The 129,835-nt window shown below is 40.7% G+C and overlaps 7 protein-coding genes across 9 annotated transcripts; 5 read left to right on the top strand and 2 right to left on the bottom strand.

The window, feature by feature from the left end:
• The first annotated feature begins 2,119 nt into the window (after positions 1-2,119).
• uts1 (urotensin 1) lies at positions 2,120-5,119 on the top strand. The gene is made up of 2 exons (XM_026142427.1): positions 2,120-2,960; positions 3,377-5,119. Exon 2 carries the CDS (start codon positions 3,380-3,382, stop codon positions 3,824-3,826), a length of 447 nt encoding a protein of 148 aa, XP_025998212.1. The 5' UTR covers positions 2,120-2,960; positions 3,377-3,379; the 3' UTR covers positions 3,827-5,119.
• A 7,065-nt stretch (positions 5,120-12,184) lies between these two features.
• Positions 12,185-29,987, bottom strand: trim54 (tripartite motif containing 54). Its single transcript, XM_026143022.1, has 8 exons — positions 29,581-29,987; positions 28,202-28,380; positions 25,205-25,379; positions 22,377-22,472; positions 21,365-21,598; positions 16,100-16,122; positions 13,876-14,000; positions 12,185-13,687 (listed from the first exon to the last, which is right to left on the bottom strand). The coding sequence occupies exons 1-8, from the start codon at positions 29,770-29,772 to the stop codon at positions 13,620-13,622; spliced, it is 1,092 nt and encodes a 363-aa protein (XP_025998807.1). The 5' UTR covers positions 29,773-29,987; the 3' UTR covers positions 12,185-13,619.
• Positions 29,988-33,290: 3,303 nt separating this feature from the next.
• dnajc5ga (DnaJ (Hsp40) homolog, subfamily C, member 5 gamma a) lies at positions 33,291-61,190 on the bottom strand. 3 transcript variants are annotated; one of them, XM_026142372.1, is made up of 7 exons: positions 60,909-61,189; positions 46,002-46,129; positions 42,363-42,576; positions 40,970-41,126; positions 39,067-39,245; positions 38,162-38,205; positions 33,291-37,348 (listed from the first exon to the last, which is right to left on the bottom strand). In XM_026142372.1, exons 2-5 carry the CDS (start codon positions 46,118-46,120, stop codon positions 39,070-39,072), a joined length of 666 nt encoding a protein of 221 aa, XP_025998157.1. In that variant the 5' UTR covers positions 46,121-46,129; positions 60,909-61,189; the 3' UTR covers positions 33,291-37,348; positions 38,162-38,205; positions 39,067-39,069. The 3 variants fall into 3 exon arrangements, with proteins under 3 accessions (XP_025998157.1, XP_025998158.1, XP_025998159.1); XM_026142373.1 differs by lacking the exon at positions 60,909-61,189 and adding an exon at positions 46,237-47,322; XM_026142374.1 differs by lacking the exon at positions 39,067-39,245 and having other exon boundaries at positions 60,909-61,190.
• Positions 61,191-64,488: 3,298 nt separating this feature from the next.
• Positions 64,489-71,068, top strand: LOC113006834 (uncharacterized). The gene is made up of 10 exons (XM_026143033.1): positions 64,489-64,591; positions 64,786-65,124; positions 65,234-65,280; positions 65,371-65,512; positions 65,681-65,776; positions 67,940-68,026; positions 68,113-68,141; positions 68,295-68,351; positions 70,411-70,473; positions 70,657-71,068. Exons 1-10 carry the CDS (start codon positions 64,531-64,533, stop codon positions 70,771-70,773), a joined length of 1,038 nt encoding a protein of 345 aa, XP_025998818.1. The 5' UTR covers positions 64,489-64,530; the 3' UTR covers positions 70,774-71,068.
• An 8,339-nt stretch (positions 71,069-79,407) lies between these two features.
• On the top strand, positions 79,408-81,932 carry LOC113006837 (uncharacterized). Its single transcript, XM_026143036.1, has 5 exons — positions 79,408-79,515; positions 79,803-80,144; positions 80,281-80,565; positions 81,029-81,114; positions 81,903-81,932. The coding sequence occupies exons 1-5, from the start codon at positions 79,461-79,463 to the stop codon at positions 81,918-81,920; spliced, it is 786 nt and encodes a 261-aa protein (XP_025998821.1). The 5' UTR covers positions 79,408-79,460; the 3' UTR covers positions 81,921-81,932.
• A 13,825-nt stretch (positions 81,933-95,757) lies between these two features.
• On the top strand, positions 95,758-109,184 carry LOC113037563 (uncharacterized). The gene is made up of 5 exons (XM_026194800.1): positions 95,758-96,043; positions 107,845-108,186; positions 108,303-108,590; positions 108,949-109,044; positions 109,123-109,184. The coding sequence occupies exons 1-5, from the start codon at positions 95,989-95,991 to the stop codon at positions 109,182-109,184; spliced, it is 843 nt and encodes a 280-aa protein (XP_026050585.1). The 5' UTR covers positions 95,758-95,988.
• Positions 109,185-119,022: 9,838 nt separating this feature from the next.
• LOC113006835 (uncharacterized) lies at positions 119,023-122,186 on the top strand. The gene is made up of 8 exons (XM_026143034.1): positions 119,023-119,239; positions 119,382-119,732; positions 119,842-120,111; positions 120,259-120,327; positions 121,173-121,259; positions 121,334-121,362; positions 121,835-121,897; positions 122,074-122,186. The coding sequence occupies exons 1-8, from the start codon at positions 119,179-119,181 to the stop codon at positions 122,167-122,169; spliced, it is 1,026 nt and encodes a 341-aa protein (XP_025998819.1). The 5' UTR covers positions 119,023-119,178; the 3' UTR covers positions 122,170-122,186.
• The last annotated feature ends 7,649 nt before the right edge of the window (positions 122,187-129,835 follow it).

Here is a 129,835-nt window from a genome sequence, read left to right as displayed (position 1 = left end):
AAAGATAACATTTAGGGAGTACATTTCATCTCTGTCTGTGTATGTTATAGGTAATCTAAGGAGATTAGAAAGAAAAGAAACTAGACTTCTTTAAGTTTCTTCTTTAATTTCATCTACTATCATGATTTAACACCATAGAAGTCGGTTTGTTTAGCTCACAGTGAATTGAGTCAAACAACTGAGTTGTTTAATGAATCAGAGGAAATGCAAATACAGGAAATACAATTGCTGCTCCTTTAAAAATAATCTCCCTCTTTAAAAAAGAAGGGAACAGCAAGTGCACACAGAGCTAACAACCCCAAGTATTTGAAGTGTTTTAAAAGAAGAAAACTTTGTTGTGATTATGCCAGACCACCTTTATGTAATGTGCAGTGTATTAAGAATAGCTAAGTGTGAGTCTGGGAAATGTTTCAGGTCTGTAAAAGGAAAAGTTGAACTTGAGGATGTAAACTTGTGTTTGGCCTTATTTACTTTTGTCCCCTATTTACGTGATTCATAATATTTAACTATGCAGCTCTGTGACTCACTCAGAGTAAATAACATGTACTATGGATTTCTTTATATTCTGGTTTGACTGGTATAAAAAGTGAGCTTTTACTAATAATCCCGTGAAGGTTCAGCACCATAGACAGCTCCCTCACCCATTCAGTCCAACTTTAGAATCAGAATCAGAATCAGAATGGGTTTTATTGCCAAATGTTGAGCAGGTTTACAACATTAGGAAATTGCTGCGGTGCTTCAGTGCAAACATAGTGTCATAAATAGCACTTAAATAGACATGGAAAAAAATAAAAGTAGGGATAAGAATTATGAGTGCTACGTTGAAAGATATATACATGAGTGCAGGTGGTGATCAGTGCCAAACATGAAATGATGCAGTGAACACAGCGTAGGGTCATGTGTTAGTGGTGGGAACAGTCATATGGTTATTGTTCATGTGTCCAACAGCAGAGGGGAAGAAACTGTTCTTATGGCGAGAGGTTCTGGTGCGAATGGACCGGAGCCTCCTGCCTGAGGGGAGCAGGTCAAACAGACTGTATCCAGGGTGAGAAGGGTCAGCTGAGATCCGGGCTGCACGCCGCAATGTCCTGGAGGTGTACAGGTCCTGCAGAGATGGGAGTCTGCAGCCAATCACCTTCTCAGCAGAGCGCACAACACGCTGCAGTCTCTGTTTGTCCCTGATAGTGGCTCCAGCGTACCACACGGTGATGGAGGAGGTGAGGATGGACTCGATGATTGCAGTGTAGAATTGCATCATCATCCGTGTTGGCAGGTTGAATTTCTTCAGCTGCCTCAGGAAGTACATCCTCTGCTGGGCTTTCTTGATGACGGAGGTGATTGTGGGCTCCCACTTCAGGTCCTGGGTGATGGTGGTACCCAGGAAGCAGAATGAGTCCACAGAGGTGATGGGGGTGTCAGTCAGGATGATGGGGGGGAGTGGGGCTGTGTGCTTCCTGAAGTCCACAATAATCTCCACTGTCTTCTGGGCATTCAGCACCAGGTTGTTGTGGCTGCACCAGGACACCAGACGTTCAACCTCCCTCCTGTAGGCAGACTCGTCCCCGTCCGAGATGAGCCCAATGACGGTGGTGTCATCTGCAAACTTGATTAGCTTGACAGACTGGTGGGTGGAGGTGCAGCAGTTGGTGTACAGGGAGAAGAGCAGAGGAGAAAGAACACAGCCCTGAGGGGAGCCGGTGCTGATGGTCCGGGAGTCCGAGACATTCTTTCCCAGCCTCACGTGCTGCTTCCTGTCCGTCAGGAAGTCAGTGATCCACCGGCAGATGGGATCAGGCACATTCATCTGGGAAAGCTTGTCTCGGAGATGGTCTGGAAGGATGGTGTTGAAGGCAGAGCTGAAGTCCACAAACAGGATCCTGGCGTAGGTTCCTGGGGAGTCCAGATGCTGCAGGATGAAGTGTAGGGCCATGTTGATGGCGTCGTCTACAGACCTGTTGGCTCTATATGCAAACTGCAGGGGGTCCAGGAGGGGGGCCGTGAGGGTCCTGAGATGGGAGAGAACTAGGCGCTCAAAAGACTTCATGACCACAGATGTCAGAGCCACGGGTCTGTAGTCATTTAGTCCAGTGATCCTAGGTTTCTTGGGGACAGGGATTATGGTAGAGGACTTGAAGCAGGCAGGCACATGACATGCCTGCAGTTTAAAGACGTTTTTCATGTTCACAGCTTCTATTTAATCTTTAAAAGTCATTTCTTTGTCTCATTTGGCCAAAGCAATACTTTGCTTTAGAGCACAGCCTGGTGAAAAATAAAGTTTTAACTTCAGGCAGGTGAATGTGAGCTGAATTAATGCTGATTTATTGTCTTTTACATCTTCTTGCATCACTTCAGCGCTTAGTTTCTGCCTCTAATTCACCTCTAATTCTTTCATTTGAACTTCTGAAAGTGAAATAGCCCTTTAGCAATGCAGTGCAGGGAGACAGGCTCTTCACAGATTTTGATTCATATTATTATTATTCAGATTATTCATATTTAAGAGAGAATTTTAAGGCAGTGCGGGTTGCAAAGAAAAAACATAATCACGCACAACAAAATAATTCTGATAATATAAGAATAAAAAGTTGGGCAGGTTCCTGAATCGCCCCAGAAATCCCACACCTATTGGCACCTTCCTCCTGTACCCCTGTGAGTTTACCTCATCAAACTTGATGACCCACCAAGGATGAAAAAGAAATGAAGCTGTAAAAAAAAAAAATCACGTCCTTTATTCGCCGTCCATCACAGCTTCCCCAGCTGTCCCTCGGGACTTCTGTGCTTTGCGTCTCGATAGTTGTCCGGTTTCCAATGCGCTATCTGTGCTCACATTGACGTCAAAGGAGCGGGCAGGACGTATAAAACCCTCCGGTCCCCTCTAGTCTCCGCTCACAGGGACTTTTCAGACTCTGCTGAATCTCACCGGCCGACCGCAAAGTCCAGCTGCAGCATCTGGAGACAGTAAAGTAAGAACAGTAGTTCTTTCATTCAGTCTAAAGTTTTGTTCATCATTTAAACTTTTTAATAACCGCGCAGTGAGGTGCTCGTCATCTTATGCGCTTTAGCTTGAACAATCTTTTGCTACAAAAGAAAATGTTGCCATTAAATATTCTTTTGTAATTTTAATTCCAGTTCAAGTAAATGTTCTAGAAGATTTAGGTTTTCCATCAGATTGACAGATAACATTTATTTTGCCTTTGGAGCGAACATGAGACTTTACATCTGCCGAATCACGACCCAAACCAAACTTTAAAGTTTTAAAAGTGTATGAATGTCACGCTTAGCTCAGAGAGAATGTAAATAAAACACAACATTTCCAAGATACACTATGAAACGTACTTTTAAACCTGAATGTCATCTTAAATGTTTCATTTTCTTGCAGGACATGAAGCCAGTCTCCCTTCTCCTGCTGCTCTCCTCGGTCCTCCTGTCATCACACCTCCGTCCAGCCGCCGGCAGACCGCGCACCTTCCCTGGCTGGATGAATGGCAGCGGTCGCCTTCAAACGCAGCAACTGGACGAGGTGCTCCTCAGAGCGGCTGCCGCCGGGGACAACGCCGCCTCCGATCTACTGGGCGAAAACATCATGAGGATTCTCCAGAGGAGGAACCCGGATCGTCTCCACCTGCTCCCGCCAGAAGAAGACAGCGAGGAGGCGGAGGAAGCGGCTATGAGGACCGCGGCGCAGCTGCTGAAACGCAGCGAAGAGCCGCCGCTCTCCATCGACCTGACCTTCCACCTGCTGAGGAATATGATCCAAATGGCCAAGATGGAGAGCCAGAGAGAGCAGGCTCAGCTCAACCGCAAAGTGCTCGACGAGGTGGGGAAGTAAATCTCTGCTTCTTTTTGAAAATGCCTCCTTAACAGAGCCCAGAAGCTGTATCAATATTCCAGACCTCTGACATTAGTTTCTGTTCGTGCGCCTGCCTTCCTCTCCACATCATTTTACGCACATTTGGTGCCATTTTACGCATCACAGCAGCTGTCATTAAAATGTAAAATGTTTTAAATGTTATTTAAAGACATTGTTGGAAGATATGGAAAAGGACCTCTCAGAACCCCGCTCATTTCAAACACACACAATCCTCTTAATCTCTGGACTTGTGGTGGACTCGTGGCAAAAAGGGAAAACCCTTGGATATCAAGTCGTTTTCACTCTTTGAAGTAATGGATGTGGTTTGACTTGGAAATCAACACTTCTTTATGAATTTATGTCTAAAATAAGTTGTTTAAGCAGTTTGTGTGTATGTGTTGTAAGCTTAATGTTTTCAGAAAGACTAAGCTGACCTGGAAATCTATGAACCCACTGAGAAGTGCTTTAGTTTGACCTTTGAATGCTGTAGATGTGACAGATTAAAAGAAAGAGTTTATGTTTGCCAGCAGCCACAAATGTTAAAAATATGTATTTATTAATATTTAGTTAAGTATAAAGTAATACAAATGCACATTCAGATTCATTTAGATTAGTTTAAGCAAACTACATGTTTGTACAGAGTTGTAGAAATTGTATCTGCTTGCCCAAAGTTAAATTTCTGTCACTGTTGAGAACCAGAGGACAAATTTTCAAACTTTTTTCTGTCGGCCCAACTCGCTTGTATATCATCACTTTGTCTCTTGATCAAGCTCAATAGACAGATGGCTATTACCTTTTACATTAATTTCCCCCCTTTCTGTCATTTTTCTTTGAGCGGGAGCACTATCACCTGTACTGTATCTACTGTAGCATGGTAACCTACAAAAAAGAAAAAGAAAAAGGAAAAAAAAAAAGCTTAATTTTACTGTAACATTCATGTCTGACACCAGTCTCTTTGTTTTAGCAAATGAAAAAAAACAAAGCTTTTTGCCATTTATATTTTGTAATAAAAAAGTTTGAAGTAAAAGTGGATGCCTTTGATGTTGTTATTGTTGCCATCTATGTGTGTGTATTGATCATAAAATACAACCTCATACTCTGATGAAGTGTCATCAAGTGTTTATTACAGCAATTTTTGGAATTTTCCTCAGCATATTCACTGTCTACATTACAGTAGTTTAGGGTTATTTCCTGTCTTCATTGGCCGAAGGGCAGAAATGGGCAGGTTTATTGGTCCATAGAATGATTATGAAACAAGTGGCAGTCAATTCTCCTCCCTATCTTGATATTTCATCTCCTTGTGATTACTGTACAGGACTTTATGATTATTTTTGATGGATTTGCATCTCTTCATAGTCTTTCTTTTCTTTTTTTTTTTTTTAATGGAACATTTCGCCAAAGATTGCATAGGCCCACCCTAAACTTTTCAGTCATGAAGGTGCCTTAGTTTGAATTCAAATGACCTCCATTGATTTTTCTCTGATGCCACTCCAATCTAAAAGCCTTACATTTGCATTCAGCTTTTACTTTCTGGTTTAGGTCCAATACAAGGAGGCTCTGTTTGGGAAGCTTGTTTTCATTAGGTCTTAACCTGGGACTGTGTTCAAGGCAGAAATTCTAATAAGCAAATTAAGTGAAGTTTCAAGTACTGAATTAGAACAGCTGTTGAAGGACACCAGTAAAATATATCAAGAAAATTCGCGAAGAATGTGTCATCATTTTTAAGTAGTTTGTTATCTCATCATAGGAGCAGCAGCTGATTAGGCTCAGGCTTGATAGAAGTGACAGTTAGTGGAGTTGTGTCCAAGTTGTTGAACATGATAAGACAGAGAAGAAACAAACGCAGAAGTGAAAATGGCCTCTGGGTCCTGTGTTTCTATGACTCAGTCCATATTGTGGGTGTGTGGCTGATTCTTCACCAGCTGTCTGCGTGAGTGTGTACATTGTGCCTCACAAATGCCATCGCACTTCACTTTGTGCATCAAAGGAAAGACAAACGTATCGTATTTCTTTAAACTCTGTTAATGTGTTCAAGTAGTAAATAAGGCCAACAAGCATTTTTACTTATTTTTTACTTATACTTATTTTAATTATGAGGTAATGCTAAGTCATGTATTATTTTATTTATGATATAGTAGATATTTTTGGATTGGGCCTGGTGAAAAATTCCTGTCTTTTTTAATTATACATGCATAAAGTTTTTAAATTCTCATGTGTCTGGGGTCATATAAACTGAAATCAGAGTAGTCAGGATGTAGATTATGTGTGTATAAAAAAGCAGCTGTATAACAGTACTTAACATCACTGAAGCCTTGGACAATAGTTAAAAATGTGGCTAATTTTTCAAAGACCTTTCTAAAAAAAATACATTTGCATACATGAGATAATAGATAATACTGGAAAAACTAGATGAACAATCCATTAAATGGTTACTGATTGATTATCTGGAATCAGACAAACAGGTGTTCAACAAGGATCCATTCTTGGACCTCTTTTGAACTCCACACACAAAAAGCCATTACCTCAGCCAAGAAAAATTGTAATGTACATGTTTATGCAGATGGCACTGTTCTACATGGCCAGTGTTTCTCACATATAGACATTACTTTGGTGGTGTACCCACGTACGTTAAAACCACCCCTTATGCATATTTGGCAACTCATCTCTCTCCAAGAATGACATCATCTGAATTCACTAATGAATAATTTGATGATTCAGTATCATTGTATTATTTGTCTCTCACATTGTTCTGGAGGAATTTTCTCGTTTACACTTCAGTTCATTGAGGTTTGTGAGGATTCACTTACACATCACAGCATTTCTACTGGGATGAGGTCTGGGCTTTGACTGGGCCGTCGTAACAATTTTTTTCTTTCTTTTTTTCAGCCGTTCTATTAGATTGGGATCATTGGGATGGTTGTGTAACATATTTTCAACCATGCTCACATTTCACCCTAAAACGCTTTGGATCTTTGGAGTCCATCTTTAGTTAAATGACTGCAAGGTACCGAAGCCTTATGGCTGCAAAACAAGCCCAAACCATCACCCCTCCTGACAGCCTGACAGCTGTATTTGTGCTGTTGTGCATATTTCTACTTTGCTCGGGCCTGTCTAAAGGACATTCCAGACGTTTTGTGTTTTGTTTAGATGCTACTTTGCAAACCTAAGATGTTTTATTTATTAATATATGTTTGTTAATTTTTACTCTTCTGTAAAGCATCCTTGAGGTTAATATTATTAATATTATTATACGTAGAAGCTTCTTGTGACAGTGCTTTGTCCCCTGGTTCAGCAAATATCTATTTATTCTAAATGAATCCATATAACACAGACCTGTTAAAATGTACAGTAAATTATATTGACAATTATTAATAATAATGTGATTCGAACAAAGTGATGATCTACAGTGTGTGTTGTGGTATTTAGATACAGAAATAGAAAAAGGTCCGTGTCTACCTTAAGTTGGACTGTCTGATTGTCCTGACCACAAAAACCATCAGGTTTGACCCAGAAATGCCAATCACAGACCAGCCAATGAGAGGAAAACAGATCAATAATGTATTTTTGACCAAAGCCTTAAAAATTGAAAATATTGTTACAAAAAAAATCAATGCATTGGTTGGTGTAGGAGAAGCATGATCATTAATCTCTCAGAGCTGACTCACTGTGACCTGGCTTGAACCAGTGAAGGAGGGCTGACGGATGCTGACGTCAAAACCTGCAGTCAAGGTAAGAAAATGTAAAATCATGGAATAACTTTTGCCACCAGCTTTGAAAGTTCTCCTTCCGGTCACCACCATCCTTTTGCATCTCATGGTTCAGTCAATTCACTCTACAACAAAAGCACCAACAAAAAAACAAAAAACTGTGGCTTTGTTCAAAATTTCTAGCATTCATCACACAACATGAAAACAAATCCACATCTACAAGTCTTTCTCCAAACATGAAAGTGTTCCCATGATAATCAGCCATGCTATTATAATCCCAAGTTGTGTTTAAGTCAGTGTGTGGCTAATTGTTATTATTTTTAATTGTGTTTGTGTGTTTTTGTAACTTGATTATACCTTTGTTTAATCATTTGACTGTCATCACTTTGACGTTTGTTGTCATTGCACAATTATGCTTTGTACAATGGCACACTGACATTCTGGTCCTGTCCCACATTGGTGCTAAAAGAAAGACAAGCAAATCACAACACTACTATATACAATATAAAATGTAAAATATGTCCAATAGACATAGTATGCATAGTCGAGAGACACATTTGTGTCTTTGGTTTTCTTTTTTTTTTTTTGTTTAGAAAGGTTTGAGTCTGCCAGGCACTCCCACAGGCATCCCAGCTGTCAAAGGGTGAGAGGCTGGGTACACCTTGAACAGGTTGACGGTCTATCACAGGGCTAATTAACTTCTACTTCTTCTTTTGGCTGTTTCCTTTAGAGATCGCCACAGTGGATCATCTGCCTCCATCTCAGCCTTTCCTTACCACCCCCCTCTGTCACACCAGCCCTCTGCATGTCCTCCTTCATTACATCCTTTAGTCTTCACTGTGCTCTTCCTCTTTTCCTCTTGCTTGGCAGCTCCATATTTGACATCCTTTGTCAAATAAAGTATATTCACACTACCCTCCTCTGTAATATATCTACTTAACCTTGCCCCTCAAAATTTGACTTCAAACTGCTAAACCTGAGCTGTCCACTCAGTTTTAATCCTGTCCATCCCGGTCACTCCCAGTGAAACTCTTATCCTTTTCAGCTTTGCCCCCTGCAGCTCAGTCGCCTGTCAGTGACACTGTCTCCAAAAAAATTACTTCAGCAGGTCTCACTACCATCTTGAAAACCTTCTCTTACGCTCTTGCTGGTATCCTTCTGTCATAAATCACCGCTGACACTCATCATCCCAAATATTCTCGGCAGATGGCCGCCCCTCCCTGAGCCTGGTTCTGCCGGATTCTTCCTGTTAAAAGGGAGTTTTTCCTTCCCACTGTCACCAAAGTGCTTGCTCATAGGGGTCATATGATTGTTGTGTTATTCTCTGTATGTATTATTGTAGGGTCTACCTCACCATTTACTCTAGTTTAATTAGTTTAAATACAATATAAAGTGCCTTGAGGCCATTGTTGTTGTGATTTGGTGCTGTATAAATAAAATCGAATCTCCACCCACTCCATCCTGCACTTCATCTTTTTCTTTGGATGTGTGACTCCATGTGTTTGCATCTGCGACAGATTTATTCTGTCTCATTTCTACTGATATTCATTCCTCCACTCTTCAGAGCACACCTCCACCTCTCCAGGCTTTCTTCAACCTGCTTTTTACTCTACACATCATAAAATCATCTGCAAACATCATCGTCCACTCCAGCCTGCCCTCAACTATCAAACTGTCCATCACCATCGTAAACAGGAAGGGGCTCTGAGTCAATCCGTAATGTAATCCTCACCTTCACCTTGAAGCCTGTCATCTGTCATTCCTACAGCACACCTCACCACTGTCCTCAGACATATCCTGCACCACCCTCAAATCCTTCTCTGTAACTTCAAAAATGCTAAAAAAAAAAAAAAAAAGTGATAATAAAACAATAACTCTACTTGGAACTATAAACATCTTTGCATGGTCCAACAGCAATCCATTTGATAAATGTTGAGATATTTTGATCTAAACCAAAGTGGTGAATCAACCAACATTCCCACCCATGGAGCGAATGTCTTTAATCATCCTGGCTCTGAGGCTTTTTATGTTAAATTTGTGCGATTGTTGGACCAGTTTCAGCCACGGATTAATACACATTTGGTGTTCTAGTGGGTATTTCCGGCAGCATTGCTCATTGATGCCTTTTTAATAGCTTTTGGAATGCCACAGAAGAATTAGATCTCTCAGAATTGGGATGCACAAAGAGTATTTGTCTTTAGGAAAATCAATTCTTTGTTGGTTTTGTTTCATATTTACCAGTGACGATATAAATGATCATTCATTCTTTAACTAAAAGCAGCAGATAAAGCATCCCTGCTTATACCCTGCCATTTACATATTTAAAAACAGTTCGTTCCAGATATTAACAAAATCATCTATTGCTGTATTTCCAGGTTTAGGACATACAGACACACATTTGATCCCACTGACTTTAATCTCTACGTTATTTTCTCTTAAAATTTACCTAACATGTTAAAAGCTATACTGCAGCTTTTGGAAAGATTTAATCCTGAAGAAAACACATGGAAAAGACTTTTTTCCCTTTCCCACCCACAGCACAGAACACAGTGCTAAATCCACTGGATGCATTTCCTGTGAGTTACACACACACAGATATATTTACACACAATGCATTGGCTTCTTCTGCTAAACAAAATGATGTGGGAGGCAAGATATGTGGCCAAGTCAGTCCTCCCTGCATCTGCTGCAGGAGGAAACACAGAGGTACATAAATGTGTGATTTCATGTGGTCTTTTATGTCCGAGGATTATGGAAAACATCTATTTGCATCTCTGTGGGTTTTTTCCCTCCCTCAGGACTGCAGGGACCTCAAGTACAGAACAAAAGACAAATATCATGAGATCAGTGTCACCATCCCACGTCTGAACAATCACCAGTGACTCTCCAACTGCTCGGCCTCATGTTCCTGTACTCCACGCATACGCAGCACGGATGGAGGAGGAGGAGGACGCTGTTGTTGATTGCAGCCTTTTGACTGAATCAGCATAAACACACTGATGAGGGGAATCCTTCACGCTGCTTTACGTAAGTGGTCTTGTTAGAGATGTTTTCACACATCCTCTCTGTACAGCAACAAGAACCTCCACAAACAGCCTCTGACACATTTGCACTAATTCAGTCAGAAGCGATCAGACATGTTTTTCTTTTCTTTCCTTTTGCATTTGTAGAAATTTTCAGAGTTTCTGCACTTTTAACCTCAAACCACCAAGATTTCATACAGGAATTCTTTCTCACTGACTCTGTTTGTGCTAACTGCAACTTTACTGTTTCCTTCATCTACGGCAGGTATGAAACAATGTTTTTCTGTTCAGTAGTTATAGTTTTAATGCAAAAACTAGTTAATCTAATTTGTCACATTGGGCATTAAGTGTCTGCCACATTTAATTCTTCTAGTCTTGCTCCGTTTTTCATAGTTGTCTCCTTAATCTGGCCATTGCAAATTTACAGTCTGCCGCTGAAACCAACAATAAGCTTCTTTTAAACTCTGATAAAATTAAGGTCACCGCGTCACGTAAATTATTCAGCCTACAGTTCATATTCAAACGTTTTGATGTTATAAAACTGAAACTATTAACTGTTAGAAATATGTTTAGGATTCTGGTTGGATAGCAGACTCACAAAAAAAGGAACCAATCAGGTTTCCTTTCTGCTATGACGAAGATCGTTGTGAGATGAAGAGTGGACTTGATTTAAAACAAAGACACATAATGATTTTTAGCAGAGGTTTCTATATTAGACAATAACCTATAACAATTATACACTACCAGTCACAATTCTGGACACACCTCATTTAATGGTTTTTCTTTATTTTAATGACTATTTACATTGTACATTCTCACAGAAGACACCAAAACTATAAATGAGCACATATGGAATTGTGTAGTAAACAAAAATGTGGGAAATAACTCAAAATATGTTTTATATTTTTGATTCTGTAATTACTGCTTTGCACACTTTTGGCATTCTTTCAATAAGCTTCATGAGGTAATCACCTGAAATGGTTTTCCAACAGTCTTGGAGGAGTTCCCAGAGCTGCTGAGCACGTGTTGGCCCTTTTGCCTCTGTGGTCCATCTCATCCCAAACCATCTCGACTGGGTTTAGGTCAGGTGACCGTGGAGCCTAGGACATCTGACACAGCACTCCATCACTCCCCTTCTTGGTCAAACAGCCCTTACACAGCCTGGAGGTGTGTTTGGGGTCATTGTCCTGTTGAAAAATAAATGAGGGTCCACTAAACACAAACCAGATGGAATGGCATGTCACTGCAGGATGCTGTGGTAGCACACCACCTCCTCCATGCTTCACGGTGGGAACCTGTAGAGCAAGGCCAAGGGTTTGCAGCGCTGTCAAAGCCAAGAGTGACTACTTTGAGAAATCTAAAATGTAAGAGTTGGGGGAGGTAATCAATTTTTTCTTAATTAATTCATAATTCTTCATAATTCCAAATATCTTGCTTCATGTAATTGATATATCTACAATCTAGAAAGTAGTAAAAACAAAGAAAAACCATCAAAAGAGAAGGCGTGTCCAAACTTTTGACTGGTAGTGAATATTATAATAGTAATAATATCTTCAACAGTCAGTGCCTCTTGTCAGTTTCTGTAAAAGGTCAATACTTTTGGTCAGAATTGTGGATTCTGAATGTTATCAAAAAGCATCATGACCTGGGAATATTACCAGAACAACCCGAGTGTTGGTGTTGAGATGAGCTTTGAGATGATGTCATTTGTTTAATATGTGAACTTTGCCACCAAACATATTCACTGACAATGAAGCAACATGAGGAAAAAATGCAGTTACATTACTAATGTCCTTCTACAAGCAGGACCACCACTCGGCAGTGATCTTAACACGTCTGGAAAATTGAAGCATTTTCTAAAATAGTTTACATTTTATTGTTGAATACGATTTAAAAACTACATGTATGGGTTCAGCAGTCAAATCCAGTCAAATCAAAGATAAGAAACATGAAAACAGTTTAATGACTTTGCCACAAAATACAGATTTAAAACACTCCCTCTGATTTTAATTCAGGATTCTCTGCATAATGTCGGTCTCTTGAAATATCCATACTTCACCAATGCGCAAGTAATTTGCAAAAATCCGACAGCAAAACAAATGTGTTTCAGCACCTGAGACTAAAGCAGGGATGGGAACAATATTGAGATCCTCATCCCAATTTCAAAGCAAATTAGTCTGTGAGTGAAAAGCATGCTGGGTTAATCCTGCTTGTCCCACGACGCTGCTGCAAAAAGGAGATGCTTAATCTCAAGAGTTTCACTTCCTGATTAAAAAAGTTAAACCAAAAAGCATCAAAAATGAGCTTCCTCTGTTTTCACAGCCACCAGTAAACACGAGCATTAGTACAACTATGGTTTAAAATTCTCGTCATGGCATGTGTGAATATGGGTTTTCTTCTTTGTTTCTTTTTTATTTTATGCATATTTCTGTAAATATGGTGCAAAATGTCCAATTTTTGGCATTTTGCATCATAGGCTCACCTCTGGTAACATTTTCATGCCGTTTGTTGACTTTTTTGAGTAACTCCTGGTAACAAACAGACAAACCAATCACGTAGCCTCCTCAGCAGAAGTACAAACACCCCCTTTCTTTATCATACAATTATTACAATATATAAACATTGTTATAGCTTCTCTAGGGAACTTTTTTTTGTTTGTTTGTTTCAAACACATTCCCTATTTATTGTGGAAAGGTGTATAATGAACATTTGTCACATTTCCCAAATTTAGTATTAAATAAACTATTAAAATTGGTCCTTGGAGCTAAAACTCATAAATACATTCTGTCCTCTAATTGTGAAAATGTGATTATATTTCTGCAAACTTTGTTCTTCTACGACTGATGGGCAAGAACTAGAAGTGGAATAACTACTGTGAGGAATCTGACACTTTCGATACCAAAGTCGCACACACTCTCCAGCCTTGGCCAAACAAAACTCCAGTTTATCGATTGCAGAGGCTGTTTGGTCAGTATCTCTGACAACGTTTAAAAATCTCCACTGAAGTCAGTCAAAACTGATCAGCTTCTTTGCTCTTCGGTCTTAAAATCTGGAGCCAAAGTCCAAATCTTCCTCAACTTCTTCAAAATCTTCTTCATCAGCCGCCACACCTGAAACACACACAAACATGTTGAAGTCACCTCATATACCAGTAAGAGTGACGTCAGACTCAACTTATTTGTGCTGAAACTTCAGTGTGGTTTTTAATGTGCTCAGGTCAATGATTTTAGTCCGTGTGAGGATTTTGTTTTGTTTTCCAACTATTTAAAATGTGTATATAACCACGTTAACTACATACCGCAGCAGAAGCTGATGTTTCTCAGTGTGTCGGCGAGGTCATCGATATCGATGATGAAATGGCTCATGCTCTCATAACCGAGCTCTGGAAGCTCCAACTTCGAGGCTCTCGCCATCGCCGCCATTCTGTAAACAAACGCAGAGACTTCATGTTAAAAGCTGTACTGCTTTTAACTTCATTAAAGCTGTACTGTACCGAACATTTCAGCTGCAAAAGTTTGTTCCCCTTTAAAAAGAAATACAAAAACCTGAACTCTCATGTAAAGAGATGCATTGCATAAGACTAAACTGCTACGTCTGCAATAAAAGTGAAGCATTGTACTTTGTGTTAATTTATTTTCAAAAGCCAAACCCAATAAAACATTTAAAATGTCACCTTACTGTAAGCCTGAGTTTTAACATGGAAAATTGCAGAAAGCAAGAAAGTGAATTTATGAGTTTATTGCAGATAAAAAGTAGCTGCACATTTTTAAGAAATTGATCATAACGGTCATAAATTAAATGAATTATTCTTACTTGAAGTGTAAATTCCACACGAGTAAAACGACAACAAAACAGTAAAGAACATAAAAGGCTTCTGCATTTAGCACAAAATAAAATTTCATTTTGAAGCATTTTAAACTCAAATCAAACTCGAGCAATACATACTTCTTCATGAAAATCAGAATCAGAACACTTAACAATCCCTCAGACTTGCTGCTTGTAATAACAGAGTCTATCAGCGCTGGCAAACTATAGATATTCTCACCTTTTATATCCAGGTCAATATTAAAAATAAGACATGCTCAGTCGTGTTAAACTCATTTTTCTTTAGTTGCTTCTAATCTGCAGCCAGTGTTGGATCAATAAAACCAGCGCTAAGTATTTAATCAGGCAGACTTCCATCTCAGAGACTGATGGAGATTTCAAGTAAAAGGCCAAATGTGACTCGATCTATCAGCAAAGCAAACGCACGCTGACCTCCAAGTATCCCCGCGTGGCTGCTCGCTGACTGCAGCATTGTTTGGTGTTTTGATCTCGTGGCCCCAGCAGGGTCTTCTGTTCCACAAGTAATTAGTATGAAAGGGCCAAACATCTGACAGAGAGGGAACGACTGTTGGGGAAGGTTAAGACAGTACAAAATCTACATTGTATATATAAATCAATTAATTTTGTATCAATCACTATAAATAGATTTTTGAAGTGAGCTGTCTCTGTGTTCTGCTCATTTTTGCTCTTTTTATTGGTCGTTCTTGTTGTGCTTTGCAAAAGCAAACGCTTTTTCCAGGGGAGATGTCTTTGAGAAGCACGTGTACGCAAACATTTCAGCTACAAAAGTTTGTTTTCCTTTTTAAAAAAAAAGGAGCATGTTCACTTCAAGCATGTGTGACAGACATGAAGCAGTGTGGAGAACTTTATGCCGCCTATAACATCGTTCAGCCTGGTGGTGGTTCAGTGATGTTTTGGGGAAGAATATCCATGGAGGGATGCACAGACCTCTACAGGCTAAGCAACGGCACTTGGGTATCGGGATGAAATCCTTGGACCCATTGTCAGACCCTACACTAGTGCAGTGGCAGAAGCATACAGTTGGTTCCTGGAGGATGATGGAAGTGACACTGTGCCCCATGTTGACCTAAACCCAATAGAACACATCCGGGATATGCATCAGTCCATCCAGTGGTGCCAGGATGCACCACAGACTGTCCAGGACCTCAACGATGCCCTGGTGCAGATCTAGGAGGAGATCCTCCAGGACACCATCCGTGGTCTCAATAGGTGCATGCCTTGACGCTGCTATGGAGGTATACAGGCATATGGGGGCTTACAAACTACCACCTTGAGTTTCTGCAATGGAATTTCGGCAACACTGACTTTTTTCACTTTGATTTTCAAGATGTCTTTGGATTCAGCCCTCTGTAGATTGATGAATTTTTACTCCTATCAAACAACGCGGCATCCTTTCATTCCTAACACATTACTCGGTCCATATCAGCGTGGATTGTTGAGCGATTTAATGTTGGAGGTCATATCAGTGAAATGATTGAACACCTTAAGGTTGGAAAGCTTTCCCAAACCTATGGAAATGTATTTGTGAGACACTTTTTACAGGACTCCATCTAGACTGAAGATGGCTGGGTTAAAAATTAAGGTTAGATCAACTTCTCAGAGTAAAAAGTAAAATATTTGACATGCAGGATGGAAAGGTCACATTCACAATCAGAGCTTCATCCACGAGCACTTACTTTTCCAGTATGGCTTCAGCGCTCTGGTATTGGAGAAAAGTAGAAAAGAGGAAAGAGAAAGTTAATTACATTGTGCTTCAGTCATCTCTGCCAACAACATCTGTCACAAGTATTTGTCATAGACGTCACCGTGCTAAATGAAAACATGGATTTTTTAACACTGACAGCTGCCAGAATGGCCTGATGGTGTTTACTACCTGCTTCCACTTGCTCTATCTTCTTTAACACCTGTTCTGGCATAAAACAGCGACACCTGAGGCTCAGACTTTCTCTCTCCTACAAACGCACCGGCAGACAAACACATTTTCCTCCGTGGAGACGCAGTGACGCAGACATCAGCAGTAAAGATGCCGAATTTAGTAACAACCTAAAATCGGGTCAGGGACACGTGGGTCATCCAACTGTCGGCTCTCAGGTTTTATGAACTTATTTCAGGTTTTCATCAGTCCTCAAAGTGTGCCATAAAACCTTTTCTCTATAGAAGAGCCTGAATATCTGTAGTGATAATAATACTTGGAGCTTATGAAAACACATTTATGTCAGTCCATCTACATTTTACAACATCGTATTTAATCATGTGTGCTCTGTCCAAAGTGAAAGGCGTGAATATGATCTTTATTACTGACTTTTTTCAGGTGGTAAAAACTGATTCAGGCAGCCGACTGAGAAAGTTGTAGCTGGATTAATTCTGACACAATCTGCATAAATCTAGATCAGTGGAACTGATGTGTTGTAATGGTAAAATATTCACAAACAGGCAAAGTAGCCTGTTCTTTTAGTCCAGCTGAAAACACCATCGTTGAAATTTTAGGGCTTCTGTTTGGTTTGAAATACTCATTTGACCACTGCCCCTTGGCTGGGTTCTTGAAAAATGCCAACCTGTTGTGCTTTTACCCGTTCTGCCAGAATTATTCATCATGGATGGGATGTTTCTGTCGTCTATCTGGATCTAGATAAGGGACAGACCTCCCTCTCTCTGGCTATGTCCATCAGCTCTTCTGGGAGGGAAACCATAGTATTCCCAAGCAAGCTGAGACAATCTCTCCAGTGTGTTATGGGTCTGCCCCAGGGTCTTCCTCCAGGACTTGCTCAAAACACCTTATTTAGGAGGCATCAACGAGGCGTACTATCAGATTTTTAAACCACATCATCAGGTTATTTCTGATGTAACGAGTAGCATCTCCAGCCTGAGCTACTTACGCTATATTTAAGAGGTACGAACCTCCCACTGAGTTCTCACCTCTTAAAGATGAGGTCAACTGACTACATGAATACACTGAATGAACCAGGATTTCCATGATTGGATTATCTCTTCCCTGATGGCATGGCTGTATTTCAAGATGATTCCAGAATTCATTTGGCTCAGATTTTAAAAGGATGATTCGGGGTGCATGAGGCATCATTCTCACATATGGACCATTAAGAATCTTTGGCACATGTTGGAGAAGACTTTACGCATCATCAGTACAAGATGTTGGTTAAAAATTAACACCACTGTGGACGGAAAATGAAAAACGCTGTAACCATGCCTTAATATATTGAAACAATACCTTGGTGACTGCGAGCTGTCATCAAAGCTAAAGTTGATCCAAAAAATGCTAAAGTGTGACTTTTTGGTTGGCCGGGCAGGGACACAGTGCATCAGGAAGCACATCCAATGTTAACATCTGCAAAACCCAAATATGGAGCTAGCTTAAAGTGTATATTATTTATTGTGTACGTATACTGTTATAATAATGAATGATCATATTGAACATACTAAAGTTTCAAATAACGAGGTAACTGTATGTAAGCGTTGGCTTCAGACTACTCTAAAAACCCACTTTCAGACAGTTTTATTTGTACTCCTGGCTCTGTATGATGTCACTGAGAGAGGATACTCGTAATGTGGTCACACAGTTACCCCACTCACCCGCTGTTCAAACCGTCAGTTTACGAGGGACAGCCAATCTGAAGAAAGTTGGCTTGAACCGAGAGAAGTGGCTGCTCTACATATAGTTAAGGGTATGTTACCCTTACAGTACCTGTTAGACGTCTAGACATATTTCTGATTATTTCATAAGCAAAGATGTGTTTAATCCTTGAGTTACTAACATAAAATCCACTAAAAGAATAGTTTGTGGTGGACCACTAGAGGGCTCCACTCACACCCAGTGTATAGGAAGTGTGTTCCTGTGTTTTTGCTTCTTTTTTTTTTGGTTATAAGAAAAACTGATTGAAAAGAATGTTCCATCACCAGTATTTTCATTTCATTTCTATTGTTGAAAACCCAAAATTGAAAAAGTTGACAAATTTCAGTTGTACCTGTTTATTCTGACCATGAAAAGAAGACTGCATTGAACACTGTGGGTAAAATGGCTCCTTCCATACAGAAGGTAATACTTATTTAACAGGTAAGACCCAGTCTGCAAAAAGTGCATCAATTGAAATATCCTCAGATCATGTTTTAGAACGAGGACGAACTGAGTGTTTGCATGCAATGCCAGTATAAATAAAAAAGTCACACTTTTTTATCTAAAGTGTGACTCATGTATAGCTCTAGGTCATTGTTGATGTTCTTCAGCTGTTGTTGTTAAATTTGGTCCACTTACACAAGGGCACGTCACGAAGGATGACAAGTTCAAAGATGCTTCGTGAGTAATTTTGAGATTCCTCAACATGAGTTAAACTCGTCTCCTGCGGTGACTCCATGGTGTTTATTTTCATTATCACCATCACACCGTGCTGCTGCTCCGTCAGCCCGGTTCTTATTAATTTGAGCTACAGCTGAAGTAGTAATTTTTAAGAACACCTACAGATACACAGTGATTAAAACAGCAGGAAAACAAATCAGTTAATTTAATTTATTCTTGCTGAGCATCCCCGTGCTCAGGCCGAGCTAGTTATTGTGTGTTTTCTACATAATTAAGTGTGTTTTAAAAGTCCATACATTGAATATGGAATACATCAAAATGTATGAGCGTGTGATTGATTGGTGGATCAATGCGGTGTACTTGAGGGGCTGACCTGCTTCTCATTATCTCTACACGAGTGTGAATTAATCACGGGAGCGTCAGACGTGATGTTTGCCTTTAAGCTATTCAGGACCGGAGGAGACTCATGTGTCCTTGGGGGTGTTGTTGAAGCAGAGCGCCCGATGGAGAGGCGTCCCGCTGGGCTCGCTCCTCCACTTTCCCTCCTCGCCCTGCGGCTGTATACATAAAGCTCTTGATCATCAGTGAGCATGGATTATCCTGTCTAATGAGAGCTGAGCCTGGGAAAATATCGATGAGTAGAGGGAAAGCGGAGGAGCACGTGAAGAGTGCGGTGAGACTGTTAAATAAATAACAAAATAAACTGTTGATTTAAACATCCGTCTGTGGTGCTGTTGTGTCATCGGTTGCTTTAACATAATTAAAAGAGGGCCAGGTGTCATCGAGCAGCGAGTTATTTAAGGAAGCCTGGAGGCTGATGTGGAAAAATGAATTAAGCTGTCAGCTAAAAACAGGAATTAGAATTTAAATATAAAAATAAAACGTTTATATTCAGTCTTTCTTGATGGTAAATAACACGCTGACCATCTTTCAGGCATACTTTAGCACATTATGCAGTGAGTTTTTGAGTTTTTTTTCCCATTTCCGGTAATTATGTGTTCTTGTATTTACTGTAATTATGTGAACAAATCCGAGAAACGTATTTAAAGAAAAGGCATTAAAAGGGCAGCCGAGTGGTTGGAAAACAAATGACCAGTAATTACCTGTTGGCTAAATTTAAAGGCTTTAATGATGGGCTAAAAGTAATAAAGGGTTTGCTGGTGCTAATCAATAAAATAGATGTTTGAAATAGATCTCTGAAGTAGCAGATAACATGTTGACTTAGCTATAAATATTGGATGAATCGTCAATATAAATAGATTAGGATGGAAAAGCTCAAAGTAATTAACGAACACTTCAGGTAGTTAGACACAGACATCTGAAAGTGATAAACAGCAAAGAGTAATGATAGTGGGGTTGCTGGTAATGGAACAGCTAAAAAATAATGGTTTAAAAAGAAGCTAAATGTAGTACAGGTTTGACTCTAAATGGGACAAAAAAAATTGCAGTAATGATTTTAGTACATTAAAATTGGAGTGTATAAATTTATAGTAAAAATTTAGTAAATTGTAAAAATTTTCATCATGAACTAGATACCAGCATAGCGTGCAAACTGGACCAGCAGCCAACCTTCATGGAGAGGCATTCGACTCAATCCACTTTGCTATTCTCAAAAAAGTAATTAAATAAATGCAATACATATTTACAAGCATATATGTATAGCGCGCTAGTATAATCATAGAGAAATGTATCCAAAACCAAAGGCAATGGAGGCAAGTGAACTCACCACACACTAGAACAACACATTTCTAATTGTTTTGCAAATTTTCAAGGAGCATAAAGCTTTAAAACTAGTCTGACAAGCCGATAAATGACCTTTTATTTAATTTCAAAGAGACACTTTGCACACAAATCTGACCAGCACAAGCCCGTCCACTCAGTGTCCTCCTCCCTCATGTTGGTTACCACGATCGCTACAGAAGCACTCAACTTTTGCAAACCCAATATTGGTGTTTTAAGTTTTCCATTACCAAACTGTTTTAATGCACGTTATAATTGAAGTGAAGAAGTACAGCGACTTATAGAGTGGGCCTGGACCCCGGAGGTCTGTCCACTGCTGGTCCCTTTTCCAGCAGAAATCTTTGGCCCACCTAATAATATTCAATAAAAGAAAATACAATAACGAATCAATGAATCAATCTCTTGCTGGAAGACTTAGAAGTGTAAAAATTGGAGGCAGAAATTTCTGGACTCTCGTTTGTATTTTGCACCAGGAAGTGTGACGTTACAAGGCCCTTAGAATGGATTGCATAATGAGGCTTATTGTGTGAGCTGTTCATTTCATCTGAGCCAGAGGTTTGAATCATGGTTAGGTTTACAGTCCTCCTACTGAAAAGAGGAACAATAACCACGTCCTGTGGAAAGATACAGAAGCAATGGGAAAGACGAGGAGCCGTGCTGATGCCTTACTTTGATTTACAACAGAAATATTTCTTTGTAAAGATGCAGAAATTAGATTTTAGGATGTTCACCTTATGTTTCAAAGATGTACATATCTTTAAATGTGAATGTTTAGACACACACCTCACATTTGCAAAATTAGGAGGTGTACTGTGAGAAACACTGTAGAGTCATATTTGATCAAGTCTGGAAACACAAGGAATCTTTTTGTGAAACTGCAGTTTTTTCCCACCTGTATAAACAGAGGCATGTGTGGCTCCTCCATGGACTGTATGCCCGACTCCACCAGCGTGACGCCCACCTCCAGGTGATCGCTGTGCTGACGGATGAGCGACTGAACATGTTTGAGCTTTTCATCCTGTTCTTTGGTGATGAGACCCACCAGCTCCTGCTTCCGCTCCTCCAAGATGGCCACCAAACGTTCAAAGTGGCCGCTCAGGTGTTCTCTCTGCCGCTGGCCGTTTTCCTAAAGAATGATGGCGTGACAGTGTTAGTCATTTTCTAACTAACATGTCAGATATCTAATATTATTCATCAGTCCCACTTAAACTTCACCATCATTGTTTCCAGTACTAATTATTAAACATGGATGAAGCCACCACGACATCACCCAAACCAGTGTGTCTTTCCTTTAAGATGCAAAAACTAAATCACAGAAACCACAACACAGCTAGTCTGTGTGCTCTTACACCTAGCCTCAGTCACAGCAACTTTTTTGTAACTGAGAAATCAATTTCAGTTTATTGCTGAAATTAATGTTATCACACCACATTTTGCATTAGCTAAGTTTGATCCAGGATAGACTGATTTCATCTACTGATTACTGTTTGTCTCTTTAAGGAAATAATTATCCTTAACAAAATTAAATTATGTTTTTTAAGGCAGTACAGACTAACAATGAGGGTGATGTGGTGATGATCTCTCTTCAGTAACTGATTCAAGTTGTTTTATGTTAATTTCATTCATATAACTTTCATTGTCTTGTAACTTGTATTTTTTGTGTATTTCTAATAAATTAGTTTTTCCTCATAAATGTATAATTTCTTTCTTACATTTAACAGTTTTTCTTCTCACAAATTTATGAGTTTAATCCCAAAACATTCAAGTTTTTATTCTCAGTATTTGACACTAACTCAGCCCTTTCATTGTGTTTTCTTCAGCGACCCTTATATACTCGTACAGCTAAAGCGGCTGGATTTAGACATGAAATTGCATCCTTTGCGCCTCATGTGTTCATGTCTAACCTCTATGGTGTGGCAGATTGCTTCCATCTGAGAGATGACTGCCTGGACGTTGTCATTACTGGCCACCAAGATCGCAATGCCGTCACTCAGCTCCGTCTGCAAACATTCAGAGCATCACTGACATCAGTTAATACGGAAACTTAAAGTTAACATGGAAAAAAAATTACAAAAACCAACCTAATGTGTTTGAAATCGTCAGCTTTGATAACGTCATATCCGTCAACAACGAAATAAGCTGTCAGGAAAATGTCTGCTATTTCTTACCAGTGAATAAACAAATAAATGTCATCCAGCCCAAGTCCAAGAAGAGCTATTCAAGACATATTCAAATTTCAAGACACTAGAACAATTATAAATTATTTTATTTCCTTTCAGTTAGACTATTGCAATCATCTTTCAACACCTACCAACTAAAAATGAATCAACAAGTGTTAAATTCATCATAATGCAGAAAAAGTGAGCCCATTACCCAGATTTTAATGACCCAACATGCGTTTCAGGAGGGATTTTTAAGCTTTATCTAATGTTTGCTCTTGAGGCTCCTCAGATATGGAGCGATCTACCAGAGCAGATCTTTAAAATGAATTTTTAAATGTTTCCCTACATATTTTCTAAATATTTGACATTATATTTTAGTACATCCTACCAAAGCTGCAATGATCTTACACAGTGGTGAGGCGTTTATTGCTACTAAACTTACAAACATTGGCAATCACCTCAAAGGTCTTCACCCAAACTCTGCTTAATGTCAAGGTCACATTTTTTCCATTCTCAGTGAATTTTAATTCTCACGATACAGCGAGTGACGAGAAAACATCATGTTCTTTCTGTACTTCACACTTTACAGTAACCTGTGAATTATGACGAGCCATGAGCCAGATGAGCTACTGCGTCACTGTTATTCTGGTATTCTTAACTGAGAGACACTCTGTTGTATTCATGGTGACATTATAAGCTGATAAAATACTGTCGGAGCCCCAGTTATATTTTATAAAATAAAAATTTCAGCATTTTTTCCTGCCTCTATGATTATATGTTAAAGTAAAACACTTCAGTACCGCTATTTTTCTTAAATACAATGTTGTTGTTGTTTTTTTAAATGTTATTCATATTTAACGGTCTGTGTGTGATTTGTGTTTTGGAAAAATGCACTTTTGTTCAGATATGGTTGGTTTCAATCCTTTAATTCTGATCAGAGGTCCGTGATTACTTTGAGCTTTTCACTATTTTCCTTGTTTGTTTTTTATATTTAAACTACTTCTCTTTGGACTGCAAAGACTGTTTCAACTTTTGCTTTCGGACAGACACAAACTAGAAATAAATTCCACCTTCAAGAAAATCTGACAGTCGACTGCTAAGTGTCTTATCATTCTCGCAGATGCTGACTTTAACTCAAACCTCTCTCATAGTAATCGCAGGATTGCTCCGCAGGACGAGTACTTTCTCATTAGTAACCGCCGCCACCAGCAAGCACAACAACAACATGAGTCATCAACATGCATCTGTTTAGAATATCTTATGACATCATGCATATTTTTATAGCCACTTTACAGTTAGAGTGCGATTTGATGAGCTGCTCGTGTAACAAACACTCTCGCTTCTGTGCCGGCCAAATGAGATCACCAAACTTTTTTGTTTTTCAGATTGCACAAAGATGGGGAATCAACAACTTTCAGGAGCCTCATCTAAATTTCAGATGAGTGAATCAGATGCAGAGTGAGAGATGGAGAGGCCGGCACTGAAATGTCAACAAAGCCAACTGCTCGATAACATGCCGGACGCTGCTGCTGCCATCTGCATGACAAAACTGCTGCACTTTGTCTTTGTGTGACTTTGTGTGTTGAAAAACAGAAGTTGCACTTTTAATCTGTGCACAGAGCAATGCCACTGATGTTTAGATGGACAGATGATCATGTACATGTACTGAAGCCTTGATTTTAGTGGTTATATGTATCCTGTTCGTGTGCTCTGGGTATTCGATCAGTCAGCTCTTGGTCTCGTTTTAGCTGCATCATAAACACAAAGTCATGTATAATGTAAGGTCTTAAGTTTGATCAGAATAATCAAAATTGAGGTTAAAAAATGTCTTAAATTTTCACATCCTAACAGTTGCTGTGTTTCTCTTTTTAGTCATGAATTGGTTTCCACAGTGGGAGCTGGTGTGCATTTTGCCGAGGAGGAAGAGGAAAAATGTAAAAATAGAAATAAGATAAAAAATGCTGGAAGATAAAGGTCATCGTAAGAACACACCTACCTGTATTTTTCATGGTAGAAACTATTTTACCAACTCTGTGGTGATTTGACCTTTAAACAAGCTCAAGCTCTCGGAGCAGGGCTCTCTGCAAATAAGCTGAAAATAAACTTAAATGAAGGTAAAAGAAGTTGATGTGAGGGTGGAAATGTGAATTGACTGAGCTCATTTAAAGTATGAGATGGAAATAAGGGGTGAGAATCACAAATGAACCCTGGGAAAACAAAGATGGGGCATTTATATCAGCAAGCAGTGTTTTATTTTGAAAGCTGACTGGATTATCTGTGATCTTCACATGTTTAACTTCATATTTAGATGTGCTATGAGCGAGTTTAAAGTGGATCTATTCAAACTGTTTGAACAGTATTTTTCCTACTCTTTGCGCTATAATGTAATTTTTCATGATATTTATAATATACGAGCATCATCCACCTGTTGTTTAAACCTTCTGATTGCAAGGGTCGGCTAGTTAGAATAAAGACTGGTTAAAAGGAGAGGTAGGAGAGCGAAAACAACTTGGTTTAGTCAAGCGTGAAGTGGCGCGAAGTAGAAACTGTATGCTGTAACCGTCCTTCACCTTCTGTCTCATGTAGACGGTGCCGAGCGGAGCCACGTCACAGTCTCTGTGCTGTCCGAACACTTTGCACATGGAGCAGGTCGGCGTCTGGCAGGACAAACAGTAGATGTTGATCTTCTCGTCTTCATGTTCTTCACACATGAGCTGCTGCTGCTCTGGCTTCATGCTAACAAGTCTGCAAGATACAAAAAAAATATCACGTTTAATGTAAAGATTGCTCCAGGGAAATTTGGATGTGGACATAAAAGCCTGGTAGGTTTATATAACAGGTTTCTGTCAATATCACACCCATTTGTAGTAAGTTTTAATATTTACCTTAACATATTAGCAGTGAAAAAAGTATATTTTAAGTCAATCTTTAACTTAAAGCAGCCTGTAATTAAAATGTCTTAAACTCCATTACAGTAAATCTAAATAAGGTTGTAAGAAATTAAATTTAACATCCCACCCCTGCAGATAGCCTGCAGCAGCCTACAGCTACAAAGGCAGTTGCACAGTAAATCACATAGAAAGTTCAGATGAAAACCAGTGTTTCACTTACAAAATAATCCAAAAGTAGCTCTTTTTTATAAGCTGTTAGCCATCATTTTAATACCCTTAAAATGTGACTAAAAGGAAACTTGGCTCATTTTTAATCTCATTCCCATGCATAGCATGCACAAGACTTGGCATCATTGTCTGTATTGTTGAAGCAGCTTAGTTTACTTCTGTTATCACTGACGTACTTTGACGTCAGTGGATGATGGAAGAACTGCATAAAGATTTTGCCAGAGGTGGCAGCTGTCCCTTTGCCACCTGCAAATCAGGAATGTCACTGCTCACTTACAGCTCAGCTGGTTTCCTTTATTATAGCTTTAATATATACAAGAATAGTGTATGCATTTAAAGGTCATTATCATTGCTGTCTCCTTTATTTTTGCGCGTGTGATTTGACATCATTCTCCTCCCAGATTGATCACTGCCAGACATTTCACTTAAAAAAAAGAAGCTGACTCGGACATGGATAACTCTGGTGCCACGTAGCTTCCGAGAAACAACAGCTAAATTTAATGAAACAAACTGTCCTTTGTACTCTGACGCAGGCATCTCTGACAGAAACGATGATTAAGTTATGATAATATTTTTCGCATGTGAAAAATGATGAGAAAACCACAAGTTACAAAAGATTTGTTTACATCCGTGTGAACAATCACATCTATTATAACCCACACGGATAAAGAGGGGACTCCTGTCCTACTGTCGCTCTTCTTTTTTATCACTGACTCACTCAGCTTCTATTCTGAGAGGCATATTTACACTGAGGACGATCTGTTGTGGTAAGTGTGGAGAGCAGATGTACTAAAGAGCCTTCTGCTTGAAACGCTTTACTTTTTATACGAAGTGGATGCATGTGGAAACAACTGTCATACTGTCATTTCTACAGTGCTCGGGCATTGGTTATACTCAGGTGGAACAGTTACTGTGTCAGGTTCCACATGAGTCAAGCTGGGGAAATATTTGATAACTGATTCTGGTTGATACACTTATTAAAAACGACTCTACTTTTAGACCTTGTTCAGAATTTGTGTTTCTTCAGCCAAAATCTAAATATTAAACATCTTTCTGTTTACCTATTATTAAAAATCAAACGTGTTACCTGCAACAATCTGTAATAATCTGTAACTACAGCGAAAGCATCAGGCGTTTCTCGTTACTCTTCATATCTCCAACATCTTTCCTTGTGCACACAACACATCATTCTCCTGTGATCATCAACCTGTGCATCAAAATGTATTAATATAGCAATAAAGAAAATACAATAAAATATAAAACCAACACGTGTCTCAAGACACGTGTTGGCTAACATATTTTAGTCTGTACTTCAAAACTGAGTGACTTGTGCTTGATTTTGTCTTTAAATATGTCTCTGGAAATAAAGGAGACAAATAACCCAAAAATGAACGCTACAATGTTGTTGTTTATTTGATTATGATTATGTTGATTATGTAAGCACGCACGGCTTTGTTGTTACTGCTAAATATACTTTATATCAGCCACAATGAACAAGAACACAACATACAGTATATGCATACATCACTTCTGCTCTGCTGACAAACATGCAAACCCAGAAACCTGCTGTAATAAAATACGATGCTGCACTCTGCAGGCAGTCACTCATTACTACAGCTAAGTGCACACTCAATACACATGTTAGTGTTTTTAAATGATGAATGAAGAATTTCAAGATTTACAATCAGCATAATGTTTAATTTAATGATTCTTCTGATTACTTAGATTTGTATTAATCTCATTACATAATTATAATGTAATATAAAATAAATTAGTTGGATGAACTTGCCCTGATTAACTTTTGTGAGTTACCCGGATTGGATGTGGCAGTTAGTAGTGAATCAGGATTGGTTTGATGAGATAAATGTTTCTGAGGAAGGTGAGTCCCATAGTAACAACAAGAAATAAAAACAGGTTGTCTTGGGTGTCCAATGGTACAATTACTTGATTTTGGTTTAATACAACTAACAAATATTATTGGGAAAGTGCATTCAAAGACTGAACAAGCTGTTTCAGATTCTCTCCCTTCAAAACAACCCTCTCCTGATTGGCCAGCTTTTGCAAATAGAAGGTTGACTAGTAGGTGGGTGGGGCTTCTGTAATTCCAGCCACTGAGTCTGGGCCTGAGATGAGCGCATTATTAGTACCCTCTCATTGACGTCATACAGAAGCAAGAGTAGAAAAAACTGTCTCAAACTGAGTATTTTATCTCCACCACACCATTGTATCTGGTATTTGCAAAACAAAAGAACAATTCTGCTTAGACTTTATTAAGAGGCACAGCTTCACCAGAGCAATCCTGTGGCTGTATTGAGGCATCACTACAATGCTAGTGTGCCCCTGAAGACCCTCAAATATGTACATGTGATGACTTAAAAAGTTCACTAAAAGAAACATTTGCCTGGGTTACTACCCCTTCTTTCAACCCTCCCTCGGTGGGTCATTCACCTGGAGGACTCCTGCTGTCTATAGATGTCGATAATGTTCTCCACCAGCAGGTTCCTCTGGAGGCCATAGACTCCATGGCGGTCCAGCACCACCTCATGGCGGCACGATGGACAGCGAAAGCGACCGCCACTGGCCGTCGCACTGGAGGAACCGCGGGAATGCCACAGAGGATTAGCTGACTGGATTTAAGAGGGGAAAAGAAACAAACTGCTTCAGACTGCTTTCTGGTGCATTTCTGTTTGGTTGCACATATGAACCCAGTATCAGTGTAGAGAGAGGAAGACTCTGCTTTGGCTTATATTAAACTTATATTAAACATTTATAGCCAGATGGCAATAAATGTGACCCACATCTGCAGTTTTCCACAGGCCACATTTGGCCTTGACAGTGCTGACTCACCCTGAGTCAGCACTGTCAGTCAAGGCCTCAGCTCAGCCACAGATCCACTTTCCATGAGCCAGATGTTAGGTGTGTTGTGACATCTGGCCATTTAACTGCAATGTTTGTGCCCCTAAATTACATTAAAATATGATCAAATCAAATCAAATCAAAATTTATCTATATAGCACATATTAAAACAACAGTGTTGACCATAGTGCTTCACAGTCAGTAAAAACATGAGACAATTAAAACAAACAATAATACAGGACAACAAACAATAGGTAACAACACAATAAGCTAGAACAGCCAACTAGTTAGAATCAAAGGCTAAAGTAAAAAGATAAGTTTTAAGACGTGATTTAAAAGACTGGAGAGACACAGCAGTACGAATATGAACAGGGAGGTTATTCCAGAGTCTGGGTGCCACGGTTGCAAAGGCCCGGTCACCTCTCGACTTCAGTCGAGACCTAGGTTGTGCTAGGAGCCTGTGATTGGACGATCTAAGTGCTCTGATGGGATTGTATAAGTGGAGTAGTTCAGAGAGATAGCTGGGCGTTAAATTATTCAGAATTTTAAAAGTGAATAAAAAAAAGAATTTTAAAATCTATACGATATTTAACAGGGAGCCAATGTAGTTTGGCTAAAATTGGGGTTATGTGTTCATAGATTCTCGTACCTGATGTAAAGAAACAGCTAGAAGAAAGAAATATTTTTACATTAGAAAAAGCCTCTGAGTTTAGGTTGCTGTTGGTGTTGATTAATGACTAAATCTGATTTCTAAATTTCAAAAGCGTATTTAATATACAGATACTATCTGCTAACATGGAAGTGGACTAGAACAAAATAAATAGTGTCTGTTTGGGTTTTCACTCCATCACATTGTAGCGTGAATCTAAGCTCACTGCAGACTCTGAGGATGAGTGTAGATAAAGGGGAACGCCATCTAAAACCTTTAAAACTAACCCAGAAGGTCGTCTCCTGTTTTCTTTTAGTCTCACCTGGAAGATGTCATTGGCACACTTGCGGCAGAGGTTGTGCTGACAGGGCAGGATGACCACAGGTTTGGAGAACATCTCCAGGCAGACGGGGCAGATCAGCTGCTTTTCCAGATTCTCCATGGTTGCTCCGCTTCCAGCACCGGGCCCAGAGCTGCCTGCTGTCGGGTGCTTAAAGCTGAGAGCAAAGCTCATCACCTCCAGTGGTGAGGAAGATGTCAAAGACGTCAGGAAGTTCCGCCCTTCTACTCTCAAATGGCTGTAAAGTTAGTTGCTTTTAGTATTTTCCACTTAGCTGTTGCGCCATTTCTAACCCCAGTTGTCCAACACTTTATGCCACAGCCAGCTTGCCTGAAGCCCATGTAAAGACCCTCCCACACACCTCAGGCCCACAGCAGCCAGCCTGTCCCTCTGTTGGTATTTTTAGCTCCTCAGTTTGTTCTGGCTTGGGTTACTGTCTAAACTGCGTTCCTGAAAGTCTGGGAGTGGCAGGGGATCACAGCAGGGTTCGGTATCTGGGTTCAAATTATTCTATTTTTATGAAGTCTGATACTTCAGAGGGGATCCTGGTGACATAATGCAACCTGTGACAGCAAAGTTTCAGGTGATTAGCATGCTGGCATAAACAGCTTGAAGCATTACTCAACTTAGATGTCTGTTTGTTCCTGCAGAACACGCTGAGTATGCAACATCTCTGTTCATCCAACTTTCTGAGTAATCTCACCAGGAGATTAGTCAGAAAGTCGGAGTATTTGTTGTGCTGTATTTTTCCAACAAGCCTCCTTCTTATTTGGAGCAAAGCAAAGTGTGAAAATATCATTTAATCAAAGATATTTAATATCGAAACCACTAAAAACAAACAAGCAAAGCTTTGCTAAATAATGAGCTGGGTACAAGTCAACACAATAAAGCATTTTTTCCCCCCACGGCTGATTTATGTTTCTTGACGACATTCAATTCAGTAAGAACTTTTTTTTTTTTTTTTTTTTTTTTTTAAATGTACCAAAATGGTTCAAATTTTAAAAGAAATTCTAATAAAGTTAAAATTTTAGTTTGGTTCTTAACTTAATGTTCATTTTCCACTCTACTAAATATATAAATGTGAGGTGTGCAACTGAGTCTTCAAGCAGGAAGGCAGAAGAAGAAAAAAACAAAGTCCGTCAGTAACCAGATCCTAATAATAAGCTGAACAGAATCACTGGCCAAGCGTCTCTCCAAACAAACAACGGCTCACAGGACATTTAAACTCTATAAATACAGAAATATTAGTCAGCGACTAGATAACCAACTCAAGAACGCCATCTACTGTTTACCCTCAGCACCCTCAGCCTCAGGAGAAAGCATTTATTGAATATCTGTGTCAAATGTGCAAGAAAACCTCAGATTATATCACATTTATACAGGAGCTTGGACATCAAAGCAGGGACGTGACTACAACTGAGGAATTTCTTTTTGGGGCTTAAACTTAACAGACTATGACTGATTACTACTACAACTACATCATGTTATGGACCACTCAAGTCATTTTAACTAATGTGAGGGCAAAATGTGATCAGAAAAATCAAGTAATGTGTTGTGAATATTAATATTAAACACTAAAGACGTGAAGTTTATTAATGCAGTCATGTTAAAGAGCAGAGGTAAGATGACTACTGGCCTAAAATTAAGAATAGTAAAGTCTATAAATGTATGAAGCAGTCTGAATCTGTATTTATTTCACTGTATACTATCTGCACATTGAGGCGGGACATTGTGTATGTTCTTTTTGTCACTGTCTGACACTGTAACTATGAATTAACTGTTTTACAATCACTTTTATGCTTTCATGCTCTGACCTGGTAAACTATCATTGATTACTCATGCAGAATCTAAGCCTGATCTCGTTCACAATGTGACCCAGAGACCCCTTTGTGGCCTTCAACCTGTCAGCATACAGCAGTGAGGTCTGTTCCCAGGGACAGACAAAAAATAACAAACAAAAAAAAACAAAAACCCTGAAGTACTTGCTAATCAACAGAATGGAGTCGGCAGAACTAAGCTGCTAATGGGCTAACGGGACTATTAATAGTCTGGAGTGGAGGGCTGCTGCAGTGAGCCAAACATACAAACACAGGGATTAAAGCTGAAGACCTCCGTGTGACTGTTCTGTGATTACCTTCCTGTCAACAAACTTTTTATTTATTAAAAATAAATAAATAAAAATAAAACCCACCCTGCACCCTTACAAACACCAAATGCAGCTGGGCTCTCATTCATTTACCATATAACCTTTGCTTTAGTGTTTATTAACGTGATAATGGTTGTCAACACCAGCACCACCACACATGCTATTCTCTTGGTACTGTTTGCAGCCGTTTCATTCACTATTGATGGCTCTGATGACAATGAATTGCTCTTTATTATTCACTAATGGTTCAATTACTTCTTTTTTCTGTATTTTCAATTATCTCCATTTTTTTGTATTATTATTTTTGTAGTATTATTTTAAATTTACTGCATCGGGAAGAGCCTGAAAAAAACAAAAACAAAAAAAAAAACACCACAACAACAACAAAAGCCTAAATAAAGAGTGAAATAGACTAAAAAATAAATAAATAATAATAATTCATTTAGTTAATATTGTTATAATTTTTTTTTTTTTTTTTTTTGTTGTTTTTTTCCTCTTTTTTCTTTTTTTTTCTCTTTTTTTTCTTTTCATGCTTATAAGTTCACAAATGTTAAAGACAGTAATTGTTCTCGGTTGATTTGTATAAGCATGTTATGTTTAATTTAAATGCAGAAATAAAATTTAAGAAAAAAAAAAAAACAACAACAAAAGCCAACATAACTGAATAAACACAAATCGTGAAGCGACCTGCTGTGGCGACCCCTTGTGGCCAGGGAGCAAGCTGAAAGTAGCTTTATGCATCTTATTTTCTTAAGTGGTGCTAAAAAACTAAAAGTGTAACCCTTGACATAATTTACTAAGCAAGCACAAACATAAGACAAAGTTACACACTAGAAGTTATAAAATCCTGTTGTTTTATTTGGTTTCTATAATAAATTTTACATGTGGTCCACAGGGAACCACAACAGTCAGCTCTCCTATTTATCAATCCCCAGTTTCATCCAAAAATGTCTTTATCCAAATTCTTCTAAATTTGTTCACTTTCTTTTAAATTTCTTCTTCTTAAAAAAGATGAGTGCAACGTTTTTTTTCCAACCACTCAGCTTATCCACAAAAAGAAATTAGCTCCATGCTAATTGTTTTTAGCATACGCCAGTGGTTGTAGTAACCCTTGTAGTCAAAAATGGTCCCTAGGTGAATAGCAAACAAGTACATGGGAATCCCGAGGACACCACACAAACAGTGCATGCTGACATGTTAGCGTCAAACATCAGCAATTCTGTTAAATCCTTTCATAAAACATGTCGCCTAATAGTAAGATTTTAAAAAAAAAAAAAAATCATTTTGCTGTTTTATGGTGTTTAAAAAACTAAACAGTATGACTTTGAGTGCTCACCATCATGCTTAAACTCTAATCATGTAGCAATAAATGAAAATGAAGTGCTCCGTTTCACTTTTGGATGTTATTATGGATTAAAAACAACTATGACATGCAGACGTCTGCAGACGGTTTCACTCAGAAACAAGCGGATATGTGAATAAAGAGAGCAGATATGAAGTGACTGATAAAAACTTATCAAAGGTGGTTTGTTTTTTCACAATATGATCGTACACGTAGCTCTGCATTCATTTATTATAACACACCGGGTAATACAGAAGAGTTTTAGAAGCCGAATTTAGATGCAACTATAGTTTTGGCCAGCACAGATACAAAAAAAGACCAACTAGCATTAGTACTCTAAACAGGACTGTAACGCTCCACATGACAACAACTGAACAGCTTCCACATGATGTCAGTAAACAATGCTTGAGGTTTGAAAACGTTAAAACAATCTAAAAATAACATGGGAGTAAAATATCGTTTTTTATTTAAATTAGAGACTAAGCAGTAAAAAAAGCCAAGTATCAGTAACATCAGAAAATAAGAGGCCAAAAAAAAAGACCTTAAAAGAGCTTAGTGGGGTTTTATTTGCTCATCTTCTTTTTCCTTTCTTTTGTAGAGAGGGGCAAATAAATAAGAACAAAATAAACTTGCAGAGTAATAATATTGGTATATGATTTTAAATTCTGTTTCGAATCACAATTTCAAAATCGTTACATCCCCATTTTAAAATGCATGCACTACTAAAGGAAGAGTTGAACATTTTGGGAAATGTGCATTTCGTGTTTCATCAATACCATTTTAAATCACTAACAAAATTAAGCCGGTGAAGGGCCTTAACACATCATTCATTTAGTGGCCAACAGAGGGCAGCAACTCCAGTTTCACAACTGTATAAGAATAAGAACTATATTTATCCCGAGGGAAACTCTTTTGTCATGTACATGCTCAAAGTAATTTTCAACTGTAGAGAGCATGCTAGACAGGCTGCCATCTGAGACGGCGCCGTATAGATGTCTAAAGGAAATGGCTCTACGCTCTTTTAATCTGTGAGTTTACAGATTAAACACGTGGCCTCGATCGCTAGTTCCACATATTAACTTTGGGTCCAGTTTGTAAGTGGTGACCTCATTAACAAACCAGAGGCTGCTTTACTTTGTAATTGACAAGTTGCTAACCTATGATTGTGCAATATCATTGGTTTTTTAGTCAGACCCACCCCTCATTCATCATGCACAGTTTCAAATCATAAAAATGGCAAAAACAGAAAAACCCCTCGGCTCAAGCCTTCATTAACACAAAGGTTGACGCTGAGGTGGTGATGTCCATCTTTTAGTTACAGTCTGATGGCAAGAAAGCATTGAAGCAAATACATTTTTAAAACAGATTCCCCAAAATGTTGAACTACTTCTTTACGAAAAAAGGTTTGTCATTTCAGAAGACGCCCAAAGCCATCTATTCATCCATCCATGGAGATGTAGCAGAATAATGCTTAACACAATGTGTTCTGTGTTTTGAGCTTTTGTTGAAGTAAATTGCTTATTTATTGGGCTTCATCTGTCTTCCATTACAGCTTTTGAGTCAAGGAAGAAAATCAGTTTCAGACAAGTCAATAAATCAGTGCAAAGTGGATGATTCATGGAAAATGCTGGCAGCTCAAACTCTCACCAAAATCACATTACATCATTAGTAATCCTCACGTCTCAACCTTAGATGGCATTAAATCTATCAAATCACCCGTAGGGAAAGCAATTAAATCATTTGCCATCTAGAAGCAATTAGCTTTGTCATGAGCAGATCCACTGACATTTTGAGCTGGACAACACAGACATTAGCATGTCAACGATACCAGTGACTCAATAAGTTTCTGGTGTCCCAGATTAAGAGCTGAAACAATTTGCCAACTGCGCTTTTCTTTGTCTTTGCCTCCAGATTTTGGATGAAATAATCTATAATGGAAACTAGTGTTGGATATTTCTTACCATTTTCTCACATTAAACGCAAGCAAAAAGCAATAAATAAATGTTAGCTGCAGCTTTAAAGGTGCAGACACACTGAATGACCAACTGTAATTAAAGAATGTGACTGAAATCTAAAAGAGGAAAAAAACAAAACATGAAACCAAAAACAATACAGAGGAAAAGTGCGTTTGACTCAAAGAAGGTGTATAAAACTGATGAAGCCAAAAATCTCTGTAGTGTCTGTATTTATTGTGCAATTCAAGGTGTGTCAACACAAACACTGATCCAGATTCACTAAAGCATGAAGGAAGAGCGATGCCAAGTGTGCACAATGAGCGAAGATGAAGAGGAGAGCCGAATGCTTCAGGTTAGATTTAATCAATCGTGCTCATGCATTGAATTACTTTAGACAAAGTATTCCTGGGTGATTCTGCAAAATAACAGACAACAGTGAGTGCATTTGGGGCTTGTATTTTTAGTCACTGCTGCAATTATTCTTGAAGGTACAGCGCTGCCAGGGTCAGGTTAGTACATAAAGGAGGACTTTCCTGCCCAGAAACTAAGAACAGATCAGTAAGGATGCAGGAATGAATGGATCAGTCCTGCAGTTAAAGGGCGAGTGCCTGAAATTTGCAGTAAAGATGGTTGATTGCTTGCTCATTACTCTTTTTAAAGGCTGCAAATAAATGTCCAAAGCATCCCCAAATAGAAAGCAATAGTGGTGCAATTAAATCAAGAGATTGCCCTGCAATCTAGTCTTAGTGAATCTGGAGCTGAGTTCATAGATCAAGTAACTTTCAGGGTTTCTGCAGTTCTGAATGTAAGAGGTACAATAAAAGAAGAAAAATGGCAACAGACCCGTCTGACACGGTGCATAGACTGAAATGCATAATATACACACAGCTTTGACAATCTGAACCGTGGCTTACAGAGCAAATGGCATTTCTAGAAACTATCGGCCTGGGCTACATGAAGCTGTCGGCTTTGGTCTACCGAATAATCTGACTGCAACACAAAAAAGAAAACAAAACAAAAAAACCCCCGCAATATATATATAAAAAAAATAAGTAAATCTAACAGAAAGTTATTTCTAGTTAAAAGACTATGGCATCTGTAATTGTCCATTTCAGTCGGCAGATTATTATTGGGGGGGTACTTTTTATTTTTTCCCCGCTGAGGGTGGCACATGATGTCATAAGGGCTCGTGTTCATTTACAGTTTGCATGTCTGCAAGCTCAGCAATTGTCCCATGTTTGTCGTTTGAGGTGAGTTCCAGTGCTGTACAAGAAGAGGCATGCAGCCGTACAAGTTGCATGCGCGCCGGGGTGGAAGCGTCAAGTCCACTCCTGATCGAAGCTCAAAGATTAGGCTCAGACATTTATTGTTAAAGCAATGAAATGTAACAGTGTCCTGATTGAAAACTTTTTACATGGTGAAGCATCTGTTAGACTTCCTGCCGCCTCTGAAGGTTATTTTAATTTTTTATTTATTTATTTATTTTTTACACAACCATCGATGGGACTAGTTTGAGACATTAGAGGACGACAATGCAACATTTAACTAAATGCAATTGTTCACGAAGAAGAAGAAATGTGTAGTTCTTGTCTTGCCACTGATATGAACACACAAAGAGTGGCAATGAATTTACCACCAACGTGTATGGGTTTCTTCAGAGGGCAACTCCTAGGCAGGTTAACGAGGGAAAACAGAAAATAGGTGCTCCTACTGGTGACCAATGGAGTCCAACATGATGGGAGGCGGTTAAGATTGTGACAGGAAAAAAAAAGGTAGTAAGTTCCAGTCCCGGTTTGGATAGCAGGTAAACAATCAAAGCCACCTCTACGTGACTTTTTTTTTTTTTCTCGGCCCTCATGTCCCCATTTTTGCAATTTTGCTGGCCAGTGTCAGACCTTTACTGGTTAGAATGGAATGGCCAGAAGAGATGGACTTTAAGCCTAGCCCTGGATAACTGGACTGCTATCAAGGTAACATCCAGCCCAGGCTGGACATGTGTGAAGGTGGAAGAAGAGAGGAGACTTGTTAGAGGATGGCTTGTGGTCTTAATAGCTGGCCTGAAATTATCCTCCATGACGCTCGTAGCATCTAGTAGGTTAATCTGCGTGAATACTTCTCCGTATTTTAAGTTCCATGAAGGGAGCCGGGAGCATTTCAGTGCCCACCTGGCAGGGTTTGTTTGGTGGCTCGGGTAGGTCTGGGTGGATCAGGCCTGAACTGTGGGTTGGCTGGTGACAGCGGGCTGGTTTCTCTCTGGGTCGCTGGCAGCAGTCAGATGTGGCTGGGTCATAAGAGGGGAGCAGAAGGCTGAAGGGGGAAAAAGAGGAAGTCAAAATCAGATTAAAAATAGTTATATCAGGTTAATTACAACTTTAATCATACTTCAAGAAGCTTCTGTCTTTTATTCCAGTCTTGGCAACTGTATATCCAACCTTAGCACATACTGATGCAGAGACAAGTAAGTGAAATTCCAACTATGAGGTTGCTTAGAATGAGCTTTTCATATTTTATTTTATTTTTTCCACTGTGTATGTAGGACACATACAAACACCTTATCTAACAACGTAAACCTAACCACACTCTGGCTATGCAAATAATGCACTGCTATTATTTGCATAGCCAATAACAGCAGTGCATAGCTTCCACCTAATCCAAAAGTGTTATCCTAACTCTAGACATTCAATTTAAATTAATTTATAGTATTGGTATCCTTGTTGTTACAGACATTTGATTCAATACTTGTGTTGGTGTGTCTGCACTGCTCTGCCAACACATGTGAAACTGAGATGTTTATGTTGGAATTGGAGCCAATAAATATTTTACTGAGGGGAAAAAAAAAAAAAAAAGACTTCAAAAGCAAGAGAAAACTAGTATCCATCTACATTAGCAGGTCTACAGCCCACACAGTAGATTTAACACTGTACTGTAGATCAAGGAATTAAAAGTTAATATTTAATGACTGAGAATAGCCACATCAAAATGACCGTGAGAAATGAACAAAATAAGCTGTTTGTCTGCCCAACCACTAATTAAGTTACACAGACCACTTTCTCAGTATGTTCAAACCAACTGTTTATATTCCAAGTTTCACTTTTAAAATCATCATCCGTTGTATCTTACCTTCCTGCTTTTGCTAGTTGAGGCTTATCCACACCATCACTTTCCTGTAGAAGACAAAGGCACACTTTCAAAATTAAGCCAAACATTGACATACGGAGCATGAAATAAATAAGGTATAACTCTTCTGCCCTATTGTAAGGCCTCGTCTTATTCTAAGATAAAGCAAACCTCTTATTTTACCTGTAGGTTTTAGGGGAACTTACCTTTAAAAACTTTCTTATCGTACAACAGACCTGGAAATTACGTCAAGAATATCCAAATTATCTATATAACTAGTTTTATGTTTTAAACAGCAAGCTATAAATTAGCCAAAGGGAACAAAGCTACTACAAGAGGGCAAAAGGGTCATCAGTTTGTTTTCCCCCATCTTACAAATGTAATGCTGTGCAAAGTTAACGTCCACATTTCAGTGAATGTGATATAACACTCCACATCCCATCTGAATAACTTAATTTGGACCTCTCTTTTCACAGGACAAATGCTAAAAATATCCCATAATCGTATCATCTGACAACAAGCAGAAATAATGAGCACACAACAATGTTGTACAAAGTGCCACCAACACGACATCACCATGCTCACGTTATGACAGCACCTAATGTGACACGGGTAAGGAATAAGAGACATGCAGGTACAAGACGACTAGAACAACACAGTGACTGATGCAGTGAATGTGCATGACGATGGTAAGTGGACAGCAGGAGCAGTTTTTTCTTTTAAACGGATGAGTGAGTAAGCAGAAGCTGCGTGCTGCCAGCGGACATGCAACATGGAGCGTGAAGATGGGTGAGGATGGGCCAAGACGGCTTTGTTTACGTGACAACATGGATGGATGACAACGTGACACATAAAAAAAAAATAAAACAAAATAAAAAATTTTAAAAAGCAGTAGACGTGGCTCTTACAAGTCATTTTAAATCTGGTACGCTCTCCCCAGGTCTATCTTCCACTACTGGGTTGACTGAAGTTGGCGACTGGGGCTCAGGTGGCGGCATTGGCATAGGCAGGGGGATGGGCATGCTCTTTCCTTCTGGGGTTTCTGGACCCAGATTAGATGTAGGCTGGCCTATGATTACTGTGTTACCTGTTGGATTGGAGCATGAAAACACGAATCCTGAAGCATAAGAGCATGTTTAATCCACTGATGATGCAACAGAGACCTTAGAGCTGACTTTGATTTTTGTATTTATTTATTAAAGTTAGTGTTTAAACTCTAGAAAGCAAGAAGTAAAATATTTTTTTTAAAGAAAAGCTCAATTTAAAAGCAATAAATAAAGAAATAAACACCTCAGCATGTTACAGTTTATGCATTCGTTATGCTTTGAAGCTTTATCACACGTTCAGATTTTAACACAGTCGACCAAAGACACAGGTCATTCTGTAAAATGTGTACACAGAAAAGTCCCCGCTTCAGCAGGCCTGCTGAAAGAAAAGGGCTACATCATGAAGAAACAGTTTAACAGTTTTAATGAAACGAGCCAGAGCCGCAGGAGAGGCGTTTGTAGTGTGCTCTACAGCCACATCCAACAGAAATATTTGTAGAATTTACAGCATTTCTTTTTAAACAGATCTACAAATGGGCATTGCCACGTCACTTAATGTGATTAAATGCCTTTTTCCCTTCTTTTCTGAGGTCTTGATTATACTTTCTGCATCTGTGAGCCTGCTTGGGTCAGTGTGGATGTCTGTATGTTGGCCAATTTCTTGTGACCCCGCAGGACTTTAAATTACAATGCACCAACTGTGTACGTGCCCCAGATGGCAAATTTCAAGCAGACTTCAAAGAAATATACCAGCAATGACTACCCGAGTGTCTCCAGCTGGCTGGAGTCTAATCAAAGCTTGAGCTGTCAGCACTATTGGTCTCTGCACACTGTTTACTTCAGGTCTTACTCCATTTATTAACACTTCTGAATAGTTTCTGAAAAGCACATGTCACAGATTTCTTCAAGAGTGATCACAACTAAACTGGAGGGGGATGAAAAATAAAACAAACTAGACTCATCAGCAGATTAATCTGCAGAAAATAACTTGACAATTTTTTCATGTTTGTCATAATGATTCTGTGTAGAATAAATTTGTACAAGCACTGATTCCACTTTCCACATCACACGCACACAGCCTCAGGCTCACATTTACTGGATGACTTTATCAAAGTGGTTGACATTTAATAAGTGGTGGCTACAGTCTTTTGCCTCTATGACGGAAGTAAAAAAAAAATTTAAAAAATGACTTTGTTTTGTCTATTGGATGCACAAATACCAATTCAGACTTGATCACAAATGAAAAATTACAATTTAGCGCAAATCTGATTAGAAAATAAATGAAAGTCATTTATCATTTTGTTCAGCTTGAGCCGAAATGATGGAAAGAGAGATTGTAGCCAACAAATAATCACACCAGAGGAAGTAAAAGCCCACCAGCGCACACTCGTTTGTCTTGCGTGGTCTGCTTTTGGCAGCGGCTGACAGCGTCAGTTGGTTGTCACCCGTCAGCCCTCAATAACTTTGCCCATTCCCTTTGTGGCTGCCTCCTGAGGCATGCTAGTTTTCTAAATACTGCCCCCCTAACTACGCCCACAGGCCTCACACAGTGGAGGCTGTGGCCTGTGGGGGTTTGGCTGGTGAGTGGTTGTCCTTGTGAAAAAGACTTCATAGTCTAATCCACTGACCCTGCGACGTCAACCAAATCCATCATTTTTTAATGATCTTATTTGGGTTTCAACTGAACTATAATTAAACACTTGCAAGATGTTTCCAAAGGTACCAGTAACAGTGTTAAATAACCTTGGATTATGATTTTTCTTACCTCCGTCCTGATCTGCTTTGATCTGGGCCTCCAGGTCTTCGGGGTTGACGTACTGGTAGTTTTCATCGTCATCTGGAGGTTTGCACTTCCCGCAGCAGAAACAGCAGCAGCAGCAACAGCAGCAGCAAGTGAATAATGTACAGCACAGCACCAGACCCTACAGGGATTAACATGCAAACAGATTTTTAGCCATATGACACAGAGGATCTAAAAGAACTTTAATCTTAATCTCCAACAAATTATTGACAGCAAACAGTGAGGATTTCATCCAATCCTTTATAAACAGATTACAGATGTCATTTTGCACAGTCAGTGCTTCTGTCACCATATTCAAGACTCATGAATGTGTAACAATCATAATTCATCTAAGACAATCACATAAAGAAAGAAAGGAAAAAAAAACCCTCCCCAAAAATGTTTAATTTGTAATTTCCCTAAATGGATTTTAGAGGCACAGAACATCTTTTGAGCGCAGGGACTGTAAAACCACATTACGAGCCTCACAAAGCCAGCATTCACTGCAGTTATGTTCGCACTCACTGTACTGTTATCCATCCCTAAACACTGACTATGAGGCACAGATGGAAAAGGTGCATTTCTGCAGACGCAGAGGGTGACAGCTCACACCAGCAAGAAAACACCAGATCACGTTTCATATTGTACTCACGCTACAAAGATTGATCTAGCCTACTATGATCTGTAGCCATGATTAGAAAAAAGAAAAAAGAAAGAAAAAAAAAAGTGCCACCAATCAGGAATCAGCCTGGTAAAGCACGGGCTGCTGGGAAATTAGTCAAGCGTGAAACTCCTTTATAAACCTGATCACTTTGCTCTAAAAAAATACCTATTAGCTCAGTTAACGGTTACAGATTATTATAAAAGCAAAAATAATCCTGTTTAACACAAACAGCAGATCAGTTTATTCTACCAGACTTCTAATACACAGACCTTGAACTGCATTAACAATATGTTGCTGTTACAATATGCACCACTAAGTACACATTAACTTATATTTTTGAAGTACACTGCACATTACCAAATAAAGGCATAAACCATTTTGTCCCAAAATGGTCAAATATATTTAGTAAATCCAGCTGAGCCACTTTCACACACGGCTGGGTTGTTGGGACAATGCTGGGAGAATCAGGTCTGCACATTTCACAGGAAGTAGCCAACTACAGATGTGTGCTGCCTTAGAAGAGCACGTATAAGTCAGGACATACATTTCTTTACTCTCACATAGGCTTAATTGGACATTGAGCCTATGTGCACCAGTGGGCTGTCAGGTTAAGGACCTTTGTATTCTGAGACAAAGCTCTTTAGGATAATTTCGAGAATGTTTGAAAACAGTTTAGAAGTCAGAGATAGCACACAAAAACACAAACACACCAACCTTAAACCACCATTTGGACATGAGAAAGTAGTACTTGACGCTCTCCTCTCCAAACTGTTCGGACACATAAAGGCCCATGGAGCCATATTCGTCGTAAATCTTCCTCTTGTTCTCATCATTTAAAATTGAGTTCGCATTGTTGATCTCCTTAAACTTCTCCGCTGCCTCTGGGTTGTCTGGGTTCTTGTCCGGGTGGTACTTCAGTGCTAGTTTTCTGTCAGGAGAGAAAGGAAAAGATCAACAAAATTATTGATCGTCTGCTCCAAATGTGCCAGAAAGAATCTGCTGCAAGTGTGAGTGAGGAAGAAATATCACATGGTTCCCTCACAGGCTCAAGCCCAGGATGTCATGGTTTAAAATTACATACACATAAAATTACAACCATATTATTTTCCACCACTTTCAACTCTAATGACCGGCTTAATCTTTTTCACATTATATTGCAGACTGTATACTGTACTCCTATCTAAAACTGATGAAAATAGCCTGACCATGGAACTAATCATAATATCCAATAGTTGTAGCCGTAACTATAACGTTAAATACCTTAGTGAAAATTATAAACGATTGTAAACTGTTATAAACTGCAAAGAAGGTGGAATGTCAACATGTCAGCTTGGGTTCTGGAAACTTTCAAACTGTTAAAAAAATAAATAAATAAAAACTCTATAATGTCACAAGTCTATCCCACACATGAAACTACATTAAAGTAAACAAGCAGCAGTATTATTTGTTTGTTCCATGAAAGTAAAATTAAAGCTTTAACTGTGATTTTGAGGCAGCTAATCAATTTGCACTTTCCCTATTTATTTCCTGAATTATAAGAATCTGAAGTGTCTGAAGAATCTTAAGTAAATGCATTACAGATATTATTTGAAATGCTTTCATGTCAGTCGTCTGCACTTTTACAGACAGAATTAACAGACAACTTGTAAAGAAATATTTCTGAACAGCACTTTAGTTATCTGGCAGCTTATGAGTAAACACTATCAGGGACACAAATAACACATTTGAACAGAGTAGTAGCACAGAATCCACCTGCTGTTCAAACCTTCTGTTTGCAGACAAAGAAACTTGGGAGCTGTAATTTGTGAGTCATGCAAAGTAGGGCTGCCACGATTAGTCGACTAGTCACGATTACGTCAACTATCAAAATCGTCGATGACCAATTTAATAGTCAACGCGTCGTTTGAAGCTTTGTAAGATCCCAAAAGACGCAGGAATAAGTAGTAGGATTTAAGAGTGTAATAACGGACTGAAACAGAAGATGGCAGCACTGCATGTACAAGGATGCCAACCGTTAAACCCTGAAGAAGAAACTGTGTCCCAGAATTTATAGTGCGGCCCTGCTTAGTTTCCAACAATGGCGGCAGCTAGTTAGTTTTAATTTTACTCTTATTATTCTTTCTGGGTCACAAAATAAACGTTTAACACATTTTCAGGCGAGAATGTAGCTGTGTAAACCTCAAATATCTGCTCAGTTTATCAAGACATCTCATATTTTCAAAAGCGCTTCGACGTTTTCAGAGACATCTGTTACCCACCAGCTCGATACCTAGCCCGGGTTCAAGGCTCACTAGAGCCCGTGAGAACACCGGACTCCCGGCAAATCGTTGTCAAACCCACCGCCGTCTTTCGCTGCTCAGGTTAAACGTATATGAGTCACTTAGATAACTTAAAATGTTATTGTTTGGCTTTTTTTAGTATTTTATTTGTTCCTGAGTAAATCAGTTTGGCTGAGATTCAAGTTATAGTTTTTACACAGCTGAATAAACGTCAAGCATACAACTGGTCATCAGAAGTGTGAGATGCTCCAGAATATACTCCGGTGTCCTGTTATATTTTAAATATCAAGGAGTTTATTAAACTTCACAGAAACAATCTGCAAATTTCATTAAAAATTAAAAAATCATCTTGTCTTCATTTTTAGTTAGCACATACGCAAAACACTTAAAGCTGTAAGCTAATGATAGTTATATAAGAGCAGATGCATGCTGGTGCAATAAGCTGTAGGTTTTACGTCTAATGGATGCATGACCTGATTAGTCGACTAATCGCAAAAATAATCGGTGACTAGTCGATAGAGCAGGGCGATATGGCCAAAAATATTTATCACGATATATATTTGAAAATTTGCGATAACGATATAACCGACGAGACAAAATACAACTCCACAACATTACTAGCGCAAAATACAACCTTCCATTTATTTTCACTTAAACAAGAAGCTGGTTTTTATGTACATTAAAGCTTTATAAAAATGTAACAGTGCAAATGCAAATTCCTTGCTGAAAGTTTAACCAAAAGGCATTTCCAGTAGAAATGGGCCTGACATATCCTGAGCATAACCATGTATAATATCCACTGAAGTTAAAAAGAGGTGCTTTGCAACATTAAACTGCAGTGTGCATTACGCATTTTTCGGACCATAAGGTGCACGGGATTATAAGGCACATTAAGCGAAACAAAGCAGTCAGATAAATCAAACTTTATTAAACTCATTCTTCTTGCTTCCTCCACTTCTGTACCATTGATTCATTAATGTTGAATTCTCTGGCAGCTGCTCTATTCCCATGTTGTTGCAGTATATTAATGACTAACCTCGTATTGTGGATGGATTATCTCAGTTGTTCTCCTGACTGAAGTTTGGTCCGTTTACAGTATCCTGCCATGCGATTGCATTTGTCTCTAACCATGAAGAACCTTCACGTTAACTTTTATAAGTGGAAAAGTGTTAGTGTTCGTCCTCCAGCTTCACTGTTTATGTTAGGCTAACATAGCTGTGTCGCTAGCGATCACGTAGCACATCATTATATACCAACTAGCCCAACTTCAGTAACTTTACAAACGTCACTGCTGTTTAGTTTCCTGTCTTCATTTATGTTGGACGTGATAGCAGAGCTGTACGTTTGAATTTTTCCAGAAATCTCTGTCAGAACATGCAATATCATGCTTAGGTAACTAGCGAAACTAGCGAGCTAACTTCCGCTAGCTTCCTGCTAACTTCTAACTCCGTTAAATGTAATAAATTCTGTTTTCATGGATGCCTGGAAGTTAAACTTCATAATTACACCTGGTAAAGCAGCAATGCTGATTGTTTTATTAAAGATGAAAGAATTTAGACAGTTTTTAACTCTCAGTGATGCTGCAGTGTTCGTTTGACCTGAAGCATACGGAGTTTAGGACCCAGATTACTCCCAGATTTAAGAGCATCTTAGTCCGACAAATACGACAATAACGACGGCCGCTTGCATGTTCTGCAAAAAAATGTGCTTTGTCGTGTATCAGACGGACAAACACCAAACCAGTTCCACATCACTGAAGTTGCACCATTTTTACAAACCAATTCTGGTTCATCTGTTTCACTCAACAATCGGCCATGTGCGTATGAAAACAAAGGCACTGCGCATGCGCGTTTTACTCATATTCTATCGCGATATTTCATTTTCCTATCGTTGCCTAACATTATACCGGTATTACCGTGAACGGTATAATATGGCCCAGCCCTACTAGTCGACTATCAAAATAATCGTTTGTGGCAGCCCTAATGCAAAGCCACTCTAACGGTCCAAAATTAAGAATATGGGCAAAACAACAAAAAGAACTTTAATAAAGAGAAGTAACTAAAGTCCAGCTTACCTGTACGCTTTCTTGATTTCCTCTGCAGACGCTCCTTTCTCCAGACCTAGCACCTTGTACACACTCTCCCCAGAGGTGGACATCTTCCTTTGGGGGCGGGAGGAGTTTGGTTCAGCCATGGCTCACCTCTGTAATTAAAAGAGATCAAACTTATTAGGAGGCGCTGATACATGAAAAGCTCAGAATTCAAATGATTTATTTAAAGAATCTAAATACTCAGGCCAGTGTTAATTACCAAAGTAGTGCAGAAGGTGAGGTTCACCAAGGCAGAGGAGGTGTAAATAAAGAAGAAGTAAAGAAAAAGATACTGTTTTTCACTTTTCACTACAATAGGGAGACATAAATCAGCTGTTTAATATACCAAAGAAAATAAGGACACACCAGACAAAATAAATAGTGCTACAAAAAAAACAAAAAACAAAACATAATCATAACACCCTCGGTTTGACTTACTTCCTGGTTCCTTGTCTGCCTCTCTACTGTTGTTCAGCATACCTCAAGTTTACGTCTGACCTTTATTGTTTCGGTTCACTACAGTGCTTACTTCAAATGCAATTTTCTCCAACAGTGAACAAATAACAGCTTTAAAAACCCAATGTAGACTAAAAAGACAAACTGACGTGGTTGGCCAAGCTCTGGTGAACATACTGGAACATCTACCAGCTAAAGAGCCACATATTTACTTAAAGACTAAGTAAAATAGGGAATATAGTGTATGCTTTCTAATAACAAGCAACGGTGACTGCACAAGTTGCAGATGTACAGTTGCATGTTACACAGGATCTGTGTAGCATTAGATTGTCTCAGTTGCTTTCGATTGACCAGTTCTCCCATTTCTCAGCCTGTCCTCATGTCTTCTAGTTTCAATAAGCTAAGATCACAATAGTAAAAAGCTCAGTGCTGCATTTCACATGCCAACGTGGCACATCACGATGGCCGTCTCCAAAAACACCCTTCATTAACCACCAATGATGACGTTGCTGTAACACTGCTAGATTTGAAAATAACTTTCTGCAACAAGCTTCACAAATCAGCTTAAACTTGACAGTAATTAGTTCTATTGCACCTTCTGGGCAAATCCTGTCTTTTTAAGACAGCTTTTGTTGTGCACATCTTCGAGGCAAATGCAGTTATTTTTGTCCTCTCCGCCTCCTTCAGTGAAAATGCAGAGAAATGTTTAGAGAAAAGGGTATAACATGATACTAGCAACCCTGAGTATGCAAGCCACTGAGAAGAGAGTAGGAGAAGCCTCCTTTATGGAGGCAATGAATCACACAAGTATTTAGAAGCAGAGAGTTAGTGTTTCACAATTACTCCATACAAAATGGATTTCTGATGAACTACGATTACTGTACGCGTACACAAATACACTCACATTGAGTCATACTGAGCCACACGAATAATGCCACCCAGGTCATTGACTAAAGAAGATTACATTTTGCTGATCTCACAGATTACCCGTCCAAGTCCATGTCAGACAGGGCCAACGTTCTGGTCAGAGGCCAGCAAGACAACTGCACAGATATGTGCAACAAACCAATCGACTGTCATAAGCGTTTAACTGTAACCCTTGTAATTCTACATCCTGAATCCAAGGAATCCTTGACAGTAAATAATTAACACAAAAATGAAACACAACTAAGAGATGTATTCACACAGGATTAATTTTTCCATCTGGCACACTTTGCCTTTGGGATTTTTATTCTACTCATTACAGACGAAGCAGATTTGCAAAAGGATTAAATTTAGATGAATATGTAACAGTTACTAATTAGAGAGATCACAGCTAACACTACAGATTTGTGAATGGGGCTTTTGTTATGTCATCTAACCATTACAACGTTCTGTGCCATTAATATATGAACTCAGATATTAACTTTATCAATATTGTACCATTCTGAGTAATGTCTGTAAGAATTAACTAGTTCCCCTCATTTAATTGTGCAAACTGAAACATGTTTTTGAAGTGATTATAATTAAGCGGGATCTACTATGCTTATTTCTTGCTCCATATCTTATTTTTGTTTTAGTCCTGGACTAGAGTAGCTTTGCATTAGGGCTGGGCCATATTATACCGTTCACGGTAATACCGGTATAATGTTAGGCAACGATAGGAAAATTAATTATCGCGATAGAATATGAGTAAAACGCGCATGCGCAGTGCCTTTGTTTTCATACGCACATGGCCGATTGTTGAGTGAAACAGATGAACCAGAATTGGTTTGTAAAAACGGTGCAACTTCAGTGATGTGGAACTGGTTTGGTGTTTGTCCGTCTGATACACGACAAAGCACATTTTTTTGCAGAACATGCAAGCGGCCGTCGTTATTGTCGTATTTGTCGGACTAAGATGCTCTTAAATCTGGGAGTAATCTGGGTCCTAAACTTCGTCTTTTTCAGGTCAAACAAACACTGCAGCATCACTGGGAGTTAAAACTGTCTAAATTCTTTCATCTTTAATGAAACGATCAGCATTGCTGCTTTACCAGGTGTAACTATGAAGTTTAACTTCCAGGCATCCATGAAAACAAAATTTACTACATTTAACGGAGTTAGAAGTTAGCAGGAAGCTAGCGGAAGTTAGCTCGCTAGTTTCGCTAGTTACCTAAGCATGATATTGCATGTTCTGACAGAGATTTCTGGAAAAATTCAAACGTACAGCTCTGCTATCACGTCCAACATAAATGAAGACAGGAAACTAAACAGCAGTGACGTTTGTAAAGTTACTGAAGTTGGGCTAGCTGGTATATAATGATGTGCTACGTGATCGCTAGCGACACAGCTATGTTAGCATAACATAAACAGTGAAGCTGGAGGACGAACACTAACACTTTTCCACTTATAAAAGTTAACGTTAAAGTTCCTGATAGTTAGAGACAAATGCAATCGCATGGTAGGATGCTGTAAATGGACCAAACTTCAGTCAGGAGAACAACTGAGATAATCCATCCACAATACAAGGTTAGTCATTAATATACTGCAACAACATGGAAATAGAGCAGAATTCATTCATTAATGAATCAATGGTACAGAAGTGGAGGAAGCAAGAAGAAAGAGTTTAATAAAGTTTGATTTATCTGACTGCTTTGTTTCGCTTAATGTGCCTTATAATCCCATGTACCTTATGGTCCGAAAAATACGTACTGCACACTGCAGTTTAATGTTGCAAAGCACCTCTTTTTAACTTCAGTGGATATTATACATGGTTATGCTCAGGATATGTCAGGCCCATTTCTACTGGAAATGCCTTTTGGTTAAACTTTCAGCAAGGAATTTGCATTTGCACTGTTAATTTTTTATAAAGCTTTAATGTACATAAAAACCAGCTTCTTGTTTAAGTGAAAATAAATGGAAGGATGTCTTTTTGCGCTAGTAATGTTGTGGAGTTGTATTTTGTCTCGCATCAATTATATCGTCAGTTATATCGTTATCGCAAATTTTCAAATACCGTAATTGTCGGGCTATAAGCCGCTACTTTTTGCACCAGCTTTGAACCCTGCGGCTTTTAGTCAGGTGTGGCTTTTCTATGGATTTTCCATGATTTTTGTGATATCGTAAGACGATTTGTTTTGTTTGTTCCGGTGTTGTACGGCACTACGTTGCCTGGCGGAAGGGCATGTCATCAGACACACAGTATCGGGTTCAAGAGTGGTATGTTGGTCACATGTCCATCCGCCAGGCAACATAGTGCCGTACAAGTAGTGCGAAAAACAAACTTCAAAGTAGCGCTACACGTTCAGCGGGAGTCGTGGATGATGTGCGGCGATAAACGTGCGAAAAGCAAGTTATGCCCAACTCAACCGGTGGAATCTGACAGCGTGGAAAAGTGTGAAAACATCCATGATCACCAACGGATTTCGAAGGGCTGGACTGCTGCATGATGGAGAGGAGGACACCGCCACGGCCCTTCTGAGGGTGTTCGACTCTGACACTGACAACAAAGGAAAGAAGCTGAGAGTGGATGACGTAGCCATCCTGAGCCTGTTCGTATCCGACACTGGAGAAGAGGACTTTGGTGGTTTTAGTGCGCAGGAAGATGGTGGTGAATGACTGACTTTTCTTCTTGTTAAAGCCGTGTCACTGCATCTGAGCCTAAATGATAGTCCAATCTATTTTTCTGGTGTGCCCTAGGTTATTGTTATGTACTACATTTGTTACTCATTTATGAAGCACAGTACATGTTTCCTACTTGTAATTACCGCTACTTGTACATATACCTAAAAAGTTATGCAAATATGTACCCATAACTTGTTTTTCAAAATATTAATAAAAGGGGTGTGTCTCCAAACAGCCATCTCTTTCCTGACAATTCGCTTTGTGCATATTCTCTTACATATGATAAGTCAATATTGAAACACCTGCGGCTTTTAGTCAGGTGCGGCTAATGTATGTACAAAACAGGATTTTCCCCTGATTTTAGCTTGTGCGGCTAATATTCAGGTGCGCTTTGTAGTCCGGGAAATACGGTATATATCGTGATAAATATTTTTGGCCATATCGCCCTGCTCTACTTTGCATGAATCAAAGATTAAAGTTATCCTTATTTATGTTATACTGGGCTTTGGTCCAGCCCCTTAATTCACTGGTCTGAAAAACAAAACAAAGCTAATGAAATGGTCAGACATAACAGAGCTGCATATCAGATAAGCAAACATTGACTCTCTGCCTTTAACATATACAGGAACCCTGGAATATATTCACACGTTGAACCTGAACTGCACTTAAACCTCATTTTGTGCCATTTAATGGCAAGAAAATGTTTAACTGCAAGAAAAACATCTTGTGTTTCTGTGGGTGTCCTTCAAAGAAAAGCCTTTTCTTCTTTTATCAAATCTACAGTTTAATGTTAATTTTGCATTTAACAAGAGGGAAAAAGATCAAATTCAATTCAAACTCTAGCTCAAAACCAGTGAGCGAAAACAACTTTGTTGATATTGCGTTCTCATCCAGATAGTTAAGAGCGCCCTGATGTGAGAACAAAATAATTGGCTTCACACTGCTCATGTGGATTTGCAATTTTAACAGATGGCACTTAAAGGTAGCATATTTTATTCACTTGGTTCCCGATTCAGTCAGATCAACAGATTTAGGTCACTTTAGAGTTTATATAAACACAGAGCAGACAAAACATATTTCTGAGTATTTTTGGAAAAATTGCAGCTCATGAATGTGAAACTCAAGTTCTCTCAGCTCAGTGGATTCACAGCTGGCGGATTTAGGAAATTACCTTGCTCTGGTAGGAGTGTCTCTGCAGGATAACACTGATAACACATTCAATTAAAGAAAATAAAATAAAATAAAATAAATGGCATTTATATTTCACTGTATAAAATAAATCTGTACAGAAGGATACATCTTAGAATGAACTCCTGAGTCGATAAGCAGAAGTGTCATAATGAGCACACGTGACAACCACCGTATTGTCTGCCAGACTGTACCGCTGGAGGACTCTCACATATTGCATAACAAAGTATGTTTATCACCCTTTTATTACAAAGCATTTGTTAATTCTTCTTACAGTCTGACTTTCCATTTACAAGTAAGCGTTTGTGTTCTTTCCCACTTTCTGTATATCCACCACTTTGGACCTCCATCAGTTTGCCTACTGCACCAACAGGTCAACAGAGGACACCATCACCACAGCGATCCACGTTGCCATGACTCATCTGAACAATCCCAGCACTTATGTCTGAATGATGCTCAGTGGCTTTGTACCTGTGCTAAGCACAATGACAACAGTGCATCTAATCTAAAGAAAAATCTATTTGAATAATAATAATAATAATAATAATAATAATAATAATAATAATAATATCCAAAATATTATACAGATCTATTGATAGCTGCAGCAATAACATAATAACTGGGTTGTGCTAAAAATGCACACTGGAGACTGGAAAAAAAGACAAAATCCAGTAAGGCTTTTGACTGAAATAAACCCTCCGAATAAGAGTTCAAAAAGGACAATTTTTCCTCTGTGATGGAAGCTCTGCAGGCCCAGATGGCGTTACTGCTGAAGCCAAGAGAGCTGATGTAAATACATCTCGAAACATGGTGCACAAAACAAGGGGCAGGCATGCAGGCAGGGGGGGCAGCATTTACACAGACAAGCCTTCAATATTCCTAAAATAATCCTTTATGATCACCAAACCGCTCTGAGGAAATGTACTACGCTTTGATCAAACTGCAACTCGCAGCGAAGCAATCGATCGAGACCCACTCAGCCAGGTCTATTAGGTTAATTAGCCAACTGCAGTCTTTGTGGTGCAGACTTTAGAAATCCGCCCAGCATGTATGCAAATGGAGCTCGCCAATATGAAACGACAATATGAAAATGAACCAACAGGAGTACAAAAGCTGGAAACACAGGAAAGAGAAAGGAGTCACTGCCAAGCATTAGACAATGAGCCTTTTAAAGGGAAGATATTTATCAAAGTTTAACCACCATTTGTTTGAGGCTTTTTGCTGAGACAGTGTCAGATCAGAGGGAGAGAAAGTAAGTGAATGGGTTTTACACAGGTCTAGCTGACAAAATGAGACACTTTCAGCCAAAAACACAAGGTTTGTGGTAGAGATGAGCCTGAACAGTCAACTAGACAATCAAACCTTGCTGCTTGATGTTTGTTTTTTGCCAGAAATGCTAGATGATGAATCTACTCGTGTAAAATAATATTAACCTACAACACCACCTTCCACTAATCAGGGCTGCAGAGCCTCTATCTTTTTGAGACGGGAAGATTCAAATAGATGTAAATAAGCAAGATAGGTTGACAGCCCTGTGAAGCAGCAGAATTCCAACTAGAGCTGGGCAATATGAGGAAAATCTAATATCGCAATTTTTTTAGGCTATATCGCAATACACAATATTTATATCATGATATGTTTAAATAACCTCTATAAACAAATGTTATTTTCAACTATATAGTGCCTAGAATTGCGCTGGTATACACATTCAAATCGACCATTCAATATTTATTTTTCTACTTTGAACACAAAAAATCTGAATGAATTGAAATGTTTTATTTTAACCATCAGTTGCACACAGAGGTTTTTCACAAACGGCTATACTGTGACAGTAAGCCTCTTTCTGTGGTCAACACTAGGCCTTTAACAAATGAGTACATCCAGCAAATAAGCAATAAAACAACTGAGATTAAAAAGATGCTCTTTTGTACTTGTAACATATAAAAATTGTAAGACAAAAGCTGCGATTAATGATGCATGGGAGAAAAAAAAAAAAAACCCTCGGTGAATTACATGCAGACATACTAAATGGTTACGATAAAGCCACTTTAACCATCGTAACCACAGCCCGGCACAATATACAAAGTCAGTCACAGACTAACCACTGAATCACAGAAAAAGAGGTGTTTTAAGGTTATGATTTTGACATTTAGGGCTCTGCATGGACAAGCACCAACATACATCAGCGATCTTTTACATCCTTACATCCCCAGCAGGTCCCTGAGGTCATGTGATCAGGGCTTGCTGGTTGTCCAGCACATGAGGTTGAAAACAAAAGGTGACAGAGCTTTCGTAACTGTGGCCACAGACTTTTGAACGCTCTCCCATTGAACGCTTTGAAAAACAGCTAAAAACTGATCTTCTTAAACTTGCTTTTGGTTGATTTTTGTTTTTATGTTTTAGCTTCTGTGAAGCACTTTGTGATTTTATTCTTGAAAGGTGCTACCGTATTTTCACGACCATAAGGCGCACTTAAAAGTCTTAGATTTTCTTCAAAAAGTGCGGCGCGCCCTATAGCGCGGTGCGCCCTATGTGTTGTAAGGAGGACGTAGTAGAGAACACCATGAGAACGTTAAAGGGTGAAGTGTGGGCGTTGATCGTATATACCGGGACAATCGCACATACCTGTATAAAAGAACAGGTATGTGCATTATGCAGGACATCGTTGTTTTAACAACCCTGAAAATGGCAAAGAGACACGCTTACGAAGCACAGTTTAAACTGAAGGCCATCAGCTACGCGGAGGAACATGGAAATCGAGCAGCGGCGAGAGAATTTAAGATTAACGAATCGATGGTTCGCAAATGGAGGAAGCTGGAAAACAAGCTCCGGCAGGTCAAGAAAACGCAGCTGAGTTTCCGCGGACATAAGGCGAGGTGGCTCGAGTTGGAGGAAAGACTCGAGCGGTGGATCATCGAGCAAAGCGCGAGCGGGAGAAGCGTTTCGACGGTCACCATTCGGCTAAAAGCAGTTTCACTTTCACTTTTTAGTAAACGGTGCCATTTTTCCATCCGGACCAGGACTACGGTAGCGCAGCAACTTCCAGCGGATTATAAGGAAAAGCTGGCCATCTTCCGCTCCTACTGCAGCAAACACATCGGCGACAAAAACATCCAGCCCAGCCACATCACAAACATGGACGAGGTCCCGCTCACTTTTGACATCCCGGTGAGTCACACTGTGGAGAAGAAGGGGACCAGCACGGTAGCGATACGCACAACGGGGTATGAAAAGTCTTCTTTTACTGTTGTGCTTGGCTGCCATGCTAATGGACAGAAACTGCCGCCTATGGTGATTTTTTTAAGCGAAAGACTTTGCCTAAAGAGAAGTTTCCAGCAGTAATCATCATTAAGGCAAATGAAAAGGGCTGGATGGATGAGGAAATGATGAAAGACTGGCTGAGGGAGGTGTATGTAAGGAGACCAGGTGGTTTTTTCCACGCATCACCATCGCTGTTGATCTGTGACTATGCGTGCCCATCTCACAGCCGATGTGAAAAAACTTGTGAAGCAAATGAACTGTGAGCTTGCTGTCATTCCGGGAGGCCTGACAAAGGAACTCCAACCGCTGGACATCGGTGTGAACCGCCCGTTCAAAGTAAGGCTGCGAGCGGCCTGGGAGCGATGGATGACCGGTGGAGACCACAGTTTCACTAAGAGTGGAAGGCAGCGCCGGGCGAGTTACGCCACAATTTGCCAATGGATTGTAGATGCTTGGGCTAACATGTCTGCTGGCACTGTTGTTCGAGCTTTCGCAAAAGCCGGCATCATTTCCGAGGAGCCGCACGGCACGGAAAGTGACTCTGACGGTGAAGACAGTGAACCTGGCATGTTTGATGGAGATTTAGCGCAGCTGTTCAATTCGGACACAGAGGATGAGGACTTCGATGGGTTTGATTGATGATAAAAATGTGAGTACCAAACTTTGTTTTGCTCCTGCTTTATTTTTAAATAGGCACACTTGTATGCTTGTGTGTTGTTGATGATGACGATTACCGGCAATAGAAATGTGAGTAAGGTACCGAATTCAGGTTTGCTCCCGCTTTATTTTTAAATACGCATACGGTACTTGTATGCGCCCTATGGTCCAGTGCGCCTTATGTGTGTGTTAAATACAGTAAGGGCACACATAACTGAGACTGCGCCTTTTAGCACAGTGCGCCTTATGGTCGTGAAAATACGGTATATAAATAAAATTTTACGTTACTTTTTTCAACTGTAGATTAACCATTGAATGTTAGAGAATTTTAATTTCGTGCACTTATTCTACAGCTTAAAATTAAAAAATTTTTTAAATATCCTGCTTGTTACGGGATAATGTGTGGAAAGCTTCCAGTACTTTTTCCTGCAATTTTACATTCATTTCTTGGACTATAAGCCCAAGAAGACCTGCTACAACAGCTTTTCCTCGTATTGGGAAAAAACTGAGATGAATTATTCTTCTTAAGATGCCATAGGCAGTGTAACTAAGAGAGGATTCAGGGTCACCTGATCCAGCCCTAACAATACGCTTTATCAAAAAGGAAAGTTTTAAGCTTAGTCATAAAAGTAGAGAGGGTGTCTGTCTCCTGAATACGAACTGGGAGCTCTCGCCACACAAACTGAAGGCTCTGCCAAAAGGCAGTTAATAAAATATACATTTATAATAATACTGACAAATGTACCAGCGCCTAAAACAGCAACTTAAAGAGACAGAAGCAGGCTATGAAAAAATCCATATTTAACAGTACTTATCACCACTGATATAACTGATAATTGACATAATTCAATTTTAAGGGTACTTACAAGCACATTTCTACTGGTGATATTTTTGAGCACAGATCCATATGTAGGAGTACTTAAATGATCATTTTCTGAACGTTATTATTAGTAAAGAACAAAGGCATCTGACTTCTGCTTTGCTCCAGCTGAACTAAGCTTTTCTATTCCTTAAGAATGGAGTGTTTGTCAAAAACCACAAGTGAAGAGAATCATGTGAGAACTGCAAGCAAAAACTCCCTAAAAAGTCCTCGATCAGTGAGGACAGCAGCTCTTCAGACAGTCTGCAACACTGCTGGGTTTAAAATAGACGTCTTTGTTGTTGAAAATAACTGTGGCTTTTAAAGGTGTGTAACATGATAACTATGTAATCGAAGCAGTCGCCCTGCCACACAGTTTAACGGATCTCTGACACACTGCTGGAAATTCAGTGTAACAGAGAGTTCATTATTACACAATACTGAATATAAACAGTTACACTCCTGGTATGCAGTACTGCAGCTGCTCTTAAAAGGTGCATACTTTTATATGCAGTATGTCTACAACTGGGGCCTACTGCATCTTATTATATTGCAACTTGAACTTTGACCATCTTGTTGTGGGAAGCTGATGGAGAAGATTGTGGCCCCAAAAGCAAGCTAAATGCTTCACCCTAAAGTCTGTAACAAATTTGAAAACTTTTCTTTTTCTTTTCAAATTTGCAGAGCCTTTCATTTTGATTCAACTGACAAATCAGCTAGATTCAAAAGAGCTACTGCCCTTAAGTGTGTTTAAGGTCATTGTAAAGGACCTTAATCATGTCTGATCGCTTCTGCCCCTGTTTTTCCCAAGTCAAACTCTCTCAACCAACCAGCTGAGCAACTGACAGACAACACCACTGTTACTTTGTATACTTAAGGAAACAATCTTTGGCTTTTTCATTCTTCAACCTCAGCTAACGGGTTTAGTCAGTAGCTTCAGGTTATTCTGAAATAAAATCAAGTTAATTTTGTCAATTATGTCCATTATTAGAGTTTGAAAAGAGGAACATACAGGATATGCACACTGTGCAACAACATCTCAATCACACGTCACTAGCCCTTGATGAGTGAGATTTTTAGGTTTCTGAGTGAAGGACAGGGTGGAGAAGAGAAGGGAAATATGATAATTGACCTTTTAAATGATTATAGATTTGAAAGGGGGAAAAAAATCTGACAGTGGCATTGAGTCTTAAAATAACTGTTGTTTGTCATTATTTTCAAGTTTTTGGGTGTTCACTACTTGACCTACAGAAACAACAACAACAACAACAACTAAAGCTGCCTTAAAACAACTGAGCCAGTCCTCTCCTTTAAGATCAGGGTCATATGATGGCTATTAAAGTAGATAAAATATGTCAAATTAAATTAAGTGATATATAGTAAACCTTCAAGGCCTCAGGATATTTGCTTGGTTGGTAATCCAGCCTCAAACATCAACTGCTGCTACAAACGAGCAGCTGTCTTTATGTATGGTCGAATGCATCCAAGCTTCTACTATGGGGAAAAAAGAACAGCTGTACAGCTCACAGAAACAGGACAACAGCCAGCACTACCATGAGTGTTACTGTGCACCTCAGAGTATTTAACATCAATGCATGAGATACTGTTTAAGTTAGCAGCTCAATCATTGAGATTATTGTTAATTTATGAATCCATCTAATGGTACTTCTGCTATGTATGACTAGAGCTGGGCGATATGAGATTTTTTCATATCACGATATGTTTTTTTCATTTCAGGCGATAACGATATCTATCACGATATAAGCCAAATAACTATATTTGTAAGATTTAAATGTGCCGTTGCTCACAAGTAAAATGTGAAATAATCAGCAGCTTGTTTTTAAATATTTATTTCCCATAATAAGTTCAACAGGGTAGATGTACTTAAGGAACATGAGACTTTTTCAGATAAATAAAGGCAAATATTGCAAACTACACAAAAGGCAGCCGCTAAAGCGTTTAAGTTTGAAAATAGAACAAATGAAACAGACTAAATTGTCAATTCCACTTAGAAACAAAGTATTAATTCTAAAAATAAATCTTAGTTTGTTTTACAGAAGAACAGTCAAAACTGACTAACTTTTGTCAATATCAAATAAACTGAGAACTAAAAGGAAATTCTCAATCTCTCCTTGTTGTATAGCTTAGCTTTTCAAACAGTTTTAACAGTTACTTTAGTCTGACAAAAGCCGAATGACGAATTAGCGCTTCCAGTCAGAGACTGAGGCTACGTCCACACGTACACGGGTATTTTTGAAAACGGAGATTTTCCGTTTTCGTTTTAAAAAATAATCCTGTCCGCACATAAAGGGAGAAATGAAGGAAAACGCTGCTATGAACATGCCAAAGCAGCAGGTGGCGCTAGATTCCTAACCGTGCAGAAATGTTGGCCAATCAGAAGTCTAGAAGCCTCGGTGGGAAAAAGTAAACAAAGCTGCGGCATAGAAGCAGAACCGAGTCGTATGTGTGGACAGACAGTAACTGTGTGTATGTGTAAGCATTTAAACACTGCAGAGAGTAGAATTAACAGTAACAGTATTGTAGAAATTCATTTCACCGAAACAATAACGTGGCGCACAGTGTGACGCATGCACCAGTTTATTGTATTTCCAGACTTGCTTTCGGCACAATTTACAGTGCACGCTACTCTGTTTTTTGTCAGACTTGAAATAGCCGAAATACCTTCAAACTACGGAACTTCTATGGCTCTTCCGTTCGACAATCTCTCCGGCGTTGGAACCATCATCTGTTTTCTCTTCGGTCACGCTCGGTTGATTTTTCTAGTCGGCACACTCATTTCCTCCATTATGCGCTGGCTCCATTACCCGCTGGCTGCTTCCCAAACAAACACACGTGCGGCTTGGCACTTGTGCTGTACGTAACAAGTGACGCGACGTGACACTGCGGCTGTGATTGGTTCGGCTCTGCGCTACTTTATTTGGATTGGCTGACCTTTTTTTTTTTTTTTTAAGAGGACAAGAGCGGCGAGGTCTATCGCGATAGCTTAATTTCTCTATCGAGTAAAAGTTATATCGCGATACATATCGTTATCGTTCTATCGCCCAGCTCTATGTATGACAAAAGAAATTTTCTTCTCATTCATATGTCAAAACTCAGTCATCTTGCTGTTGTCATCAAAATACAAACTCAAATCTTCTTAGTCTAAAGAGAATAAGTAGAGGTCTAATCCAGGGCCTTGACTTACATATTTAAACAAACCTGTAGAGGTTAAGGGCAGGAAGAATACAGCCTTCTAATCAAATATAGAGAATATTTATATTACAAAGAGAAATATAATAAGAAAGATTAGGATCTTAATACTGTGGATGCTTAATCAGTATCCACACTAATAAATAAGACAAGAGCTAAGCCTCGTCCAATAGTTAGTTTACAACATTGGAGAAAACCAGATAACCCTCACATTTGAGGTGATGAAGCAAGACAGGGAATAATATCAGTATTCCCTTAGTGAGAGATTATGTAAGGTGTTCCTGTGATGTTGAATGCAGGGCACAACAATCTATATGTACACAACGTAGATCTTAAACGAGTGGGACCTATTCTAGGTCTTTAAATTACTTTAACTGCACAGACAATCAAATATCTAACGGAAACCTAAAATTATTTCCCCATTCTTGCCTGTATCTGTGTACTTCCCAATATTTATAGATGAATACAACATTATTCTTTTTTTCAATTCTGATAAAATGCCAAAAAATAAATGCATGTAGATGATCGGTTTCTTTTGTTGTTGTTCTTACTTTACACGATTACACATAACAGACACACGTGGGCAGGGATTTAACCCAGATCTTCAATTTACTCAGTCTTACCAAGCTTATTCTATTTTACAGCAACAGAGAAAACCAGAAAATCCTCACATTTCAGAAGGTCAAACCTGAAATGATCAAACCGTCTCACAGGTAGGCTGTGAAGCAGGGTCTTCTCGAGAGAGTAAGTGCAGAGGAAAATGGTATTTTATCCTAATTGGGTCATTAGATCAATTCTGAATCTAAACAACCTGAATTTTGTCGGATTCTGATTTTTCATGTATGTGTAGAGTCAAAATAACCTAAATACTATTACACCACCATAATTTAAAACCACAGCAGGCAGCCCCCTGAGAGAAATGGGTTTTGTGGCATGTTAGGATAAAGATGAGGGTGTAATGAAGGAAGGAGTGGTGCGTGGTTGTCGTCTGTTTGTCCTTGTGCAGCGCTAATCCCTTTTGCTAATCTCCCAGCACATGGGGAACTACTTTCTATTTTACACCCCGCCATTCATAAATCCGTGATACCTTGTTTTATTTGGTTTATTCTGCCATTAATTTTGTCTCCATCTTTCTTAATCAACTAAAAATAAACCTGTCGTCCTCCTCACTGTGGCGATGACAAATAGTTAGCCTTGCTTCTATGGAGATCATTCTACCACTAAATTCATTTAATTTATGGAAAATAATTTCATTAATAAAGGCACCAAAAATATGCATTAATCAACCATAAAGCTGGCAATGTGCATTGGACATGGAGATAGACCAGCCTCCATCTATAGTACATTTAAATGGTAAAATCAAATTTAAAATTAGGAGAATTTTCACTAGACTTTTCATTTTGATTGCACTTTTTTTTTAGTAAAAAAAAAACAAACAAACAGGGTTTATTTCGACTGCAGAGCAAATTCTCAAATTTTCAATCAGTCGGCATCGAAATATATCTCGCTGCCGACTAAACTAACTCGTTATAGATGAGCTTCATGGTGGGGTTAACAGACTAGGGCGAACCTTAAATTGACAGATTTTTGAATGGGGTTTGGTGTACGTGACCGTGACACCTACCCACGGTTAGCTAACCTCACGCTAGCTAATTTAGTGCCCCCAAACGCCTTACCTTGTGCAAACTGAACTCTGTATATCTCGCTGTACGGTTAGCTGGATCATAGAGGCATCTGAGTTAGGCTCTTAACTCCCAATTAACGGTCGGAATCACGGTGCCGTTTGCCCGCTAGCAGCCCACTGTAGCCGGCGGGTTTCTGCTGCTTCGTGTATGGCTCCTCCTTCCAGGAAATGAAGGAAGAAGTTGCTCAGTTTTGCCAGAGCCGATGTAGGAGAGACGCTCCACATCCCGTAGCACAAGAAATGGGTACACTCAGCCGCCGAAGCACCAGGGGGCGACAATCAGATACTTAGTAGTGAAGCACCAAACTGTGATTCTAAACAAGCTTCCCATTTTAGATTCGTTTCCAGAAGCAAAGCATTTATAATGTGTCCAAAGTTAAATAAAAGAACATGGCCTTTAGTTTTTTTCTTACAGGAATGCTGATTGATTTTCCCTTTCATATGTTAGAAAGTCATCATCCAGAGAACGTATTTTCATCAAACTGTGGTTACAACAGCAGCAGAGCTCACTACAATATGGACAACAGAGCAAAGGAAACAAACAAACAAACAAACAAATAAAACATAAAGACACATAAGAAACGAACCTTCAGACAAATACATGCAGTGTCAAAAAGAAAAACAAAGGAAAAAAGAAAATTAATAAAAGAAACCATCAATAAATATTTAGAACAATAACAAGTTATTTCTTAAATCTGATGAGTGATGTTACATTATGATAAAGATAAAAATGATGCTGCAATAAACTAAAAGCAATCAACTGTAAACGTTGCAAAATTTCCTGATTCTCTCAGACTCCACTGATCAACAACAGCAGCATATCAACAGTATTTCATCCTTTCTGGTTTTATACAAAAAATCTTTTAGATATAAAATGAGATCATTTTAATATTGGTTGTTTTTCTGTTTCAAGCTTTACTTTTAATGTGTGTATTTAGGTGTTATCTAATCTTATTTCATATTAAAATGCTGAAAGTGAATTTCATAAAATGTTTTCTAACCACTTTTGAATGAAGTCCATCCATCCATACATCTTCTTCCGCTTATTCAGGGCAGGGTTGTGTAACAGCCTAAGCAGAGATGCTCAGACCTCCCTCTCCTGGGCCACCTCCTCCAGCTTGTCCAGAGAGATGCAATCTCTCCAGCGTGTCTTGGGTCTGCCCCTTCGGCCTCCTCCCGGTGGGACATGCCCAGAGCTCCTCAGCCAGGAGTCATCCTTTTCAAGTGCCCAAACCACCTCTTCTGTCTCCTTTCAATGTGGAGGAGCTGCGGCTCTACTCTGAGCCCCTCCCGGACGAACTCCTCACCCTATCTCTAAGGGAGATGCCAGCCACCCTTCAGAAGAAGATACTTTCCGTCGCTTGTATCCGTGATCTTGTTCTTTTGGTCACTACCCACAGCTCGTGGTCCATAGGTGAGGGTTAGGACGTAGATTGACCCGTAAATTGACAGCTGCGCTTTTACACTCAGCTCTCTCTTCACCACGACGGACCAGTACAGTATACGTATCACTGCAGCCGCTGCATGAATCCATCTTTCACTCCCTTCTCCCGTCAAGTCTGCATCATTATTCTCTTTATTACAGTTTTTCTCAAATGCTAAAACACATGTCACAAACGTTACCACCAGGTCCCCCAATGTCCAAACACAACACCCTTCTCTAAAGCTACATAAACACAACCACACCTTCCCACTGCAAAACTCAAACTCCCACACCAAGAGAGCAGCTCAAAGCTGTCAAAACTGTAAACACTATACACAGCATTACACACTACAGCAAAACAATTGAAAACACAATGCTCAATTTGTGAGAAGGTTCTTTGTTTCATAACTGCCAATGCATATTTTAGAAACTATACAGTAACGGATCGTCGTAGATCTCTGCAGAGGATTAGGCATTTAGATTTGTGAGTTTCATATGAGTAGTATAAATCTATAGAAAATCCTGCATGTACGTACACTACTGTAACACAACTCAATGCAAAAACAGAATCTATTGCACACAACAGTAATCTTGAAAACATGAACAGGGTGTGAAGTTTTTTTATTTACGTTATTCACACCACACACACACCACAATCACTGTGCGGCATCATGTCGCTGAGCTGTTGCTCGCATCTCGTCCGTAATGATGGTGCGAGGTTGTCTTGCTCTCCCTCCTGGACCTTCTCCTCTCCCATGTTGGCCTTCTCCTCTTCCTCGTTGGTCGCTCCTCTTCCTCCTCTCATTTGAACTCCTCTTCCTCATTGGCCTGCTCCTCTTCTTCCAGGGCCAGCTCTTCTCCCTCCTCTGCATCAAATTCCTCTTCCCCTGACTCTGCCTTCATCCATTGTGTTTGTTTGGAATCTTCAGCATACTGTGCACTCTGAACTTGCTTTTACATGTGGGTACAGCATTAGCAACAAGTGTCTTCAATTTTGAGACATTGTGTGTAGTGAATGACGCCAGGTGTGTTCCCTGTGTTCAAAGATTGGTGACTGTGGCAAGCATTTTGCATCACATGGGCTTTCATTTGAGAATATGAGCAGAGTTGTTTTGCAACATGTGTTTTAGCAAGGAAAAATGTGTTTAGATTTATGAGTACAGAGGGTTGTGTTTTGTGACTTGTGTCTTCATGTGACATGTGTTTATGGTACTGGAATATGGTGGCTACATTTAGTAAATGTGTTTAGACTACTGGTCATTTGGGTTACAGGATTGGCTTTTGTGTTTTAACATTTGAGAAAAACTGTATTGACTATGATACTTTACTATGCAAATTAACTTGATTTATTTTCAGACAGAACAAAAACATCTCAGTAAACCTCTCACAAACCTCACAAAAACAAGCAATGATGTAAATTAAACTCATCAGAGCTCAGTAAAGTTCAGAAGCTAAAAAACAAACAAACAAACAAACACTCAAACACAATAAAAAAAACACAATATAATGAGCACATATACAGCTCAACCTTAATTCTGTTAGAAATAATAATTTAATAATTTAGTCACATCTCCTCTGTATTTGAACAATTTATGTTTCTTTTGTTTATCTAGTTGTTATTATAGAGTCAAACCTGAAGAGCTCTGATAATGTTGTTGCCGCCACTTTTTGAAGAAAACACTTCCTCTTGACTTCATCAGGAAGCAATTACTTAAGATTAAGAACAAGGAACAGGAAGATTTCAGTTGACTAAATCATCTTATCTGCTCTGTTTTATAAACTAAAATAATCTCTCAGACATCAAAAGTCAAATTTTATTGGGTTTAAGGAGTTTGACCTTTTAACTGTTGAAGAAATACATTTCTCACCTTCACCAAAAAATCTTTATAACAATGATGTGCCATACACATCATTGTTATAAATACACTGTGGGAATGGACACAATGAGCATCTGCTAAATATAAATATAACGTCACTTTGTATAAAAAAAATTACATCATGAATTTCATACAAAGAGTGAGATACTCATTTATGAAATGTAGACTTCAGGAAAAAAGAGAACTAAAGACATTTTGCTGAGGAAGTGAAATCTCGCTACTGACAGGAAGTACAAAAGTTTTAAGTACTCATCAGTTCAGAGGGTGTGACAGTCGAGAGTGAGAACAAAAAAGAAGTGAGACAGAGAAGCACGATGGGTGAATTCAGATGGATTCAAATGTTTTTATGTCGGATGCTGATGATTCAGATCGCAGGTAAGAATACAGGAAACATTTTAATAGCAGTTAAAATAAATGTTTTCAGTATTATTGCCAACACTAACTTTACAGTAAACAAGACAGCTGAGCATGCTCTATTTAGAAATGTATCTCAAATGATCTTCAGTCTGACTGTAAAAAATTCTTTATTCTAATTTATTTTTCACATTTCTCTTTAATCTTCTCAACAGTATCTGTAAATGAAACATCCATTTTTATGAAAGTTGGAGATGACGTCACTCTGCCTTGTCTAAATGTGATAGATGAGCAGAATAACTGTGATGGGACTACTTGGATCTTTACTTCAACAAGCAAACCAACAGTAGAGCTGATCACACTTGGACAGATTAGTGAAAAAGTCAAAACTAAATCAGACAGACTGAGTGTTACAGTGAACTGTTCTCTGCTTATAAAGAAGCTCACAGTCGAGGATGTTGGTCTTTATTCCTGTCAACAATACAAACTAGGAAAAACACGAGCTGAGGACACTCTGGTTCATCAGTCTTTGGTTGATCTCTCTGTTATTACCTGTGAGTATTTACATCAAAATATTTTCATACTGTTCTCAAACATGACAACAATCATAGTTATTAAGATAACTTGACTAATTTGAGCTGTCTTTGTCTCCATCGTTGCCAGTGACTGAACATAAGGACACTGAGAAGGTGACGTTAAGCTGCTCTGTGGTGAGAAATGAACAGTGTTGTCACACATTGAAATGGCTGCTTAAAGGTCAAGATGTGGACAAAGAGAACAAAGAAATTGTGATTTCACAGACTCACTGCTCCACTACTGTGTCTGTTCTGAAGAATAATTATTTATACTCATCAAGGGATGAAATACTCAAGTGTGAGGTGACTGATACTAAATCAGGAAGAGTACAGGTGTTTAGCTCACAGCCCTCAGGTGAGGAAACAGGTGAGATCCTGATCAAATGTTTAAAATGACTAAAATCACCTTAAATATTTATGTGATAGAAAAATGTAACATTTTAAGCAGAAAAAATGTTGTTCTATATAAAACATATAAAGCACACTATGAAACAAATTTTGAACATGCTTTTCCCCTATTTTTTCATTTATTCAGTTGACCCAAAAACAACAACAAAAATGAACAGTAAATCTGAAAGCGACACAACACCAGAAACAACCACAATAACAAAAAGTAGTCCTTCCATTACAGGTTAGATTATGATGATTAAGCTGACTACATTCATCAAAAATATCTGTTTGTTTGGAGCTTTAAGAAGACTTTTAAACTTTTGTTTTTAAATATTTATTTTCCATTTTGTTCCATTACATTAGAGACATCCAAAATAAGCCTCTTATCTTACAGGAAGCAGAAAATGATTGATTTTTGCAGTTCAGTGATTGATTCACTTCTGAATATCTTTGTAGTCATTGGAGATGTGATGTAGTGGAGATGTATTTATTAGGGGTGCAACGATACACAAAATTCACGGTTCGGTTCGGTTCGATACTTTGGTGTCACGGTTCGATATTTTTTCGATACAAAAAAAAATTTCATGCATTTTTAATTTGTCATTTATTAAAATTATAAATATATATTTTAACTCAAAAGTACAGTTTTTAAATTTAACCCTAACCCTTGTGCGTGTTTTTTATTTTGACAGCGAATGCGCACCTGCGGACCACTTATGTGCAGCCCTGGTTATTTAGCTCATCATATTGCAGCCACAGAAATTCTTTTGTCCATGAAACCATAAAGCTGCACTTTCTTTTTGCCTTATAGTCTGATTTGTCATAACTTCTCCGTTTTGTGGTAAGCTTTTCTTTGGCTGTCACTTCTTCACCCTGACCTGTCTTATTTGGCTCAGCAGAACTGAAATGCTTTTACACACGCACTCACATAAGCTCAGCGATTCTCTGCGCGATCAACCTCTCACATGTTTAAGCTTGCTGCGGGAGATTTCACTTGTCATGTTTGCATAGTAAGCTAACGATTAATAAGACGATGTCAGAGGAATTGGTGCACAAATTATCATCACTCACAGATCAGTGCTGTCGCTCTCTATACACAGTTCGCACGATTGCAAAGTGAAAGCAAAAAAACAAGCGCAAATTCAAACGCGACTTCAATATGTCACATATTGACAGTGGCTCACCGATGCCAATGACATAATTACCCAGCTACATTTCTGAAAGAATGCAAAAGCATTGACATATATTTTTCCTTCCTACAATAGCCCGACGGGCAGGGAAGAGATAGATTTTGGCAGCCCGACTGAAAAAAATCGCTAGCTCCGGGACGTCGGGCTAGCGATATTGCAAGCCCTGTATCTGATTGAGGAATCACTCATCTTTGGAAAAGAGAGTTTATTACAGAGAAATGGCTCTTTCCAAAATAAAAGCTATACTATCCGCTTCTTCTGGGCTATATTCTCAGCAGCATAAGGAGAATCATGTGCTAACAGCTGTCTAAATGACTCGGCTAAAGTTAGTAGCATGCTTGCTTTTTTTTGTCTGCTTCCACTTGTCTTTGCACTAGGATGATGTCGGCGTAAATGTGCAGTCATATTCGTTGTGTTCCCACTAGTGCTTTCAGGTTAATCTCGTTGAAATGACCTTAACGCCACAACACGGCAAATCTCCGTTAACGAGCTACCGCCGATCGCTCCGTGCATGGGGCTAGACGGCCAACACGTTAACGAGCTAACGGCGCTAACACACTAGTTCACACCAATGTAATTGAGCATTGCATGGCACATCCAACATACTGTTTTACTTTAGTCCATGACTCGCTTACCTTCAGGGTCATACGTCACATGAAAACCAAAATAATTCCAAACGCCAGATCTGAATGAGGTTCAATTTGCCTGTTGCAAGGAGAGCTTAACTTCTGTCTCGCTAGCTTGCCCTGCGCTCTTCCTTCTGACTATGCTGTTTGCGTTGAGCGCTCAGTGGATCTGCGCTCGACAGTGCAGGCTAGGCGGAGTAGTCGAACACAGATTCACTGAGCGCTCAACACAGACAGCATCGTCAGAAGGAAAGTTGATAAAATAAATTACAAATGTTGTATTGTTCGATACATATGTGTACCGAACCGAAAGCACTGTATCGAACGGTTCAATATCGATACGAATATCGTTGCACCCCTAGTATTTATGTAGTCGGACAGTTTCTGCCTATAAAGTCACGTCTGAATTTAAACCTTCATGCAGTTCATGTTTTTCTCATCAACTCTCATCAAGTTATTGTGCATATATAGCATGTCACTTTAACCGCATTTTGTATGCAATTAAGCTGCATGAAAAGTTTTTCAAACATTTGTAAGAACTTTCATCCAAATATGTTTTTATGTTTCATTATATACTTTTTATTTCAGCTCTTTCATTGTACATCACTGGAGCTGTTGGTTTGGTTATATTGGTAATAACAGCTGTGTTTGTCATCAGATGGAAGAAAAATAAGGGTGAGAACATTTACAGATAAAACTTTTATAGATCAAGAGGGTTTGACAAATGTGGAGTTTTACAGTGAATATTTTTGTCTTTTCAGGAAACAAAACACAGAAGTATGAAAATGCTGTGAGTTTTAATATACATAATTAAGTGTTTGTTCAACTTACATTAAATAAGCAATATGTCAGCTTATCATTGAGGTGCCTTAACCTCGAGCTAAACTAGCATCACAGAGACAGTTTTCCTCCAGATGTAACTGGACTATGTCTTCTTTTTCAGGGACTGAGTTTGAAGCCCACAGAGACTCAATCTGCTCCTCAAACCATTCAGGACTTGGTGAGATCACACACTACACCCAGAGCAAAGTGTAAACCACTTTGTCTTTAATGTTTTCTCTAAATATAAATGCATAAGAAACATTGGAGCTATAGAAAGGATAAGGAAGTAAGATGATGCAACTGAACAGCAGTTTCAACACTGAACAGCAGTTTTAATGCAAAAATAACATTTTGAGACAGTTTACATGGACTGATTCTTATATAGCGCTTTTTTACTCTCCCAGAGTACTCAAAGTGCTCTATACAACATACCACATTCACACCCATGCATTCTCTAAACTGAGTGCTTCCTAACTACATTCTTACACATTCATACTCCGATGGATACATCAGAGAGCAACTTGGGGTTAGTATCTTGCCCAAAGATACTTGGCATGCAGACTGGAGGAGACAGGGATCGAACCACCAACCTTACAATCAACAGGTGACCTGCTCTACCTCCTGTAGCTACAGGAGGTAGAGCAGGTCACCACAATATGCCACCTCATATTTCAATTCCAATTTCAATTTTATTTCTATAGCACATTTAAAAGTCACAAGTACAACAAAGTGCTTCACAAACGAACCATACTTGCAATTTACAACAGGAGAAAACAGTTAACAAAGAATAAAATTATAAAATAATAATATAAGAACAGACATGAATCAGGGAAAATTAAGCTAAGTAGTTTGAAAAGCGAGCTTAAACAGATGGGTTTTTAACCGAGATTTAAAAGATTGGATAGTTTCCGACACACGGACATCAACCGGTAGGCTGTTCCAGAGTTTTGGTGCAGCGAAAGCAAAGGCCCGATCCCCCTTCGTCTTTAATCGAGACATTGGTTGCATTAGAAGCCCCTGATTAGAGGATCTGAGTGCCCTTGTAGGGATATATAGATTAAGAAGGTCAATCAAATAACTGGGTGCCAAGTTATTTAAGATTTTAAAAGTATATAAAAGAATTTGACCAGTGTTGGGGAGTAACGGAATACATGTACCGCCGTTACGTATTTAAAATACAAAATATGAGTAACTGTATTCCGTTACAGTTACCGTTTAAAAAGGTGGTATTTAGAATACAGTTATTTTGTTGAAATAAATGGATTACACTGCGGTACTTTCCTGTTTCATATTGTCGCGGGTCAGGACTGTTTGGGTTTTGTTTGACAGCTACGTTCTGTTGTTCCAGGCGGCAGCGTTACGGTTGCCATGGTTACAGGGCGACGCTCTATCTCTCGCGCGGCTGTGTGTTTCCTGGGTGAGAGAGCACCTTTTTGCTGTTGTTGTTGTTGTGCTAAGCTAACAGGCAGAATGCTACAAGAATAGCTCAAAAGAATGTAGCATCATGGGCAGTATAGTCCGTGTTGCAGGGAGAATGGACTGCCATACCCGTTATACCCGTGTCTGTGAGCAAGAGGAGGGAGAAAAAGGGGAGTGGAAAGGTACGAGTTGTCATCGAGAAAAAACGGGAGCTGGAAGCATGTAAATATAATAATAACCACTGCAGCCAAGAAGAGTGCCTGAGGAGCCCAGTTGTAAGTAAGCTATTAAGACTCGACTGTACACCGTGTTCTCCTCCGAAAACAATAAGTTCCTTTGGAGCAGCCTTTCAACGCCTTTCTCTGTCTCTCGCAAGAAAAGTTGACCCACACAACAAAGTAAAGCTATTTTTCGGCTAAAAGCCCAACACGGACCCCGCCGTATTAGTCAGAGGTCCCTTTACTAAGGTTCGGAGCCGCGGACCTTCAGTAATGGTAATAAATCACACAGCAATAGTACATTCACGTTGTTGTAAAAAGCATGATAATATATTAAGTAATCCAAAGTATTCAGAATAGGTTACTGTCATTGAGTAACGTAACGGAATACGTTACAGAATACATTTTGGGGCATTTATTCTGTATTCTGTAATGGAATACATTTTAAAAGTAACCTTCCCAACACTGCATATGACATTCAAGGTAGTTAAAGAGTTTTGAAGTGTTCAGCAGATGAAGAGTTGTTATTATTACGTGACACAGCATCACACATATTAGTGAGGTGACAGCATGTTCTGCTGTTTTTTTTTCATTGTGTAGGTGGAGCCTGAAGTTTCCTATGCCACCATCAGCTACACCAAGAATAGCAACAGTAAAACCCAGGTAAGCTGGCAAAGACTGTCTAATATGATTAATGTTGAATATGTGCAGAGGAAGAAGCTATTACATTTTTGATAGGCTTCAGATTACTTTCATCAAAATTGCAAAATAAGGCACTGAGGACTTCAACGTTATTCATTTATTCATGTTAGTTTATGTATCATACAAATTCCTTTTGTTTTTCAGGTTCATCGTGATGGTGAAGGCGATACTGTGACCTACAGCATGGTGAATGCTCCATCCTCTGCATCCACTGCTGATCCCAGCAACCTCTATTCTACTGTCAATGTTGCAATCACATAGCTCACACAGTTGGAGGAAGGACTCGTATTTAATGAAGCAGTCGAATAAAGGACTCGTATTTAATGAAAAGGACATTTTGGTTTTGACTTGAGGCAGTGTGATAGCAACATGCTAATTAAGTTATTGCTGTTTGTAGCTAGATTGCTTCACAAGGTTGTCTTAATGTTGTTTTCATGGATGTTGAGCTTAATGTTTCCAAGAGATTTAATAAAATGCTGGTTATTGGAAGAGTGCCGAGCTGAAACCCCCACAGGCAACCCGTGCCCCCCCCCCCCCCCCCCCAACCAAAGAAACATCAACACCTAAATTAAAAAATTATCGTTTTTTACAATTTTATGAAAATACAGTTGGTTTCGTTGCTACTTTTACATGACTATGAACTGCTCAGAATCTCTAAAAGACGGCTGGGTGAACAGAGAACACAATTATTACACCAGATATTCATGTTTATGTTTCCTTTTTTAGGTTAGCACACAACTGTGTAAATAAATGTCTCTTTCTCTCTTTGTCTCTCAAGACATTTTAAACATTTCATTGTATAAAGCTGAACCAGTATTTTTCCATAACTTAAAGCAAGTATCAATATTGTGGCGAGCTCAGAAAAGGAGGAGATGGAGGTGTCGTTCGGTCTTGCTTCCGTGAGCTAGCCAGGGAGCACAGCCGTTTATTAACAATTCCAGAAAACACTGCCGCTAGCTAATGCTCAGCGCGGCCACAGCACAGCGAAAAACAACAACAACACAGGGCGCCCTCTGACCCCCGGAAGGACACACCGTCGCAGCGAGAGGGCGTCACCTGTCACCATGGCAACACAAACAAAACATCACTGTACAAACAGAACCCCGAACAGCCCCGACCCGCTACATAGCCCCCACCTCAGGGGTCAGTCGTCCCCGACGACCCCATTACCCCACACAAAGTCCTACAAATGTCCAGGTGCCTTCTTTTGGCGCACCGGCCAGTCACGACCGGCAGGGGAAAAGTCACTCGGGTCAGAACATGGGGTGCCACCATCATCCTCTGCCCCGCCGTCTGCCGGAGCGAGCGGTCGGTACGGTGAGAGCCTGTCCCGGTGCAACACCACCATGCGCCCCGGGCCCAGCATGCGGATACGGTACACCACGTCAGTTAGCCGCTCCACGACCTCCGCCGGCCCTTGCCAGTGACTGCAGAGTTTGGGGGACACTCCTCTCTTGCGAACTGGGCAGTACACCCAAACCTTGTCGCCAGGCATGAAACCCCCCCCTCGGCACTTGGTGTCGTAGGCTCTTTTCTGTCATTGGCCTGGGCCTGGCGGGTGTAGTCATGAACCACCTGCAGCCGCTCCCTCAGCCTCCTGTAGTAGTCCATCTCAGGCCCCCACCTGAACCAGCGTCGCGTCGGCCTCCTGCTCCCGCTTCAGCTGCTGTGCTGTCAACAGGAGCCACCCCCTTCCGCCGGCTGTGGCCTGAGCAGTAGCCACCCCCAGCACCTCCTGGGCCCGCTCCTCCTGTCGCAGGCAGTAGCGGCACTTGACGGCTACGCAGGGCCGTCTGGAGAGGGCATCAGCGTTGCCATGCTGTCGACCTGGCCAATGCTGGATCTCGAAGTCATAGCCCTGAAGGACCTCCAGCCAGCGGGCCACCTGCCCTTCTGGGTGTTTGAAGTTCAGGAGCCAAGTCAGAGATGCATGGTCAGTGTGCAGGAGGAACCGGCAGCCATGCAGATATGGCTGGAAGTGCCGCACCACTAGCACCACGGCCAGCAGCTCCCGCCGGGTCACGCAGTAGTTCCTCTCGGCTCACCCCAAGGCACGACTGAAGTACGCCACCACCCGTTCTCCAGCCTCATCCTGCTGGGAGAGGACCGCCCCGACCCCTACAATGCTAGCATCAGTGTCCACAATGAAAGGTTGCCGGGCGTCGGGGTAGGCCAGGACTGGGGCTCTGGTGAGGGCCTCCTTCAGCTGTGCAAAAGCCGCAGCACAGGCATCCCCGCAGCCAAACAGCTGTCCCTTGTCAGTCAGGCGGTGGAGGGGGCTGGCCATTGTCGCGAACCCTTTGATGAACCGACGGTAGTAGGAGGCTAGGCCCAGGAAGTTCCGCAGTTCTTGGACGTTCGAGGGAGTCGGCCAGTCCCGGACCGCTGCCACTTTTGCGGGGTCAGTGGCGACACCTCGAGCGCTGATCACATGGCCCAAGAACGTGGTCTCTCTCGCCAACAGGCGGCATTTCGCGGGGTTGAGCCGCAGCCCAACTCGTCGGATGGCACTCAAGACCTCTCTCAGGTGAGACAGTGCACTGTCGAAGTCACCACCGGGCACCACCAGGTACACAATGCAGCGGCTACGAGGGATATCCACGAGCACCCTCTCCATCAGCCTCTCAAACGTCGCTGGCGCATTGCAGAGCCCAAATGGCATGACCCTGAACTGCCACAGCCCCTGTCCAATGGTGAATGCAGTCTTAGGCCTTGCGTCGGGGGCTAGCTCCACCTGCCAGTAACCGCTGCGTAGGTCGAGGGAGCTGAACCAACTGGAGCCAGTAACGTAAATAGGGCCTCGTCGATCCGCGGCAGCGGGTACGAGTCCTTCTTGGTGACTGCATTGAGACGGCGAAAGTCCACACAGAACCTCGGGCTGCCATCCTTCTTCCCCACCAGAACCACGGGTACCGCCCATAGGCTATTGGACGGCTCGATCACCCCAGCCGCAGCCATCTCACGGATCTTCTCCTCCGCTACCTGCCGTTTTGAGAGGGGCAGCCGGTGTGGGCGCAGACGGATGGGCTGAGCAGAGCCGGTGTCGATGGTGTGCTGGACCAGACTCATCTGCCTACAGTCCTTGTCACTGGCGGCAAAGATGTCCACATTCTCGTCCAGGAGGCACCTCAACCGCTGGCGCTGGTCGACGTTGAGGCCTACGCAACTGCGCTGCCAAAGGTCATCGACAGCCTCGATGGTCTCGGTCGAAGGAGGTTTGTCGGGCTGAGAGGCTGAGGCGAGTGGAGATCTGGGGACTGGGGGTGAAGATGACCCAGAGCCACCGGCATCCGAAATCTGCTGAGCAGCAGCTGCCTGACGCCTGTCTCGTCTGGTCCCCACTCCCTACTTTTGGCCGGGCTGGAGGGCAAAAGTCTCTGCGCCAAGAGTGACAGCTAGCTTCGCGGTGTCGACGCAGGCCCTCCAGCGGCTCAGCAGATCCAGGCCAATGATGCACTGGTCTTGAATGTCGGCGAGCCAGAAGTCGTGCACCAGCTCTAGATCCTTCACTCGGATCCGCAACGGTTTCTTCCCCCGCATAACAGTTTTCTCCCCCGTCACTGTCAGCAGCTGGGTGTCCGTGGGCAACCAACCCTTCACCAGTGGCCCAGATGTTTCAGGGAGCACGCCAGGTCGTAGCAGGGAAATGGTAGACCCCGTGTCCACCAGGGCCTGGCACGGCTGGTCCTCAACACAGCAGCTCAGGTAGAGTCCTTTGAGGTGCCCAACTCGGCCCACCACTGTGCATCGTCCTTGGAGGGGGGCAGGAAGCTGGAGTGGTGGTCCCCTCGCTACACCGCTCCCTCCTCGTTTCCCTGAGGCTGCGTAGTTCTGGTCTCCGGGGCTGGTGCTGGGCAGTGACGCGCCACGTGGCCAGGCTCATCGCACCGGTAGCAGCGGTCGGTCGACGAGGACGCCTCCGGGGCACCGAGGGTTGCAGCTGGGAAATCTCGGCGACCTCCCCCTCCCCGTCGCAGTCTGCGGCTCTGATTTGGGGGTAGTTTGGGGGGGGGGGGCACCTGCTGGTTAGGTCGCGAGGTGAGCACTGGCTCGGCCCTTTCAGCCTCAAGGAGCGCCTCACGGAGGGTCTGAGGCATGGCCAGGCGGACGTGTTGGTGTAGTCGCTCTGGGAAAAGTCCTCGCAGAAAAGCATGCAAGCTAAGCTCCTCACGGGCTGCTGCTGGAAACTCCGGGTAGCCACGACGAGCATACAGCAACACGTCTGCTGCAAAGGTGCCCAGGCCTCCCCCGGTCGACGGCTCTGGTTGGTCAGCTGCTCTCTGCTCTGATCAGTGGAGTGCCGCTGCCCGAATCGCCTCTCGAGTGTCGCGGTGAGGGCCTGGAGCTCATGCTGCTCTGCCGGGGCTAGGTCGAGGAGTATCTGCAGTGCATCTCCCTCTAATGCTAGCGCTAGGTGTGTAGCAGTCTCCTCTTCGCTCCAGCCACTATGTCTGGTGGCCAGCCGCACTTGTGAGAGGTAGGGCTCTAGCGGGGTTAGCCCGTTGTATTTCGGTACCTTAACTGGCGTGGTAGGCATAACTGCTCGTGGCTGGGGGCTCGGCGTGCGGGTCGACAGAGGTAGCCCATGAAGCATTGCCCTAGCATCTGTCGCGATGGGCCGCCGCCGCGGTGCACTCGCGCCATCGGGACATGTCGGGGGACTTACATGGCCGCTCACATACTCTCTCTTCAATCGCCAGTTTCCCAGGCGGGGAATGTTCTCCTCGACAGCTTGCTCCAGCCTCTGAATGTCTCTCTCCATTATGGCGAGGGTGAGCTATCCCAATTCTGACACCAATGTGGCGAGCTCAGAAAAGGAGGAGACGGAGGTGTCGTTCGGTCTTGCTTCCGTGAGCTAGCCAGGGAGCACAGCCATTTATTAACAATTCCAGAAAACACTGCCGCTAGCTAATGCTCAGCGCGGCCACAGCACAGCGAAAAACAACAACAACACAGGGCGCCCTCTGACCCCCGGAAGGACACACCTTCGCAGCGAGAGGGCGTCACCTGTCACCATGGCAACACAAACAAAACATCACTGTACAAACAGAACCCCGAACAGCCCCGACCCGCTACAATATCTACATGTATCCAAAAAACCATTCAGTTCTCTGTAGCTAAAATAGCAATAAAATAAAGATCTGTCTCTGTTCTGTAATCCATTTGCTTTCTTTATGGACGTATTTTGTGCTACTAAGGTCTTACTTCATTACATTGATTAGCCAAAACATTTAAACCACATTTGTAATATAGTGTAGGTTTGCTTTGTGCCTCCAAAATAGCTCTGAAATACAGCAGCATGAATATGAACATCTAAGGCTTTTCTTGGCGTTCGTGGGACCAGAATGAGCATTTGAGCTGTCAGAGCTTTAGCAGCACAAATGCTCAGTCAGGCTGGGAAATTGGAGTGAAAATTTAGAAATGCATCAAAAAAAACAACAACAACTCAATCCAATTTTTGTTTTAGTTATGTCTCTAAAGACACAGATGCAGCTATATTTTAAAGATATTATTATGTTAAAAATGCTTCATATGTCTATGTTAAGTTTTCATTTGAAACTGACATTATTATTTTTTTATTTAAGGGAACAAAACGGTTTTATAAAATAACATCAGGTATCAAAAGATTGTGTTTCTGATATCTGTTGTTTACTAACAACTGTAGATCTGTCTGTCAGTCTTCTGCTCACTGTCCTCAAGACCTCAAGGTACTTAAATTCCTCCACTTGGCAGCAACTTGTCCCTGACCTGGAGTGGGCACTCCACCCTTGTCCAGTGGAGAAGCACGGTCTCGGACTTAGAGTTGCTAAATCTCATTCTGGCCACTTCACACTTCATCATCTGCAAAAAGCAGAGATGAGATTCTGAGGCCACCAAAGTGGAAGCCTCAAATCAGTCAGGACTCGGTGAGATCCCACAGTGTTAAAACCACTTCTTCTTTTATGTGTTTTCTAAATATAAATGTATGTGACTCATTGTGAGAGAGTGCAAATGATAGAGCATATACATTATAAAATAGTGGAACAGACATTGAGTGTCGAAACCTTACGTCACAGGTCAAAACACGTCATGATTTTCCACACATTTCTTTACAATCTAAAGATTGTGACACTTTCTGAATCACCACACCAACTACATATGCAACTGGCTTGATCATTTAGTGATATAAAAAATGCATTTACTAAAGGGCACATAGCTCCAACAGAGGCATTAATGAAGAAAAAATATAATTCAACTGCATCTTACACAGCATTAGAAAAAAGAAACATCTGAGTGGCAGAACAAGCCTCCCAAACACAAGAGAAACGGTGATGTTAACTAATTTACACAGTAGTATATTAGTAGTAGTATTCTAAAAAGCTAAATCAATACAAAAATATAATTAAATAAAGGCAATAAAATGTGCACATTTATCAAACATGGTGTATAGCTTAGTCTTAACTCTGTCAGAGATAACTTAGAGTGTTAACCATTTATGCTTTTGATATTGTCTGCATGTTATTATAGAGTCACACCACCAGAGCTCTGATGCTTTTGCTGCCACATTCTGATGAAAATACCTCAACTTGGCCTCATCATAAAGACATTTCTAAAGATTAACAAGGATAATAACTCTAGATAATGATCATGTATAGCTAATATTAAGTAATGGCATTAAACTATCTAAACAAATCATCTCTAGGTGGGTGTTAACAAAAACTTGACTTCCTCGATAGAGACTGTTTTCTTCCAGATGTAAAAGGACTCTTCCTGTTATTCATGGACTGAGTTTAAACCCTACAGATGAGGACATGGTGAAATCACACACTGCACCCAGAAATCAAACCACTTCTTCTTTTATATGTTTTCTAAATATGAACGCATGAGACTCACAAAACATACAGATGTTAGATGATGCATCTGGATAACAGTGGGACAGACCATGAGTTGTAAAACCTCAGTTCAGAGGTCAAGCACTGTTTAGGAGACTTTGATACCATAAAGCGTTCACTGTATGAAGAGATGTTATTGCTACATGACAGTGTCACATGTTACTGATGAGTCACAATGCTCTTGCCTACTCTGTGTAGGTGGATCCTGAAGTTTTGCGCCATCCGCTACACAGCTCCTCCCACTAGTGTCATTTGCTCTATACAGTGGGGCAAAAAAGTATTTAGTCAGCTACTGATTGTGCAAGTTCCCCCACTTAAAATGATGACAGAGGTCAGTAATTTGCACCAGAGGTACACTTCAACTGTGAGAGACAGAATGTGAAAAAAAAATCCATGAATTCACATGGTAGGATTTGTAAAGAATTTATTCGTAAATTAGGGTGGAAAATAAGTATTTGGTCACCTCAAACAAGGAAAATCTCTGGCTCTCACAGACCTGTAACGTCTTCTGTAAGAAGCTTTTCTGTCCCCCACTCGTTACCTGTATGAATGGCACCTGTTTGAACTCATCATCTGTATAAAAGACACCTGTCCACAGCCTCAAACAGTCAGACTCCAAACTCCGCCATGGCCAAGACCAAAGAGCTTTCGAAGGACACCAGGAAAAGTATTGTAGACCTGCACCAGACTGGGAAGAGTGAATCTACAATAGGCAAGCAGCTTGGTGTGAAAAAATCAACTGTGGGAGCAATCATCAGAAAATGGAAGACATACAAGACCACTGATAATCTCCCTCGATCTGGGGCTCCACGCAAGATCTCATCCCGTGGGGTCAAAATGATCATGAGAACGGTGAGCAAAGATCCCAGAACCACACGGGGGGACCTGGTGAATGACCTGCAGAGAGCTGGGACCAAAGTAACAAAGGTCACCATCAGTAACACACTACAACGGCAGGGAATCAAATCCCGCAGTGCCAGACGTGTTCCGCTGCTGAAGCCAGTGCATGTCCAGGCCCGTCTGAAGTTTGCCAGAGAGCACATGGATGATACAGCAGAGGATTGGGAGAATGTCATGTGGTCAGATGAAACCAAAGTAGAACTTTTTGGTATAAACTCAACTCGTCGTGTTTGGAGGAAGAAGAATACTGAGTTGCATCCCAAGAACACCATACCTACTGTGAAGCATGGGGGTGGAAACATCATGCTATGGGGCTGTTTTTCTGCCAAGGGGACAGGACGACTGATCCGTGTTAAGGACAGAATGAATGGGGCCATGTATCGTGAGATTTTGAGCCAAAACCTCCTTCCATCAGTGAGAACTTTGAAGATGAAACGAGGCTGGGTCTTCCAACATGACAATGATCCAAAACACACCGCCCGGGCAACAAAGGAGTGGCTCCGTAAGAAGCATTTGAAAGTCCTGGAGTGGCCTAGCCAGTCTCCAGACCTCAACCCCATAGAAAATCTGTGGCGGGAGTTGAAAGTCCGTGTTGCTCGGCGACAGCCCCAAAACATCACTGCTCTCGAGAAGATCTGCATGGAGGAATGGGCCAAAATACCAGCTACTGTGTGTGCAAACCTGGTAAAGACCTATAGTAAACGTTTGACCTCTGTTATTGCCAACAAAGGTTATGTTACAAAGTACTGAGTTGTATTTTTGTTATTGACCAAATACTTATTTTCCACCCTGATTTACGAATAAATTCTTTACAAATCCTACCATGTGGATTCATGGATTTTTTTTTCACATTCTGTCTCTCACAGTTGAAGTGTACCTCTGGTGCAAATTACTGACCTCTGTCATCATTTTAGGTGGGGGAACTTGCACAATCGGTGGCTGACTAAATACTTTTTTGCCCCGCTGTAAGTCATTGGTTGTTCATAATTTCCTTTTCTTCTTTTTGTTGTTCAATCTAAATAAAGAAAAAAAAGAACAAAAATAACAGAAATTGCACAAGTTATGATGAATTAGTGACACTTCACTATTCCAAGGAAACAAGTTTAAAGAGTCAACAGTTCAGAGGGTGTGACAGTCGAGATCGAGAACAAGAAAGAAGTGAGACAGAGAAGCACGATGGATGAATTCAGATGGATTCAAATGTTTTTATGTCTGATGATTCAGATTGCAGGTAAGAATACAGGAAACATTTTAAACAGAAGTAAAACTAAGTTTTGACTCTAGTGATCAAACCTTACTAATAAGGTTTGATCACTAGAATAATCATTAACCTTTACAGGTTAGCGATTATTACAATGAATAACCTTTACAGCAAATAAGAGAGCTGAGCATGCTCTGTTGTTTTAGAGGAGCATGGGACATATTTATAAACTTGTGTCTGAAATGATCTTCAGTCTGACTGTAAAAACTTCTGTATTCTAATTTATTTTTTATATTTCTCTTCAATCTTCTCAACAGTATCTGTAAATGAAACATCGATTTTTATGAAAGTTGGAGATGACGTCACTCTACTTTGTCTAAATGTGATAAATGAGCAGAATAACTGTGATGGGACTACGTGGATCTTTACTTCAACAAACAAACCAAGAACAGTAGAGCTGATCACACTTGGACAGATTGGTGAAGAAGCCAAAACTCAATCAGACAGACTGAGTGTTACAGTGAACTGTTCTCTGCTTATAAAGAAGCTCACAGTCGAGGATGTTGGTCTTTATTACTGTCAACAATACAAAGTCAAAGAAACACCATCTCAACACACTCTGGTTCATCAGTCTTTTGTTCATGTCGCTGTTATTACCTGTGAGTATTTACATCAAAATGTCTTCAGCTCAAACTGTTTTAATAGCATTGATTAGGATAATTTTTTCTGATTTACTCTGTTTTTCTCTCCTTATAGTTCTTTTTTTTCCCATTTTTCTCTCATTATATTCACCAGTGACTGAACATAAGGACATTGATAAGGGGACGCTAAACTGCTCTGTGCTGACACATGGAGAGTGTCATCAGACAGTGATGTGGCAAATTAAAGGTAAAGATGTAGACAAAAATAACAACCAAACAGTGACTTCACATACTGTTTGCTCCACCACGGTGTCCATTCCAGAGTCAAACTTTCTTTACTCATCAAGATATAACATACTGGCATGTGAAGTGACTGACACTAACACAAGAAGAGTGCAGCTGTTTACCTTCACTTCTCAGCTCACAGGTGAAGAAACAGGTGAGTTTATGATCAACTGTTTAACCTGCTAAGACCCGAACTCATTCACGGCATGCATTTTTAATTTCTCTTTGATATTTGGGCATATTGGGACCTGATGAATGTAAAAACAAAGAATTACCAGATTTTTTTTTTTTTTTACCTAATTTTTGTTTCTAGGAAAATGAGAGTCGCATATGAGGATTTGTTTAAAATTTTGATATAACAGTAACGGTATAATGTCCTCGTAAGTGGATATCAGGCCCTTGTAGAGCAAAATTGAGTATTTTGGTCTAAATAACCCAAAATGTGGTGTCCACATATGTGGATGCCAGGTCCTAGGAGGTTAATGTGATTAAAATCACATAAACATATATTTGACTGATTTTAAGTTTCTTTTTACCACAATGTTTTTTTTCTTATATTTATAACACAAAAACGTTTAGTTGTGTCTTTTTTTAAATTATATTATACATTTATTCAGGTGACACAAAATCAACGAAGACACCATCCAGAAAAACTGAAAGCAACACAAATTCAGAAACAACCACAACAATAATAATTCACAAGGTAGTCACCCATAAATATATTCTTTTATCATCATCAGTAATCCTTCTTTTATTCATTATTTTTCTGACACTTAATAATTTAGATTAAAATGTGCCAGACTTGATAAATGAAGAACCTAAACAAGCACTACATGAGGAGAAAAACTGAAAAAAAATATTTCATGAGGTGCAAAAACTTATGCAATCACAAACTTTAGATGTTTTTAAGTGCTTGGCATTTATCAACAAAAACAATAGCATCTGAATATTTTAAAATACTTTCAAGGGGTTAGGTAAACATTTGGATCTTTAAAAAGACCGAATTTAAAAGGAACAGAAAACTTTAAACAAATTATTTAATGTTAAGAAATAGAGAGATATTTTTAATGTGTATCTGCTCATTAGATTGTTTTATGTACTTTAATAATGAAGGCTTGTAGAGCAAGGCCACTTTTGACTCACAAACTAAGTGCTCAGCCAAACTGAAAAACAGGAAGTTTTAGTGCACAGGCATATTAATAGATAAGACACAGAAAAGAGGAATTTTGCCATATAAGCAATGTTTGAAACTGTGTGATGTGCAAAGTACAGAAATAACACCATATAAGACATATGTGGAGCTAAAACTGTTAGAGATCCTGCAACTGGCGTTTGGGCTGTGCAGAGGTCTCCCTCTTTCAGAAGATGATTGAATAAAAAGAAATATAAATGTTTTAACACACTATGAGTCAGTTTTTCTCTGTTCTATCATGGGGACAAAAAAATCGGGGTTAATATTTAATAAGTTGACATTTTTATTCTTTTTTTCAGATTCTTCTGTATCTTTGAGGTCCATTATTGTCTCTGTGGGGTTAGCAGCAACTTTAATAACTGCTGTGTCAGTCAACATATGGACAAGAACTAAAGGCAAATTTAATAATGAGAACTTTGAATGATTTAGAAATTTTATTTTAGACTGAAATTGACTTCCTTTTCTCATTTTAGGGAACACGACCAAGATGGATAAAACAGTAAGTAAAAAAAACATAGTAATCCAACATAAAAGTCAAAAGTCCTAAAGGTTGTTTTATGACATTTGTTATTTACTAATAGCTGTAGTTCATGATGTTCATGAGATTATTATAAATTTCTTGAGTTAAATGTGGTACAGCAGAGGATTCACAAGTTGTGTTTCCTTATATTTAAAACTAGAGGGTGATTGGTTAGAACGCCAGTGAATCTGCATGTGAGAGTTCATTTTGGGAAAGTTATTGATGCTCTCTTCTCCTTATAAATTTTTACTAAAGCTATATTTATCTCACAGCTGTGGTAGAATAGTTAAGCTGGACCCAGCAGCTGACAAACTTAAAGCAGACCGGCAGGTGGCAGAGCAAAAGAAGTTAAAATAGATATGACAACTAAACAAACACGGCTGCACAGCGGTAACAAAAACTCAAAAACACAGACACAAATGAGACATGACAAACTAACCTTCAAAATAAAACAAGAAGTAACCTGATGAAAAGCCAACTGAAAATAAGACATGCAGACAGACAAATAAAAAACCAGAGACAATACAGAAGCTATTAAAATGCACTTGTCTTAACTCGCATTACGAAATGTTTTATTTTGTTTGTTTGTGTCCCACAGATACATTATGATCAAGATGAAGATGATGTTACAATTAACTATGAAAACATCGGGGTTTCTGCTGCTTCAGTCAGATTCAACTGATCAACTTGGCTTTTATATTACCAGTATCATCTCATCCAGTTTTATAGATTAAATAGTATAAAATAGAGAAGTTTATTCAATGTAAGTCGTTCCCATTAAGTTGATTCAGCTCATCTGCGTGTTTTGCTTTCAGTGGGTGAAATGTGTCATCATTCATCCTTCTTTACTCTTCTTCAGTCACTCAGATATTTGATGAAACATGTTCCCCTCAAACCGCTATGATCTGATTGAGCATGTATCAAGACCATATACATAGTTGTTTTGTGTTTCAATATTCTGATTATGGATTTATATTATGGATATTCAGGTCTTGAACTTGTATGAGTTTTATTACATCCTGTTCAGACCTTCACTCACATCTTTGATTGAATAGACTTAGAAGAAGAGGAGTCGAGGATGTACAAACCGAGAAATAGGTAGCCAATAAACAAGTTTCACAATTAACTCTCTTCTATGTATACCTATTCTCTAGCTCCACTCTAAACCTATCTACCCATTTGACCTACTTGACCACAGTTTCTCTTTTACATTCGTTAATAAACCACATAAAGACTGTTTCTGTGCACGTGGATCTTTTTATGCTCTCCTAATATATTTGTGACACAATACTTCATGGTTCTGTAAATTACTGAAATGAAACAAGCTGAGACTTGAGGTGAGAGAACAGGAAGTTGTGTGGTGAGAGAGGCTGACAGAGAGACTAGCAGCTGGAGGTGGCTGAAGTACAGACATTCCTTACTTAAATCAAAGTGCAGATACATGTGTTATAGAACATCCTGGCAAATGTTGAAGTACTGACTCAACTTCTTTTAATCAAGTTAAATGGAAAAGGTGCAGCATTTTAAATGTACTCAGTAAACAGTAGCTGAAAAGTAGTTTGCTTACATTTCTACCAGCTATAATAAAATAATAATAGAAACGGGAATACAGTTAAAGGGAAAAATGAGGACAGCCATTTGGTTAAAGTGGGATTTGGCACATTGGGAAAATCTAGTACTAGTTGTAGAGGCTCAGTGTGAGGTAAAAGAATGACTCACAACTCCAGTAATCTTCTTTGTATAGGCTATTTATCCTGCACTAAACTGCTGATTGTTTTCACGCAACCATTAAATAAAAGTTAGTTTAACTCACTTTACATTTAAATATAACCATTGTTCTTTCTCTCCTTTCCAGTCTTTCTTACATCTTTCTCCATCTCTAAGTGAAGTGCTCTCTCCTTCAGGGAAATACGGCAGCTGTACCTTATCATTTCTCTTTATGGTAATTTCCACTTATTGCAAATTTCTTCATGAATTTCCCTTATATGGGTACATTATGAGCAAACCCACTCCAGGTTTACCACAGAAAACTGTCACAGGGCCACAAAGGTTAAAAGAGATGTGGGGCCTGCATGGCCTAACCTTCAGTGTGGGGGGGGGAGGGAATTTTGTGGGTTAGGCAGCTTTTGGAGCACCAAGGGGAAAAACTACTGGGGGCCTGTTTTAGTCCACTGACCTGGGGCCAATGTGGAGTGTAGGTTTGCCTTTCCCAACCTACCCCACAGGGCACAGTTTCATTCTGTTTGAAGATTGGTAGAGATAATTTACTGATATGATCAGTGCTAACGGTCTCGCACCTCTAGAGCTTTGCTGCTGTTGTAACCACATTCACACCAAATCGCTTCCTCTTCCCTTCTCTGAAATGAAGTACCTCAGATTAACAATAAATACACGAGTCTCAGACCACTAAAATAATTTATCTTGGTTTTACCTTGGTTAAAAGAGGACCTAAATGCAGGACTTCTGAATAAAGACAGTGGATTTATTTACAATGAAAAAAGACCAAAAAGCAGTGGCAACAATCCACAGTGTGTGTGTTCTTCACGCACCCCTGCCCAATTCCTGTGCGGTGATTTTCCTCTAAGGTCCGTGGTGTTTCTCCTCCTCGGTGATATGTACATTAGTGTTCTGATCCCTCCACATGTTTCTGCAATTCTCCTGGAAACAAGAGATGCAACAGTGAGTACATTCCCATCCACCGGCCGACAAAAACACCTTCACCATTCAGACAGGAGAGTCACTGAAAAACACGATCATATGTGCTGGAGAACTAACTGTGTTCTTAGTGTAACACGTACGCCACTGCTGTCACACACACAAATGTGTACAAAGGGAAACAAGGGACCAGGAGCATATTACGCCAACAAACAACCATAAATGATCCAGAAAGACAAATAGAAGTCATAATATTCAATACACCCAAAAATAACACATGAGCACTGGGCCCCCAGACCCAGGCCCATGACATCTTCAGCTCTGTGTTCTTTGTGCTTTCTAAAATAAACAGAAAGAGGGACCGCATTATCACAAATATTTATCTTAACTTACAATCTTCACACATTCATCTTGTTCAGTCTTCTCTGCAGAGTGTCAATTATGTCATGGTCACAAATACACTCTGGCAATGTACACAATGAGTATCTGGTAAATGTTAATATAATTTATCTTTATAATAATTTCACTTTATAAAAAACACCTTCGTGAATTTCAGAGATGTAAAAAGATGATATAGTCCATCTATAAAACATGACATCAAAAGAAAATATAAAATAATATTGGTAAGGGCTGTGGTCAGGAAGTGTCAGTAATGACAGAAAGTACAAACAGTCTTAAAGATGCATCAGTTCAGAGACGGTGACAGTTGAGATCGAGAATAAGAAAGAAGTGAGACAGAGAAGCACGATGGATGATTTCAGATGGATTCAAATGTTTTTATGTCTGATGCTGATGATTCAGATTGCAGGTAAGAATACAGGAAACATTTAAATAGCAGTCAAACTAAATATTATCTATATTATTACAATATCAAAATTTTATCATAAACCTTTACCTAAAATGATCTTCACTCTGAAAAGTGCTATATTCTAATCTATTTTTGATTTCTCTCTTCAATTTTTACAATAGTATCAGAAAATGATACCTCAATGTTTATAAAAGTTGGAGATGACGTCACTCTGCCTTGTCTAAATGTGATAGATCAGCAGAATAACTGTGATGGCACCACTTGGGTCTTTGGTTCAACAAACAAAACAACAGTAGAGCTGATCAGACTTGGACAGGTTGGCGAAACTAAATCAGACAGACTGAGTGTTACAGCGAACTGCTCTCTGGTTCTAAAGAACGTCACAGTTGAGGATGTTGGTCTTTATTACTGTATACAATACAAATCAGAAGAAGCACAAGTTGAGGATGCTCGGGAACGTGAGTCACTGGTTGTTCTCTCTGTCATTACTGGTGAGTATTTACATCAAAATATTTTTTCAACTTAAACTATTTTTAGAATATTAAACAGATTTATTATATTAGACAGATTTAACACCGTTTGTGAAACTGGATTTAAGAAATACGTGTTTTAGTTGGGTAAAGCTTTTAGAACATGTTCAGCGACATCTTGTGCCAGTACAGAAGCTGATGTCACCTGGTTGGTTGCTCCAAATTCATTTTTGTTAGCTAACTAGTAACAGGACCAGTAACTCGGTGTAAAACAAGGACACTAAAATTGAAAAGCAGTCTAAGGTGATCACTGTTGTACTGACCTGGCAGCAACACATCCACTCAATTAGTCTCTTTAGCAGTAAGTGCTTTTTTGTTGTTTGGCTAGCTGCAGTGAAATGGAAAATCCACCTGTTAGCTGTAATGTTCAGGGTTCAGTGTGTAAAAGAGCCTGTTTGAGTCAGGTGACAGGTGTTTAACCGGACTGACAAGCTAAAATCAGAAACTTTGACTAACCGCCACAATCAGTTTACGTCACAAAACGCAATCAGGACTATTTTATGCAATAAGATTGTGTTTATTTTCCCAAGCACACCCAAACAGGTACAATATTATATGCATCTGTCACGGTCTGGCATGGCACACCGTGGAAGGAGTGGGGAAGGAGGACCCAGGCGCGGTGCTCTACGTATAGACAGTGTTTATTTACAGAGGGTGATATCAAACAACAATAAATCCCCGTGTTTCTCCCCAGACTCCCGTGTCGTGTCCTCCAAGTGCTCTCTGCTCCCGTGTCTGCACTCCCGGTGCTCGCTGCTCCTTAAGCCCTCCACGCTCCCCCTGCGGGAAACAATAGCGGCAGCAGTCAGGACACTGAACAATGGCAGGCATACACTACACGACCAAAACCTAAACTGGGTAACTAACGTGGAGTCCCAAGCAATGATCCCGCGTCGGTGGGAGCTCCAAGACTCTCTTAAGTAGCTCCCCCGACGAGGCCTGATCAGCAGCAGGTGTGTGGCTTCGGGTGTGGCCAGTCCCCTTGCAGGGCCACACCCTCCAGGCCTGACGCCGCCTATAAACAAGTGCTCAGCCACCCACACACACATATACACAAGCACAGGGAAGGGGGAGCAACACCAAAATACACAACAATAATAATAATAATAATAATATAATACATAACTGCTCAGGGATCCTGGGTCGCCCAGTCCCAGGACCCTGACAGCAGCATCACAGTCCAAACGTAACTAGGTTTATTACATTTATTGCACTGGCACAAAATGGTGCTAAACTAAACTAAAATGTTCTAAACACTTAAAATTTAAACATGTTTTTCTTAAATCCAGCTTCACAGACACTGTTAAATCTGTGTCAGTTAATGAGAGTAGGTCTCCATAGTGTAAATTAGCCTTTAGACATGTAGAGTACATGTCATGATCGGAGGCAATAAGACGCAGGGTTCTCAAGCACGAACCGCTTTTTATTGAATTGTAGCAGCAGTGTACGTGGCTACATCAATTTCTGGAAAACACATATACACACCCGTATTCTAGCGACCTCTAGTGGCTAGCCTTACTAGGACAAGATAAACAGATTTCACAACATCTCCCCCTTTAACAAAAGTACTTTAAACATAAAACAGTGTTGTCAGAAAGCAGGACACCACAGGGGTAGACTACCCTCAGTCCTGATAAGGGATTATTCTGCCCTTAGAACATAGAAAGGAGATAGTCCTCAGTCTCTGAATCTGAGAGGTACTTTAATCTCCCGCCCCCTGGAAGTCACTCTCACAGGTGTGGTAGGGCAGAGAGGAGACCCCAGGACAGGGATTGGCAATGCCTGCCTTACTGGTGGTTCTTGGGAAGCAGCCGGCCCTTTATTTGGAGTAGTCGGAGTAGCTGGAACAGTGCTCTGCTGCTGCTCCTCAGGATCAGCGGTGCCTGGGACAGGCTGAAGGTGTTGTCTGTTGCGGCGAGTCACATTTCCATTCGCCATCTCCACCAAGTAGGATCTCGGCTCCTTAGACTTCCTGTTGACCTTGGCTGGAGTCGTCCACCCCTTTTCCCCGTCAAGCTTCACTACAACATCCTGGCCTGGGAGAAGCTCAGGAAGTGGACGAGCTGAATGTCTGCGGTTGTAGAAGAATCTGTAAGAGTCCTTAGCTGCAGCATCTCTTTGGCACACCGTGTCCCTATTGACTGGACTGGGCAGCAATGTCTTTTCGAGTACTGGAACGGTGGTGCGGATTTGACGTCCTGTCATAAGTTGAGCTGGGCTTGCACCGGTTGCTGCAATTGGTGTAGAGCGGTAACTCATTAAGGCTAAGCAGGGGTCAGGCTGTTTGAGAATGTACTTGGCCGTTTGGACAGCTCTTTCAGCAGCTCCATTTGACTGGGGGTAATGAGGGCTCGACGTAGTGTGGGTGAAGCCATAACTCAGTTTGAAATCTTGGAACTCTGATGATGTGAACTGCATCCCATTATCACTGACCAGTTCTAACTGGATGCCCCATCTAACGAACATGTGTTTAAGCTTGTTAATGACCTGTCTGCTGGTTGTTGTAGTGAGGGAAGCAATCTCAACGTCTCTTGAAAAATAGTCAACAACGACAAGAAAGTTCTTACCCTCAAGCTCGCAAAAATCAGCTGCAATCCTTTGCCAGGGGCCATTGGGCAGAGGAGTAGTCACGAGAGGTTCCCGTCGCTGTGTAGGCTTGTGCTCTCTGCAAAAGTTGCATGACCTCACCTTATGTGTCATTTGAAGTCCAATGTTGGGCCACCACACTGTTGATCTTGAGCGCTCTCTACATTTAGTTAGTCCTTGGTGGCCTTCATGTAATTGCTCAAGGACACTGGGTCTGAGTGCTGTGGGAATTACAATGCGATCGTGGTAGAGCACTAGACCATCTGATTCTGAAAGGTGGCTTCTGGCTGCATAAAAGCCTTGCAGTGGTGAGCTCTTTGCCATTCTTGTCCACCCTTGTCTGATGAAGATGATTGCTTTTTGAAGCTCTGGGTCCCTCTGTGTAGCTCTACGAATTTCCTCCAACTTATGTGACTTGATAGGTTTGCTTGTCACTATATTGCTCACATATGCCTTGACCTGGCTGTCTGTCTCGGACGGGTAGCATCCGTGCAGTGGCTGTCTGGAGAGTGCATCCGCCACCACTGACTGTTTACCGGGAACATGCTCAGCAGTGACATTGAATCACATCAGTTGCATCAGCAGTCTCTGACATCTCAGTGGCGTTTTATCAAAGAGTTGATCAAAGGCACCAAGGGCCTGCCCATGGGAGTTATGAACGTGGTTAGTTTTTGACAGCTGGGATCCAGTGGTATTTGCCAGAACCCACTGGAGACGTCCAAAGTGGAGAAAACTTTAGCCCCTGCTAACTTGGGAGTTATGTCATCCAATGTGGGCAAGATGTACTGTTCACGCTTTACTCCCTTATTCAAACGTTTTAAGTCCACACACACCCTGACCTCATCCTTGTTGCGCTTTGGAGCAGGCACCATTGGTGCATACCAGTCTGTTGGCTCGGTGACTTCCTCAATGATGCCAAGTTTGAGCATGCGCTTTATTTCCTTTTCCACTTTTGGGAGGAGAGGAAAAGGCACCCGGCGTGGGGTGGTTACACTGTACGGCACTGCATCTTCGGTCAGCTCGATTTTTACAGGTTCACAGTTCAGCAGGTCAATTTCTCCGAACACATCCTCTGTTAAGTCACTACTGATTTTGTTAACTCTAGCGACTAGTCCCATGCGCTTTGCCACTGTCTTCCCCAGTAGGTTACTTGCGTATTGCCCTTTTATAACTGTAATCCAGTACTGGTACTTTTGGCCTTTGTACTCTGTAGTAGCAAGGAATTTACCCATGCACCTGACTTTTCACCAGGGCTGTACACAGTTGGCTTACACTGGATAAGTTTGGGTCTCTGCTTTAGCTTATTAAGGGTAGTTTCTGTCATAACAGTGGTGTCTGCACCTGTATCAATTTTTAAATCAACTGGACTGCCATTTACCAATAGCTCAATGTCCCAGTCGGCATCTGAGCCTGACTCCTCGATGACTGTTGTTTTTGGCTCAGTTACTGCTCCCAGGAAAAGCTCCCCTATGAAGAATGAATCCTCATCTGAGTCCTCTACAGACTCAGCCCTGACCTCTTTTAGCATTTTGGTTTTGCATACAACTTCAAAGTGTCCCAACTTATTGCACTTTCTGCATCTTTTATTGTGGGCTGGGCAGTTTTCTCTTTTGTCATGCACCCTGTTGCATCTTTGGCATTTTGGTTTACTCTCACCATGTTGTTGCTCACGTACCTAATGAGGTTGGTAGTAACTCCTTCTCATGCTGTTATAATGCCTCTGTTTCACCTCATTCACCGTGCTTTCCACTCGGTCTGCACTTTGCTGTTGACTTGTTCACTCTGGCGTGCTAGTTGAATGGCTCTATCCAGAGTTAAGTCTGCCTCGAGCTGGAGATTTGTGAAACATCTTTGTCAATTAATCCAATGACGATACGATCCCGGATCTGCTCATCTTTACTGTCGCCGAACTCGCAGTGCTGCGCGAGCTCGTACAGGCTCCGCACGAAAGCCTCGACCGTCTCCCTGGCCCTCTGGCTCCGTTTGTGAATAACGTTTCTCTTTAGGACAAAGTGCTCATCGAACTTTTGTATAACCAGATCATACTCAAACTGCGGACTTGGCCTGGCCACCGTAGCAGCAGGAAACACAAATGAGCCATATATTGGTTCAGCATCTCTCCCCATGGAGTAAAGAAGCGAGTCACCTGCACTTCGCCGCTCTCCATCCCTAGCTTGGACGCCACTCGAAAACGGGAGAATCTCAGCCGCCATATCGGCCACTCTGCCGGCTGTGTAAAGTCGAACGGCTCCGGGGGTCCAAATTTAGCCATTTCTTCGTGTAACTCGGCGTGAAGTTCTCAATTCTGACACCATGTCATGATCGGAGGCAATAAGACACAGGGTTCTCAAGCACGAACCGCTTTTTATTGAATTGTAGCAGCAGTGTACGTGGCTACATCAATTTCTGGAAAACACATATACACACCCGTATTCTAGCGACCTCTAGTGGCTGCCCCCATAGTAGCCTTACTAGGACAACATAAACAGATTTCACAACAGTACAAGTTATCAAAATAACATGACTAATTTGTGCCGTTTTTGTCACAAATTATGTTTGACAGTAACTGAACATGAGGACACGGATCAGGTCATTTTAACCTGCTCTGTGTCGACATCTGACGAGTGTCATCACACAGTGAAGTGGCAGATTAAGGGTCAATATGTGGACAAAGACAACAAACAAACATGGATTGCACAAACTGACTGCTCCACCACTCTGTCCTTTCTGGAGTCTCACAATATTTACCCATCAAGATATAACATAGTGTGTGAAGTAACGGATACTGACACAGGAAAAATGCAGCAGTTCACCTTCAAGCATCAGATCTTGGCAGTTGAGGAAACAGGTAACATCATGATAAACTGTTTACTACTAAAATCATCAAACACATTGCTTATTTAGATCATTATTTTATTATTTATTTATTTTTTGTCTTTAATGTTTTTTCAAGGTGGCACAAAAGTAACAAAAACCAAGTACAATATATGTACAATATATATGTCATGTCCAGACGATAGAACTGAACAAAGGTGTACAACGAAAGCAAAATAGCTGTTGTACAAGCATCTCTCCCGTTAAAAAGGCCCTTGAGGCTGATATTCTCCTGGTGGAGTTTGCTTTTATAACCTGTGGGAAAGCAAAATCTGGTGCTCTAGGCCAGTGAGATAACCTTCATAATCTAGTGAATGAGCCTCTATTTAAACAGGGCTCTAGATTAACAAAGCAGGGAAGCAACTGGTCGCATAAACATGTATTCTAAGTGTGGTCAATGTTGTTATGTAGTAAATAGGCTTGACACAGAGGACTCCATCTTCAGCTTCTAAGATGTGAAGGGAGGGTCGCAAAAACTCAGAGGCTAACCTGAGAGAGCAGGTCCCTGCAGAGAGGAAGCTGCCAGGGGCTTGCTGCCAACAGACTGATTATCTCTGTTTACCACTGCTTTGCTGGTCACTGAAGGTCCTGCAGCTCTGTCTGGAACTGGTGTAATCATTTCCACTTAGAGAAAGGCATAAAGGAGCATGCTTGGCAATGCTTGCAGAGAAAGGTGAACAGCTAGCTGATTGACGTGCAGCACTTTAGGTGAGGCATTGTTATCCCAGTGTATCTGTGGTAAAAGGCATCCGCTGCCTGACTTGTAATGTACACAAAGCATTTGACCTGTAGGCTTAGGATTTGCAGTTGTTTCAGAACAATATGCGTACATTCACACAGCCACTCAAGGCCATCTCCTCTCAATCTCACTGCTAGGAGGATTGAGGCTTCTTTCTCTTGGGGGCAGGTCCCTCTGGAGGCCTGTAGTTGGACCTTCACTCCAAGCCACCACGTGTGGAACTGTATCCGTAGGCTGTGGCCTCACTGGTGGTGCCCCCATTCCAGCAGTGAGTGTATTGTATTGGCAATAGGCAAAGAAATGGCGGGCCTGGGAGAGCTAGCTGCATATCATGTCTGAGGATGGTGTTACGCATTGTCTGGTCCTTCCTCAGCTCAAATTTAGCCTGGACAGCTTCAAGAAACTGCCAAAGTAATCCACAAGCAGATACTACCTAATAGCTAGCTAACTGCATGCAACATCCAGTAGTTACTCCTCACCTTCAGACTGAGACAAATATGGGTCCATAGAGTTGGTACCTTACTTCAAAGTAAAGAAATTTAAAAATAACTGAAAACTGTACCCAAATTATTTTAATAAATATAAGTTTTCATTCTTTTTTACAGATTTTTCTGTATCTTCGAGGTTCATTATTGTCTCTGTGGGCTTAGCAGCACTTTCAATAGCTGCTGTGACAGTCAACACATGGACAAGAACTAAAGGTAAATTTAATTTAATCATGTAAAGTTAAAGATTTAGAATTTTCACTTGTAACTGAAATTGACTTTCTTCTCTCATTTTAGGGAACAAAACTCAGATGGATAAAGTTGCCGTAAGTGCATAACTCAGTAATGCAGTATAAAAGCTTAAAAACCTGAATGTTGAGTTTCTAATGTTTGATATACTTGATATCACTGCAAGTGATTATGCTGAAATTACTTTAGATTTCTTGTACTAAATGTTGATTCAGCAGAGGACTGAGGTTCAGAAGTTTAAAACGCAAAAGGTGCGGTTTTTACCCAACAAGCTACACACAAAACTAACCTTCAAAATAAAACACAAATTAACCGGATGAAAAAAAAAGAAAATAATAGAATTACAAAGACAAACAGTGAGATACAGATTAGGCAAACAAGGAACAGAACTTTAAAACAGGAAGAGGAGACTAACAATTACAACTTAAACCAGAGATAATTACAAAACCATTATTACAAGATTATTTGTCTTAATCTCACATCTTATGCATTTTATTTTATTGTATTTTATTTGGTTATTTTCTGCAGGTGCATTTTAATAAAGAAGGGGATTAAGTTTCAAAAAATAATAAGCATCCGAATCTCTGCTGTTTCTATCAAATTGTGCTGATCGACATCAACTCAACAGAAAAACTGCTGTTATATTATCAGTATCATCTCATCTTGCTTTATAGGTCACATCCTTAACCCTATAATGCCATTTGCATCATATTTGCTACATGAGTTTCTGAGACCGCTATCTCATCAACATGATCAATACTTGCCATAATTTCAAAATGTAATGAACAAAACTATGTTTTTTGTCTAAAATTGTCTAAAAAAAACTTGCTAAAAATGCCTAATTTATTAAATGTGATGCAACAAATAATATATCATAAAAATATATAACAAACAACATGATGTAGCAAAAAAAAGGATTGTGTTATAAGGGTTAATACACAAAATAATAAAACAAAAAATCAGAATTTTCTGGGGTTTTTTTTTTTTGACGAGTTGGGTGTTACAGGGTTAAAACAAGTAATAAGGTTATTTTAATATGAACAATTGGCTGTGTGTTACAAACTATTTTCCTTTCAGTTTGACTGAAGATATATTTAATTATTGATCTCGCACCACTTTGGGATTCATCTGTATGTAATGTAATCTCCAAATAAAATGTATTTGTGTTCAGTTTTAAGGTTTTCGTGTGATTGTTTGTTTTCAGGGAACTTCAATACACTACATTTCACTAGAAAGAAAATAAAAAATAAACAAAGTTGGGTTTTTTGCCAGAAATAAACACCAACTGTAGTTCTAAAAAAAAAGTCATGAACATCATCAGACAGCATGAAAAAAGCACCTGATGTCTGTGGTGTTAATATAGAAACGCACAGCAGTCACACTGGTGTGAATCAAACCTGGTTAGCACTATAACTTTTCCCAGCTTTATGGCATAAAATTTACATCCTTTTGAAAAGCTCCAGCAAAAAATAAAATTTAATTTAAAGAAAAGAATATAGTCAAGATAAGTACTGTGGCTCAGCATAACTGGAGATGACTCAGTTAAATCATCAGCGTGTTGACTATTCTTGTTTAGGGTGTTCATATGGTCATTTTCAAAAGCTCAAATGTGCAGGCCTCTACTGCTGTTGTAAGACACATCCCCTTTAGTTCACAGTAATAAGTCTTTCTGTTCTTTTCTACTTCATTTTATTATTCTAATATAAGGTAGTAACAGAAAGAGGAACTGTTGATATTCATTTTGACTGACAGTTTTCACACATTCAACTTCATCGGTCATCTTATTTTTGAAGATGTCAAACACGTTATTGCCACAAACACACAGCAGGAAATGAAACAATGTTCACCTTTCTTCATCTGATAAATGGATTAACAAGAAACTAAAAACATAGTAATAATAATAACAATAAATTAGATTATTTTTTTACCAAGGGTTCAACATAAGGGCAATGATACGATGATTTCAAGCTGGTTTATCTTGAGCTATATAAAGAGTGTCCTTAGACTGTGATGAGAAATGAGTGACTGTTTATTTATACTCTCCAGCATGTCACTTATTCAAGTGTGAAATGACTATAACTAACACAGGAAGTGCCACTGTCTACCTTCACCCCTCAGCCCACACATGAAGAGGCAGGTGAGATCATGAAGAAGATTAAAAAAAACAGATGAAAAATATTAAAACATTTTTGTTTGTGTTATTTTGTTTATTAAGATAAAACAAAAACAAACCAGAAAAACTGAAAAAGCACACTTACAAGGCACACAGTTACCTGTTATATGTACATGTCATTTTTCATTTTGTTACTTACATATTTTCATGTTATGTTCAAATCAATTTCCCAAAATTAGCCACTTTATAAAAAACATGACAACATGGCAACTGTCTAGGATGGCTGGATGCCTCCAGGGTGAAGTATTCTGAGCATGTTCTAGCAGGAGGAGGTTCTGGAGCAGACCCAGGACACAGTAAAAAGATTATATTGCTTGGCTATCTTGGGAGCAACTAAATGAACCGGAGCGGGGCCAGGATGAAGAAAGTCGTCTTCTCTGCTGACACTTTTGCTCCGACGAACCAAACCCTGATAAGTTTTAGAAGATGAATGTTTTTTAAAGTGCGTTGCCTTTCCTCTGTACTTTCTTTTTTCTAATAGACTATTTTAAAAATTAAAGGAAGCTGCATTGATGCACACGCACACATTCAGCCTCCTCAGTCATTTTTAATTCTTCGTGGTGTCAAACACATCACTGAGGGAACGGAAACAACATGCACCTGTTAAAAATAACTTTATGATTTTGAAATGTGTTGCACCATTGGTGTGTTAACATCAGGGAAGTGACATCTCACTAATCACAGGAAACACAAACGATCTTAAAGAGCCATCGGATGCAGCCCCATCAAGATTAAGAACAAGAAAGAAGTGAGACAGAGAACCACAATGGATGAATTCATATGGATTCAAATGTTTGCATTGCTGCTGATTCAGATTACAGGTAAGGTTGTTGGGCGCTGTTTTGGTTTATGGAATTTTGGACCGTGTTTATTGTTGTGGTGATCTTTTTCTTAGTCTTGGTATGTAATAGTTTAGTTTTCGTGTGCCTCTTTGTTTCATCATTTTCTAGGTACTTGTTTGTTTAGTCACTTTCCATGGGAAATATGTGCAGCAAAACACAATTTTATATGACGACCTTTATTCTACAACACAGCCTAAACTCTCTTAGACAAGCTTTCTTGCAAATTTTTGAAATATTTCTCCAGGCTTCTTGAAAGACATTCAAAACTCTTCTTTGGATGGTGGCTGCCTTTTGCTCTGTTTTCTGTCAAAATGATCCCACACTGCTTGTCCAAAGTCTGGGGAGGCCAGTCGTGATTTAATTATTTCTTTTAACTATTTTTATATTTTTCTTTTTTACATAGAGCCTCAAACATGTAAATACACATAAATCTAAATTTATCAGGAGGGATTTTGGCCCACTTCTCTTTATACACACTCAATGGCGTGTCCAGCGGGGTGGCCTGGGGGGGCACAGGCCACCCCCCAAACCAGACTGGCCACCCCAGGTGCCACCCCAAAGGCAAAACAATAAAATTCAATCAAATATCAAATGTCCGATTATGTTTTCACGGTGACGCTCAGATATCCGAGTGTAAGTGAATGCAGCATCGCTTCTGCGCTATGCATCACGTTAGCAAAGGTAGGAGAGCCAAGCGCGAAAGATGGCACTGCAGGAAACAATTTTTCGGTGAAAGAAAATGAGGACAGAATAAATGTCCCGGTAAGTAATATCAAGTTTGTTGAGTTTAGTAAACTTCGGTGAAATTAGAATACCAAGGAAAAAAAATAACACTTAAAGAATTATTGCAGCTGTGGAATATTTCAGACAGTATGCTACTGAGGGCAGCTAACATAAGAGTTATGCGTTATAAGATATAATCTAAGTTGTAACATTGCTGTATGGAGCTGCAGATTTGGTTGCAGGTTAACATAGCTGGACTGGCCATCGGGCATACCGGGCATATCCCCAGTGACTTATTTTTTATTTTTTTTGTAATGGCATGAACAATGAGAGGTGGTGGATTGGCCAGATGCAGGTCGATGTGTAGAAATAACTCCGTTGTTTGGTGGTGGCTATGACGGGGCTTCCACAGAGGCAACAGGTGGATGAGGGAAGGGGAGGCAGGAGGAGAGACCCGAAGCAGCCACCAGTCCGAGTGTCAGGTGAACTGAACTTCAGGTAAGAAGTTATGACCTGCAGTCTATCTGGGTCAGATATAAACCAAGTTTAGGTGGAGTTTATTTTCATGTTGCTGACTTTTTACTGTCAGTTGCAATAACTCATACTGCGTTCTAGCCAGTTTGACGGAGTTTTTATACAGCTGGGTGGGTGCTATGATGTTACTGATAGTGAACTTTATTTTATTCATAAGGTTAGTAGAGTTGCCAACGGCTCCTTAAAAAAATGGAATGGTCCCTCATTCAGAGAAAATATTACACGTTTCGTATTGAGCTGAGAAGAGACGCAGTTTGTCCCGGACTTTAGCTAGAATGGAAAAAAGACACAAAGCTGGATTTATTCTGTCTTTATGCTGCACAGCTGCCTCTTCTCTCATTCTCTCCCCCTCCCTCTCCTGTTGCTACTTCAATCATGAAACTGATCAATGATCAGCTGATCGGCTTTTCTCTCTTGTTTATCGCCCACTTTGCGCCAGAAAGAGGAAACCAGCAGATGTTGCGCTAAACAACAGCAGCACGTTTAAGCTTGATCGGCTGTTGTTAGAATGTATTTAATATTAATTTCTAGTATCAGCTGATGTTTGCTGGAGCCACAGCTGTAAAGCTGCTGGTCATGATGTCTGTTTAGATATGTGGTGAGAGGGAAACTGTCATGGTCCGGGTGTGTGCCAGTGTGTCTCCCTCCGAGCCGGCGTCTCCACCCCTGGGAGGGGCCTCAGTGTTTTTGCTGATCGTTGACATCTGTGGGTAATTAGCCGGGGGACTCATAAGGCCAGCGTTCTCAATCTCTCTTCGCCAGATTCTCTGCTAAACATCACTACACCTAACTGTTAAACCCCTGGCGAAGAGCTTCTACTTGGATGCTGGACTTTCTGGCAGTCCCTCAGGCTACCACCAAAACTACCTACCTGCCTCTCTGCCTCCACGCCAGGAGTTTTTGGATTTACACACCCGGATTACTCCCCCTCCATGTCATCTCCGACCTCCGTTGGCAAGTACACAGTACGAAGGAGGATTTTGAGCCAAACAACATATTCATATGCCTCCTTATCTATGTTTTGAACATTTGCATTCTGTTACAGTGACCCCGACCTTTTCCTGGACCTTTTGTGACTTGCTTTCCAGTCCAATCCCCGGACCCGGACCAGATCATTATTTAGTTAACGTCTACGCTCACCTTTTGTTTATGAATATTTTGTGTGCACATTAAACATTATTCTTAAAATATATTTACGAGCTGTTCGGCGTCTTGCGTTTGAGTCCTGTCACTCGTCTGAAACGGTCCCGGCCGTAACAGTAGAATCTGGCCAGCAGTTATGGACTCAGCAGACGCGGAACGGTCAGCCATTCAGAGGCAGGGGGCGATATTAGGAAGTCATGAACAATCTATTCAGTTCCTGTTAGCCCAGCAGCAGACTCTTAGAGATGGTCAAAGTAAAATACTGGAGACCCTCCAGGCTCTACAAACTGATATTTCTACTGCTGCTGGTTCCGCCTCGGGCCCCGCGGGCCAAGACTCCGGTACACCAGCTCCTCTGCCTCAACCTGTTGCCGTTGCATCTCCACCTACATCAGCTTTCCGTGATGCTACGTCCCCGGAGCCCGAACCATTCTCAGGGGATCCAGGGAGTTGTAGCGGGTTTTTGCTTCAGGTTGACCTTGTTTTCGGTCGTTCTCCGCGCACATTTGTTGCGGATTCTAATAAGATATCTTATTTGGTGGGTAAACTGCGTAATCGTGCACTTAAATGGGCGGAGGCGTATCTATCGAAGAATCCTTTGTTAACCTGTTCTTATGAGGTGTTTTTGGGGGAATTCCAGAAAACGTTTGCGCACCCCATTTCTGAGGGTAGTTCTGCGCAGAGGCTGCTGGATCTTCGCCAGGGCCGTCAGAGGGTTGCTGATTTTTTGATTGATTTTCGTACTGCTGCCGCCGAAACCGGTTGGCCTGACGACGCTCTGCGTGGGGTGTTTTTCCGGGCATTGAACGAGGGTATGAAAGACCAGCTTGCCTCCCGTGATGAGCCAAAATCTTTTGAGGAACTGGCGTCCCTCTCCCTTCGCATTGACAACAGGTTGCGTGACAGGGAGAGGGACAGGAACTACAAATCCCAGCGCCGTTTACCGCGCTCGTTTCCGGGTACGTCACCGTCGCCGCCTCCGACTGTGGACTCGCATGAGTTTGTCGCCTCGGCTTACGTCACTGATCCCGAGCCGGAGCCTATGCAGATTGGCCGGTCACGGTTGACACCGGAGGAGAGGGAGCGGCAGCGTCGGGCTCATGCCTGTTTTTACTGTGGCTCGCTGGAACACTTGATTGCTGCATGCCCGAAGGAGGGAAAAGGTGTCGCCCGCCGGTAGAATCGGGGATACGGGTGGGCGGTTCGAATTCTGGTCAGAAACCCCGTTTACAACTCCCTGTCACCTTGGAGATGCTACAGAGTACTCATTCGTGCACAGCCTTATTAGATTCTGGTTCTGAACAGAATTTAATCAGTCTCGATCTCGCTGAACGATTAGGCGTTCCGCTCGTGCGCCTTGAGCCGCCCATTCCAGTTAGAGCGATTAATAACCAGGTTTTCACTAGAATTTCTTTTCGCACTGGTCCAGTGTCACTGTGCACTTCGGGGAATCATAGGGAAAAACTCACCTTTTTTGTCCTCGATTCACCTGATACTCCGCTCACTTTGGGTTATCCCTGGCTGTGCTTACACAATCCGCACTTGGATTGGGAGGGGCAAAGGGTTGTCAGCTGGAGCCCTTTTTGCCACTCCAATTGTCTGACTTCCGCCCGTTTTCCCGGCCCGGGGGAGGCTACGGGGACTGACGAATATGTCCCCGATCTCTCAGGGGTGCCGCCTGAGTATCATGATTTGCGGGAGGTATTCAGTAAGATCAAAGCGCAGTCCCTACCGCCCCATCGCCCTTATGACTGTGCGATTGATTTGCTCCCCGGAGCGTCCCTGCCCAAGAGCCGGTTATATAGTATCTCTAGGCCTGAACGTGCTGCGATGGAGGAGTATATTAGGGATTCATTAGCGGCTGGGTTAATCCGTCCGTCTTCGTCCCCCGTGGCGGCGGGGTTTTTTTTTGTAGACAAGAAGGATGGGTCTCTTCGGCCGTGTATTGATTTCAGGGGCTTGAATGACGTCACTGTTAAAAATAAGTATCCCTTGCCACTCATTAGCTCCGCTGTTGAATCGCTACAGGGTGCCACGGTGTTCACTAAGTTAGATCTTCGCAATGCTTATCATTTGGTGCGAGTCCGTCAGGGAGACGAGTGGAAGACCGCGTTTAACACCCCCCTGGGTCATTTCGAGTATCTCGTTATGCCTTTCGGTTTAACGAACGCTCCAGCGGTGTTTCAGGCCCTAATAAATGACGTCCTGCGGGATTTCCTCGACCGTTTTGTGTTCGTCTATTTAGATGACATTCTTATTTTTTCTAAGTCTTTGGCTGAGCATCATTCACATGTCCGTGCTGTCCTTCAACGCCTCTTGGAAAACAGACTGTATGCCAAGGCTGAGAAATGTGAGTTTCATTTGACATCGGTCTCTTTCCTGGGATACATCTTGGCAGGGGGGCAGGTGAAGACGGATCCGGCTAAGGTGAAGGCGGTCACTGACTGGCCTGTGCCTTCTACTCGCAAGCAACTCCAGGGGTTTTTGGGATTTGCGAATTTCTATCGTCGGTTTATAAGGAACTACAGTCTAGTGGCGGCTCCGCTTACACGCCTTACCTCTACGAAGCTTCCGTTCGGCTGGTCCGCCGAAGCTGACCGCGCATTCACGGAGCTGAAACATCTGTTTTCTACTGCGCCCATCCTCACTCAACCCGATCCGTCTAAGGCTTTTATTGTGGAGGTGGATGCTTCTGATGTGGGGGTGGGGGCTGTGCTTTCACAACGTGCCGGCCCCTCCTCTAAGCTGCGGCCGTGCGCCTTTTTCTCTCGGCGGCTTTCACCAGCGGAACGGAACTATGATGTGGGGGACCGGGAGCTGCTTGCCGTTAAGTTGGCGTTGGAGGAGTGGCGTCATCATCTGGAAGGCGCGGCGCTACCGTTCCTGGTGTGGACGGATCATAAGAACTTGACGTACCTACGCGGTGCGAAGAGGTTGAATGCACGTCAAGCTCGTTGGTCGCTGTTTTTCGCACGTTTTAACTTTTCCATTTCCTATCGCCCGGGTTCCAGAAACACCAAACCGGATGCCCTCTCTCGGCAGTTTGACTCTGAGACGGGTCCGGCGGAGTTTTCCACCATTCTTCCGGCCGGCTGTACGGTGGGAGCTATTACCTGGGAGGTGGAGGACGCCATCGACCGGGGCCTCCGGACGGAACCGGATCCGGGCACGGGACCGCCTAACCGGCGTTTTGTTCCCGCGGCTGCTCGCTCCAAGGTACTGGAATGGGTGCACGCTTCGAGGTTTGCGTGTCACCCGGGCAGGGGCAGGACGACTTCTATGGTTAAGAGACATTTTTGGTGGGCCACTCTGGATAAAGATGTTCGGGAGTATGTGGCTGCGTGCCCTGTGTGTGTCAGGTGTAAGTCGCGTACTCACCGTCCTGCTGGGCTGTTGCAGCCGTTGTCTACGCCTCATCGCCCTTGGTCCCACATCGCCCTGGATTTTGTTACGGGACTCCCGGTTTCGGCTGGGAAGACCACTATTCTCTCGGTCGTGGATCGGTTTTCTAAGGCTGCTCATTTCGTCGCTTTGGAGAAGTTGCCCACTGCGGCTGAGACGTCTACGTTGTTGTTGGACCATGTTTTTCGGCTTCATGGCATTCCTGTGGAAATAGTTTCGGACAGGGGTCCGCAGTTCTCGTCCCAGGTTTGGGGTTCTTTTTGCGCTGCTTTGGGGGCCAGGCCTTGTCTGACCTCTGGTTACCATCCTCAGACGAACGGCCAGACGGAACGTTTAAATCAGGAGCTGGAGGCCGCGCTCCGCTGTGTGACCTGTCATAACCCTGCGACTTGGGCCTCGTATCTGCCGTGGGTGGAATATGCCCACAACTCCTTGGTTTCGTCTGCTACTGGGTTGTCACCGTTTGAGGCCTCTTTGGGTTATCAGCCGCCCCTGTTTCCGGTGGAGGAGGCTGATCTTGCTGTCCCCTCGGTCCAGCATCATCTACAGCGCTGCCGTCGGGTCTGGTCTCGTACGCGGGAGGCGCTGTTGCGAGCTGTGGCTCGCCAACGTAGCTGTGCCGACCGTCGCCGGTCTCCTGCGCCTGTTTACTCACCTGGACAGAAGGTGTGGCTCGCTGCGAAAGACATCCCTCTCAGGGCATCCTCCCGCAAGTTGTCTCCTCGTTACATCGGCCCCTATTCTGTGGACAGGGTCCTCAGCCCTTCGGCTGTCAAGCTCCGTTTGCCTGCTGCCTTGAGGGTTCACCCGGTCTTTCACGTTTCTCAGGTGAAGCCGGTGGTGTCTAGTCATCTGTGCCCGCCTCCGGTGCCCCCGCCTCCCGCCCGGCTCATTGACGGGCATCCTGCGTTTTCTGTCCGGCGCATTCTGGATGTGCGGCGGCGGGGTAGGGGGCTGCAGTTTTTGGTGGACTGGGAGGGTTATGGGCCGGAGGAGCGTTCTTGGGTTCCTCGTTCTTTGATGCTTGACTCTGTGATGGTTTCTGATTTTCTTAGGTCACGTCGTGGGGCGGGTGCTGGTCGGCCGCCGGGTGGCGTCCCTTGAGGGGGGGGTACTGTCATGGTCCGGGTGTGTGCCAGTGTGTCTCCCTCCGAGCCGGCGTCTCCACCCCTGGGAGGGGCCTCAGTGTTTTTGCTGATCGTTGACATCTGTGGGTAATTAGCCGGGGGACTCATAAGGCCAGCGTTCTCAATCTCTCTTCGCCAGATTCTCTGCTAAACATCACTACACCTAACTGTTAAACCCCTGGCGAAGAGCTTCTACTTGGATGCTGGACTTTCTGGCAGTCCCTCAGGCTACCACCAAAACTACCTACCTGCCTCTCTGCCTCCACGCCAGGAGTTTTTGGATTTACACACCCGGATTACTCCCCCTCCATGTCATCTCCGACCTCCGTTGGCAAGTACACAGTACGAAGGAGGATTTTGAGCCAAACAACATATTCATATGCCTCCTTATCTATGTTTTGAACATTTGCATTCTGTTACAGTGACCCCGACCTTTTCCTGGACCTTTTGTGACTTGCTTTCCAGTCCAATCCCCGGACCCGGACCAGATCATTATTTAGTTAACGTCTACGCTCACCTTTTGTTTATGAATATTTTGTGTGCACATTAAACATTATTCTTAAAATATATTTACGAGCTGTTCGGCGTCTTGCGTTTGAGTCCTGTCACTCGTCTGAAACGGTCCCGGCCGTAACAGAAACATGAAGATGAAACCAGGAGATGTCCTTACTGAACCATCAGAGCTGAACAGGTGATGGAGAAACAGGTTTACCTTTTAGGTGACATGAATGAGTTGAAGTTATGAACTGTTTCTGAGAGACAAACACCAGGATCCTTTTTTATGTAGCAGACAGCTGGTAACTGTGCAGGGGCGGGTCTAGCAAAGTTTTGCCAGGGGGCCAGGTAGGGCATTAACAGGGAAAGGTGGGCACAAAGAAATACTTTTCTTTCTTATTCTCATTTAAAATACCTAGTTTTTATTAAATAATTATCTAAATCTTACAACCAAAGTTTTTATCTGACGTAAAATGTATAGAAATCATACATATACCAACAAGACTGTACATCACTGTCACAACAGGGTTTGTTTTCAGTCAAAGTCTTTATGGCTTTACTACCTGGTGGGTCGGTCTGTAGTAAAAATGCCCAATTTTTTTGTCCCAGTCCAGCCCTGCAGGTTAATACTGGCAGTGTCACCATGCCAGCTGACTGTATTTTATCATCAGCCAGTGTTGTTCTTTATCAATATTACCAAAGTTTACGATAAGGCAGCATAGAAAGTATTTACTTGCTTTCAGGTTTCATTCAAATGTTAGTCTTTTCAGTTGTTTCCCCACTTTTTTCCTGTTTCAAAATCAAACACCAGTTTGTGAGAAGATTATCTTCTTTTTTTAACAGGCAGATAAAGTTTTGCATTGGCATTGGCTAATTTGTCAATTGTTTGTTACAAATGTTCGTATTTTAATTTTCAAAAATGTTTTTGCCCAAAACATATGTGCACTATATGTCAGTAAAAATACTATGCAAATATTGCTGTCCTTGACTGCTGAGTAAACACTGACAAAGCACTGATTGTATCTCTTGTACTTTATCAACGCAGTATCTAAAAACTTTGCACCGTAGTGGTTAAAATCTCATTCTAATAAGAGTTAAAAGTGCATTTGGTTATTAGGTTTATAGGATTATTGAATTATGGTTAAGGGTTGGTAGAATTTTTTTTTAAAACATTATCTGCCAATTAAATCTGCCACCCTTCTCCAAATCTGTGCCCCTACCTGGCCCCCCCAACAAAAATTTTCTAGACACGCCACTGTACACACTCTCTAAATCCTTTGTTTCTTGGCTGCTGCTGGGCAACTCAAAGCTCCAGCTCTCTCTACAGATTGTCAGTAGGCAGGGACGTGCAGAGAGGTTTAAAGGGGCGAGTGCTCAAAGTTAAAAAGGGGCACATTGAACCATGCTGAATAACAACAACAAACATTCATCAAGAATCTAATATGGGAAGGGCAGGGCTGTGTTGATCTGAGACTGTAGACAGTAAAAAGTCCACAGGAGAGATGGTAGCTGATTAAACAAGTGTCATGAGATAATAACAAAATGCAAAGATTGGTGACAGCGCTTGGAACCATAAGGCAACGAAAAACTGTGACATAAACTCGGCTCTGCCTGTGAATCACTCTTTGCTTCTCTTCTTCCTTCCTTCCCATCATTTCATATATCACTCTCCACTTGCTGTCTATCTGAGAACAAGGCACAACTTGCTATTGCAATAAACTATAATCTAATTATCCACACCTAACAACTCCAGCACTTAATCTATAATAAAATGATGACAGAAAAATGTTATAGCACTGCCTTTAGTAGCCTCACACAGCTCCTACTGTTTCCTCCTCATGTCCTTACCAGCCATGTCTGCACAATGTTATATCATGAGTAATATTTTTTTTAAATCCAGCTAAATAAAACACACACATGCACACACAGTGACATTTTAGACCTTCTTCAGAATACTGTATATACTATGGGCATCCTTACATTATTATTTATTACTAGAGCTACAATAATAAAGCAATGAGGAGGGGGAAGTAATAAATATGAAATAATGTATTTATGATGATTCCATTTGTTTCACTATCCACTCTGTGCAGGGCAAAGCTTATTACATTTTTAAACTGTAGAGATACAATCGTTTTACTGCTGTAAAATCCAACTTTTGTCTTATTTAAAATATAAATCTAATATAATCTGCTTCTTAATGTATGTTCTTTAAAATACAGCGTATGTTTTTTAATATATTCTAATTATAATAATTATTATGTGGACATGCATATTAGATCGTTTTTTAGTGAAATATAATCCCTCCAGAAAGGCAGGAAATGCCCAGAAACTTACTTTAAAACTAAATATGTTTCTAAATACTTCTAAATAACTAAATATGTTCCCTAAAACGGTGACAGAGCTACAGACCCATGACAGCCAGGTAGCCAGCAGCTATGACTAGCACTACCTGTGCAGTTAATAAAAGGACAGGTAATGTTTGTCGCGCTGTTGCACACACAGCACGCTCGTTTGTTTCAGTTCGTCAGTTGCAACAAGACAGCTTACCAACGTGTACGTAATAAGCTGATACTCCTGGGTGCTACACACTACAGTGTACGCTGTACACCTACTTACTGGGTTTGTCGCATCAGTCTGTGTCTCTGAGTTAACTTGTGTTTCTCCTACAGCTCCGGACCGCAAAAAATGCGCGTGCTCTTTGTGAGCTCGTTCCCGGGTCGTAACCAGCGCGTTCTGCCGTCGAGGGAGATCATTGGTTAAATGTGATCATGTGACTGATGCAAGCCAGATCCTTTTAGTTAGCAAAACTGTGATTAATAGTTAAATATTATTGTTGAGGGGCACAGACAGGACTCCGCACGCACACACACATAAAAATAAATAAATAAATAAATAAAAAAAATTTAAAAGTTGCCTCAACAAAAGGGCACTTTGGGCACTCATCAGGAAAGGGGCGGGTGCTCAAGCCCTTCTAGCCCCCCCCCTGCACGTCCCTGTCAGTAGGACTGAAGTTCAGCAAACTCTTTTGTTGCCTTGGAGAAGTGTTTTGGTCATTGTCAGATACATAACTGTATACATTTTCCATGGTGCTAGCCTCAGGTGTGCCCAGACCTAACCCCACCCAAGCCCACAGTGTGGGTTTCATATGTGTCTTAAGGTAAATAAGATATGTGTAGAGTGTTTCTCAAAAAAACCCAAAAAAAACTGCTACTTTAAATTACTTGCTTATTCAGATTTTCTGGCAGATTTTTATACTGTTTTATACCAGGTGTCTTTATGGCTCTTCACGAGATCTTTTGTCACTTATCCTCAAAGACAACCAGCCCAGCCAAATATGAAAACGTTTTCCATTTTCGCAATTGTCAGAATATTTTTCACTTTTTCAATTCTTTTTGCATGGAAGCCAACTGCGTTCCTCTTTAACTTCCATTTTACTAAGGTTCTGAATCAGTCGCCTTCTCTCAGACTCATATTTGTAATCAAATTTGTGCTATGTTTTCATCTACTGCACAGTAATCCACTTCATTATTATAAATAGTGCACAGCAAACAATACCATGGTATGCCTGTACTCTTGGGCTGTGTGAGTCAGGCAAACCCATACTTATCCCTCTTTAAGGCTTCTGTGGTGGGAGGTTTGCCTGCTGCTTCCGGTTCCCTGACACTGCTGCTCTTGGCTATGCAAACTCCACCATGGCCTCCTCCTTCTGGGGTGGACGCACATCATCCTGATGTGTGGCCTCAGGTCTGGGGTTTCCTCAGTCATTCTCTGCCCACCTGGGGCTCTTATAGGCGAGCATTGTTGCAGTTTCCCACCCACCTAAACACACAGCAAAATGACATGTTTGCTTGTGTACCTTTCTCTGTTTTGTCTTTCAGGTTTGATATTTTGTATTTTGTTACAGATGCAGCACTTGGAGACACAGCAAGTGCTGATGTTTGCTTCATCATCGACGTTTCCCTATCTAACTATCCCCCTTTTGTTTCCCTTCAGGGTTTCCCCCTAACCCTTCTGTCCCTTATTTTTTCTATTCCTTCATTTTCTTTTCCCATCTTTTGCCAACCTGGTCTTCACTCCCTGTCCACTTTAGCATAATACCCACAAGGATAATTATATGAATAATATAAGAAAGTAAAAGAAATAAAGGAAAAAATAACACTAGGCGCCTACACAGGGTCTACAGTGCTGCTTTTGGAAAAGGAAATATGTGTGGCATAAAAAAGCATTGTTCTACAAAAAAGAGTGTTGGACACGTGCATAATATTGTGTCTAAACTATCTTAATTCTTTTTCTTTAAAAAAAAAACAACTTTTGTATTTAACTTACTTTCTTATTTCTCTCCAATCCTGTCAGCAAGAACTGCAAATGTAACATCCATTGTTATGAAACTCGGAGATGACGTCACTCTGCTTTGTCTGAATGCGATGGATAACCAGAATACCTGTAACAATACAATGTGGGCCTTTGCTTCAAGAAACAAACCAACAGCAGAGCTGTTCAGGTTTGGGGAAATTGGTGAATATGCCAAATCTAAATCAGACAGACTGACTGTTGCTGTAAACTGTTCTCTGGTTATAAAGAAGCTCACAGCTGAGGACGTTGGTCTTTATTTTTGTCAGCAATACAAGTTGGGGAAAAAACAAGCGCAACACTCTCTACTTCATCAGTTGGTGGTTGATCTCTCTCTTATTACTTGTGAGTATTTACACTTAAAAAAAATATTGTCTGCTCAAACTGAAACTTCAGGCATAAAGATTCCAGCAATGTGGTTGTTTAATTTCTTTCTCTCACATTATCTCCATCTTCACCAGTGAATGAACATAAAGACAATAGTAAGGCGATTTTAAACTGCTCTGTGCTGCCATATGAAGAGTGTCATCACACAGTGAAGTGGCTGATTGACGGTCAAGATGTGGACAAAGATAACAAAGAAGTATTGACCATGCAGACTGACTGCTCCACCACTGTGTCTTTTCCAAAATCCCATGAATTATACTCATTAAAATATAACTCAGTGAAATGTCAAGTGACTGATACTGGCACAGGAGAAGTGCAGCAGTTTACCTTCATCAGCAATCAGCGCTCTGGCCAAGACACAGGTGAGCTCATAATCATTTACTGGATGGATTTCAAGTTTTTGAAGTCCAAAGACATGCAGCTTGTGGGGATAGGTTAATTGGATAATCCAAATTGCCACTAGGTGTGAATGTGCGAGTGAAAGTGAGTGCGAATGGTTGTCTGTCCCTGTGTGTTGGCCCTGCGACAGACTGGCGACCTGTCCAGGGTGTACCCCGCCTCTCGCCCTATGACAGCTGGGATAGGCTCCAGCACCCCCCGGGACCCTGAAAAGGATAAGCAGAAGCGAATGGATGGATGGATTACTTTAAGACATATTTTAAGACATTTGCACTAAACAGGAAACTGCAACCAAAATCTTTTTTTTAATCCTTTTTACAGATTTTTCTGTTTCTTTGAGGTTCATTGTTGTCTCTGTGGGATTAGCAGCGCTTTTAATAACTGCTGCAACAGTCAAAATATGGATAGAAGTTAAAGGTAAATTTAAAAATGATAAGTTTGAATAAATTTTCATTTTTATTTTAAACTGAAATTGACTTTCTTCTCTCATTTTAGGGAACAAAACTCAGATGGATGAAACCACAGTAAGTACAACTAAACTCAACAACTTGAACTAGAAATTACAAGTTAACAAAAAAAGGCTGCTCAGTGGTAGCGGAAAAGTAAAAAGCTAGACACAACATAAGGAGAACAAAATTGAGTGAAAATGGTATTCAACAGGAGAAAAGGACAAAGGAAACTTACAACGTCCACATGATAGGAAGAGGAATAAAGAAAGGTAGAAAAAGGCACAAAAAGGCACGTGATAAATTAGCCTTCAAAATAAAACAGGAAGTAACTGACTAACTGAAGAAACAATAGATACCAAACAAACAGTAAAGCGCAGATTGGCGGAAAACACTGAGAAAAGTACCAAATATTCAAAAACACAAAAGAAGAGAAAAGATTTATAATGGAAACTAAAGATAATTACAACAATGTATTTATCATTATTACCTAATTTATGATCTGATGCATCTTATTTTGGTTTTGGTTTGTTTGGGGGGTTTTTTCTACAGGTACATTTTGATAACAAAGAAGATCATGTTACAATAAAGTCTGAAAATATTGGAGACTCTGCTACTTCCATCTGACTGCAATGATCATCATCAAAATCAATTCCAGTTGCTGTTCAGTCATCAGTATCAACTTTTATAATTGGTTAAATGTTAGATATAAAACAGATGCTAAAGTAATTTTACTAAAAATGATTGGTTCTTTGTTTTACTTCAGTCTAGACGTGTATTTAAATTTTCATTTCATTTTTTATAAAAGAATGTTGGTTTTGATAAATGACAGAATCTGCATCAATACTGTTGCTCGTGATATAGTAATCATAAATTAAAATGTATTTCTATTCAGTTTTGGTGTAATTTTCTTCTAATTAATCCTTTATTCAATACTTTATACATTAACACTTGTGCATAGAGCAAGATTACTGGGCTGAACAGGGTCAATGGATTCCCTGTAAAGAGATTTGTAGATGTGGGTAAAAGAGGGTCTTAGGCATAGGACACTCAACTTCTTTAAGTTGCTTGAAGACGTTTCACCTCTCATCCGAGAAGCTTCTTCAGTTCTATGGTCAAATGGTTGATAGTCCCAGATTTAAGCCCTGTGGAAGTGTCCCAGTGTCTGAGTGTGTTGCTGGGCCTGAAGGACACTGGGATGTTGTGCTTGGAGAAGACTCTCCTGAGTTTCTCTGATACACCGGCTACATAGGGGATGACAATGTTGTTGCGTTTGTCTTTCTGATCCTCCCTAGTTGCTGTCTGATCTACTTTTCTGTGCATCTTTGCTGACTTGATGAAAGCCCAATTAGGATAACCGCATGTTTTAAGAGCCACCTTCATATGTGTTCCCTCTTTTTCCCTTCAGGCTTAGAGGGAACATTTTACATTCAGTGTTGTAGGGTCCTGATTACTCCAGGTTTGTGCTCCAGAGGGTGATGGGAGTCAAAGACGAGGTACTGGTCCGTGTGTGTGGGCTTTCAGTAAACTTCAATGTTGAGGTTTCCTAGGGTGACTAACCGTCCTCTTTTCCCCGGACATGTCCACTTTTCACGTTCTGTCCGGGGCGTCCGGGGGGATTTTGGAGATTGATGAAAATGTCCGGGTTTTCCTATAGTCCGACAGGGACCCATGTGTTTGAAGTCATCCCCAAACTGCTGCTTTGTGAGTGCTTGTTTTGTGCTCACAGACGGGACAGACGGTGCGCAGCAATGCGCCTAATGATGTTTAAAAGATCCCAAAGCGCAAGTCATCATTTGAGATGAACTGCAAAAGAAATTTTCCTCGTACTGACCCAGTGCTGGTAATTTTTCTTATGCAGATGAGGCATTATTTCTGTACCATTATTTAATTCCAGAGGCTTTTAAGTTGTTGTTTTTTTGCGCTCGTTGACTTGTAAAAGCCTATATGACAATTTTTTCCACACTTAAACGGTGTTTCAAATCCCCAAAAACAGAGATTTTTTAAATCTCCGCAAAATCTCAGTTTTTGTGTTAACGTGTGGACGAGGAATACGGAGTTCATCACGCAACGTCAAAGGTATGTGCCTTTTTCCACGCTGTGTGCCACGTTACTGTTATCCTTTGTGTCTTCCCTGGTCAACTTTATGTTTTTATCCACAGCGTTAATGTGAGCAGTGAAGGATTCCACTTCTTGGGTTTTGATTTTGAACCAGGTGTCGTCCACGAATCTGTACCAGTGGCTGGGTACTCTCACTTTAAAAGAGCCAAGAGCCTTTCTTTCCACTTCCTCAGTGTAAAGGTTGGCTACAATAGGTGACACCAGGGAGCCCATGGCACATCTATGTTATTGTCTCTAAAAACCCTCGTTGTATTTGAAATATGTGGTGGTAAGGCAGAGGTCTAACAGTGTGCAAATCTGATCAGGGGTGAAGCTCCACCATTTGACCCTAGAACTGAAAAAGCTTCTCGGATGAGAGGTGAAAGGACTTCAAACAACTTAAAGAAGTCCAGATGCTTTACTTTCCAAGCTCCTTAGACTACAATGACCTGGATGACTGAGAACCTTCAGAGACATCAAAGCAGACTGTTTTTAGGAATCTATTGTAGTGAAATATCTGACTGATATTCTTTTTAATTGATGACATTTTGTGTTGTCACAAAAGAAAAAAACATTACCTTTTAATTTTTTAAAAATCGCACCCTGCTTGTGCAGAACACAGTTTCTAAGTATCACAGTTTAGCTCTGAGCACTTCTATTCATGTATTATCCATTCTATCCACCAGAGGTCCTCAGTCTTTCAGTAGGCCATCCACTCGGCCCACTCACTTGTAAACTACAGGTCTGAGCAGGTGTTTAAAATCATGTATGGATTTATGAACAGCTTTTATTTCTTGTTTTATTAATTGTTAATGAACTAACTTGTAAACAACCTGAACTGTATTTTTGGGACTACAACTGTCTGTTCTGCTGTGCTGTCTGTTTTCTAACATTAGAGGAAAGAGGGGCTGTATTAATGGAAACATTTATCTTGACTAACAATCTTCACAGATTCAGCTTCCTCGGTCAACGTCTTTTCAGGTTATTAAACACATCACTGTCACAAATGCACTGTGAAAACAGACACAATGTGCACTTGGTAAGTCTTATAATTGCTTTGTGCAATAATATCCCTTCATAAAAACAAATTACTTCATGCGTTTCTGAGAAAATGAGAAAGACTGCACCTATGGAATGTAAACATGAAAAGAAAACTGCTAAAGTTGTGAAGAGGATGTGACACCTCAGTAGTGACAGGAAGTACAAACAGTCTTAAATAGTCATCAGTTCAGAAACGTTGACAGTCAAGAAAAGAAATGAGACAGAGAAGCACGATGGATGAATTCATATGGATTAAAATGTTTTTATGTCTGATGCTGGTGATTCAGATTGCAGGTAAGAATTCGGGAAACATTTTAATAGCAGGAAAACACCTTTACAGTAAACTGCTGAGCATGCTCTGTTGTTTGAGGGGAGCTCAGGACATGTTCGTTAACTTGTGTCTAAATTGGTCTTCAATCCGATTCTAAAAAATGCTGTATTCTATTTTTATTTATTTTTATGTTTCTCCTCCATCATTTCAACAGTATCTGCAACTGAAACCTCGATTTTTATTAAAGTTGGAGATGACGTCACTCTACCTTGTCTAAATGTGATAGAGGACCAGAATAACTGTGATGGTACGTGGACCTTTGCTTCAAAAAACACAACAGCAACAGAAGTGATCACCTTTGGAGAGATTGGTAAAAAAGCCCAAATGAAATCAGACAGACTGAGTGTTACAGCAAACTGTTCTCTGCTTATAAAGAAGCTCACAGCTGAGGATGTTGGTTTTTATTACTGTCAGCAGTACAAACTGGGAGAACGTAAACATCTAGTTTCTGAGTTTTTGGTTGATCTGGCTGTCATCACATGTGAGTATTTACCAAACAGTGGTACGCAAAGGTTTGGGCACCCCTGATCATTTTAATGATTTGTCTTTTTAAATCATTGGTTGTTTGGATGAGCAATTTAATTTAAATATATTATATAGCAGATGAACACAATGATATTTGAGAAGTGACATGATGATTATAGGATTTAAAGAAGGTGTGCAATAGTTATTTAAACAAAATTAGGCAGGTGCATATAAGATAAGATAAGATCACCTTTATTAGTCCCACTCGTGGGAAATTTGTTTTGTTACAGCAGAAAGTGGACAGTGCAAAGTTACATAGTAAAAATTAGAAAAACACTGGAATAGCATAAGAGTAAGAATAAGATACTGTACACTGTTAAGTCAAATTGTTGAATGTGTCATTGTGTTTCTTAAATTTGTAAAGTCTTAGTTCAAACTATAGGATCAAGACATTCCTTTGTCCCCCTCCCAAGCCTCTCGAGGTTCTGGGGTGAGGTTGTAGTGTTTTATCACAAGCACATCCCAATGTAAAGGTTTGTTTGATGTTTGGTAAGCTTTCTGCCCTTTTTATGGCTTCACTGTGTTGTGTATGGTGAACCAATACAGGAATTGAGCCATGTGTTGGGTGTGGGTGTGTGTGTGTGTGTGTGTGGGAGGGGGGGGGGGGGGGGGGGTTACCTTTTTATGACCAAGGATGTTGTTAGAAACAGTTGTGATCAGGAGGTCACACAAACGCACCCCCATGACGCACACACACACATTATCACACACATGCTTACACAAACACACACACACACACACACACACACACACACACACACACACAGTGCATTGTCTTTGTAACCAAGGGGGGTTGTACGAGGGGAGGTGCTTGTGTACACTATTGTGTATTGTAACTATTTTTCCAATAAAAGGCAGCGAGCGGAGGCTGGAGTCGGGGTCATTTTGTGGTAGGATTCGAAGTGCGTTCCTGAGATACCGATGAGGCCTCCCTTGCGCAAGTAAATCGATCAACCGCTGTTGCCTTGTGTTTTTCCTTCATGGGAATAAGTCCCTAGATCAGCGGGGTCTGAGTTTAGACCCAACATACACAACTGTACACAATAGAATAGAATAAAATATAATACTGTATACAATACAATAAAATAGAATACAAATACTATACTGAGTATGACAACGTTGTCAGAAAAAGAGTATTGCACTTAGTGTTAATGCTATTGCACATGTGTGGATGTGTGTGTTTGGTCAGGTGCAAAGTCTTTGTTGTCTGACAGCAGTGGGGAGGAAACACCTACGAAATCTCTCCGTCCCACACCCTGGGTGCCGCAGCCTCCCACTGAAGGAGCTGCTCAGTGCTGTCAGAGTCTCCTGCATGGGGTGGGAGATGTTGTCCAGCAGGGATGACAGCTTAGCCACCATTCTCCTGTCACTCACCACCTCCACTGGGTCCAGAGGGCATCCTAGAACAGAGCTGGCCCTTCTGATCAGCCTGTTCAGTCTCTTCCTGTCCCTACCAGAGATGCTGCCACCCCAGCAGACCACACTGTAAAAGATGGCTGAGGCCACCACAGAGTCATAGAAGGTCTTCAGGAGTGGGCCCTTCACTCCAAACGACCTGAGTCTCCGCAGCAGGTACAACCTGCTCTGCCCTTTCCTGTAGAGGGCGTCTGAGTTATGAGTCCAGTCCAGTTTATTGTTCAGATAAACACCAAGGTAGCTGTCCACAGCCTCAATGTCCATACCTTGAATGCTTAGTGGTTGCAGGTGAGGATGTTTGTGCCTGTGGAAGTCTACCACCAGCTCCTTGGTTTCACTAGTGTTTATCTGGAGGTAGTTCTGCTGGCACCAGTCCACAAAGTCATGGGTCAGTTCTCTGTATTCCTTGTCATCCCCATCAGTGATGAGGCTGATATAGCAGAGTCATCAGAGAACTGAAAGAAGCACTGGGTGGAGTTGTGGGAGAAGTCTGCCGTGTAGATGGTGAAGAGGAACGGAGCCAGAACTGTTCCCTGTGGGGCCCCCGTACTGCAGACGAGCCTGTCCGACAAACAGCCCTGAGTTCTTACATACTGAGGTCGGTCAGTGAGGTAGTCCAGAATCCATGTGGTGAGGTGATGGTCCACTCCTGTGTTGTCCAGCTTGTCCTTCAGGACTGTGAGAAGAATGGTGTTGAAGGCACTGGAGAAATCAAAGAAAATGATTCTCACAGTGCTCCCAGCAGTCTCCGGGTGAGAGAGGGAACAATGTAGGAGGTGAATGACGGCATCATCCACTCCAATGCCTGGCTGTTAGGCAAACGGAAGTGGATCCAGTGATGAGCTCACCAGGGGCCGAACCTGAGTCAGGGTCTTCATCAGGTGGGATGTCAGAACCACCGGCCTGTAGCTGTTGAGGTACTTGGGACGTGAAGTCTTTGGCACTGGTACAACACAGGAGGTTTTCCAGAGCTGTGGGACTCTCCCCAGCCTCAGGCTCAGGTTGAAGATGTGCTCCATCACGCCATGCAGTTGATCTGTGCAGGGCCTGACCACCCTTGAGCTGATTCCATCTGGACCCACTGCCTTCTTGGCTTTAATCCTCCTCAGTTCCCTCCTAACCTGGGTGGTTGAGAGAGACAGACTTGTGTTGAATGTGTATTGGATGCTATTGTTGGGGATGGGGAGGAGTGAGCAGGGTGAATAGAGGAGGTGTGACCAATGATTTATAAAGAAAAATCATTAAAATTATCAGGGGTGCCCAACCTTTTGCATACCACTGTATTTGGAGCTGAAACTGCATTTTTAGAATAACCTTGCAGTATAACAGTAATTATCATAATAGTGATTAATTTGTCTAATCTGTGCTATCTTTGTCTCACATGTATATGTATTGGAGTCACAGTAACTGAAGATAAGGACACTGATGAAGTGACGTTAAACTGCTCTCTGCTGACATATGAGGACTGTCGCCACACAGTGAAATGGCTGTTAAATGGTTACAATGTAGACAGAACTAACAACCTAACAGAAAGATCACAGACTGACTGCTTCACCACTGTGTGAAATTCTCACAATTCAAATGTCTCAAGGGATAATATAGTGAAGTGTCAAGGAACTCATACTAACACAAGCAAAGTACTCTTTACCATTATCCATCAGGCCTCTGGTGAGGAAGCTGGTGAGATTACAATCAGTTGTTGAACATGAATGGCGGGATACAAAGTTTGGATGCAGATTTCTTTTTCTTTTTTTTCACAACAAATGAAAAAACTGAAAAATGTTTTGATTATGATTTTTCATTTATTTAGTTGGGACAAACAAAACAAAGAATCCAGCCAGAAAAACTGTATGCAGCACAACATCAGTAACAACCACAGCCGTGAAGGATATTTCAAAAGGTAGTCACTCAAACATTCATCCTTTTGTCATGAATTATCGATTTTTTTTGATTAATAATGTTTTTGTACACTTAATTTAGACATGTCAGATTTGATAAATGACAAACCTAAGAACTACATAAAGAGAAAAGTGGTCTCCATCCACTCATCCCCAACTGGTTGCAGCCATCTGGCTCAAGAGTTGGGAGTTTGCCTTGTAATTGGAAGGTTGCTGGTTCAAACCCCGGCTTGGGCAGTCTCGTTTGTTGTGTCCTTGGGCAAGACACTTCACCCGTTGCCTACTGGTGGTGGTCAGAGGGCCCGGTGGCGCCAGTGTCCGGCAGCCTCGCCTCTGTCAGTGCGCCCCAGGGTGGCTGTGGCTATAATGTAGCTTGCCATCACCAGTGTGTGAATGGGTGGATGACCGCTTGTGTAAAGTGCTTTGGGGTCCTTAGGGACTAGTAAAGCGCTATACGAATACAGGCCATTACCACGATCGAAGTTAAAGTTGTATGATTTTTTTAAATGTAATGAATCAGAACAGTAACAAAGTGCAGCCGTTTCCTTTCAGCCCCCAATTGCCAGGTGAGAATATTAATCTTAATAACACAAAATAACACATCTCACATGTTTTTTGTTATGACTGCTCTAAAGGTAACAGGCTTTGTCTTAAATGCACAAGCTCACCCCCCAATTTGTGTATTTGTTTAGGTTTACCAATGCTGCTGAAGGTCATCTCATCGCATTTTGTATGTGAAGAATACAGACTCACAACATCTCTCCTTCTGCCTTTCCTCTTTCTCTCGCTCCTCTGTTTGTGTGTGGGACAGTATGAGAGATTCATCTTCTGCGTCCCTGCTCCATTTGGCTGCCACATATGTCTCAAATCCCTAATCAGAGCCTTTAAACATTTGATCATAAATTCACTCCTCTTCAGATTGTTGTTAGGTTTGTCTTTAGCATCACTCAGTCTCCATCAAAAAAAAAATGCTACTTGAGTTCTTTGTTTTTCACTTGATTTTTCCAGTCACTAATTTTAAATGTCCCGGGCCGTCTCCTCCAGACCAAATACTTAGTCTTGGTATCCCTGCCTGCTCTGTTTCTCCATCACTCTCCAAACCCAGATGCAAGACCCAATCCCCTCTAGCTTGCACATACTCCCTGATTCCAGTGCTAAAGCCTGCCTCAGAGTCCACCTCTTTGTTTTACCATAATAATTTTCAATATATAATATTAAAAAAATGAAATGTTGATGTTATTTTTTAAGCCATTTTCTGCAATGACTGAGATTGGAATAACACAACGGCAATCATAGTTCAGTGTTGTAACATCTACCTGTCAAAGTTTGAATCGCTGACAGCTAACCGAAATCATCACTCTGTGTTGTCCGGTTTGTAATGATGTATTTTGTTATGGCTAATGATAATATAACTTGATTTGTAAAAGGTTTTCGATTGTGTTTTTTTACATTTGTGTATATTGTGTGAGACTAGGGTCAGTGGGGGTCTGAAAACAGTAAAACAGTACGCTGGTGTTTTAGCTTCACTGGTGTTAGATTAACTCCTGATGGTGATACAGATGTTGCTTCTCGCTGCCAACAGACCAGGAAATAAACGCTGTGAATATTTCATCTTTAAGTCTACTGCTGCATATTTAGATGTGAAAAATCAGAGATTTTGAATTGGTGATATTCCCACACATTAAACTGCTGCAACAGTGCTAAAGGACATTGAAGGCAACTGCGCCGATGCCTGTTCAGAAATGTCTGGACCCATGGCACATTTGTCTAACCCTCACGAGTTAATCTGGAACACCAGGAGCAGGCTGTTTCTGCTGGCATTTTTAACTCTCACAGCCCACTCAGCTGATAGTGGACAAGATTTTTATAAAAAAGCCACTTGTTTCAAAAAATAAAAAAAAAATACAACAACATAAATGTGTGAAAAATAGTGGACATAAAGACTTGAGTGGGAAAGTTTGGTGGCAAACATGATCACGAAGATGGTCTGTTTTCTCAGAATAAGCAAAGACTAATAGCCTTCACACCTTTAACCTCATTTTCCTTTGTTTGATATTTAAATGAAAAGCGAGGGAAGTTTACTAAATTCATTCAGTAAGTGACCTCACTATGATATCACTATGTGATAATTCATTTTAAAGGTAACAACACAAAACATATTATAAATGAACAACCTACCCATTAATGTTACATCATTCATCCTCTAACTGAGGAAGGCATGTTTTGCAACTTGAGTTTTGCTGACCTTGGAAACCAGAGGTGAGCATCCTGTAGACTACAAAACTATTTTTTCTGTCCCTCTGAGTGTGTGTGTTTGTACATGTGCACGCTCTCCCTCATGTTGGTTGTCTTTGGAAATTCTGTAAAAAGCTTACCTCTCGCACACATTAGTCACTTAAGTAGAAGCACAGATACTTGTGTAAAAAAACAACAACAACTCCACACGGATGAATAATGATTCAACTTCTTTAACTAAGTAAAAGTAAAAAGGTGAATCAGGAGTTTGACACTTCAACTGTTTGTTCCTATGTGATGTTTGTTTTCTAACAAACATCTTAGCTAAAACTCTTGACACATTCAACTTCCTCAGTCATTTTTTTTAATATAATGTCAAACACATAACTGTCACCAATGCATTGTAGGGATGCACCTCCTGAGGTCATTTGCTAAAGTTGTGATGAGGAAGTGATATCTGATGAATAACGGGAAATACAAACAGTCTTGAAGAGTCATCAGCTCAGAGACGGTGACAGTCGAGATTGAGAACAAGAAAGAAGTGAGACAGAGAAGCACGATGGATGAGCTCAGATGGAGTAAAATGTTTTTATGTCTGATATCAATCATTCAGATTGCAGGTAAGAATAAAGGAAACATTTTAATAGCAGTAAAATTAAATATTACAATCCAAACCTTTATCATAAACCTTTGTCTAAAATGATCTTCACTCTGACTGTGAAAAGTGTTGCATTCTAATCTAGTTTTCATATTTCTTTTCAGAATTCTCAACAGTATCTGCAAATGAAACCACCATTTTTATGAAAGTTGGAGATGATGTCACTCTGCCTTGTATAAATGTGATAGATGAGCAGAATAACTGTGATGGGACTACGTGGACCTTTGCTTCAAGAAACAGAACACTAATAGAAGTGATCAGCTTTGGACAGCTTGGTGAAAAAGCCAAAAATGCATCAGACAGACTGAGTGTTACAGCAAACTGTTCTCTGCTTATAAAGACTCTCACAGTCGAGGATGTTGGTTTTTACTACTGTAAACAATACAGATACCTTCAAAAGCACAGACACAAACGTCTGGTTAGCGAGTCTTTGGTTGATCTCTCTGTACTCACCTGTGAGTATTTTACATTATATTTTCAGGCGGACGATTTTTAGAATAATAATGACAGCAGTAATTAATTTTTCGAATTTGTGGTGTCTTTGTTTCATGTTATCTCCATCAGTGACTGAACATGAGGACAATGATAAGGTGACAATAAATTGCTCTGTGGTGACATATGAAAAGTGTCATCACACAGTGAGGTGCCTGTTTAAAGGTCGAGCTGTGGACAGAGATAACAGTCAAATAGTGACTTTACAGACTGGCTGCTCCACCACTGTCTCTTTACTCAAGTCTCACCATGTTTACTCATCAAGAGATTACCTTTTGGACTGCGAAGTGAATGATGCTCATACAGAAGGGAAGCTGTTTACCTTCAGCCCTCAGCTATCAGGTGAGAAAACAGGAGACAAAATAATCAACTGTTTAAGATGATTGAACCCACCCAAAACATTTATTTGTTTGCTTTTGTATTTATGCAAAAAAAATTTTAAACAACAGATGAAAACATGTTGGTTGTGTCTTTTTCATTTTATTTCAGGTGACAGACAAAGGACAAATAATCCAACCAGAAAAAATCCAGCAGGCTACAGTCAGTCCAATACCCAAGGTATTTATTCAGTAATGTACTTTTTACTTGCATGCATGGGTATACAGTCACATGAAAAAGAACGTTTTCACAGAGCTCGATTCAGTCCTGTGAAAACTGCATAAACCCCATGATTCAATATCTTACAGAGTCAACTTTCGCAGCACTAACTTGAAGTAATAGTCTTTTATGACTATATCAGTCTATCATAATTTCTCCTGGCAGCCCTTCCAAAGAAACTATTCTTGCTCAGTCTTTTTGACTTTTTGATATGACTTTGGTGGAATTAGACCAATGCTGGTAAGGTTGTTGCTGTATGTTAACACCTACCCGAGAGCTTCAGACCTGTAAACTGTCAAAGTTTCTTCTTCTATAGAAATGCCCACTCTTGATGATCAGTTAAGTCCATTTGATTAGTAGCATCTGACTCCAAGTTGCTCTCTTAATTCCTATGGAACGATTAAGGATGTATTTAGTTTGTGCTTAGGACTTTATGCATGATGTATTTATTTTATTTTTGATTTTACATGTTTTAAGTTATGTGTTCAAACTGATTTAAATAAAAGAAATAGCCAAATACCTTCAGAAACAACATGTGTCTGTAAGTAAAATAACACGTCTGAACTAAAATCTCCTTACTGTTTTTCTTCCATACATCTGAAACGCAGTGACTATGATTCACATTGTGCTTTTGTGTGTTTCTGTTTTTGCTATGGTAACAGTGTCACAGTTTAAAATAGAACACAATGTTAGGCATATTTTGTGTGTCATGTAGACTTAGTTTAAGATACATAGAAAGTTTTTTAAATGTTTGAAAAAATATTCACTGAAAATGGTTTTAAGTTTGTTTTTTGGGTTTGTTTCAGCTATCCATTGGTACGTCGTTGCAGCTGTGGGTTTTGTCTTGCTCTTGATAACAGCTGCATCTGTTATCAGATGGAGAAAAACAAAAGGTAAAAACATCAAAAGTTAAAACACATGTGCTTTTAACAGTAAATGTTACAGTTAATTGTTTTTGTCTTTCCAGCAAACAAAACACAGACGGATGAAGATACTGTGAGTTTTTTTTTAAAAAAACCCCAATATATATATATATATATATATATATTTTTTTTTTTTTTTTTTTTTTTTAAATGGTTGTAGGAAATAAGAATGACAAATAAACACCAAATCAGCTCATCTCTGAGGAGTGTTAACAAGAACTAAACTGTCTTTATAAAGGACAGTTTTCCAACAGATGTAACTGTCTATTTTCCAGGGACTGAGTTTGAACTCTACAGAGACTCAGACTGCTACTTAAAAAAGTCCCAGCATGGGAAATCCCACACCACACCCACAGTACAGTCAGAGCACAGTTAAAACCACTTCTTCTTCTATGTGCTTGTTAAGTGCATGCGACTCAATGAGATCTTATAAAAGATAAGGAAGTTAGACTGAATAACAGTGGGACAGACCATGAGTTGTAAAACCTGAGGTTAGAGGTCAAAACATGTAAACTTTTTGAGATATTTTGCTCTTCGCTGTGTAGGTAGATCATGAAGTTTCCTATGCCACCGTCAGCTACAGAAAGAAAGCCAAGAATAAAGCCCAGGTAACGTGTCTTTCATAGATGCTTATGTTGTATACTGATATATTAATAGGTAATGTGTGCAAGCTGAGATTATAATTCATACTTACCTTTAAAATTTGTTGAGCTCTATCTCTCTTATTTTAACAGAGTGTTAATTTATGTTTATTTATGTATCCGACAATTCTCTTTGTTTTCAGGTTCAGGGTGATGATGAAGGTGATGCAGTGATCTACAGTGTTTTGATGGTTTCTTCATCTCCTGCAGCCACTGTCAACCCCAGTAACCCACAATAAAAAAAGAAAATAGAGAAAATGGCAAAAGGATTTGATCTTTTTTTAAGAAAAATAAAAATGTAAATGGATGTGTGATTAGAGACTTCATAAAGCATAAAACTATTATAGCAAATGCTGGGAGTCAATCGAGAATCAAGGCCATCCTTGGGTCATTCCCACTATTCAGTGTCATTTCAAGATAGTAACATTGCAAAAAGTACATTTCTAATTATCCATAATGTTATAATGTGATCTGAAAGAATGCTTGTTAAACTTTTAGAGAAATATACCAGTCAAGCTCAGAATATTAATACATTTTTCCAGGTTTTCCACATGTGGTGCAGGCCAAACATCCCACCTGTTACGGTACAATCTTATCTCTGTTACTGCGTTATTAATGTACAGTCACTTTTCTATTTACATTTCCTAAGAGCTAAAATGTCCCTGTGTTTACTCTGCAAATGTATTTCAGGGGAGTGCTAATAAAAAAGTATTATCAAGAAAAGGCACAATTATTTTGAAGCATGGTGTAATTTCACTTAATTAGATTAGATTAGATTAAAAATGAATTTTAATGAAAACTTGTCCAATTTTGCAATTATTCCATTTGTCAAATTTATTACCTTCAATAACCACACAGATGTTTATCTTACGTTTTTTTAATTACTTAATTTTGAAAAAACAAACACAGGTAACAGGTAGACATCACAGGGTGACTTCACACCCATGAAAGCTTGTACCCGTAAATTTTCAAGAAAGGCTCGTTATTTTTGGTATAAGACATTTGAGGAGAAATTATTTCTTCACTGTCCATCTCCAAACCACAATTTGAACGTATACAGAGATAATCATAATGCACAAAAGACAGTACGATTTGTTGTTGGTGCATTTTTTACGCAGACGACATAGAGATGAGATTAAAGAGAGCAAAAAAAAAAAAAAATGATATGAAACGTTTGTGCTGCAAAAATGTTAGTTTGTGCCGCTGTCATTTTAAAGGTAATAATAAAAATATGCTTCTAGAGGCCATCAGAGGTCACTCTGGATCACCAAAGTCCAACAGTTTTGCTGCCTCTGATTCTCTCCACACATGGGCTGCAGTCTGCCTTCACAAAGTTCTTTTGTTATGTGTGCCCACAGATTTCCGAACATGGCTATCTTAGGAAAACCAGTGTGCATGGATTCATCCATATTTGCCATCACACACTTCAGCACCATTGGCAGTGAATTTCAGGTTCTGGTTCAGGCCACAACACGTTTTACAAAAGCCTCTGATTTTTATGAAACAAGATAATGTTGTGGGATTTACGTTGGCTCGTTTAGAAATGTGCATGTACTTTTAACCTGTTTCCAGATTCCCTGGTTTACTACATGAGTCCATCTACCTGGCTTCAAAATGGTGTAGTCCCTTTTTTGTGAAAAAAATCTTTTTGTATGTGACTTGATCTGGAACCATATGTATCCACTGTTCAAATGGGAGCTCAACATTGAAAGTGTTGCAGTCTTTGTTTTGAAAAGGAGAACTACTTGGTTCAAAAGCACTGACATTGGCACTGCTGCTGTGTCATCTTTTCACCAAGTTGTTTGCACAGATTTCCCCATATGTCATCACTTTAAGATAAGATAAGATAAGATAAGATAAGATAAGATAAGATACCTTTATTAGTCCCATGAGTGGGAGATTTCATGTTAAGGCTGCCGACCAATTGCACGCAATGGCGGCGCCATCATACCCTCCGACCATACATACATTGCACGAAAACATCACATGGGGAAGACAGGTTAGAGAGGTATAACAATGGAAAATGCACAACACGAGGAAAGATAAGGAGAAAAAAATAACTCCCCCAGACTAAGATCCAACAGGAAGATCAGTTTGAGAACAGAAAAAAAACCCTACTCTGCACATAGCAAATGAAAAAACTCTTAATACACCAAAGAAACACAGGGATGGGTAAAGGGTGAGAGACAGCCAGTGTAGGCAGGGCATCCGGGCCTGCAGCCTGTGCACTGGTGTCCTTGATCCACCATCTGCATCGGAAGGGAATAAGCGTCGAAGCGTCTGTCTGTGTGTATGTGTCCAGAGTTCAGCTGAGACAGTGTCCTTCACCCTGCCAGGCGAAGTAAACAGTCTTCCAGCCAACCCGGCCTTGCGTAGGATAGGAAGAACAGTCAAAGCACAGTCTGTTATCAGGGTGTTTTTGTTCAGCTCCAGCCTTGATACCACAGCTGGCACTGAAGCGGTAGCTGCATGAAGTGATGATGGTTTTTTACTTTAGTGCGAACAACTCATGTGAATTTCAAAGCTGTTCTAACAGTGCGACACTGGTCTCTCAATCTTCCGTTGGAGAGCCGCGAGCTTCTCCATGATGTTATCAAACTTACACTCCGTGATGTTGTCATTCTTGTGCTCAAAGAGCCGATTCTGAGAACTCACGACCCCAGTGAGCTTCTCCAAGATGTAATCCAATTTGCGCTCAGAGGTGTTATTCTGAGTGTTCACGGCAGCCGCAAGTTTCTCCAAGATCTTATCCGTGCTGCACTTAATGAGCCCATTTTAAGAACTCATGCCTCGTCCCATCGTTTCAATTCCAGCGGGCAGCCTTGTGGGGGTTTGAATAGCCGGTTCCGCTTTCTTAATTCTTCGATAAGCCAGGGCCAAGCCAGCTCCAATCAGCCAGAACCCTGTTATCATGGTTCCGAATAGATAGATATCTTCAGTAGGGATGGGTACTGCTATCCGACTCCATTATGGCACGCACTTTGAATTCTAGCCAATCATTTTACCTTTCCAAGGATAGTAGGCGGGCCCAGGTACGTACGTTCTTTTAGAGCAGAGCTACAGATTAAAAAGGCCCAAGGCGAAGCGGTCAAAAGTCTGGCTGTACTTCACAGCAAAAGATGCAAACTCAGCAGCCTGCAACAAGTGCTTTAAGGTGATACTGTGCAAAAGAGTTAACACCTCGAATCTGATGAAACACCTGGCCACGCATAGCGGGGTTTTTTTTAAAGCCAAGAAATGCACCGTATTTGATAGCTTGCTGCAAGAGCCCACACCGAGCACATCTACTGCGGGTGTGGTGCCTGTTATCGACCCGGAGTTAGCAACATCCCCCAAGAACCCGAAGAGCTTGAGTTCTGGCCCCTATGCCAGTGTAGCAGAAATGATGATGGATGATGATGGCAGCAGCAGCAGCTGTTCTTCTCTGGGTGAGTCGCTTAATGTTGTTCGTGTGTAATTTACGTTGAGTAGGCTAACCACGTTATTACATTAATGCAGATTAGGTGAACTAGCAAACACCGTCGTAGTTACATGCGGCTGTCTTCTTGTTTGATGGCAGATACTCCCTTCACCCTGACCAAAAAGGCTAAAATGACCAAAGAAAAAGTGGGAAACAGCTAAACATGAGATGTTTTTGGACAAAGTTTGTGTTTTTTCCATTGATTAAGCACTGCTTCCAGCCAAGAGTGATACCATATATCCCCTATAGCTGCAGAAAAGGCTAACATTGTTATCTTTTTGCAAAAAAACAGCTAAACATGAGAGGTTTTTGGACAAAGTGTCTGTTCTCCATTCTTTAAGCACCGGTTCGAGCACCGTTTAAGCACCGGCACTGTTTCAAAAGTACCAGTTTGGTAGTAAAACCTAAACGATACCCATCCCTAATCTTCAGCATCTTCGATCGACAGCCCCGCCAGGCACAAGACCCTCCAATTCTGCCACCCGTCCATATCCGGCAGGGAAAGTACCTCCAGGACACTCAGGCTCACCCGAGCCCATACTTCTCGTTGAGAAAAGGGTGTCAATTGCATTCAGGGACAAGTTGATCAAATCCATAATTCCTCTTTTAGGTTTTAGAGAACGACCGTGAGAGAGTGTTCCAGGGAAAAGTAATACATTGCTTAGATGAAGGGAAGTTGTTTTTTTTTCTTTGCAGTAATCTTTCCAATAATAATACATATGCACTAACCTCATGCTTGCGGTTAACAAAAGCCTAAAGACAAAATCAAGTTAAGTTTTTTTACCTGAAGTTTACATTTTTTTTAAGGTTGGCATTTATTTTGTTTCTTTTTAATAATTATATTGATTCTATTGATTGTTTGCCAAGCACTGAGGTCTCTGCTTAGACTGTGCTACTGGGATCACTGATTTAAAAATGAGGCAAAAGCACCAAAGTTGTGCTCAAAAACAGTACAGTGAGCTACAACCTGTTGCTTTAATAACTTTAAAACACACTTATTGTTTTTTAAATACATACGTATTCAGTTTTCTAAACCTAATTATATTAAAAAATAATTCAAAAACATCACCTTAACACCCAAATATACGTAATTCAAAACTTACTTTATTTATTACCCATTTGGCTGGTAACATGGACCCAGTCTGATGAATAGTTACTGAATATTACTGCTGGAGTCTCAGCCATTGACTGTATGTAAGCTATATAATAATAATAATAATAATAATAATAATAATAATAATAATAATAATAATAATAATAATAATGGATTGCATTTATTGGGGCCCTCAAAGCACTTTACAATGCCACTATTCATTCACTCTCACATTCACACACTGGTGGAGGCAGCTACAGTTGTAGCCACAGCTGCCCTGGGGCAGACTGACAGAAGCGAGGCTGCCATATCGCGCCATCGGCCAGCCGGGGCTCGAACTGGCAACCTTCCGGTTACAAGACGAACTGCCAACTCTTTGAGATACAGTCTTTTCTTTAAAGGCTGAAGTCAAAGCAAATCATTGTAAAAACAAGACAAGTCAATAAAAAATAACCAATAAATATAATACTAAACTACATCTAGCCAGGTGGAAGGTCGATATTATGGGACTTGCCACTGGACGGCGCTGTTTCTTTTGGGGTACCTCTGAGAGCGCAGGGGATCATGGGGATGCTAGCTTGCATTGGTTTTATGTGGGTGTGCAATGCCTTTTTTTGCTGCATGATCTGTTTTAAATGCAAAGTGTGCAACAGTTTAGGCACCAGGAGTTGCTGCAACCAACTTCGCCGTTCATCTCAGAGGGATCTATATTCCGTTTTCTGCTGGATTAATGCACTGTATGTATTTGAGTTCACACTTGTTCACACTTGGAAAATGTACCTTGTTAACTGTTTAATCTTAGCAGGAGAAGCCACTAAGGTTATTTTTGCACTGCTAAGTTTGTTTTATTTCTGTATGGGTTTATATCAGACACAAAATGAGGCTAGACGTCCTTGAGTTCCAGATGCTGATAAAGTTGGGGAAATACCCTGCAGTAGCAGTGGGTTACTAGTGCACAAAGCTGTTACTGGATAAGAACTGTCTGTAACAATTTTATTTCTTTATTTTCACCTTTTTTATTTTCTTCTGAGCGCTTACTTTATCGTTCAGATTAAAAGAACCCCAAAGATAATCTGTGTTCTCGGCTGGTTAATTTAGCCAGGCTACATACAATAGAGAGAAAATCCAGTAAATATAATTATATTATGTAAAAAATATACAAATATTTACATATAAAATAAATATAATACTGTTTCAAAATAAAAGCCTTTTGAATATCTGAGCTGTTTACCTCTAATTTAAAAAGACATTACAAGGGTACTAGTTTCATTTTAATCTAAACATAATCTAAATTGACACTAAATCAGTTTAAATATTACAGCTGAAGGTGATTTTAATAAATGTACTGCTGCTTGACTTTGTTTTACTACTGCAGTATAATTTATCATGTACAAAAGCTCCAAATGTTGTTTCTCTGACTTAATGTTCTGATGACGTTTGTGTTACTTTGCAGGAAATAGTCAGGACCCAGATGAACTTGTGCTGGAATTCAGTGTGGGTGAGTAATATGAGCATTTATGAAGGCTGTCCATGACCTGTAATTAAATTTAGCGTCATTAGTGCCACTCATTGCAAGTGACAGTGCACATGCTTTCAGCATGGAGTCTGCTCTTATGGTAGCAAAATAAATTCAGAAAATCTCCATCAAAAAGCAGCTCAGCAGCAGAAATATATATGGTCAGCTGGTTGTGAGTTAATGAGCATGTGAAATCAGTGTGAACATTTTGAAACAACAACTCTCCAACCTCGTAATTGTAAGACTGCCTGTGCAGCCACAGGAGCCTTCAGAGAGTCTTTGGCTGTATCCCAATTCAGGGTCTGCAGCCTTAAAGACCACATTCTAAGGCCGATTACGTCACAGCGACGCAACAAAGGCTGTCCCAATTCAAACGCTGCTCGAAATGTGGCCCTCAAATGCATCCTTCATTTCCCTGAATTTTAAGCATGGGTCTGTGTAGCCTTCATGGCCCAACATATCCCAGACTTCATAGCACGGCCGTGGGTGTGGATAATTTTGCCGAAAGAAACGGCAGACGGCTAAAGAGGGGCGGCCGAAGAGTAAACTCTTAAAAGTAAGTACTGAATATTATGTCACTTATTTATGTGCAAATGTTTTTATAACAAAGTTATGTGACATTAGCAATGTTTGTACTAACTTGGTTTTAAAGCCTTTACTTCAAAATATACGCCGTTCAATAGTCGACCTTAATCTTACAGAGAATGTGATGATTTTGTGGATAATTAAAGTCAGTCATATATCCACAAACACAACAAGCTGAAAGTCAGTGATGCTGCTCGGTTTGCAGTCCTGAATATCACAGCACAAGCAGGATTCACTGCACTGTTAATGTGAGCTATGTTATATTGCTGCCTCTGTTCGGTGATGTCGAGCCAAACGCACTTTAACGTGTGTTTGAACGAGCTGACGGTTCACTCGTTAAACTGAAAGAAAGATGCTTTAATCGCAGGAGTCACACATGTGTCCACTGTACCATCTGGGAACTCTTCTTGTTTAGCACTCGTAATAACACAAACACTAAATCCTCCTTCTCTTGTGCTGTTTTGTAGCAGTGTGTACACCTGAGACTTTCACCTGTCTGTCTGTCCTGCACTCTCTCTCTGTTTCTTTCTCTCTGATTGTGGAATAAAAGTATGAACATGTATTTATAAGTTACACTTGTGTTTGAATCCTGCAGCTTATCACACATTTGATTTCCATGTGTGACAACTGCAAGTGTCCAGAGTGAGGACAGACTGAGGGACCCACTGCTGCACATCATCTGTGAGGCTTTGCACCCCTGATGATCCACCAGGACAAACTCAGCAGTGTGTGAGGAAGAGGAGGAGGAAGAGCCAGCAGCAGCTGACAGATGGAGAGAATAGACAGACTGTTCCCTGTTTGTGAAGGACTGCTAGGAAAGTTTAACATAACTAATTGTCTGTCCTGAATCAGTCTTATTAGGTAATGTTCAAATAATTTTATCATTCCAGTGTTTTCAGTGTGGGAGAAAGTACTCAGGGCCTTCAAGTTACGCACTATGAAAGGCAGCAACAAGTTTAATGTCCAGAAACCTGAAGTATGTATCAGCAGCAGAATGGACCTAAAAATAAATGTTTGTTCCAGTTCTATGAAGCTTTGAGTATTTTGGATCAGTAGCACTGCTGTGTTTGTTGCATCATATTGCTGTAATTGTTTGTATGCTTTATATATTCTGAGGTAAGTTGATCTATAGTGTTACATCATATTCTATAAGGATGTTATGTGTTGGTTTACTTTCTGCCCAGTTTGACCCATTTAGCAGAAGCCAGCCTGTTTAAGGCTCTGATATCTATTCTGTATGACTTAAAGCAG

Source organism: Astatotilapia calliptera, chromosome 15, assembly GCF_900246225.1.
Source record: "Astatotilapia calliptera chromosome 15, fAstCal1.2, whole genome shotgun sequence".
Lineage (NCBI taxonomy): Eukaryota > Metazoa > Chordata > Actinopteri > Cichliformes > Cichlidae > Astatotilapia > Astatotilapia calliptera.
This window is presented reverse-complemented; position numbering and strand designations above follow the sequence as displayed.

Coding starts and splice junctions, on each gene's coding strand:
- LOC113037563 (XM_026194800.1), top strand. CDS start 95,989: ATGGATGAATTCATATGGATTCAAATGTTTGCATTGCTGCTGATTCAG. Junction 96,044..107,844: donor GCTGCTGATTCAGATTACAG/GTAAGGTTGTTG, acceptor CAATCCTGTCAG/CAAGAACTGCAAATGTAACA. Junction 109,045..109,122: donor AATATGGATAGAAGTTAAAG/GTAAATTTAAAA, acceptor CTCTCATTTTAG/GGAACAAAACTCAGATGGAT.
- dnajc5ga (XM_026142372.1), bottom strand. CDS start 46,120: ATGGCTGAACCAAACTCCTCCCGCCCCCAAAGGAAGATGTCCACCTCT. Junction 42,577..46,001: donor GAAATCAAGAAAGCGTACAG/GTAAGCTGGACT, acceptor CTCTCCTGACAG/AAAACTAGCACTGAAGTACC. Junction 41,127..42,362: donor TGTCCAAATGGTGGTTTAAG/GTTGGTGTGTTT, acceptor TAATCCCTGTAG/GGTCTGGTGCTGTGCTGTAC.
- LOC113006834 (XM_026143033.1), top strand. CDS start 64,531: ATGGGTGAATTCAGATGGATTCAAATGTTTTTATGTCGGATGCTGATG. Junction 65,513..65,680: donor GCCCTCAGGTGAGGAAACAG/GTGAGATCCTGA, acceptor TCATTTATTCAG/TTGACCCAAAAACAACAACA. Junction 68,142..68,294: donor CACAGAAGTATGAAAATGCT/GTGAGTTTTAAT, acceptor CTTCTTTTTCAG/GGACTGAGTTTGAAGCCCAC.
- LOC113006835 (XM_026143034.1), top strand. CDS start 119,179: ATGGATGAGCTCAGATGGAGTAAAATGTTTTTATGTCTGATATCAATC. Junction 119,733..119,841: donor TGATCTCTCTGTACTCACCT/GTGAGTATTTTA, acceptor TATCTCCATCAG/TGACTGAACATGAGGACAAT. Junction 121,363..121,834: donor CACAGACGGATGAAGATACT/GTGAGTTTTTTT, acceptor TTCGCTGTGTAG/GTAGATCATGAAGTTTCCTA.
- trim54 (XM_026143022.1), bottom strand. CDS start 29,772: ATGAGCTTTGCTCTCAGCTTTAAGCACCCGACAGCAGGCAGCTCTGGG. Junction 22,473..25,204: donor CCGTCTACATGAGACAGAAG/GTGAAGGACGGT, acceptor GAATGTTTGCAG/ACGGAGCTGAGTGACGGCAT. Junction 14,001..16,099: donor GCTGAAGCCATACTGGAAAA/GTAAGTGCTCGT, acceptor GTTTGTTTACAG/AATGGCGGCGATGGCGAGAG.
- uts1 (XM_026142427.1), top strand. CDS start 3,380: ATGAAGCCAGTCTCCCTTCTCCTGCTGCTCTCCTCGGTCCTCCTGTCA.
- LOC113006837 (XM_026143036.1), top strand. CDS start 79,461: ATGGATGAATTCAGATGGATTCAAATGTTTTTATGTCTGATGATTCAG. Junction 79,516..79,802: donor TCTGATGATTCAGATTGCAG/GTAAGAATACAG, acceptor TCTTCTCAACAG/TATCTGTAAATGAAACATCG. Junction 80,145..80,280: donor TCATGTCGCTGTTATTACCT/GTGAGTATTTAC, acceptor TATATTCACCAG/TGACTGAACATAAGGACATT.